The 144,179-nt window shown below is 38.8% G+C and overlaps 1 protein-coding gene across 2 annotated transcripts; it reads left to right on the forward strand.

The window, feature by feature from the left end:
- Positions 1–21,126: 21,126 nt before the first annotated feature.
- USP25 (ubiquitin specific peptidase 25) lies at positions 21,127–114,387 on the forward strand. 2 transcript variants are annotated; one of them, XM_084297714.1, is made up of 26 exons: positions 21,127–21,432; positions 42,259–42,336; positions 43,409–43,553; positions 52,879–53,002; positions 58,993–59,155; positions 73,126–73,212; positions 78,819–78,956; positions 79,855–79,931; positions 80,666–80,739; positions 82,215–82,363; positions 84,802–84,929; positions 85,739–85,834; positions 86,173–86,334; positions 88,036–88,244; positions 88,955–89,025; positions 93,109–93,337; positions 94,684–94,881; positions 96,011–96,150; positions 99,019–99,132; positions 101,029–101,124; positions 104,440–104,618; positions 105,463–105,541; positions 107,458–107,537; positions 112,288–112,411; positions 113,089–113,284; positions 113,791–114,387. In XM_084297714.1, exons 1-26 carry the CDS (start codon positions 21,388–21,390, stop codon positions 113,961–113,963), a joined length of 3,354 nt encoding a protein of 1,117 aa, XP_084153840.1. In that variant the 5' UTR covers positions 21,127–21,387; the 3' UTR covers positions 113,964–114,387. The 2 variants fall into 2 exon arrangements, with proteins under 2 accessions (XP_084153840.1, XP_084153841.1); XM_084297715.1 differs by lacking the exons at positions 21,127–21,432; positions 42,259–42,336; positions 43,409–43,553; ... (2 more) ...; positions 73,126–73,212; positions 78,819–78,956 and having other exon boundaries at positions 79,896–79,931; positions 80,666–80,742; positions 82,217–82,363.
- The last annotated feature ends 29,792 nt before the right edge of the window (positions 114,388–144,179 follow it).

Consider the following 144,179-nt stretch of genomic DNA (forward strand, 5'->3'; position numbering starts at 1 on the left):
ACTAGACAGCTCATCTATCACCACTCCTAGTAAAGAGCTTGGTGCCCTGGATGGACTAAACAGACGAGCACTCCAGATGAAGCCTCTCTCTTGTCACTCTTGTAGCAACGTCTAGCTGGCTAGATAAAATTTCTCCGGCATCTGAGGCATACACCCTTCTTAGGAAACCATGGCATGGGTGCACAGTTTAAAAACCAAAGGGAATGCATTTTTGAAAAGATTTCCAAAGTCTCGCATTGGATTTATTATTTTATACTAAGCTGCATCCTTAAACAAAAAGTTTACTCAGGTTAACACTGTCTTATTCAGTTTTAACACTTCAAAAAGTGTTATAAATGGTCTCTGCAAGGACAGAGAGGACCCAGCTTTGCATTGCCCTGCACTCTCTGTGTAGTTTATGCAGATGCCAGGATTAGATGTGGCTGATCTCACATCTTGTCCTGTGGCAACACATCATCACCAGCAGCTTCAGAGCGCAACACGTGAGACCACCAAGTGTCATTGGCTGACTTTCCCCACAAGAGTTTATTAAATTATTCGCCTGTCCAGTTCCATTCTTCCCTGATTCACTTGCGTATGCTTTTTCTACAATATTCTTTTACAACCTTGAATTTTACAGCAATCTTTCAGAAAGCCCCAGCATATACTGCATGTTTCATATGAAATTTGTCTAGCTGCTTCTAATTACAATAGCTCCTTGTTCTGTTGCCAAGAAAACAGCATCGTTGGCTACTTGGACTGTACAAAATATTGCAGAATAAAAACAGCAACAGAAATACACTGTTATTTTTCCCTCCTTATATCCTGCTTTGTGACAGGAATCCTTCCCCCTTCTAAGTTCATTGGTTAGCAATAAACAAAGCTGCTTTCACCAGCTGTCCTCTTACAGCCTCTGTGTAGCACAGTACATGAGAGCAATGGTAGCGTAAAAGAGCTGGCTGGCCATGATAATTTTGATGTTTTGGTGAGCTTTATTTGAATTATAACCTCTCCTAGGGATGATACCCTTTTCTTGCATTTGCATAGAATCAGGCTCCTGCAGTTCCAATGATAAAGAATAGCATAAATAAGTTTCCTTAGGTGTCTTGGTAATGTCAGCAGAGAAAAATGTTCACTGCACAAGGTACAGGGTCATGGCAAAGACTTCAGGGGTGAAGGTTGTAGTTTACTCCACCCAGGGGTTCTGGGTAGCCTGTGCTTTCCATTCCTATTAAATGACGTTTTTGTCACTCAACATTTTGGGAAATTATGCAAGGGCTTTTGGCTGAGTCTCGAACCCTGATTCATCAAAAACATTTTCTAAATCATTAAAAAATTTTCTACCTTGCCCAAGAGAAACACCTGGAGGCATTAGGAGAAGGACTTCATGTTCTCCACCTACGGGTGGCTAATTTCAGTCAACACAATTATGATTTTAATTTCCAAGGATTCCCTCTGTAGTCAACCAAAAGAGGATCTTACAGGGATTCCTGACCAGCAGTCTGCCTCCGGTCAGGAATCTAATTTGCTGCTACCCTTCGGAGGAGGCTTGTGAGAGAGCCAAGGAAGCTATCATAGACACCCTTGGCAGTTTGTGAGAGGTGGGCTTGCATCGTCAGTCCCAGCTTTCCAGCTTTCCTGGACTAGGGGCTGGTTGCCGGGTCTGGGACTCTGCTTACAGGGTGAGGAGCCCCTGGACACAGGAGGTGCCTGCTCCCACCTGCACTCATGCCCTGTGTGCCTTAGCACTGCTGCAGAAGGGGTGGTGAGCTACGTTCACCTCGTGCACCACCCACCTGACCTGCTGGCCGCCTGTTCTCAGGAGTATTGGTCTGTCTGTCACCTCGCGGGTTCTCTGCTGTTCCTGACTTCTGTTTTTCAAGAGCATCCTATGTGATGTTTCTGATGTCTGGGGGTAAGATATTCTCGCTTATGCCAGGCAAATTATATGACGAGAAGTTCTGACTAATGCTTTGTTCTGTTCGTGGCTGTCAGCTGCGGATGATGCCATTTCTATTCAGAAAGCACTGACTATCCTTTACACCATGAGGGTTGTCTGAGGAACAGGCACAAGCACCCCAGGCTCGTGACCTGTCCCCAGCTGTCTCATGGGCTGACCACAGTGGGCCTGGTCAGATGTGCCTGTTTTGGTGACACTGGGGTTGCTCTGGCATTTGAAGGTGTGGGTGCACCTTCATCCATCTCTGGGAATGTCCTTCCAAGTTCAGAGTTTTGCGTCTACACAAAACTGGAGTTCAGAGAGGTAACCACTAGCCTTCAAAGATAATATAAGTATTGCCTGTGATTTACTTTAGACAGTCCTCCAGGTGGGCACTGACCCCTTGCAACTTTGTTGTGGGGAATCTCTGTTAAGATGTCCTGTGAACTGCTGTCCTTTTCTGGACAGCACTGCTATATCATCTTCATTATTTAATATTAAACTTTTACTCAAACAATGCTGTAAGTATCTGGATCTTGAGATTTGTTTCCGGGTCCTGCAGTATTCATCCTTCTCACCCAGTAAAATTGTCCAGCTCTTCTACAGTGATTAAAACATAAAAAAAAAAATTACCTGAATTTGAAACTTGGTTTCTACAAAGGTCTGAAGGCTACTGGCTATTCTGTGTATAATGGGTATGCCATTTTGTTTGCTGTTAGCAGAGTTTCTTTTTATTAATGTTTATGTTGTTTCTCAGTTAACCTGGCAGCCCAGCATTTAAGGTAGGTGAGAATCTGATTTTACTTACAACGTGTTTCATTTATTTAAGGTGATTTGAGAGGACTTGTTTAATGAATGTATCACAACATAGCTGATGACCTCATCCTCTTTTCATGCAGTTACAGTTCTGCATAACAAAGAGAGGGCCGTATGTATCCCGGGGAAATGGGATCACATAGGCAGAAAATTAAGTCTGTCAAAACACCACATAAATGCTGCATATACACTTTTTTAACTGAGCCTGGTAAATAGAGGTATTTTCTATGTGGTCCCTGGACCAAGGCAAAAAATGATCAGCCGCACCTCAAGGTAAAGTACAAGTCTCAAGTCAAACAACTAGTCCTTTTAGGGAACAGTGAATATATATAAACTGGTGATCGTTTTAGAGCTCCTTGTTTTGACTCATCCTATGAATTAAGCTTATTCATTGAGAAATTGGCTGCATCAAGATTTTCACAACAACCCTCCTCATGAGATGGAATCTAATGTGCTGAAGTGAAGGCTGATGTAAAAGGGGTTTGAAGCTGTATTTACGATGCTGATCAAAATTGTGCCATATCCAACAGCAGCTCTTACTCACAGTACATTTGGCTTAGCACATGGAAAAGGCCTTCAGTATTTCTCATGGTAAAGCTGCAGAAAGATTTGTAATGACAAATTTAAAACATTCCTCTCATAGGGAGAAGACATTAAGGGAGGGAAAGAGGCTTCCTTACTTAATGACTCCTTTCAGCAGGTCACTACTCTGCAGTGGCTCTCTAAAATGCCACGGATTTTAACATTTACACAACTGGGGCATCATTTTTTCCTAGCATCTTTTGTTCAAATATAAAGAAGTACTAGAGTAATATTACCAAAAATCTTTTTAAAGAAAAAAAAATGCTGAAGCCATAAAAAAACAGTCTTGAACCAAAGCTTTCCAGAATGATCACCATTGTTTTTATTCTCCTATTTTGAACACACCTGAGGCTGTCTAGGAACTGTAAACATAAAAAGGTGTATGCCAAATATGGCAGATCCTCTCTGTAGCCTGTTTGGATATTCTTTTTGTTAGTGAAGCATTGTTTCTGTCAAAATTAAAATGCTTTGAAAAATACGCTACGTTGATCTGTTTGAAGGAAAACTAATAAAATGTTAAAAAAAACAAAAACACCAAACCACCGCACAACATATTTTATTTCGTGCATCCAGGACAGAATGCTTGGACCATTTTAGAAATATTTAAAATTTGAATTGTCTTACTTAACTCAAATAAACTTGAACTATTTTGCCGTAGTTACATTGATTTTCATAGAGAGAATTTATTAAGTGGAAAGAAGACAAGTGGGTCACTTGCTGAGGCTATCAGCTCCTGGGCAGAGGTGTTCTGCAGCGGAGCAGGGGATCGGACAGGCAGGGCTGATTTTTCCAGCACCGAGCCCACTCGAGGGAGCCGCCAGGACCCGGCAGCCCTCGCGAGGGAGGCGAACGAGGCGAGCAGGAAGAGTAGCGGGGCCAGCAGCGCTACTCGGCCGTTCATAACCTGCCCCTAGGGAGCGCGGCCACCAGGACGGGCACACAGCGCGTGGCGCCTCAGCAGGGAGAGGCGCGGCAGTTGGCGCGGGCAGGGCAGAGCGTTCCCCCCGCCCATACCAACACCTCCTCTAATGGCGGCCTGCCGCTAGCTAGGTTGCAATGGTGTACACCAGGCACAGTGCGCTCTCCTGGGAGTCTGTACACACCCAGACAGACTGCCCGCTCAAAGCTGCGGCAGTTCAGGTCTCTGGGTGCAGGGAGTGCCTGAGCCCGCTGCTATCACCTGCGGGGGTCAAAGAGACTGTGTGCGTGAGGTGCGAGCAGGTGGACGACCTGGTCCGCCTGGTGGCAGAGCTCAAGGAGGAGGTCGAGAGGTTGAGGGATATCAGGGAGTGTGAGCGCGAGATAGACTGGTGGAGCAACTCCCTGCGCGGCCTGAAGGACAGGCCCCGGGGTGATACACCCCAAATGGGGCTGGACCCCCTGCCCTGTTGCTGTTGGGCAGAGGGAGGGGACCTAGGAGTTGAGGAGGAATGGAGACAGGTCCCTGCTCAACATCCCAGGGGATGCCCTCCCCCACCGGCCCCACCTTCCCAGGTGCCATTACGCAACAGGTTTGAGGCCCTGGAGCTTGAGAGACCGGTAGCTGAGGAAGAGGTAGCAAGTGTTCCCAGGAGGGTGCCTACAGCGAGGAAGTCGACTCCACGCCTCAGGACTGCCTCCACCAGGACAGAAAGAAGGGTGATTGTTGTGGGTGCCTCCCTTCTCAGGGGAACAGAGGGCCCTATTTGTCGGCCTGACCCTACCCGTAGGGAAGTCTGCTGCCTCCCTGGGGCCAGGGTCAGGGACATTGCCAGAAAGCTTCCCAACCTGGTTCGCCCCTCTGACTATTATCCTCTTTTAATAGTCCAGGCTGGCAGTGATGACGTTGAAGAGAGAAGCCTGAAGACCATCAAACGGGAGTTTAGGAGACTGGGATGGTTAGTGGATGGAGCGGGCGTGCAGGTGCTGTTTTCATCCATCCCTATGGTGGCAGGGAGGGGTACAGAGAGGACACGGAAAGCCCGCCTGATAAACACGTGGCTCAGAGGCTGGTTGGCTCAGAGCCCTCATTGAGAAGGCTTTAAACCAGGTGAGAAGGGGGACGGAGCTGAAACAAGGCTTGTTAGAGCTGAGCCATGTGTTAGAATAATGGCAAGGCTGGGGGATAAGGCAATGGCCCAACTGAAGCGCATCTACACTAATGCACACAGCATGGGTAACAAACAGGAGGAGCTGGAAGCCATTGTGCGGCAGGCAGGCTACGACTTGGTTGCCATCACGGAGACGTGGGGGGACCAGTCTCATGACTGGAGTGCTGCAATGCCTGGCTATAAGCTCTTCAGAAGGGACAGGCAGCACAGAAGGGGTGGTGGTGTGGCTCTCTATATTAGAGAGTCTTTTGATGTTGTAGAACTCGAGGCTGGGAATGACAAGGTCGAGTCCCTTTGGGTTAGGATCAGTGGGAAGGCCAACAAGGGAAGCATCCTGGTGAGGGTCTGTTATAGACCGCCGAACCAGGATGAGGAGACGGATGAGGAGTTCTACAGGCAGCTGACAAAAGTTGCGAAATCTTCAGCGCTTGTTCTCGTGGGGGACTTCAACTTCCCTGATATATCCTGGAAGCACAACACAGCCCGGAGAAAGCAGTCTAGGAGGTTTCTGGAAAGCGTGGAAGATAGCTTCCTGACACAGCTGGTTAGTGAGCCTACCAGGGGTGGCGCCCTGCTAGACCTTCTCTTCACAAACAGAGAAGGACTGGTGGGAGATGTGGTGGTTGGAAACTGTCTTGGGCAGAGTGACCATGAAATGGTAGATGTCTCCATTCTTGGAGAAGCCAGGAAGGGGACCAGTAAAACCGCTGTATTGGACTTCTGTAGGGCTGACTTTGAGCTGCTCAGGACACTGGTTGGTAGAGTCCCTTGGGAGGCGGTTCTGAAGGGCAGAGGAGTCCAGGAAGGCTGGGCGCTCTTCAAGAAGGAAATCTTAATGGCACAGGAACGGTCTGTCCCCACGTGCCCAAAGATGAGCTGGCGGGGAAGAAGACCAGCCTGGCTGAACAGAGGATTGTGGCTTGAGCTTGGCAGGAAAAAGAAAGTTTACAACCTTTGGAAAAGAGGGCGGGCCACTCGGGAGGACTATAAGGATGTTGCGAGGCAGTGCAGGGACAAAATTAGAAAGGCCAAATCTCATCTGGAGCTCAATCTGGCTACTGCTGTCAAAGAAAACAAAAAATGTTTTTACAAATACATTAGTGCAAAATGGAGGACTAAGGAGAATCTCCATCCTTTACTGGATGTGGGGGGGGAACTTGGTGACACGCTTGGTGGATGAGGGAAAGGCTGTGGATGTGGTCTACCTTGACTTCAGCAAGGCTTTTGACACCATTTCCCACAACATTCTCCTCAAGAAACTGGCTGCTCGTGGCTTGGACTGGCGTACACTTCATTGGGTTAAAAACTGGCTGAATAGCCAGGCCCAAAGAGTCGTGGTGAATGGAGTCAAATCCAGTTGGAGGCCGGTCACTAGTGGCATTCCCCAGGGCTCGGTACCGGGGCCGGTCCTCTTTAATATCTTTATCAATGATCTGGACGAGGGCATCGAGTGCACCCTCAGTAAGTTTGCAGATGACACCAAGTTAGGTGCGTGTGTCGATCTGCTCGAGGGTAGGAAGGCTCTGCAGGAGGATCTGGATAGGCTGCACCGATGGGCTGAGGCCAACTGCATGAAGTTCAACAAGGCCAAGTGCCGGGTCCTGCACCTGGGGCGCAATAACCCCAAGCAGAGCTACAGGCTGGGAGATGAGTGGTTGGAGAGCTGCCTGGCGGAGAAGGACCTGGGAGTGATGGTGGATAGTCAGCTGAATATGAGCCAGCAGTGTGCTCAGGTGGCCAAGAAGGCCAACGGCATCCTGGCTTTTATCAGAAACAGTGTGACCAGCAGGGCTAGGGAGGTGATTGTCCCCCTGTACTCGGCTCTGGTGAGGCCGCACCTCGAGTACTGTGTTCAGTTTTGGGCCCCTCACTACAAGAAGGACTAGAAGAAGGTGCTCGAAAGAGTCCAGAGAAGGGTGACAAAGCTGGTGAGGGGTCTGGAGAAGAAGTCCTACAAGGAGCTGCTGAGGGAGCTGGGTTTGTTCAGCCTGGAGAAGAGGAGGCTCAGGGGCGACCTTATCGCTCTCTATAGGTACCTCAAGGGAGGCTGTAGCGAGGTGGGGGTTGGTCTGTTCTCCCACGTGCCTGGTGACAGGACGAGGGGGAATGGGCTTAAGTTGAGCCAGGGGAGTTTTAGGTTAGATGTTAGGAAGAACTTCTTTACTGAGAGGGTTGTGAGGCATTGGAACAGGCTGCCCAGGGAAGTGGTGGAGTCACCATCCCTGGAGGTCTTTAAAAGACGTTTAGATGTTGATCTTAGCGATATGGTTTAGTGGAGGACTGTTAGTGTTAGGTCAGAGGTTGGACTTGATGATCTTGAGGTCTCTTCCAACCTAGACAATTCTGTGATTCTGTGATTCTGTGAAATGGGAAAAAATTGGCATCATGAAATTTCCTATGAAATGAAAATCCAGTTCCTGGTCAGGTCTGTTTAGTTACAGTTTTCTAAAACCAAATTATTTTGATTATTTTAAAGAGAGAGAAAAAAGTCTTGAATGTCAACTAATAAATGCAAGTGGATTAAAATGAGATTGATGGTCCCAAGCTGCCTGCTTACTTCTCTGGGGATAGCTGAACCTAGTGTGGAAACCCTGTTTCACTTCTTCCTCAGAAAAGTGCCTGAGTACTGAAGGTAGCTGTGTCCATTGATAAAAGCAGGTTGAAGATATCTTCCCAAGCTGTAGGTATTAATGGGCTCAGACTAATTATGGCTTTGCAAAGCATAAGGTTCAATTATCTGACGTGTAGTGTGCTCTGATTTTGCTGGCTGCTGACAACTTGTTGTCATTTTATGTATATATAATATATATAAAACATATATATATTATAAAAATGTATATGTATATATTATAACATAAATAATGTATATACTATATGTATGTTTTTACGTATATTAGATTGGGTATCACCTTTGAAAAAAAAAAAAAAAAACAAGGAAAAAAAAAAAAACACAATGTCAGATGAGCAGTTACTGTCCCATGCATCACCACAGCATGTCATGCCATAGGTCTCCCTGGGAAGTAGAGGGCAACGGTGGAAGAAAGGTGGGAAATTGTATTCGTAGGAAGAACACCTTTGTAAGTGGAATAAGTGTTGGAGGAGGCAGACACTGTTGCTGTGAAGGAAACAGAACCCATTCATTAGCTCTTCCTTCCATGTGAGAAACTATAATGTGGGCTAAAGAAGACTAGTTGCACTACGCAGCTAGCTGCTGTGCGATGAGCATTGCAGCGCCCTTTGAATGTAACAGCCATCTAGTGACCTGTTTTCTTTTCTCTCCAGGGATTTTGATCTGTGTCCTGTAGGAGCAGATTCCTTGTGCCACATCCATGCGTTTTGCGTCACTCTGTAGGCTGAGGAAGAAATCCAGACTGCCAAATTAATTAGCTAGAATTTTCCTACGTAGGAGACTACGTAGGAGTGCGTAGACCTTGGAGGACTGTTTGTCACCAAATGAACGTGTCTGTGCTAGCTCAGAATCCCCTTCAAGCTATGTCTGAAATATTTCCCTGCTCAAATGAGTTACTCCTTCTCGTGGGTGGAATGAAGAATCTCGTCCTTCATCTTCATTTGTGTGTACTAGGTTCATGTCAGAGTAACTTAGTCATAGGAAAGAATGCAGATATCACCTCCCTTCCACACCATGTGGAGTTGTGCAGCTAACAGACTAGTAAAACCAGACCTGTGATGTCTACCACAACAACCAGGTTGCAAATCCTGCATAAGTTAAAAATCTAATTTGTCTATTTGTATGGATTCTTAATCATAGACATACAAGTTCACATTAAAGTTAGGCTTAATTATACCTCTCACCTCATCCATCTAAATGAACAATAATTTGCTGAATGTAGCTTTGTTTTTTATAAACATCCTCTCATTATATAGCAACTGAATATTCTTATTCCACTTATTGGCTTTTGTGCACAGGAGAGGTAGTCTGAAAACTAAATATATCCAGGATTAATGAAAACATTGCATCTAGGAAGGACAATTCTTCTTTCAAGCTTCATAAGATTTGTCTGTATTTGAAAAAGACTCAATGAGTCATCATTTTAACTTCAGTTTTAGATCCATGTTTACATCTGTGAGCGTGAGCAACAATTGCCTCCTGCATTTTACAATGTGGTATGGGTAAAAGAAATGAGCTTTGGTGAAACTGTTTTACAATACTCAGAAAACAGGAAGAAATAATGCAAGGGGGGGAAGGAAATGGGGGATAAAATGAGGACAAAGTATTGAAGATGTTGGGCATCTAGAATCGTAGAAGCAAAGAGTATGCCGAGTTGGAAGGGACCCGCAAGGATCATCAAGTCCAACTCCTGGCACCACACAGGTCTACCCAAAAATTCAGACCATCTGATCAAGTGCACAGTCCAAACACTCCATCCAATCTAATGAAAAGAGAGGGAGAAATGTCTACCAAATACGAATCTGGACACAAAAGACTTGCTGAATCCAAAAAACGATGTGCAGTATGTTACAAGTTAATGTTCTGTCTTTGTTTCCTCCCTCGCCCTGTTAATTCCCCTACATATATACCACATATGGTACATGCTCTTTGTGCTTTTCTTCCTTCCTAACATGCCGTCTGACCTAGCCAATTTACCGTGCCTCCCTTGCAGCCCACCAGGCTGGGGTATGCACGTTTCATGTCGTGACCAGTTTGCAGCATGGTGCCATCGGTCTAGCCGCATGAGCGCGGCAGGGCGCTCTGGGAGCATGCACACAAGCTACTGTGCTCGTTGGCACTGCGTTGCTCTGAGGCCGAGACGCTGCCTGCAGCTCCAGCGCCTCTATGCACTGTGCAAACATGCCTGCTCTCTTTAATCATCTCAGCTGGTGGCTCTGATGCACAACCACAAAGCTCAGAGGACTTCTTATGCTCTCAGCTGCCTGCAGTAACTGTGCAAAGACTTCCCCAGAACTCTGCCTTGGGTTCAGAAGTCCACCAAACCTGAGGTATTGTAAAATAAATGCAGTGAATTCAATGAATCAGATTTTCCCCAATGATTTATTCTGCTTGGAAATGGGAGAATTCGCAGGTTTTCTTCACCTGTACTGCAAGCACACTGTTGTGCATAACACTCATGTTTATTCCTTGAACAAAGCAGTTTACCCACTCTTTCGGTCCAGGGACATGGACAGAGACAGTCTGGCAAGCTGAGTTGGGATTGCTTGAGACACAGCCCCTGCAGCTGTTTGTTCTGTCCCTCTTTTATAGGCATCGCCTCCCGCAGCTGGCTGGGCAGGATGGAACACCTGCACACCTCAGCGCAAAGTCTGCTGTCTTAGCACAGACTGACTTTCATCAGCACATTAAAGAAAATTGCTGGACTTTGCATCTGAGGCATGCACGCACAGCCCCAGCCAGCTGCTCTTCTGTGGGGATGTCTGGCCGTGACAAACAAGTGGCAACAACTTGTGAAGGGCTTAGAAGCAGAAGAAAGGCTTGGAACCTTAAACTGTCACTCATTCTGTCGTGAGTATGTTTCTGTGGTCTGAGTCTGCAAAGATTTGTACACTTTTTTTCCATGGTATTGCAAAAGTCAATCCTTAGCCCTGTTCAAACAGCTACAACAGAAGGCTACTAAAAACGTTCTCAAGCAAATGAAAAACTATCTGGTATGCCAACACCAAAGAATACAAATAAATATTTTGCAAAACTGCCTGTAATTATGCAAAGTAAATTGTATGCAAGGAGTGGCACCACCTAAATGGCAACATAACATATGCACACAGTCAGAAAATACAATTTTTTCAAACAAGCTACTGCCACCATCCTGGAATAGCTGGAGAGCTGTCTTAAATTACAAGTTAATCTATCCTTGTGCAATGAATTGTTTAATGTTGGGAGTGGACCTCTTGTTTTTTCCCTTGTAACATTATTCTTGATATTCTGTGTTGAAACAATCAAGTGGAGTTATAGGAAAAGTTCCTGACTATATGAACGCTATGTGGCAACATGACAGCAGTTCTGCTGCAGCTTTTCTCATGGCAAGGTATGAAATCTGAATTTAGAGACTCTGATGTTACCTTAGCTGGTGTATAGCTCAGGTTTGTTAATCTCTCACTCTAAACTTGGAACCAAGTAGGAAGTTTTCGACCAGCAACAGTGCTGGTGTTTGTGGTTCTCACCCAGTTCATCCCATTTCTTCCTTTCCTGGTGAGCAGAACTGGTCTTGTGGCATGGGGTGTCAGCTCCTTGCTGCAGACAGAGGGAGCAGGGCTGCTCCAGCCACGGCAGCAATATCTGCTCTCTGCTCGCGTGCCACGATGTGTGTCTTCTTGCAGGCTTCCTGGGGAGCTGAAGTTACAGCACTGTGGTCGAGAATGCAACCGCCTTTTAGAAGGGGAGGGAGGAGGACACCACTCTGCAGGTTGCATACCCAAAGCTCCCTTACCTTGTTGGTGCAGTGAGCCTGCTTGTAATGGCCTGCATTTTGAAATGCCGTCAGAGAGGTGTCTGATGTGATGAGGCTGCTGCAGTAATGTCTGTGTCAGAACCAGAAGGTGTTGCAACTTCCTAAGAAGTAATAATAGATGAGCTGATATAATCTACTTCCTTAGTTTGTCTTTTCCTGCTTGGTCATAAGGATGCCTGTCTGGCAGGGCTAGCAAAGGGAAGACACGTTTTGAAAGATCTGCAGTTGTAAGCAGCTGGGAAGGAAATGAGTGAGTACTAGCTCTTGTCAGAGACAGCGATGCAACAGGCTCAGTGACGAGCTGTGAGGCCAGGCTCCACAAGAGAGAAGAGAGAGTAGTGAGTCTGCCAGGTAAGAGTCTCAGTTGGCCCTTGGTAATTCTCCTGGTCACCTCTGAAAGCCTCAGGGATGTGCCTGTCAATGGAGCCGTATCGTTCATGAGTCTAGGTTTAGGTCACTTCCAAATGCAGAGGAGGCTTTAAGAAGGAAATCTGAATGGATCAAATAAAGCAACATGGATTCTGAGGAAAGGGATGCCTTTAGCTGAGACGTGCTTCATTTGCCAGTTACACCAATCCATGTCTCTTTTCTGTGAAGAACAGAGTACCCTATAATAGAAAATGGTTTGAATTCCTTTTTACCATGCATCTGAAATAAAATCAAGCAAAAAAAAAAAAAAAAAAAAAAAAAAAAACAACAAACCACCAACATACCGTGTAAGGCTTGTTTGCCTGAACTTCTCACCTTATTGCAGATGTAGATTAGGAGGGATGGGGAACTTTGTGTCTCGGCCTGTTTGTCTCGCTCTGTCATCACGTGCGTGCAGCTCACACTTCCAGTAGAGCACACCATGAAGCGTTGTTCTGGAAAGGCTCGCGGAGCAGGGGAGGAGCTGAGATGCTGCCTGCTTGTGGGCTGCGTTACCAAGGGCACGAAGCCTGGTGCACCCGCAGTGCCCATTGCCATCCTCCTGCAGCTCCTCCTTGCTGCTGCGTGTGTCCTTCTGCAGTTAGTGCTCCTTGTACCCTTCAGCCATGCCATCTCCCAGCCTGGGCTAATTAAAACAGGGAGCCATCAGGACAGATAGCTCTGACACTGTTTTCTAGTTGGACCTCTCAATGTATGAAACTTCTCCGATCAGTAATGGTGATCTGCTACACTTTGAAAAGCTTCTCATTTGCCTCTGCCTTCATGCTTAGGTGATTTATCCGCACCTGCTTCACGTGACTATTTTATTGTCATCATTTTGTCCATTTTTACAATAGACACTTCCCTTTGGTTTTTGTCTTTGGAGTTTTTCTTGCCTCATCAATTTTCTGGAATATAATATTGAGCTTGTTTTAAATCACAGAGTACATGCAAGTACAGCGTGCCTCCGTGCAAAGTACAGGGACTGCTGTCAGACCAGCTCTCACTGTCAGTGGGTACCTGGTGTTTCTGAGACAAAGACAGATGAGACCACTGAATCCCCTGAGGACATTGCCTGATGTCCTGTTTTGGACTGATTGCCTCAGTCCTGTTTCCACTTTAAGTCATGGATGCTCTCTTCCCTTTCCAAATTAGCATTGCTTGAGTGGTGCAGCAGTGTCCTCTGGGCTGCAACACCTCCTCCTGCCTCTACAAAGGCTGAGTTTCACGCCACCAGGGCTGGCCCCAGGAAGGCTCTCCTTGGTAAGATGTAACAAGTGTGTAATAGTGTAATGAGCTGAATAAAGTTTTAACAGGCTTCCTGGTAAATATTCTTCCAAGCACGGCACAAAGGATCCTCAATTAAAGCCTCCACTGAGAAGCAAGTGCCACGGGAGATCATGTGTCACGCAGTATGACTAACACAATTTATGACCCCATCTCATCTCATCAGGCTCCAGTTTATCTAATGTGTCACCCTTTCAGTCTTATGTTTCACCCCAGCTGTTCGTGTTTTAACATTTAAAGGCTTTGGGTCCGCTCCTGATGCTGCAGTGCTGAAGGTCACTAAGCTGAGCGTGCTCTTAGGTGGCTTTCACTGCTCTTTACCAAACGTGACGAGGAACAGTCACAGTCGACTCTGCTGACAAGATCAGCTTTAAATGCTCCATATATTAAATGGCTTTGCTTTCACTTGGTCTGTCCAGCACAAGTGGGGCTGGAAATCTCATTAGGATACATAAAGTGACAGATTTTGTGGTACCAGCTGCACTCTTGGGGTCCAACATCGTCCCTCGCGTGAGCACACAGGGAACACCACTGCAGGCCTGTTTAGAGGCTGCCCTACAGCTGTGGCCAGAGCGACTGCTGGCAGCAACCTTGGCAGTGCTGTGAGTGGATTGAGGGGAGCAGGGAGGCTTTTAAAGGGCCATTTTACATTGATTAAAGACTTTATTCTTCTTTCCTTCTGGTAGGTAACCTTCCCAATACAAATTATTAAAATGGTAACTTTTTATTCGGCCAAATGAACTCTGTGCCCACATAAAACATGTCAAGTGTGGCAGAGATGTGAAAATGGTCTGTAACAATCAGCGTTGTTCTGTACAATTTAAGTGAACCAGGCTTGTTGGTTAAAACCATGACAAGAAAGGAAAAACAAGTATTTGGTTTGATTTTCTTGGATGCCCTCTGACTTACAAAGCTGCTATTGTGGCAGTCAGTAAGTGTGGTCAGGCACCATCGGTCACTGAAATAGCATGAAGAATATGTTATTGCATATAAAAAAAAAAAAAAAAAGAATTTCTACATACAGGTAAAAAAATATGAGACAACAGGAGCCAATCACACACATTTCAATAGTGTTTCACATCTACTTGAATTTTTACAAACACTATCTTACAGTCAGCAATAAGTTACAAACCAAACTGACACTTACTCAAGAAAATGAAGGACACGTGGACAAATGGCTATGAGTGAGAAAACTTCTCAGGTGATATAAAATAAGTAATTTTGCAGTTGTTTGAAAAAAAAATCAGTGACAATTTGACTGCACCTAGACTGGATAGTGAGTACTTTTGTGTAATGCAGACTGAGAAGTACAAATTAAAAAAAAAAAAAAAAAAAAAAAAAAAGCAACAAGAACAATAAAACTCTGAGCTGAGGATATAAAAATTTATGCTACAAAACTCCTATAACACCCTAAAACGTTATAAATCCTAAAAGCCTATTTTGTCCTTTTTTTTTGTTTCCTTGGACAAAAATCTATAATCGTGTCTTGCAATGGAGGCTATGGTCATTTGTGAGGCCTGTCCAGATTGCTGTGGATGTTGCTAAGAGTTGAACGCAATGAACTTTTTGCTCATCCTGCCATGTTCTATAAAAAGCTCTCTGTCTACAGTTGGATTGACTGAAAGTATAGATCTAAAAGAAAAAAAAAATCAAATGTCCCACCTAGCTTTTAACCAGTACTGTCTCCTCAGTGCCAGGAAGATCTGTTTCTGCGATGTGTGTCCATCCTGCCCAGGCTGAGTGTCTGGCAGCTTTCCCAAACGGGAAGAGGTGTTCCCTGGTTCATCTTTCCTGCGACCACTGGTAGGTATGCTTGGAGCATGCTGGCAGGAATGAATCAACATGACACACAGCAGCCTTGGTGCTTACGTGAAAAATACAGCCTGTGAAAGGAGGTGGCAATAATGTTTGTTCTTTATTTAATCTCTTAGTGTTTAGAGTCCTCTCCCAGGAGATGGAAGATGTGGGTGCTCTGCCCTCCTACACCAGCAAGGGTTTGGAGTTGGCATTTCCTCGTTGCAGAAGAGCATCCAGATACGGAGGCTGCAGACTGTGCTGCGATGGGAAGTGGCGCGGTGGGACATGAGGATGAATCATTAAGCGTGAGCTGTGAAACACGAATCCCGATCTGGGGCAGCTTCCTTCCCACCGGCCCACAGGTGGCTTCCCAGTCCATGGTAGGGGAAGGATTTTAGGCATGCAACTCTTTCGGCAATCTAGCGAGTCAGAGTTTGCTGTGTGATGTAGATCTCATCTAAATCCCTTCCATATCTAGGGCAGGGAGATGTGGTGACTACCTAAGAACTGAGTACATAAAGCCTAGGAAACATATTGCACGTCAGTGCTGTGGGTCCTTTCACCTCCCTACCCCTGAGTAATAGTTAATGGGTAATAAGACAAACAGGCAACAAAAAGTGACAGGAAGAAAAAATGTAAATTTTGTACTAGTCCCATCAGCCTTGCCTTCTACTTTTAGCTGCGGATTACAGGATGGAGAACAACCTTGCTTATCCATGTAGGCCATCAAATGTTAAGGTCATTGGCTAATGAAACAATTGTCTTTCATTATTTAATTAAGGAAGAGTACATGTATGTACACCTCTGCGTGCATGGGAAACTTGTCCAGGAGGTACAATAGGCTATCATTATGTTCAGTAAGCACTTGGATGAATGGAATATAATAATGTGACTTTTTTATCTGGCAGGAAGTTCTGCCATTTGAAAAAATATATTCTAAATAAATAAATACATAAATAAATAAGAAAGAAGAGAATTTTCTGCATAACTGGCTTAGTTATTTTGAAATCCAAAATAATTTGCTTAGACCTGGAATATGAGTGTTACACATTTATAATGCTAAACATTGTAAATATTTGAGCCAATAAGCTTTCAAACTAAACATTGGAAAGAATCATTAGGTGAAGTTTAAGAAAGTTTTTTATTTTTTAATTATGATTTTACATTTAGGTTATTATTATTTTAGTAGTATGTATATTATTTTTGTATTATTTATTGTCATTGAATTTGTAATTCAGTGGAGATAGTAACTTTTTGTGAAATGTTTTCCTTTAAATGAGTTACCTTTTCAATGACAGAAAGAAGCCTTTTAGGGAAAAGTTGTGAAACTTTCCACTGCTTGATAAACGATGGGTAATGCCTAGTGGAAGGACTACTATTCATTTCTGAGCTCTAAATTACCTTTAGCCACGTAGGAAAAAAACTTATTGCCTCTCAGGAAAGCTGTGTGAAATATATGATCAACGCGCAAGTGTGGTCAAGAAAGTAAATAAAATGTGAAGATGGCTAAGGTTAAATGTAAGGCACTTGAACCAGGTTCTCAGGTTCTCTGAGAATCCATAATTTCAGTGGAATTCAGCTGCAGTTACATGCATTTAGTACTTTAAACCTCACTTTTTTGTTTCTTTGTTTGTTTTGAATGTAGCATCTGACTTTTGGGAGGTACATGAATAGGCAGCTGCTGTCTAGAAGCAACCTGAATGTGAGCAACCTTTAAATTTAAAATACATAAACCATGGAATATGGAACATTAACAAAACCTACATTCATATAATTTTAGCTTTGCTTTTAGGTTTTCAAAGGGCTTTCAGATTTTCGAAGGGCCTTCGGTTAATGATTGCCCTCTGACCTAAGCTACAGTGTTGGTTAGCTTTCGCTTTGGTTCTCCCAGAGCATAACCAACATAAGATTTTGCAAGCACAGAAGCAATGTTTGAACAGTCACCAATGACACAGAGAGTAATTGTTAAATTATGGTTTAAAAGGTGTCACGCTTAAAAAGCTTCTTGAGTTTTTGTTTCAGGTGGCTGAACTATTTACTGCAAAGAAAAAAGGCGCAAGTAAAAGTGTTTCAGAGTAGGTTTTATACATGCAGACCTAGAGAATGCCTTCTCTAGGGTTAATTACAGAAGCTGCATGCTTACAGCATTTACTGTTTTATAGCAGTGCCTTCTCAAGGCCGATATAACAGGTTACAGATCTGGGAGAAGAAAACCAAGAAGTCCTGACTTGCACTTCCCCAACTGTAACCAATGTAGCCACAACATAATTAAAATCCTAAATAAATGATGCACTTAATTAAAGACAAAAACAAGCCTATTGAAAACCAGGGGAAATAATGAGTTGATTCTTCTTGTACATGATCTTTGTATACAATTAAATGTGCTAAAGTGTTTTGTGGTTGGCTGGGGTTCTCTTCTCTATTCATAAAAACGGGAAGACCATGAGAATTGTGAGCAGGAACACAGTTTGCGTCCAGCAGGCGGTGTGCAGAAAGGCATGCTCACTTGCTGGTTTCAGAAATAGGTGAAGCAAAGCTTAACGTGTTCTGCCGCTGAGCCTGTCACCCTCTCTTTCGGGCTGGCACAGCAGTTTGGGCAGCAGCCAGTCAACCATTTTGGGGAAGCCATCTAGCAGAAAAACAACCGGTTCAGGGTGGTGGAGCTGCAGCTGTCTTTCAGGTGGATTGCTCTCCACGGGGGCTGGTGGAGAGGGCGTGTAAATGGGGGCAGCCTTGCAGAGGGGAGCAGGCAGCTGGATGTGAGGACTACACCGAGAGACTGTGCAACGTGTTTGCCAAATGTTTAACCACTGTACCGTGTAAAAGATGAAGAGAAACTAGGTGGAGATGTGATGAACTTCCAGGATAGTAATATCCCGGAAGTAAAAGCCATATATAGCTATGGCTTATACTATTTAAGATATTAAAGGTGCATTAAGGTATACTGCCCTGCTTGTAACCAGCAGTATAAGGAACAGGAAGGGATAAAAAAAGAACAAATACAGTTAATCTCTTGAGATTCATAAGCAAATGTGATCACGCAGCCTTCATTTTTCTGTGAAGCAAAAACTTCCCTTTACAATCACTTCTCTTTCTGTGTGCTAGCGTCATCAATAAGAGTAGCAAGAAAACGCTTGCAGCTCTGGAAGTGTGACAGCTAAATGATCGCTGCAGACTAGCAATAGGAGCTCAGAATTTTAAGACTGTGGGCTCCTTGTTAAGGTGGCACACCTCAGAAACAACATGTTATGGGTACCGTGATGTCAGAGATTAGATGAAATTACATAAATAAAAAAAATGAACAAGCCTCCTGCATGGTTTTTACTGTGCAGCAACACCGCAGGTGTGACAGCTTGCGGACCTCAAGTTGTCATGCTGAATTCTTTGCTGCACACACCAAATGAATCCGGGTTCCAATGGGACCTGAAGGCAGAAAAGGAATTAAGGACTGGATCCCTAGAAACCAAGATACCTTCTTGTATAATTTATGAAAATAATAGCTCTTTACTGTATTATAGATACTAAGGAGTACTAATATCATCAAGTCAAGAGCTCTTTCTAAACTGTGGCCCTGACAAAATTGTTACTGTTTTCTGACAAAGCATAAAAGGCAATTTTGTGCTGAATATACTCATGATACAGAACTTGTGCTGCGAATAGAGCATGAATCTCAACTCCACTTGCTTTCCAGCAACACTCTACGTACTACAGAACCATACCTTGCATGACTATAGCTCAGATTGTGTCAGCATTTCAAATCCCTGTCTCAGAAGTATATTGCTCATCTGTGTTTTGTGTGTTTTTTTTTTTTTTCTTCATAAAGGAAGTGGAGCAGGAAGGAGCCCTTAAAAGTGTTAGCTTTGTTGTTGTTTGTTTTGTCTATTTTTGAACTCAGGGTGTGTGTAGAGAAAAGGGAAGGAATTTAATGGAAATTCATACTTTGTCATTCTATCCTGGTTTGAGGTAAATTGGACAAAAAGTAAAATTTCTTTTCAACACTTTCTTTTTGGACCCATTTTATCTGTTGGGGAAGCTCTTTCCATTCAGTTAAATAAAACTCAGACAGACACATGAATTATTTCAAGATAAATTTTTTTTTTTTTAATGCTACATTGAAGCAAATATTTTCAAAGAATATAAGCAATACCTTTGGTGAAAACTATCTGAACATGAGTCGTGTAGCATACCCCAAAAACACAGTGTACAAGAAGCTGGAAAAGAGCATGAGAAAAAGCATGACTATTTTGGAAGAGGACAGAGAAATTGGTCTAGCACTCTGGCACAGCAGTGCAATAGAAAACTTTTTTTTTTTTTTTAAAAAAAAAAAAAAAAAAAGAACGTGATAAACTCCTGCTGTTAGCAATCTCACATGTAGCTATCAGTCTAAGGAGAGAGAATTTCTGGCTATTCCCCGAAAAGTAATTGGCAACCCATTCCTGATCTCATTATATTATCTTCATAGTATCTTGCCTTTTGCACAATAAACTATTTGGGAACATCAATTTTAAAAATTACATTGTATATTGCAGCATAAAAGGCAAAACCATTAAAACCGATACAATCTATGAGCACCAAACCTTAGAAGAGCAAATATTGATCAAATTGCAACATCTCCTGCTCTGAAGCTACAGTGAATTAAGGCAGTGTTTGCAGGTTGTCCTGAGTTGTGCAAAAACTGGTGTTTTTCTTGAAGACCGAGGCCTTGCAGTGAAGTTATTACCTGGTAATCTCACTTTACTTGGGGGGAGGAATTGAATTACTGAGTCGTAAAAGGCTCTGCGCGTTGAATTGCGAGTAGACACAATTCATTTCATTGCATCAGGCTTGCAGGTCTAGTTTGAGTTATGTAGTGTTTAGCAGCAGCACGCTGCTCCCCAGAGCTGTTCCTACAGAACAGGCTTCCCTGCCTTGGGAAACCTACCTGGCACACGGCTGCCATGCAACCTACAGGCGATCCAGCACGTGGGGTGGGTCCTTCCCGTTACCCTGGTTCAATTCAAGTGCATCTTAGCCACGCAGCAACCAAAGCAAACCAGGTGCTGCAGAAATTTGTGAGACCTTTTTTTTGGGAGCAGGCTGATTTTGCAGCTATTCCACAGCCCTGCCGGTGGCTGTGGAGCAGGCCTGAGGGCCCGTCCCTGCCGCAGCAGCAGGGCCCGGCCCGGCCGGCGGGGAAGCGGCAGGGGCAGCCCCAGCCCCGCCCGGTCCCCATCCCATGGCGTGAGGGGGGCAGCGGGTCCGGGCGGCCCCAGCTCTCCAGGACGGGCTCTCCCTGGCTGCGAGGACGCCCGAAACTCTCTTCTTGCTCCTTATCTCGGCTGCACAGGCTGGGGGGAGAACAGGAACAGAGAAGCCATCATCCACCCCTTTATAACGCCGTTCCACAACGCTGGGATCCGAACCCTTCCCCGCGTTACTAGCGGCGGAGCGCTTCATTAACCACCCCCCCCCCCCATCAGGCGCACTCGGCGGCCTGCCGGGGAAGCGCCGGCAGCGGGGCCGCCCCGGAGCCCTGCAGCCCCCCGGGAGCCCCCCGGGCAGCCGCCGCCGCCTCCCCCGGCCCCGGGCGTCCCCCCGGGTGTCCCCCCGGGCGCCCCCCCGGCTGCCCCGCCGGCCCCCGGGGGCTGGGCGCCGCCGCCGCCAAGATGGAGGCGGGCGAGGCGGGCAGCGCCGCCGCCCCTGCCCGCTAGGCACCGGCCGGGGAGGAGGAGGGAGGAGGGCGGAGGGTGTCGGCGGCGGCGGGCGAGGGGTGCCCGGGCGCCGGGGCAGGTGCTCGGGGCGGCGCCGTGCCGAGGGCGGAGCCGGCGGCGCTCCCGGCAACGCTGTGCGGCGGCGGGGCCGCGGGGAGTGACAGCGGGGCCTGAGCGGATCGGCGCTGCCCCATGGCGGCCGCCCGGCTCGGCGGCCCGCCCGCCTGGCGCTGACTCGGGCTCCCCCTCCCGCCCCTCCTCCCGCCCCGCCGCCTCCTCCGGCTCCGGCTCCGGCTCCGGCTCCGCTCGCCCAGCCCGGGCCCGGCCCAGCCGCCTCCCGCCGAGCCCGGTGCGCAGCCGGGAGCCGCGCGGGGGCCATGACGGTGGAGCAGAACGTGCTGCAGCCCGGCGGCGCCGCCAAGGTGAGAGCACGGCACGGCTCGGCTCGGCTCGGCTCGGCACAGCCCGGCCCTGCCCTGCCCTGCCCGCCCGGGCCTGCGCCGGCCTCGGGGAACTTCTCCCCCCGCTCCCCGGCCCAAGGGCGAAGGGAGGGAAGGGCGCGAGGGGGCTGCGGAGGGGGGGGGGGGGGGGGCAGCGGGCGTGCGGGGCCCGGCCGGGGAGCGGGGCCGAGGGGGGGCTGCGCTGCGCTGCGCTGCTCCGGCCGCTGCCCGGGCCGGGAGCTGGTGAGAAGCCAGAGCCTGCTCGAAAATGGACACCTCCGGCAGCTCCCCGCCGCCCGGGGAGGGGAAGCCGGGGGTTGAGCCGCGCGGCCGCTTTCCCTTTCCCCGAAGGTGTCTGCTGCTGTCCTGGCTGCGGCACGGGGGTGCCCCCTCTTCCCTCCCTGTATGCGTGTGTTTTTAGCGGCACGGGATGTTTCCGTGCGGCGGTGGAGGTGTGTTTGCACTGGCACGGGCGGTGAGGAGGTTGAATGGCAGCGGTCCGAGAGCTGTGGGTCAGCGGAGCAGCGGCGGTGCAGGTGTGAGCCGGGCAGGGCGGCACACCGCGCTGGGGAAGCCCGCTTGGAGGGACAGGCGAGCGTGCTGGCACCCTGGGAGGCGCTGATTTTTGTGGGACAGCAGGGGCTGAAGGACCGATTTTTGTCTCCTCGTCAAAATCAGGCAATTTCAGTCCTTAGTCAGTCCTGATTTCGACTGATGTGCGCTGACAGACGCACGTGGCAGGCGTTTGCTGCAAGGGCCCGTGCTGTATCTTCTGTGTTTAAGCACTTCGCTTCTTGCTGATGTTGGTCCAGCCGCTCTCCTGAGTAACCGGACCTTCTTTTTTTTTCAAAGCCTTGTTGATGGTTTACTTAAATATCCCCTAATTATTGTATCAGATATTCTGTTACATAATACTTGCTGGGCGCTTGTCAAGGCTTGGATGGTCTGTCAGCAGTACTGAAGAAGAAATGCTACAGTTTGCAGATAAACCATTGCTTGTAGGTCAGTAGTTCAGGATTACTTCAGTTTCAAGACTGAGTTTACAGAGCGGTTGGGGATCGAATCTTACAGGTCACCTGGTAATCCGTACCGGAGCAAAGAATGAAGTCAGTTTGAGACTTCTAACATTGAAATTTCTCCGCGCGTGATCATTACTTCTCTAAGTACCCCCAGAAATTGTATAGCATGGCAAACTTCTTTCGTGCTAGGCATTTGTTTCCGTTGAATCATCTGATTGTTTTATTATCTGAAACTTCTTATTATCTACTTTATCCTCAATCGCATGCTGGAGGAGGGGGAAACAACCTTGAGAACGTTTTACAAAAAATGCTATGTGACTCCAAAGTGAGTGTCATGTTGTGTAGTGAGGCTAACAAATAGCTAACTGGCTGACAAACTTCGACGTTTTTCAGCTTATTTTCATTAAAAAAGATCTTGAAAGCACAGTGGACTGATGCATGGTTGGAGAGATTGCCATGCCACTAGCTCAACCTCTTCCCTCAAAAGAAGAAAATCCCATGCTCTACAAATAAAGAGAGTTTGTTCTGCAGACCTCAAAGTTTGTCATGATTGTTTTCTGTTAGCGTGAAGAAACCACACGCAAACAGAAATATATTGGATTTCTAAGAGATGTCTGAGTCACCAGCATACCTTATTCAGAGCTGTGGTTCCCAACATTGTTCATCAGATGTTGTCTTTCTGTCATACAGGAAGTATGTGTCAAGCTTCAACAGCACTGGGCGAAGCAGATTTTTGTTAATAAGTGCTCTAAGTACAAACAGCCCCCCTCCCGCTGAAGCTATCTTCAGTTTGTAGTTAAAGAATCCGGACCAGTTCAAAAGACATTCTTTCTTTTATGTTTAGTGGTCATCTTGACTCCTCGTTAAAGCTAGCCATTTATCTCCTGAAGCAAATTAGTCACGATACTCTCGTTGCTCTCGACTCTTGTGTGGTTCTGTAATGTTGTAGGGGGCTTGTAGGCTATCGGTAACCTTTCTGTGGAGCCCAGGGTGCTTGGACGCAGTTACAGGCTGACGCCCTTGCTGTGCCCCTTTGCCAGGTCCGTGCCCTTTAGACAGAGGGCGGGGGGAAGGTGACTTTCTAGTAACTGGAAAAAAGCAGTGTGGAGAGGTCATACGTGTTTCAGCCCTAATGTGTAATCACTGTGACAGCCAGCTCGTAACAACAGACTGCAGAAACTGGGTTTTAGGGGGTGAATGGTAGCAGGCCCCTGAGCTCTGTGTGTTATCGAGTGCCAGTGCCTTAGGAGGAAGACTGAGTGCTGGCTGGTGCGTGGATTCCAGGCCTGTTCTCTCTGTCCTTTCGTTTCCCACACCCACTGTTATTTCAGACCTGTGATTCAGCACTATATTGGCAGTCTAATCACAGGAGTAGTGGAATAAAGTTAGGTGTATCAGCACAGCTTTTTTTTTTTTTTTTTAAAGAAGCGCAAACCTTTGAGGATATTTACCACTAGAAATAATGCATGGCATTAAGCAAGGTCTAACACTGTTCGCTTTCTCTCTTCTTTGGTCTTTTTTTTTTTTGGGGGGGGAGGGGGTATTTCAGAGAAAACTCTGTTAGCTGGCAGGTGCCTTTCTGCTTTGCATAACCTGTATATTTGATGTGCTTATTGAAAGACTGTTAGTAATATGGCAATGGCAGCTTTTCTTTCCTGAAAGCATAGTCACTGGCTTCTTAATGCAGCGATAGCTGTTCATGCAGAGGGTGACACAGCCGCACGTCTCCCACAGTTGAGGCGGCGATGGCTCTGCAGTTCTCAGTGGCAGGAGGCGATCTCACAGAAATTTCACAGATCTCACAAATGCCCCCCCAGCATTTGGTGCTCGTGGGAAGCACGTGGCAGTCATGCTGCGTTCTCACCTTGGTAGGTGGTAACCTTACTGGGAGACGTACAACCTTACAACCTTGGTGTTCTCGTCGTCTGAGTTTGGGGTTGCTGACGGACTCATGGGGCTGTAGGCTGCTGGGCTGCTGCGCTCATCGTGTGTCCAGAGCCCATCTCGCCTGGGGCCGAGACACAGGCGTCCTCCTGCGTCTGAGAAGGGCGCCCTGGGCCGTGAAATGGGGCCGGATTACGTGTCTCCCCCTGGGCAGGCTGCCCATGTTTGGGCTGTTTGTGTGGCAGGCAAGCTAGCCGTGCAGGGCTGGAATATGGGAGCTACACCTGCTTTGGCTGGCACTGGAAGTTTTAATGCCTCCTTCGGACGGAGGGTGGGAAATAACCAGACTGGTTTGCTGATCGTGTTTGCACCAACAGCTATGTAGATCGCAATAATTATATGGAGTGCCATCGAGTCACAGTTTAGGATCTAATTGTATTGTCACATAATTAAAAAAGAAGTTCATAAAACCCGTCATATATATGTAGTTACACCTTCCACATAGACTCCTGTGCAAAGACCAGTGACACAATTTTGCAAGCTCTCCTCAGAAAGGTATGCTAAATACCTTCCAATTTTAGGAATGCGCCGGTGCGTTTCGGTGGGAGTGTGTGGGCAGTTTTAATTATTGTTGCTTTGGTAGCTATGCAGTTTTTTGAATCTTGGACATTTTTGTGTTATATTAGTATAATGTGCTATGGATCTGAAACCTTTAGTAGTAGCTTAAAACGTGCTGCCTTCTAGAAAACCCTTCACAAATGTTCAATAATTTGGTAGTGGTAGCAGGAGTTTACAACTATACTATTATCATTATCGTCTGTCTGAAATAACATCTTTAAATATCTTGTGGTCCACACTTTGAAAGGAAAATACTACTTGAGAATATTTAAGGCTTATACATTTTTCTGTTAACCTTCTGTAATAGTTTAAAATATCTTCGCTACTTCCTACAGGGTCTTTAGGATAACCCTAAGACAGTATTTACAGCTACTCTGAGCAGCAACTACAAAAGATGGCACAACCCAGCAGCTTCTGTGAAAAGGTCAAAAATCAAATTACCCGAATTTCAAATTAGCAAAATATTTCACGTTTTTTAAGAGTACTTTGTAAAGATAAGTGGGAGGATAACAGAGCAATTGCTTTTCTTGCACTCTTATGGCTGGAAAGATATCTTAAGGGAGGAAGTAACATCCCTTCGATCCTGTGAGATTTGTTGGTGTTCATGGGAGATATAACTGGATGTAACTGGAGATAAAGTGAAATCAGCAGGTTTGTCGTGGTTGTGTTCTGACAACAAGCAAGGAAGGGAAGATGATTTTTTTTAAATTCCCATTCTGGTTTTGACTAAATCTTCATTTATTCCTGTCTAAAGAACATGCCAAAGTTTCACCAGTTTATTCAATTGATTTATGCAAATCTCAGCCTGTAACTTCAGTTATTTAAGGGGCTGGGCTGGGTGACAGAGTTCAGCCTCATGATCCTGGGCTCTGATACCCTGACCCAGACCAAGTCTGCCTTCACGGGCCAGAGCCGACAGCGAGGTGTCCGAATTGAGCAGTGCTCGTGGTTCTCCAGAAGTCACCCCAGCAGTGTCAGGGACAGGCAGCTACCCAGCACCCAGTGGGTGCTCTTGGGATTCCTCTGTGTTTTCCTGCTCTCCGCTTTCTGTAGTGAAGAACTGATTTGCAGTGCCCAGCCCATCGTCTGGCAAAAGCTAGGAGCCGCGCGTGACATTCCTGATATTCCTCTGCAGAAAAAATAAACAGAAAGCTTAGCAGCAGTGACTTCTCTTGCATGTTTTCATGTAGGAATACATTCCTTTAAAAGTATGACTTTTTGCTTTTGTTGTGACTTCTTGTACTTATGATGGAGCAGGGCTCTTAAAACTCTAAGTGATGGGGGGAGTGTGGGTGTCTGTCTTGCCAGGACCTGGGCTGAGACAAGAAAGTCTCTCCTGCTTTCACTGGGTTGGAAAGATGTGCAGGAGCAGCTTTGCTGTGCTGTTCTGGGAAACGAAAGTGTCCTGAGTGCTTTCACTTTCTTGTTCTCCTGCTCCAGTGAGTGTGGTTATGTAGGGTGGTGAAGACTGCATCGAGTCAGAACAAAATCTGTTTTTGTTTTTTTTTTTTTTTTTTAATGGCCGTGTTAAACTTCCCTGCCAGAAACCCATGCCCGAGTTGGCAATCTGATGTTCTTCCGTCAGCAGTCAGGCACCTGTAACTCGAGGGTGCCGAGCTTCTCACCAGGGGGCTGTTTTCTCCTCCCTGGGCTTGGCTGAGCAGCAGTGCTGGGCGAGTAACACGCCAGGGCTTTCAGACAGCAGCCCAGGAGAGGCTGTGATGGTAACACAGCTGATGATTTGATGAATTCCAGATAAACTTCCTTCGTCTTCCCGTTAGGAAATAAAGACTGCTTCTGTTAGGTGAGGTTTGCACCTCATCAGCTGGGGTGCTCTTGAAGAAGTCACTATCTGCCAAGAGTGGAAAATATTTGACTGGAGCTAACAGTAGTTTAACCAAGTTCAGGGAAATTCATGCAACTCGCACATGACTTCTGCCAGAGGTGGTGGTGAGTCTGTTCGTAGGGTATGTGCAAAGTTCTGGTTAATGAGCGGTCAAGAGGAACTCACGGTGAGAAGCCAGTAAGTGCCCTGAATCACAGGATTTAGTTGTATAGAAGCTAAGGGTAAAGTTGAAGCTTTTCCAATATACTTTTTTAAAAATTGTTGGATTATTAAAAAAATACAAGAACATACAGTGACAAAGTAGCTTAAAGCTGAGGCTGAGCTACTGAGATAGTTTATTGCTGAGTGGGATAGCTGGGGCATGCCTTGCATAATGGGACAAACTCAGGCTTTATGCAAAGCAAAGGGAAAAGATTTTTTTTGTTTGTTTGTTTTTTGTTTTTTCCCCTCCAGTTTTCTGCATCAGGTTGGCAAAGAGCATCTCTTAATACTTTTTGTGAACAGTTGTAACTCTTAATTTGGCAACAACATGTTCCAAATGGTGTCTCTCTGATTTTTATAATGTATTTATTACAGCATTAATAAAAGGCAATGATTGTTGTCATAAGCTGTGTTGTGCCAATGCATTTAAGCCCAGGTTGTAGGTAAAATAGAGAGCAGCTGTCATTTGTGCCATGCTGAGTGCAGCCATTTAATGCTGCATTTTTACAGCATTAAAATTTCCACATCCTTATTGTATTGCAGGCTTTGTATTTCTTTAGGTCATCAAAACTTGCAATAGATTGACTAAGGACTCTACAAACCATCATGAGAAAATATTCATGCAGCTTTCTGAGCGAGCCTGTCTGTACTGCCTTTTTGCCCTAGGTAACTATCCCAGTTTTTAGAAATGCGTACGGGGAGTGTAAATCTCACTCTGCACTGGGAGTGATTGAGGCACTCATGCTGCCTTCTACTGATAGCTGTGGGGCTGTATCCTCTGATAGCAGGGTAGTTTTAACGTAATAAACTATGTAGTAGTTTTCCTGGTGAATGTGGTGCAGAGTCTCTGGTTTTAGGCTTTAATAGGAATTAGAAGTTAAGCAACAACTTGAGTCAATAGTGAGATTCCTGAGAAATGCTGTGAAGAAACAATTTGAACCTATGGTAGTGAAAAAGACAGATTGACATGCAATTTCACGAGTAAGACACTACAGTAACATCAGGTGTCTGCAGCAAGTCTGGTGATTTCTTGTCTATGTAATTGTGGATTTGCTTTCTGTATATTTAGTAACATCACTAATTCCAAGCAGTATAAAAATTTAATTTATTTACACTCAGACTCCTGCAATTTAAGAATACTTTTTTTTTTTTTCTTCAGTTAGGTATCATATTTTTTTATTGTTTTCAAACTGTCCTTAGCTGTGTACTTTTGCTTGTCTTTGATATAAATGGTTGAAATGTATGAGAATGTTGAAAGCCATCAGCAGGAGGGTTTTCCTGAAAGCGGATGTTATCTGTTGATGGGACTTGAGCAGAAACAGCAGTGTCGTGAGATATGGCAACACTGAGTTGCCACAGTTTGAACATACCTCGCCTAAGTACAGGTGTTAGAGAGGTGGCATCCTATCAAGGTGCAATGTGAATAAGATGAAGGCTGGAGTGCAACTAGGTTAGCTCTGGAAACAACACCTGACAGCAATTTGGGTATGTAAGACATTTTATAAAGTAGCAGAAATATCCGTGTGCAAATTCTGATAGTTTTTTTTTTTTCTTTCAGAGATGCGCTGCTTTAACTTAATGCTTTTGTTTACAGTAGGTTTCTGAATTATCTTAACCGCTAGATTCTTGCCGAAAAACTTAATACCCTGCACAACATTTGTTTTAACCCATTTCGTATCAACAAATTGGCAACAGTCAAGTTTATCAAAGTTCAGTTTCTAAGCAAATGCAGATTATTCTTATAACATCCTTGAGTAAAATTTTCTGGTGAAAGCATATGCGTATATTCACACTTCTTTCTTTTAAGTCTTACAGTAAGCACATGTAGACAAAATGATACATTTAATAGCAGCTTTTCAGAGAGCCAGTAGTGTTTTAAAGACTTGATCCATAGCTATTTAATTGACCCCTATGTCTTGCCTCAGTCTAGGCAGAATTTGTGGAAATTAACACATCATATAGTGCCATTATATGTGTCTGTGGCTTCTTCCTACCAATTAATTTGTCATAATTTCACTTGTGTTGTACCCCATAATCCATAGGGTTCCCTTTGATTTAAACAGGACGTTGACTTGTCATTAGTGTCTGAGACTTGAAAGTTTTGGTTTATGAACTGTGTAGCTATACTTAAAGCCATTTATTACTTCTGGTGAATAATAAATGATAGGCTTGAGGTTGCACATGGTTTCTGTGGTAGCCATTCTCACAGCTATGCGAGTTCAATAAAAGCGAGGTATCTGTCATGAAGACCTCTGTTCTTATACTCAAACCAAAAATGACTTTGTCCACATTTCAAAAAAATGCTTTTATGAGTTCATTTTGAGAAGTTGAGTTTTACTGTGGTAAGCCAGGATAAAAAGTGCTGTTTGGAAGCTGAACGTAGTACTCATGTACATCCAGGTGTATGCTGTTTGAGTGCTTTAAAATGAACAGCTGGAAAAGGATGGGTATGCACAGGCACCTGGTGTTCTTTGCTGAAGAGGAGATGAGGAGAACAGACTCCTACTCTGCTTTCCTTTTGTGTTCAGTTTCATTTTATTAATGAAAGATAAATTTCTTATGGGAGCAGAGTTCTTGGCAGTGAACTTTGTATTAAAACCAGAACAAAACAAAGTGGAAAAAAAAAAAAAAACACAACAAAACACTTTCCAAAGTGCATAGGTATAAGTGGCCTTAGATGACTGAATAGCATGTATTTTGTTGTATCCTAGAAATCCTGTGTTATGACTGAGAAAGTGTTTCTTTATTTTGCTGACTTCAACTATTTTTTTTGTACAGAATTAAGGTAAAATATGAGTGAAGCTTTTAAGCTTGTAAATATGATTTTTAAAAAAAGTTAGCTTTTGAACTGCTTGTGGAGTTCCATTTCCCTTCTCGGAATTACCTGCTTTCTCATTTGTCATCTTCTTCACGTTTTGATTTTGTTTCTCATGTAATTCCTCCAACGTAGGGTCATGCTATTTCCATTTACTTTCCCACTAGCGGTTTCTCTTCTTATGTTAGAACCTTTTCATTATTTGGTGGTAGTCATCTGCAAGTTTGTTTGATTCAGGCACCTATGTTTATTGCTTTTTTCCCCCTTTAAACAGGATACTGGAATTAAGCATTCTCTTTACCTCTATGTTCCTTTATTTGTTTGGAAGGTAAAAAAAAAAAAAAAAAAAAAAAATAGCTATCATTTTACTGGAAAGTTTTAAAAGTTCCCTCTATTCTTTCATGTGTTTTATGGGACTTGGCAAAAGGCACAGAACATCTCTTCTGACAACCATGGTTGAACCAAAATCAACCCTCACCTGAAGCTGATGGGGCTGCTGTGTTGGGTACCAGTCTGCTGGCCGACTGGGCTTATTGATGCTAAAGACGGACAGATTTCCCTGCTCATCAGCAGTTCTGGCTCCTGTTACCTTGGCATGTTGCCTTGGAGCTTTTTCTAGGTCTGATTTAAAGACTGGTGACTGTGCCACCTACTTTCTTGTGCTGGTGGGGGTGTGTATGCAATGTACAGACTCTGCTGCATTACTTGAGATCAGGGAAGGATTTTGCAGCTGCCTTCTATCCCCAGCAAACACGTTGAAGACTTTTGCTTTGTGACCTTCTGTGGAATAATTGTCAGAGGTGACTTAGAAATTAAACTTACATTCATATTTTAAAGAAAAGGTACAGCATTGAAGAAGCTTCCAGGGTAGAGTGTAGCTGTATTCCATAGATGGGCCTCCAACATTAGATGTTGACCACACCTGGGGGAACTTGGTGTGCTGACTCTAAAAGGAACTGTATGGAGCATGGAGACAGCACAGCCAGGCTCTGTGATAGGATGGGAACTTGAAGGTACATCAGAATTGATGAGCTGCATCTTTGTTACTCTGGGACAACAGCCTGTCATGTTTTTGACAAAATGCTGTCCTTTTGGTGAACTTTGCTCATTATAGTATCATTATAACACCAAAACACACCTCCATCCCAAAAGCTACCCACCTCCAAGGTGGAAACATGTCTCAATGAGTTTGTCCTTTAATTTTTTCTAGTCTATACCTTTAAAAGCAAAGCGAGAAAATTTCACACCAATCATAACAAAGGTATGTATGACTAGAGTCACTCAAGGTCTACCTGAAAGATAGGAAATAATATAAATTAGTTTAAGGGAGACAGGATGTTAGGCAAGATACCATCGTGTAAGGGAAGATAACATTTTGGCTTCTGGGACCAGTTGATGGGCTGAGCCTCTCTTTTCCCCCATTGGGACACCTTTGGGTAAGATCCAAACGCTTTGGTTATGCCAAGTGCACCCTGTGAAACTTAGGAATCTCTATAGAGTTGTTTTATATCTTTTAATGTGTTTGTAGCCAGGCAGAGCTACTCATACTCTTGGTATTTGCACGTGCTTTGCAGACAGTGAATCCATCACTGGCATTCCAAAGAACCTGTGTATCTGTTGCTGTAATGAATTGCACTACTCGTTAATCCAGCCATGGTAGTTTTAATTGAATGTGACCAAACTCTTTAAGTGTGGCCATGGTAGTTCATGGAATGCAATTAGACTGAGGGTGTGTTACGTTATTTGTGTATCCGTAATCGTGATAATTCAGTACCCTGAATGCAACCGGACTTACAACGATGAATCAGGCATCACTCTCAATTAATGTAACCTTTTAACAAAATACCTTTGAATGGAAAATCATTGGAAATTTTGCTATTGAAGTATTGATCTATTGTTTGATGGGGAAATGTGTTGACATAACGATGTTGCTAAGAAGGCGACATATTTAAATTTTCCACATTGAAAGTTACTTTTCAAAACAGTCAACTCTTTAGAGTAGTCTTTCATACACCTTTAGCTCAAGTCAACCTGCAAGGTTTGACTGTGTGATGATGGGTGGCGGAGAGTCACTGCTGGTGGTACTGCTATGACACCACTGTGACACAGGACTGGATTGCAACAAATGGCAGGTAAAAACCACAGTGGTCAGAAGTTTCATGAGACCACGTTCAGCTTTCTCCCTGGGGGCTGAGGCAAATGTGTGTTTCAATATGACATAATTCAAAGTTCATTTAAAAAAAATCTTTTTGATTTTCTTTTTTCTTTCTCCTTGAAATAAACTGGCCCGGAAAATGTCAACCGTCTTCTGTGGAGAACACTGCTAAACTCACTATTTTTTGGATTGTGAAGTGGTAAAATTATATGCTGATCCTTGCTACAAATCTCAACACATATTTAAATACTACAGTGTCTTTGTATTGTTTTAGTGTTGCTTCAGTTCCAGTGTCATCTGCAGCTGTCCAGGTTGCTATTCCCTACTGCAAGTGGAAGCTACTCACTCGCCTTCACGGGCCAGGTGCCTGTCACCTTGCATGCTGGGGCATAGTGTCTGCAGGGGCTTGCTGGTGCCTGACTTCAGAAAGGCTCTTCTGCAAGAGAAGAAGGGGCTGTTGGCAGGCCACAGCCTTGCAGGCCACCTCTCAGGTAGCACCCCAGGTTTTGTCTGACTTCATGTTATCAGTAGACTCGTTCTTTTTCCCTCTCAAGCTAACAAGGTGCATCTCTTCAGAACTTCATATAAAATGATCAGTATGAACAGGATAAGTTATAAAATAGCTCAACTGAATGCTGAAAACAATGGTGCATCTCCTTTCTGATGGGTTTCCATTTGCTAATGCAACCGTGCCGAGATGCTGCGGGGAGGGAGCCTACTGGGCCGCAGCAGGAGCGGCCATGTTGCAGGTGCACCTCACAGCAGCGCCCGCGGCCCTGTGGGGAGCGGCAGGGGCAGCCCCTGTCAGATACTGTGGACTATTTGTAATAAAGACTGGTCTTAAAACAGTGCAGTTCAACTTCTATTTAGGATTTTCATGCTGTCCTGTTCTGAAAGCGATGAGGTGGACTCTTTGGTGTTTAACAGCTGCAGTCAAAGTGATCTTTCTGGACTGGAAGACTTAAGCCACGGAGCAGGGGGCGGCACACGGCTTCAGTATGTGCAGGAGCAGGTCTTGGTGTGCATATGTACCTGCTGTGCACTTTTACCCTGTAGAGCTGCATCAGGAGTGTTTGATCACTGCAAGCACTCTGTTGCTGTGCTAATTTTATATTCCCCTTTTGTTGGAGTAAGTTTTCTGCAGCAGTGCTGAAATAGGACAAACATTACAAGAGACTTTTTTTCCCCTTCGGTTTCTCTCACTCAATTAAAAATAGGATTAAAACAAAAGCAGAGAAACAATTCAATCTCAGAAGGCTGTTGTTCCACAACAGTTTAATCCAGCCTAAATAGGCACAGCCTTGATCTTGTCCTCTCCCTCACGCCAGCTCTGGCTCTCACTAAGTCAGCAGGAAATTAATTAAAAACAAAGAGCAGCTTTCTGCCAGCGTAGCAAGAGCCTGGGCTGTCCTCCTGCCGCAGTTTCGGGCAAGTGGTGCTGGCCGAGAGGGAGGAGAGCACGGCACCTGGCCGCATCCGCGTGGGCTGACGCTGCAGGGAACCACAACCTGGGAAGCACAGCTGCCTGTTCAGAAGCAGCTTGTGGTCTGACAGCGCCTTTAGACCTCGCTGTTTGCAGGTAGTGCAGAGCCCGGGATCCCGCTGGTTTGTGCTTGCAGCTTCCAGAGTTTGTTTGTATATTCCTAGAGTAGCTGTTGTCATTACAAGAATGGCAGAGTGAGAAGAAAAGACTAGCCTGATGGTTTTTGACTGGGAACTCTTCCTTACTGTGCAGAACACAGTGTGAAATCGTGATAGTTGTCTAGAAAAAAATAATTAAAACAAAAGAAACAAACCACTTGAGTGGGCCAGCAGAACTGCCACCTTGGGTTGAGAGGTAGCTTTTAGCCTTCCAGTGACAAACGGGTAATAAATGGGTGATGAGAGGATTGCGAAGTCTCTCAAATGTGAGCCAGAATAGCTTGTGTTTGGCATGGGGGGTTGAGCTGCGGTTGAGATGCACAGAAAACATCTGAGCAGGAAGCTGAAAGTGTGAATCTCTGCAGCACTGTTTTAGACCTCGGAAAGACAAAGTTTCATGAATTCTTCATGCATTCAAATGGACACTTGTAATAGTTGGTAGAGTAAAATATCCTGGGCAGTAACTTCTGTGAGGAGAAAGCCTGTGTTTTAGTGACATTGTATGGGCAGACAGACACTGTAAAAGTTCACATTTAGGCATGAAGGTCACTGTCTATAAATGGAAGAAAAAATTAAAAAGAACCTTTTACAACGGAAAGTGTCCAGGAGTCATTGTAATAATAACAATTGCAATTAATATCTATCTGAAGAGTTGGCTGTGTGTCTGTCATCCTCTATCTTCCTCCTCCTTTCTGTCTGTATAATGTCACCTGTCACTGAGCCCATTGGTTTTTATTTGCTGTGGCTTGTGTATACTATTGGAAGCTCTCTTGATGCTGGGGTCTGAACGCATTGACGTGGGATGGGGATGTGAACTGAAGTTCAGACATGCCGTTGGGATGTGGCATTGCATTGCCTGTGGCTGGATTCCCAGGGGAATCTTTCTGAATTTTGCACATAGTTTGCAGATAACGTGTGCTTGTACTTTGAAAGACTCACCACTAGTACTTCTTATAACCCACAAGATTTTAATGGGAATAGATAGATTTTTGCTAATTGTCTTTTTGCTAATAAATTGCTAATTGACTTTTGCTAATTTTGCTAATTGAGTGTGTAAGAATCAAAAGCAATTTTTGTGAGAGGGCAAACTTTCACACAGCAATTTGATTGACTGCAACTTGAAATTTAACTTATACCTAGTTAAGCAAGTGTAAAGATTTCATTTGTGTACATTAGTTAAGTCTTAGAGTTGACATTACGATGATAACAGCAGAGTGACAAGCAATAAAACCGTAGCTTGACAGTGTTTTGTTGGGACATTCTTCCTCTTGTGCTGAGCTGGATGTGAGAAATGGTGATGGTGGTTTAAAACACTCAGACCTCAAAACTCTCAATGATTTTATGTTTCTGACACCTTTCATGATTTCAGTGTAATACTAAGACTGATGTCTGTTCTTGATTATAAGCCTGTCACTGAAGTTGGTTTATGAATAGTTATCAGTGAGAATCAGAAATGTGGAACTAAGCAATTCTTTGCATGCTTCATTCAAGCAACAATGTTATAAACCAGTTCACAGACTAATTTTAAGAAAGAACTTCTGTTACTTTTTTTCTGTTTGTTCCTTTTTTTTTTTTTTTTCTTTTTTTTCTTCATTTGGAGGATTGCTTTTAAGCCCTGGTGCTTTGATGGAAATTGAACTGGCTCGAGAGTCATGCACATTTTTGTTGTGGTAGATCACACCATTCATTATCATATTGCTGTAAGCTGGTTTAAATGGCTTTGCTGCCTTTCTAGTCCTTACTCGTGCTTTATCTTTATAATGACTATACCTAATGCCTTCAGACACTGATTTTATTTTTTTAATTTTTTATTTTTTTTTTTTTACTGGGGAAAAATCTGTTGGTAATGTAAACTTAGTATGTTTAGCTGTAAGCCAGGTAGTAAAACAGTAGGGCAGTTGAGTTGGAATCTAGAGCTGAGCTTCAGTACTTCTGTGGTCTGAGAGGAAACAATACAAAATCCACTACACAGGTTTGAGGAAATATGTTTCTGTTGCTTTCTGAATGCAGGTGATAATTTGGCTCGCATTTAACTTTTGTTGTTTTATAAATGTGTGTAAGTATCTGAGCCAGGTTTGCCCTAGACTTAATGTCAGTAAATAGAAACTCTTCAAAATCTCATTTAAACAGTTTAAATATTAGATACCTTGAACTAAAATAAATGTAAATGTTATATGAAGAAGACAGTAGATGAGATTTTTGCTGGCGAATACACAAGGCTGAGAACAGTGAGTATTTACATGAATGCGTACTCCGTGTTGTGTGGAATCCTTAATGTTCAATCTTGAAATTCATTGCAAAGCCACTTGTTAAAGCGCGTTCAGTTGAAGTAGTGCAGCTTTGTTACTGTTCATGGAAACCATAGAAATGTGGTGAGTATTCTGAGTGTAGTCTTATGATGAATATAGGCTACGTAACACTATGATTAAATGGGATCCTGCCTTTAATTTCTTAGGGAGGACTGTACGCACATAAGTGATGCGTTCAAGCCTTTTCCCCCATTAAACTTTTTGTTTGATCCAGGCTGTGGTTGGTGTGTCCTTCTGCTTCCTTGAAATAAGTTTGCTCACAGTCCAGCACCCGGTGGGTAGCTGCCCGCTTCGCACAAACTGCTGCTGTAGTTGGCAGTTTTGGCTGCAGCGCTGTCACAGGCTGAAAATTTGAAGTCTCTCTGCACATTCTTGTCTCTCTGCAGGTGACTTTTTTCCAAGCCAAAGCTTGGGGTGAAATTTGCATTTGCGTGTGTATAAAAATAAAATGGTATTCTTACCTACTTTTATAATGGATACAATGCCATGCGAGAGGTTTCTCTGTTCATGACTGAACAAAAGGAAGCCCAGTTAGTAGATACCAGGCAAGGAAACCTAATCCCACCATGCTTTAGCAAGGTGCTGTAAGAATCACAATGGTCAGTGCCAGTGCAGTGATTTAACTTGGTCTTCACACTAAAAATATACCGCATTTTTAAATTTATGTGGATATGTATACACACTTTCAAGTTTATGTATTCATGTCTGTTTGTTCTGTGTATACACACACTGAGAAAAATCGTCAGGACAGTGATGGTAGGAGCACAGACAAGCATTCTGGAGTCAACTGCGTGTTACCCAGTGTTGAAACTTTGTCTCCTCATTGAGGGAGCTAGCTTTTGTTTGCCTGGATGGAACTTGACCAACATCTTATGTAGATGATGCTCAATGTATCGGTATTGCTGGAAATCAATGCTCAGCAGTGCTTGGGGGCCTTTTAACTGGTCCTGGTTAGTAATTGAGGGCCTTTGGTATGCTCGTACTTTTTCAGGTTTTCTATTTTGTATTGTTTTTGGCAGACACTTAAAGCCTGTATGTGGAGGATTTCATTCCTCTCATCTCTCAGTATTCTTCTCATTACTGCAGCATCACGTGATGAAACTAGCTGCTTAGCTACTTGTCTGTGATTCGCACCGTTAGCAGGTCCTCTTCAGCTCAGGTCACGCCAGAACAGTCTATAATATAAAATAGCTTCTGCAATCTCACTTGGGCTTTCCTCCAGCAAATAGCTCTTTCAGATCAGCATTGCTTCGGAAAGGAAAGTAAGCAGGTTTTGTGCAGAGGGAAATGAGTTGAGATGCTGTTCTCAGCGTTTGTCCATGTGAGTTTGTTGTTGTTGTTGTTTTTTTTTGTTTGTTTTTTTGTCCCTATTAAAGTATTCATTCCTTGAGAAGGAAAGGGTTCGTGTAGTTCATTTTTGTTATGTATTTTTCTTTAAGTGGCCTTTGTTGCAAGGCACCGCTTTCACCTAGTAATGGTTGGACCATCTAATTTATTACTAAACAGATGACTTCTCCTATACTTGGAAACTGGTGAGGGTTGTTTTATTTTCTAAGTTTTAAAATGCTTGTGTTGCAAATACAAATATTTGGATGTTGCCACAAATAAAGCCAAAGCTTACATGTACTTCTTTAGAAGTTTAAGAATCGAGGAATAAACAGATGAAAATGTGACTATATTTTTTTTTCAAATTTATCTGCAGTATAATTCAGAATTAGTCAATTTATGAGATTCACATTATCAAAAATGCATTTAAAAGTTATCAGAGTTTACAGTGTTGTTGTGGAACTAATTTGGACACGGTATCTTCCTAAGCAGATAATAGTGTAGATCCTTTTCTGCTCCACTAGCACTGGCACAGCCACTGAATGTGCTATTGTGTGAGGTTATAAACCAGATAATCTTAATTGGGCATTTCCTGAGAGGAAGGGAGGGATGGCTGAAAAAGGAAAGAATTGGAAATAAGGGCATGCATTCCTAATACACAAATTTGGCATTTGTCCAGGAAAACGGGAGAATTTCCTGTTAGTTAAGATCTTCCAAGAGCTGAAAGCTCCGGGATACATACCACGTACCTTGGAGAGGCAGAGGAAGGGGGAAGGCTGGGAACAGCTCGTGCAAGAAAGCCCTGGGGAACTGGATGCTGCGTTACGTGCCGGGATGGGGCTGTGGGCAGCTGCAGTTTGGGGCAGCTGTAGTAGCATCTGTAGTAGCATCAGTGGACCTTGGTTGGCCATTGCTGAGTCAAGGACTTGGGTTACCCTGTGGCATTTGCACCAGCAGAGCCTGCTGGCACAGACCACATCGTGGAGCTTTCTTAGAGCCCTTGGCCAAACACAGTTGAAGCTGCTTGGAGTATGTGTGTGTGTATCTTGTGTAGGCACGAAGCAGTACATGTACACGGTGGGTATATGTGGAGTTCTTCCTAACTAAACTGCAGCATCTGTGCTATAGATAAACGATGTCAAAAGATTTACTGTCATGTAAATTTGAAACTCTGGGGGAGAGGATGGCAAGCAGCAGTGGGTGTAGGCAAATAAGCTGAAAGAATGGAAGTGGATTTCTTAGCACCAGTGGCTGTGCCTGGCTCTGCTGGAGTAATCGGTTGGATCTGTGTTAGAAGAGAGGGGCTGCTTATTAGGTCGAGCTGAAGTGCAGTGAGTTCTGGTCCACAATTTGAGCCTCTACTAATGCAGGGTTGGAGAGAACACAGAATCAGGGAAGAGCTTCGCTGAAAAAAGAAAGCAACTGATTTATGTTAAAGCTGATAGTTGTGTATTGAATCTCCCCCACTGACCTGATTGCATTAACATATATTAATATAGATGCTTCAGACACCTGCAAATGCTTGTATGCTGCTGCCTTTCTTATTTTTAAGCTGTAGCATGACCTCTGAGGTTTTGGGTGGTTTTAGTAAGCCTTTCAGTGAATGACAATCATTCATGGTATTCTTGGACATTTTAGGGTTTATATGCTGCGGTCACTTCAACTCAAAGTAGCCCAAACTCCATGAAGAGTAAAGCTTGTAGTGCAGGCACAATCAGAAGGAGCATTAACAGGAGCAAGGAGGGGGGCTGCGCTTTATGTGGAGCTCTGGCCTCGGTATTCTGATAAGTGACACCTGTGGTACCAGAGAGGCTGAAGCATTTAGCAGTTGCAAGAGAAATTGATCTCCAAACTTCAGACATGGGTAGCAGTAAAATGTTTATATGTATTTAAATCATCCTATGTGCTGTAATGATATGTTGTAAAGGAATTCAATTTAGAACAAAAAGTTTCACCCATTGGGTGTCTTTGGCAGTCTACTATAGATGCACTAAATTAAAGTGTAATATCAGATCTCTGAATATGGATATAGTTGTGTTTCTTAAGCTTCTTATGTGAAAAGAAAAGCAAAAGGAAAATTTAATCTCATCCTCTGATGAATGAGGAAAGGGTCTGATCGTTATTCGTAGATAGTAATTGTCTGCACTGCCCTGAGTAATGAAAAGGAGCGGAATTACCTGTATGGATATAGTTCCATGGGTGATAACAAACCAGCAGTACATCAGTAAATGAGAGTAATGGCGAAGTGAAAGATGCAGTTGCAGGAGAGATCTGTGCGCAGCGGGCACGATGCTGGTACCTCGGGTTTGAGAGGGGAGAGCGGTGAACACGTGGCAGAGAAGGCACCAGCCTGGTGCAGTGCTGGGGGGCGTTCGGCTGCCTTACGCAGCTTGAGCTGTTTCCAAAGGCCTGTTAGTTTCCATTTCAAGTGTCAACGTAAAACACTGATGAGGCGCAAGCCATTTAAATTATACTTTAAAAATTTTTTTTTCAGTTTCATTTTTATTTTTTCCTCCTCTTCCAGGAAGTGATACGTACCGTTATTCTTAAACCTCTGTGTGATTTGAAACAGCTCAATTAGAAATGAACGGCAGCTTGTCCACATGTAACCTGAAAGCCAGAAATGTCTGAATCAGGTGTCTGTGGCCCCAGAGCAGTTTAGCTGCCTGTAAGGTAATCGGGATAACTGTTAATTTTGCTCTCAATATCTGTCATTTGTAACTAGGATGTTTATGGATTCTCCGTGTTGTTTACTCCGTTACCAGTCAGCAATTCGTGAGCTGAGTGCTTGAACTAATATATGTATGTTTATGCCTTATACATATATATATTTAAATATTTAAGTCATCTCTTGATGAGGACAGACCATCTCCGGGCCTGGGTCTGATCTGTGAATTGCCTGTCCTTGGGAAGGGGGCTTCAAACCACAGCTTTGCACCAGAGTACTGAAATCTGGATGTCAGCTACAGAAGTCTAGGATGACACGGCACGGCTGTGCTCATAAATTAGCAGCCAATATTTTGAACTGCTGTGAGGTTGTTTGTTGGTAAACTGTCTCTTCTGCCTTTTCCCAGTCTCTGTGAGCAACGAAAATCCTCCAGCCCTCTTTCATAACCTTTCCAACTCTTGTATGTATTGCGGAAGATACAGAAATTTGTTATAACTCAACATTGTAATTTATTTTACAACTATTTTCCATTTTAGTAACCGTCATGTTGGTAGCAAATAGAAAAAGAAATCAGTTCTGCTGCTGTGCACTGCCCTTGAATTGCTCCTTCCAGTTTTAATGCTGTTGTAATTACTTTTCCCAAATATTCTTTCTTCTTCTTTTTTTTTTTTTTTTTTTTTTTCTTTGCTTCTTGCCAGACCCAGGGACAGGAAAGCAACTTTACAGGGGAGACAAGTTCTGCTTTTCTGCTTTTGTACAGTGCTGTGAAATGCGTGGCGTAAACAAACAGGGGGACGAGGGGACAGGGGTAGAGCAGAATTTTGTTTGCCTGCATCCCTTTGCTTTCCTCATGCCGGTAGCAGGGCTTTTAAAAAGGAAAAGAAGAAAAGCAAATTGGATTGTTAACAGTGTCCCTTAGGATCATAAGTGAAGGGAGGATTGTGTATGTAATTCATAAACATCCTGAACTATACGCCTTCTATTTCAACTTATTAGGGCATGAAGTAGTGCCTGCCAGGTTAATTTCACACTGGGGAATTCAGCATTCATGCAGCTCTTAATTTCCTCCTCTATACAAAGCTGTGATAAGGAGAGAATAAGGCTATTTGAATATTTGGTTCCAAATAATTCAGTCTAAAGAAAAGTATTTTAGAAGTGGTCGCAAGACAATAATTGTTGTTTTTTAATGGAATTTGGAGAGCAACATGAGAATGTTTTTTTGTCACTGATAGAAAACATGCTTTTTGTTGAGCAAACAAAACCCTGTGTTTTACAAAATCTTTTCTTTTATAGATGAAATTACTGTTTTGGGTTCAGGATGTGGTGGGCAAACAACAGAAAACGAAAAACCACTTGCAAATACCACCAAGCTTTTCTCCTTTCCCTGTCTTCCCAAGGAAGAATGGAATTGTTTAGTTTGGAACAATGGTCGATCCTCTGTGTTTTCATGGTTTTAATTGTTAGCATGCTTTTAATGGTTAAGTGAAGTTCAAGGATTATCCCAGCCTAGTGCCTATTTTTGCTTCCGTGATGTGATATCCGAACATGAGTGGAGGGAGTCAGCTGTTGGCTGTAAACAGGGGTGGGAACAGTTTTGTTTAAAAACAGAGCAAAACAAAAGCTCAAAATTCACATGAAGTGAATGTAGAAGAGCTGCTTAACCTCTTGCTCTTTCTAACTGCAAGCATTACTTGAAGCTCAGTCACGGACACTGTCTGATTCTCAGTTTGTGAGAGTTGTTATCAGCTGGTCTCGGAAGGTAGTTAAGACAGATTCCCAATGTTTTGCTTTAGTCTTTTTCTTAAAAAGCAATACTTTTTATACTTTTATAGTATCTCTTTTAAAACACAGAGATATCCAGTGAAGATGGCTTTCTGCGTTTTGAGGTTTGAATGGCTGGGAACTGTGTATGTTAAGGAAATGCTGGGGTTGAGAGTAATTGGGAATTGAATAAATTGGTTTTGACGGGAGTTCAGTAAATTATTTCCCCTACTGCCACTGAAGACCAAGTTAGAATTTCATTTGTTTAGGAGGGCTAATTGTGGCTTTATGTAGGCCCTTTATACTGATGCTGTATAAGCTCACTCATCATTCTTTTGTAAAAACAAACAAACCCCATCAAATTTGAGAATTAAAAGTGCTCAAGTTGCAGGAGCTAAACCAAACTTGGATAATACAGTCTCTCCCCCTTTAGTGGTACATAAAGCGTATACTTGGTGGTACATAAAACGTATAAGAGATGTTTGTAGAGAAGCATGCACGTCAGTAGCAGTGGTTTTGCTGTAACTTGGCTCTTACTTTATTTTTCATCTGTTCGTGTTTTTAGCACCAGCAGACGTTTTTGAATCAGCTGAGGGAGATCACTGGTATCAATGACATCCAGGTACTACAACAGGCACTGAAGGTAAGGTGGATGTTGGGAAGTGTCCAACTTGTAGCTGAATGTGTACCTCCTGTCATTAACTGATTGTGAAAGCCATAGAACTGCATCCTTTCTTCACTTCTCTCCTTACCTATCTTGAATTATTTTTAGATGTATTTTAGGGGGAAAAAACTATTAATGATGGCTTCTTCACTTTAGAAGCAAGCCTGATCTGTTTTGATACCGAGATAAAAATTAATCTGGTGATCAAACATGAAAAGACAGGAATGGTATGACTTGCCTGAAAGGTAACCTTTGGCTCAAGTGTTTGATATACTTTGATGCTAGTACAGCTGCTTGACACCTGATGACTTAAGCTCTTTAATTGTTTTCTTATCAAGGTGTAGCAAAGTTTTCTAGCATGAACAGGTCCTGCTCAGCGTACAGAACAAAGAACTTCTGAATTTGTCACTCTTTGCTAACCTGGCATTGTTTCTCTGCTTCTGCAACCATCATAAATTCTTACACAGCTCAAGAGAGTTTTGATGCAAGTAAAGACCAGCAGATTTCTCTGTGATCTGTTTCCCGAAACAGATATAAATAAAAATCCACTGTATCCAACAAGCAGACCTTTTTAGTCACTTAAAAATAGAATATGAGCATTAAGTCAATTTAAACCATGTATATAGTTATTGCTTTTGATTGAGCTTAAGTCTTGTACACAACTGCCCTTCAAAAAACCGATACTTCTGGCCTTAAAATTGAAATGGTAGATTTTTGGAAGAATATGATTAACTGCTGTTGAAGTCTGTGAGAGTGGTCATTATGGAAGTTGATGGGTTGACCTACGCTACAGTATCTTTGTTTTTCTGTCATAGGTGGTGTTCTGTTGAAGAAAATTTTTATAAGCTGTTTTGTTTAGAAATCGTGAAATTTGCAGAATGCACAAGCTTGGAAATTTTATTTTCTTACCAGTAATTCACCTGAAAATATGATATGTCATTGATCTACTAAGTTGCTTGAAATGTTGTCCTTCATTGTTGACAAGAAAGGAAAAAAAAAGGGGGTGAGGGAAGTCTCACTTCTTGTGTTTTTGTTTGTTTGTTTGCTAAAGGACAGCAATGGTAATTTGGAGTTGGCTGTGGCTTTCCTCACTGCGAAGAATGCCAAGGTGCCCCAGCAAGAGGAGGCAACTTACTATCAGACAGCACTTCCTGGAAATGACAGATACATCAGTGTGGGCAGCCAGGCAGACACGAGTAGGTATTTTTTCATTTCATAAGATTAGTTTTAAGGCAAGGAAACTAAAAACTTGCCTGTAAGATGACTATTAATCTTGACTGATAATTCTTACTTAACAATTTTTAGAGTATCACTATCTTTATTTATTTCAACTTTTTTTTTTTTTTTTTTTTTTTTTTTAATTTAAGCTATCTTTTAAGTATTACCTTTAAATGTACTTATGGTACTTACGTACCTATCAGAGGGTGAGGGTGAATAACTGGGTTTTCAGTCTTTTTTTTTTTTTTTTCCTTCTCCTTTCCCCTCCCTGTTACAGGATTTATTTGTGGGCTTTACAGTACATAACTAAAGGCAATAGCTGGATAGTCTGACAGTCAAAAAAAATTTTTTTGAGAAGAGTCTATTAATGCGTTTGTTAATATGCTTAAGAGTAGCTTCTCCCTTAAAAGAGGTGACTTTTCCAGAGGGACAGGTGAGAGGGTAGCATCTTGTAGTGAAAGAGTAGGTTTCAGTATGTGAAATTAATATTAAAGTATTTAATTTTAAACAATTTTACCTGGTTTATCAACTAGGTAAACTAGTCCAAAAAACTTATATTTCTCTGAGTCTCACAGATTGAATTACTTTGCTTAGGTGTATAGTTAGTTTTATGGAGAAAAAGTAAGGAAATAAACATTAAAGCAACCATACTTTTTATGCACTGGTGATGAGGAAACTACTGACAAGAAAAGTTTTGCTTTCTTGTGGTCCTGCATATTCAGTGTGTCTTGCAAATATGGAAATAAAATAAATAAGGGAAATAAAAAGAAATTAAAGAAAGTTTTGACGATGGATTTTAAAAATTTGAGTTGCTTGATGCTGTCTTTCCTTTCCAAGATTCTAAACGTAGTCATCCAGTCTTTTTAGTTAAAATATATATTAATCTTTTGGCTATGTGTGATGTATATCTTTGTAGCTTTTATGAAGTTACTAGAATTACTTAGCTTCAGGCACAGCAGGATTTTTTCTTTTATTTCACTAATATTGGGTTGGCAATGGTGGCAATATTGTAAAGAAGTTTATGTAGAACTCATTGTCAATTATACATTTATCTTTTTGTCTCTGACACCTCAAAATAAACACCTTTTATTTTTATGTATTTACTTTTTTTAACTGGGTATGAGTTTATTCTCAACATCTCAGATCTGAAAACAGTGTTTTAATCATCAGCATTATAAGCATCCTGTATAAAATACATAGTGCACTGTTATTGGTTGAGGGTTGTATTAACCTTCTACTTTTAGAAAGAAAACACACACAAAAACCCACTACTTAGTTTTGTGACAAGAAATTGGCATTAAGTAAGTAGAGACTACTTTCTATGAACTTACAATGCTGTTGTTATCCAGTAATGAAGATCTACTGTGGCAGTGGAATAGTAAGCTGGATTCTCTTGCAATCTGTGTTTAATTAGATTTATTATATTAATCCCATTAATAGAAGTGTTTAGTTTTGGCATCATTTAATGTGCTATGCAACCTTATTGAAGATACAAGGTGAGAGGAAAGAGTCAAGCTTGCAGAGTCAATATTGACTGTGACTGATGATCAAACTGAAAAGAGCAATTCTTCAGTTGCAGATTCCAAGATGGATTTCAAGATCTTCTCTTTTCTAGAGCACTGAAGGCAGACCTAAATTCTTTACAATTATATAGCACTCTAAGTCAGTAGTTAAGAAGTGCCAACTGTTGTTGAAACATTAGGCAGATGTTCTTGACAACTTTAATGTCTACTCAGCTCCTCATTGGCAAAAAAAATGAGAGCCCTTTGCCAACTTTTGCTGTTTCAGTTAGAGTGAAAACCAGTTAGGAAATAAAGACATCTTGGCCAACTCTTCCTCATGTTGGAGGGACCCCAGGGCAAGAACTAAACATCTACAGCAAAGCAAAAATCTGAACCAATCTGATCATAGAGCCCTCTCCTCCATCTGTAAGGCAGAGTTCCAGTAAAAGCTTCTTGCAAAATCCTGCAGTTCTCTCATTGTGATTTCCTTTTCCGCAATTATTTTGATTATGAATTTAAAAAACGCAATATGTTTAATGTGGACAAGTTTCATGACCCTTTGTTGGTAGGTTCTATCACATTAGGGAGTCTCATGAAAGACAGTGGATGATTTGGGAGAAGAGAGTGGAAGCATGGATACAGCTGGGAAAATACTCGGTAATGATAGCTTCAGTCATCAGCTCTTCCTTCTCAAAACAATGCTATTACCACTTCTCATCATCCACGTGCAGTTGCTGACAGTACATGTATCTTGCCTTTCAGATTTGACCCTCTTTTCCTATCACACATAGGTGTAATTGCATGAAGATGATTATAACTCAGTCTTACTGTTTCTTACTGCTTAACTACGTGTGTGCATTTGGAGCCTAGGAAGTTATGAGTCACCTATGTTTGCAGTCCTACCAAGTTAGGACATTCAAACTGAGGATGATACAGGAACAGATAAATAACAGAACTGTCTTTTGTAACCCACCCACCCATCCTCTCTTCCCCCTCCAAAAAAAAAAAAGGGGGGGGGGGGGATGGACAAACAAACATCAGCCACTTATCAAGACTTTTGAATGTATGCTAGGTGGGCTTGACTGATGGCATTTCTTTGAAAAGGTTACTTAGTTAAGGGGTGAAATAAAAGTGTATATAACAGGAAATCATGCCTTAACAATCAGTCTGGATTGTGATGCATTGGTTCTATCAATTATGACAGTGGTTGTTCAACAGTTTGCGCAAGTAAATAGTATTCAGTATGTCAGAAGATATAAAGAAGCCCATATCCTGCTGTTAGCAAATGTGGCATTTCCGCATTGGCAAAAAGTATACTAGAGCCTGCATAAAGGTTTTGTCTCTTTAAAATCAGACTGACTTGCACAGTCAGTATTACTCATGATACTTGCCTTTTTGCCTGTTCAAAACAGTATGTGCAAGCACCTGCAAGTACAGCGTTTTCACGTCAAGTGATGCATGCTTTATTTGATCCCTTTGCAAAGGTGGTACTACCCTTTTTTAAGATGTAATCTGTAGGCTGAAAGTGCTTAAATATTAGGGTTGCAATGTACAAGTGAAACTTTTTAATCTCAGATCACTTTAATGTTCTGCTTAGTTGCATAAATCCTAGGCACTGTATTTAAAGCAAAGCCAAAGTAGTAGCATAGTAGTAATTTACAATATTTTCAGTTTCTTGATAGCTCTAGAAACTTCTTAATTTTTAATTTATTTTTAACATTTGCTCAGTGTATTTTTATCTATGGTTGCACAGCAGAACTATTGCATTTCCAAGCATTTATCCCTTTGCCTTCTCATTATTTGAGAAACTCGCAGAACCCAGGGTTAAAGGAAGCAGCAGAATAAAGAGAAGACATGTACTTTAGAAAAAGTGTTGTCTTTGAATAAAATAGCTGTCAAGACAAATTCTCTCCTGTCCTTATTTTGAAAATTCAAGAATTCTGTCACAAAAACTGAATTATTAGTCTTTGGAATTGTGCGTTCCACAACCAAGACAAAAGACCTGAAGTCCTTTTATAAGGGCATACATAACTACAGTGTAGCTCTAGAATGCCACACACACAGGCATCAAGTTGTAGAATTCATTTCTTCTGGGGATCTGACTTACATATCATCACGCTCCTAGAGTTTAGGTCCTTTGCAGAAGTTTCAAAAAGTCATTCAATCAACCCCTTCCAAGAAGGCACTCCTAACTGCACCTAAACTTATGTTTATATAATCTATTTTTTAACAACTCTGTTCCAAAGACACTGAAAAGTTTATAGAGTAGCTTGTTTAGTGTTTCATTGATCTTAATTTTTGACTCGTAATGTCTTATTTAAATTCCTTTTGCTTCAGGTTAAGCCCTTTACTCTTTGGGATATCCCATTTGGAGATCAGTACAGTTTGTTCCTTTTGTCTGAGATGAAATATTGCATATCTGAAGATTGTGTATCATGATGTTCCCTCAGAGTTTTCTCAGCTCAAGAATAAAGAGCTTAAATTATTTCTAAGTCTTTGGCCATGTATTCTATACCTAGTGTCATTTTTTTCCTCTCTTCTGGATCCTCTCTAATTGTTCTGTGTTTTTCTTGATATGTAATACTGAAAAGAAGAACCAACGCCGCAGCTGAGGTGTTTTTTTTTTTTTTTTCCTTAAAAAAACAACCAACCAGCCAACCAAAAAATAAAAAAACACAAAACAATCCATAAACAAACCTAATCTATTTAAATGTCTGTGTCTTACTCTGTCGCTGTACCTCAGTGCAACACTTCAGATTTTCTTCAACACTATGATAATGTGAATTAAAAGTTGAATGTGGATCTGCTTTAGCTCTTAGGTCCTTCTTGGCATGAGTCCTGGTCTGCACCATTCTGTAGCCATGCATTTTGTTGTTTCTGTGAGCAGAATTTGACACTAGTTCTTTTTGTCACATTACCCAGCTTGGATATCACTAGGCCTCTTCATGATATTTCCTTCTATTTCAGTGATTATTTGTTTAATCTCTTATCCAGTTTCCTGGGAGTGTCTCCAGCTTGATATGGAAGGGTCTCTTCTTCAAAATGTCAGGATTCTTGTACCTTGAGGCTCTCCTTTCATCTTAGTGATTCACATGTTCCTTTATCCCTCCTTCCAGTCCTTGCCAGTGTGAGAATCATCATTTCAACATGCTATTATCCTTAGTCAGATAGCATGCATGGAGGGAACACCTGGGATTAGGAATTTACTGTGAGATGCTGGTGCCTCATATTTGTTAGCTATTTCAATAATAGGCAGGTTTCATCAGAACTGTTTGGGTTGACTAAGCACCTGCTGGTATGCTCCGTATTGTTTCCCCATCCAGGTTGAACTGAAATTGGCATATACACCCAAATAAATTCCTTAAATCTTCAGTTGGGAGCCCAAGTCCATCACAATGTTTAACATTGCAGAATAGACCATAGAAAACAGCATCTTGTTTAGGTCTGCTTGTCATAACTAAAAATAACGTAATCTCAACTTTTTTATTATTCTTATAATGTTCATGTTTTGAAATTGGAGTCTTGCTGCTGGATTTCCATACTTGGCACCTGTCTGTTGAACCCAGCAGCCCTGCCCCTTCATTTTTCCCTCCCTGTGCCAGAAGTTGCATCACAGTGTTTGTTTATTGCTTGTCCCTGTGTTTAATTACTACTCCAGATCTTTCCCTCATGCTCAATTTCCCAGCCTGCCTAAGCTTGAAGATTTTATTCTCTGCCTTGTCCTGGTACAAGTAACAAGTTGACAAGGCAATAATTACTTTGATGACTTAGGCAATTACTGAAGTAATTCCTAAGTAAACAAACTGATAAGAAAAGTATGTAAGAAAAGAAAGAAGATATATGAATGTATATATGTGTGTATTTATTACATATATTAATATATTTGTCACAAATTTCAACATACAACTAAAAGTTGCTTGTAAGATAATTACAAGTGGTATCAACCTCTGGACCTTATATACAAGAAGTGTGGATTATTATATAATAACATTGTGAAACAAAAACACCTCTGTTAGTAAAACAGCTTATTAATTCTGCATACCATCTTCGAATAAACATCATGAATGCACTAAGTCATACTGTTTGGATGGGCAATTTTTCCTTTCGTAAAGATTGTTTTCAGAAGCAAACTTTTTTTATTTGCTTTGTAGTCACAGCTTAGTTAAGAACATACATTTCTGAAGATTGTGATTTTTGATGAGTACCACCTTTGTAAGTATAAGCCACTGTGAACTAAAGTGTTCTTTGGCTTAAATGAGAGCCATATTGCAAAGTCAGGTGACTATAAATTTGGAATTTTTCCTTATACCTTTATGAAATAAAGGTTTATCTTCAGCTCTATCACAGTAAAGTTGCATGTATGTCTGATAAATACTTTGGATAGAAGTCAGCTTTTTTCAAGCTTACTCCTTGAACACAGAAATCAGTTGGTCAGATAGGAAACCTAAGTAGAACAGCAAACAAATTAATTCCACTGCTAGTTCTTATAGAATAGATACTGCCATTGGTTTGCATTACCACTACACACTTGAAATAAGTATTTAAAAATGCATGCATGATTGAATTTATTAATAACTATGTGAAATCAAAATGATTACACACATAAGTTAACTGCTGAAAATTGGACATCTTTCCACTACAAAAATTCCTGTATAAGAATTTACAAGACAAGGCTATTAAAGTAACAACAACAAACTTGCACAAATATCAGTTATTATAACTACGTTTCTATAATCTATGAGCAGCTGACAGGGTTGCAAACTATGCAGATATGTAAGCTGTTTTTTGAAAATTTTTTTTTTTTTTTTTAATTTATATTACAAGAAGAGTTTAGTCTCAGACTGTTCCCCTTTTATTAGGACTTCTGCTGAGATCTCCTCTTTACACTTAGGATTCAAGCCTGAGCTGTGGCAGCTGAATGAGTTACTGTATCAGCAGAAATGCTGAAGAACATCTTAGACGTGCTCTAAGTACAGAAAACAAACTAAAATACATTAGCATAAATCCTCAAAACAATTTATTATACATTTGCTACAGATGAAGAGCTTACATGGAACGGTTTACCAGTGATCATCACATATTTCAAAGTTTATTTTTCTGACATAAGTTATCATAGGTAAAACCTGAGTGATATACATTAATTGCACTGATCACATGTGGTGGTAGTATCCGGTATCAGGTCTGCACCATATTGTCCTTTTTTTGGTGCAAATAAGGAACAATGTGTATGCAAAAATGACATTTCTGAAGAGAGAATGTTACAATGCCTACTCTAATCCCTGCATGACAAAAGAAGCTATTCTGTTAACTTGCTTTTTGAAAGGAAGTCGAAGTCAAGGATTTGGGATTTTAATATTAAAATGATGTAATCACTGGTAATAAAGTTCTGAACACGTAGGGTGGTGCTATAGATTAATAAAGATTAAGGGTCTGGAAAGATGCAAAGAAATAATTTAATAAAAGTGTGAGTTGGATTTGACCTTGATATTCTGTGTTGGTTTGTGTAACAGTGGGAGCTTTTGTTCAAAGCGTGATTTTCAGCTATGAATCGTTTTCTGGAAAATACTCCCCATCTAACTTTCTTCTTTATCATTTTATGAGTTTTATCTCTCTACCCTTAAAAGAGACTAGCTAAAGGAATCTTCCCCTCTTTAAGTAGTTGGTCAGAGTAATCTCATACTTTACCGGCAGCATGTATAACCACACATGCAATGGGTAGAGGCTTGTTTCATGTTCAGTTGAGACCACTATCTTTACTTTCAGAAAAACAGGTCCTCTCCAGTGGATCAGAGGTGTCTGTGCAGGACTACCTGTGAGTGGGTAGAAAATACAACACAAGCAATGCATTTTAGAGCATAATAGGCAGTATGTGTAGTAACAGGATACTATCACTGCTGTGACCCTTATTCCCTTGCTCCTGTTGTAGAACAAAGCCATCCTTGTATGTGACCCAGGTTGAGGTATTATTTTAGCCTGAATTACATTGTTCTCAACATGACAGCGTGTATATCAAAAGTCCTGTGGGTGTGGCTGCTGACAGTTCTTGTAATTACTGTACGACTTTTGACGGAGAAATTCAGGCATCCAGAGCTGAAGTATCCTTTTGCCACACTTGAAAATCTGAGCTGACTGTAAAAAACATAATAATTAAATGATGAAGTGCTGCTTTTGTGGTCATAGTGTCTTCTCATACTTTCAAATCATGACAGATTTCAGAGTTCGTTTTGCAGGTAAGAGTGCTCCCATTAGAAGCTCACTGGGGGAAGAAAGGCCTTAGCTGAAAACTAATTCTTGAAGATGCTGGTGTTAATGGAAAAGTTCCTTTTTCAGCTTCTCTTTAGTTTCAGCTTTCTGTGAGGACGAGCCGTTCCCTTTTCTGTTAACACATAGTTATGGCAATGATTTTTGTATCACGAGTTCATTGTGAGAAGCATCAGAAACATGAGACAAGTAAGCCCAGGGAAACAGTGTAAGTTATCTTTACAGTGGGTTAGCCCATCCAGGAGAAAAGTTGGAATCTAAACAGAGAAGCTCTTTGGGAATGAGTTCATCTCTTTTTGTGAGAAGTCAAGTTTGAATTTGTTTCTTTTCCTACTGGAGCCTTTTAATGTCTAACATGCAAACCCCAGGCTGGAGAGTAATCCCTTCCGTAGCTCTTTGGGTAAACTTTGGCCTTTGAGGAGACAGAAGGAAATGCTCCGTGTGTGTGTGTGTATCTGCCATTGCTCTTGAAAGTCACTTTTGCACCTTCCTTCTCTTCCTGTCTGGCTGACTTGCAAATTGAGATTTTTGGCCCTTGAAATCACAATGACCAATGACCTTGTTTTTTCTAAAGGCCTCATACAGCTGACAGGCTTTCCTGTCAGCCCTGACTTTTCTGGGAAGTGGGTCAGAGCCCACCTGGGGAATGCCTGGTTTAGTGTGGTGTACAGTGAATGATAGCAGTCCTTTTTATTCAGGAGGGGGAGAGCGAGCAGTTGCCACGCTCAGGAAACAGGGAGATATGCAGAGGATGTTAGGATCTGATTCTTTAGATAATCAGGACTGGAGAGGAAGTAAGAATAGCATTGTTTTCATGTTATTACCTGGTTAGTATCCCATCCAGCATTTCCTACTTGTCCAAGTATGAATCCTTATTTTGACTTCACTATTCACTTTCTTAATTTTCCTGTTGAGAGGGAATACTTTCAGCAGACAGAAATTTAAGTATGTTCAGACAATGAATACACAGACAGAATGCAAAAAGAATCACGTTAAGAAAGGAACTCTCCCACATGCGATGAAACTGTGTAAAAGTTCCCATGTACAGAAACACTTGTTGAATTTGGGGCTTCTACCTGTATTTTGGGAAAGCTCAACACACATTCTTCCATGAGAAGGAAAAAATAACTGTGCTCAGTTCAGGTACCGTATTTAAGGGAAGGTTGTTCCCTCCTCCCTGTTCCGTACCCTGGAAGCAGTGGTAGCTGAAGTAATACACTTAGGTGCATTTCTTTGAAAGGGCTTTCAGAAACAACAGATGTTTAAACTTACCCCATAGCTTTGTGATACTTAGGACCATGGGGAGCAAGGAAGAGTGCTGGCTGTCATATCTTAACAAGGGCAAGCTGCTGAGGTTTTATTTGGCTTCGAGATGGAAGGGAGCAGTTAGCACAGTTAGTTGTTGGAAGAGAGCAAGCCACAAGAGGGATGGACTCGAATGCAGGTTAGAAATCCTTGGGGGTTCTGTCTCCTCTACAGTAAGACTTGCCTTTCCTTCTGTTTCACTTTTAATTTTGAGAAAGATAGTTTTGCTTTTCAGATGTGATTGATCTCACTGGAGATGATAAAGATGATCTTCAGAGGGCAATTGCCTTGAGTTTGGAGGAATCAAACAGGGCATTCAGGGAGACTGGAATAACAGATGAGGAACAAGCCATTAGCAGGTAAACAAACAACTTATATAAAGCAGAAATTAAAGAGTTGGAGATTGGCCTGTATTGCATTTTATTACTTAATTTTAATTTAACAAAGAATAACTTGTTTGTTTTCACTTGTGCTACTTATATGCCTGGCTTCAGGATGTTGCTTTAATATATTGTATGTTCTACACTGGAAAATAGTCTATTATGTGTGGGCTAGGAGTTAATAGTATGTTTCATGTTGATGTATTTGTTTAAATGTTGAGGAAGTGGAAAGAGATAGAGGATATATGGTCATATTTAAATAGGACCTAAAATTAAAAGTTTCTCTTTTGTATCAAGTAAAAAACAATGAAATTAAAAGCTTAAAAATTATCTATCCTGTTTATTTTTATACTTCTCATTTTATAGTAACATTTTCTTACCTCTGTGATAAGGCTGAGACTGGGGGAGGGGGTGGTGATGCTATGACTTGAGTATACTAAGAGCAGCTGCTATATTTTAGCTGATTAAGTATGTTATTAACATATTTAATGAGTAGGATTTATAAACATTGCTTGAAGTTAACTTCTTGGTTTAAAATTTTACAAACTTAACTTCCACAGCTTGGGGGTGATAAGAGTCTGTAAGTTAACCTTGATCAGATTTTACAATACCTTTCTATAGTGCATATTTATATGTAAATATAAATACAATTAAGAAATATTTGAAATATATTTATATTTGAAATATAAATATAATTAAGAAATATTTGCAATAAGCCTGGGTGTAGAGCTGTGTGGGAGTGGTTTTGCTTTTTTCATCTTTGGCTGTCCTTGTTCTGGGGAAGAATGGCAATGGTTTGATCCTTGGATTGGAAGGTGAAATACTGCCTGCTTGTAAAAAAAATAATAAAATACATAAAATATTTATACTTTAGATGGGAGAGATTTATCACAATAATTCTTTAATTCTTTTCCTTAGTGCACTGTATTTCGCAGATGTAATAGCTTAATCCATTTAAGTCCAATTCTAAGAATATGGCCAGTATTACTTTATCCAAAGTAATTGTCTTTTTCCTTTTGAAAACCAAATGTACTACTATTTGTGAGAATCAACATTCCAACAAAGTGTGCCCCCCCAGTCTTTATGGGAAAATAAAGACACATCTAGTTATTTGCGTTCAGCATAGTATATTTTAGGAAAGAAAGGTGGGGTGAGAGAGAGAGATTTAGATTCTTAATAGTTGGAACAGGATATGTGTGTATTCAAGATTATCATGTAAGTTCCCTCCAATTTTAGTTCAGAAGTTCAGCTCTTGTGTATTCCTTTTGAAGGACAGAGTCATCATAATTACAGAGCTGTGATTTAGGGAGCCACTCAGAAATATGGGCCTATGTCTGGTGTCTGGATAGTAAAGCCTCCCCCCCCCCCCCCCCCCCCCATCTCCCATCTTTTTTTTTTTTTGTTTCCTCCCCAGGCTTTTGACTGCTTTTGCTGCATTTGCTTCTTGTGAGCCTTGAAGCTCTAGGTTTGTTCTGTAGCCTTTGATTTTTAACTTCTCAGACTGAAAAACTCATTTTAATCTTACCCGTTTAGCTCATAACTAAATATTTTATATAAATTATTGTGTAACTTTTTCCGGTTGCAGAAGACGGTGAAGTAGTATGCCACTTTTTTCCATATGTAACACGTACAACAGCATGTAACACTGGTAATATACAGAGAAAAACGGTATTTTGTTTTAATGAAACTGTTAGGTATATTTGATGGCAAAATTGCACACAACTGGCATGGCCAATTTAAGAGCTTGTTGCTACCAAGAGGGGTATGGCATACCCTCTGTAATACATCTTCTATGCTTGCTGTAGTATTCTTTGGAGCATTTGTTGCACCAATCTAGTTCCAAAGCCATACAAGAATATTCAGGAACAGATCCAAAGCATGTCATGGCACAAAAAAAATGATGGGACTTCATTTTTGAATGGAGAAGACTGAGAATCCTGGGATTTTGGCATTGAAGTATTAGATGAACTCAGTTACATATCAAGATACGCCCTGAGTTGATGGCAAATTATGTCTGAGCTGTACAAATACAGGAATTGCAGAATTCTTTCTCTGAGCCATTCAGTCAGCTTCTTGAAGGGCAGGACTTCAGACTATTAAAAAAATACTTTGTAGCTAACACCCTGTAGAAGAATGTTGGCATTCCAATAGGAATCACAGTATCTGTGTAGGACTTCTAACAACAAGTGGAGCAGTGTGATTGTAAACAGGTCAAGCTGCACCCATTTGCTATTGTTTTTCTAAGTTAAATAAGAAGCAGAAATCAAATAGGAACTCAGAGATAAATACATTCAGGATGGAATCTTGCATTTTTAATCATGTAGGACTTGTGCATATTTAAACAATCTTTGGTGCGGAGGTAATTTTTTCCAAAGGTATCCATACTAGTTTGGAATCTAACTTGCAGTGATTTTGTTATGGTTTCCAAGGGAGCATTAATGGAATATCTTGACTTGTATAATTAATGTTGTAATGCATGTAGAATTTGTCTTCCTGAATGTAATTGCCTTGTGCTGCTTAACGGGGACAGATCTGATTACTACGTGGGTATTAAGAAGAGTGCAGCTGGAATGTCCAACTGTCCAAATGGAGCATCTTGTACATGGCATGTTGAAAACTTTTTACTGTTCCCTCTTTAAATCTCCAAGGGAAATTTGTATGTTCAGTACATTTACTAATAGGAAAAATCTTCTCCCATCTGTATAATTTTTCATGGATTGAATGAGAATGAGGCTGGTCAGAGAGGGCTTCACTGGGGAAGCTAGCACAATGACTAAAGGGAGAAATTAGCTGACAGGAACGTTGTACCTAGAGTAGTGGCCATGTTAAAATGAAAGCCATGAGTGGCCATGTTAAAATAAGTGCATAAGGAAGTGCACAACCCATGGGCACTTTTATTTATTTATTTTTACATGGTCATTGAACCTGTTGGGGACTGTGCACTGTGGTTAAGCATTGTCTGTGTGGATAGAAGGTGAAACTGGGGAGGGATGTAGGTTTACTCCTGGCCAGCCATAAGGCAGTCACAGTATGAAGACCTTTTCTTGTTTTGTTTTTTTTTGCTGAGTAGCCTGCCAAAGTGGGCTTTCCTTCAGCATGTTTAGTGGGCTTCCTCAAAATAGTTTGGCTGCACTTTCATGCTGCAGGTTCGTTTTGCCCTGTTTTGCTGTTGGTTTTTTTGTTTTTTTTTTTTCTTTTTCTGATTAGCCCCATGCAAGCAGCTCTGAAAAGCTGCTTAACTATGCCCAGCTTGCTGTTGCAAGAAATAAAACACTGCTTTCAAGTCCCATTGCCAAATCTGGCATTAAATAACTCTCATTTAAAAGTTACCCTCTGAACAAGATTCCAAAACTTGGAGGTGGGGAAGGCTTTGGTCTCATGAGGCTAGAGACATGCCATGCGCTGCACATAGCTGATGGTTTTGCTGCTAGCGACAGCTGCTGTGGGCTCTGATGGTCACAAAGAGGGTATTTTAGCTGCTTATTCAGGGTTGCTAAGTTCTCGTACTAACTTTCTGAAAAGATACTCATTTTGTTCAAGAACAATGCATAGATGGGCAGGGTACTTTGTCAAGGTAGTATCACAAAGCAGGACTTTGTTGTTTGGGTTGCAGTGAATGTTAACAGAAGAGGCATTATTGATACACTGGAAAATACATTTATATAACTTTTGAGCTAATCACTAGATTCTAGTTTAATGTGCTCACTTTTTTTTCAGTTTGCATCACAACTATCATTGTGGCTGAAAATGAATTTGGCATACAGAATGTACATGTTCTCTCTGAGGAGAAATCATGATTTTTTCCTTATTTTTACTTACAACATTAAGTTCTGAGAATCAAATACATCAATCAATACAGACATGAAAACTGATCTGAGGTGGAGCTAGAAATGAGGAAATGTCTCAATTGCTTAAAAAAAAGGAAACACAAAAACATAATAAAAAATTTACTATGCAATTAAATTGATAAATGACCTTATTCTTAAGGTCTGTAAACAGTTTTGATTTGAGAATATATATTTTCTGAACTCGAATCTTGAAATATCTTGAAATATTCTTGAGGTTGGAGAAAAAAAAAAAAGTTTGTTTGTTTCCATGGAATGAAAGTAGTATGGAGTGGGTGCTGTCTTGTTACAAAATTATTCTAAATTCATTTCAGTCTGTCAGTCTTCTAGTCAGTTTTAAAGATCCCTTCAGTTTAGTTTAAACGAGTTTAGATAAATCTTCCTGAAGGATAAATCATTTAAAATAAGTATAACATTTATTTTGAATTGATTTTAGTGTCCTCATCAAATCACTTTTATTTTCAATGCAGAGATGCACTGTACTTACAACGCTTTTGAAGGATTGTGTCAGGGAGAAGGGAGAAGAATCTAAGTGATTTGTTACATTTTGGGCTTTATCAGTCAAAAACTAAATATCAGAATCAATACTAGTCATCAAAATTTAATCAATACTAAATATCAGTCAATACTAGTCCCAAGGAAACGCCGAGTTTGAAATTCTGCCAAGTTTTATTGATACAGAGTTGGTGTTTATACCAAATGGGCTCTTAAATTCTAAAATTTTCTTTTTTTCAGTATACATAGCGATAACAAATGAATATGTTCCCCAAATCATTTGATGTACTGCACACATAAAGTTTCCTAATTTTACTATGTCTTATAACATACCCCTTGCTAATTTCAGAAGAGCATAGTTCAAAACAATAAACAAACAAAAACCAAAACCAACCAAACAAACAAAAAAGAAGGGGAAGCTGGGGAATATATTGTGTGCTTTTTTTCTCTGCTACTTTGTTAGTTTTTTTAAAAATAATTATTTATTTTGAATAAGGTATTCAAATTTTGACCTTTAGGAACCCCATTTATAGACCAGCATAAACCTGCTCTTCTTTGATGTTTAGTGAACCAAAGGGGGCAATGTTTCAAGCTGCCTAGACCAACCATTTGGATGCTTGTAATGCAGCTCCTGAAATGGTGTGCTTGGTGAACTTAGAAGTTCAACAGCAGCTCAGTCTTTTTGTATAACAGTTGGACTAGATGGTTTTGGGTAGTAGCAGTTATACACATGCCAGGCAACTTAGTTTATTAGTTAGAGACATTGCTTTATGACCTGGCTGTATCCATCACTGCCTTTCTATTTAGAATATGAAGCTACCACAAATTACCTCTAAGGTGTGCTTTGTCACCAGCCTAAGGATATGTGCTGACATAAAAATACCATATTAAGTGAAGCTTGAGCTTGGGAACATAACACTTACCAGATCATACTGTCATGTGAAATGTGGACGTTTGGCAAAGATAATGTAGGAAAAGTTTCCTGCAAAGAGTAAGGTTATTGATGCATACAATTAACTTGTTTGATGCCATTCTAAAAAATGTGGGGAGATATGTTTCTGTGGTTCATAAAGTAATTACTTCCTATGTAACACAGTTAGTACCATGTTATAAGATGCAAAAAAAAAAAAGGGGGGGAATTAAAAAAAGTTTGCCCGTTTTTGAAATTTACCTAGATAGCTTTTGTTTCCTATTAGTAAAATAAATATTGGTGGTGTTGGGTTTTATGTACCAATAAAATTGGTACATTGGCATTTGTAGGTGGAAGTGCTACACTAATAGTGCTGCCTAAAAGTTCTTCTTGTCCATCATATTTGAATATAGTTCTTAAATAATTAATGACTTATAGACATGGTTATCATATTTATAGCTCTTATAGGAGGTTCGCTCACTGATATTCTTTTCCAAAAGGTAACAGAATTACTGTAATGTAACTAACTGTAAAATGGCGTCTTGTTTTTGAAGATACATTATTGCATGTAAATCCACTTTAAAACCGAGTTCAGCAGCAATAAGTTATCAAATGATGCAATTAAAATGTCTGATTTGGTAACTGAAAGTGTTTTATGTCTTTTTTTTTTTTTTTTTTCCTTTGGCTTACTTTTTTTCCCCTTCCTTCTATTCCCAAAGAGTTCTAGAAGCCAGTATTGCAGAAAATAAAGCAAGTTTAAAGAGGACGCATCCAGAGGTATGGAGTGACTCTCCAAACCCTTATGATCGAAAACGGCAAGACAACTGTCCAGTAGGATTAAAGAATGTTGGAAACACGTGCTGGTTCAGTGCTGTCATTCAGGTAAGCACCATCTTTCATTAGCTCTGAATGTTCTTCATTTTATTTAATGCGAGGTAAGTTATCTTAAGTGGTAAGATGTCTGTTTTCCTTGGAAGTTTAGGGCATTGAATGAAACATGTTTGAGTTACTTTATTTACTACTGCAAATTTTAACTTGGCTCACCTGTGTTCCTGAAGATTATAAAGTACTAAAGCTAACTAAGTGAAGCTTCAAAATAGTGTCCTTTTCTTGGTGTTGAAGATGAGTGGAGTCTCTGATGATCCTGAGTGCCTGCAGCTCATGCTGACATCAGTGATGATTATGGATGCATAGAAACATGTGAAAATTGGATTAGGGATGAGAAATAGACTTTTTGTATTAAAAGAAATGTGCGAATGAGTGGAAGGCAGTGGCTGACTATGTAGGTAAAGGAAACGAGACATCCTCAGTCATGGAGTGCTCACGAGAATAGCTACGTGGGGGTACATAGCTGAGTAGGGCAAAAGAAGAAATAACTGATAGAGAATAAACCTTAAGAAGCTGGAAAGCAAAGGTGATATGAAGGTCAAAGTGAAAGATACGGATAAAGTTGCATCTGTTTTAGACTGTTACTTATTACAGGCAGTATGTGTGCTCTTAGTCCGTTTTTGTGTATATACAGCTGATTGCTGACTTGTAATAATTGTTCAGCTCTACCTATATGTAGTATTCCTATTTCATTTAACTAGAAACCACCTTTTTTTTTTTTATTTTTTTATTTTTTTTTTTTTTTTTGATAGAGCTAGTAGGAAAATGAGTACAGATTCTGCAACTTGTCTGGTGGAATCTAATGTTCTACTCTCATTCATTGTATAATTTTGAATCCATCTCTTAAAAGTTTGTTAGTTGTGACTGTTAAATCTGTATGTGTTTCTGTAGTTACCTTCAAAATCATCCAAACCCATAAATAACTGTGGCTAAATCTGGAATATGGTAGGATTTTTTAAAATATATTTTAAAATTTATTTACAAGAAGCAAATTCAGTATATTGTAACTTTTCATAGTCTGCAATTTTCAGAGGGATAAAATATTTAATACCCATTTTCAGCACATTACTGTCAGGTTGAAGCACTTCAGATAAAAAAATATTGTTACTTTCATAATGATCAGTGTTATACTTTGGCAAAGTCCATGTAGATCAATGTTCTGCCTAGCAATTTCCAAAAATGGATGCTTGCAGAGAATACAGAGTAAGTATACACGATACTGCTCTGTTTAAAAAACACTCCCAAGCTTTCAACTACTTTTATCTCGGGGCAGTGGTTCTTGATTGTTTGCAGCTTTAGTTGGTAATCCCCACTATACTTCTCTTTTATGCCCTCATCTCCCTTGAACCTTGCCATCTTCTTCTGTTCACGGGGTCCTTTGTGTAGGGGTTCCATAGTTCTGCTTCCTGTTGCGTGAAAAATCACCTCAGTTTTGTTTTTGAATTTGACTCCCACTGGCTTTTTCTGGTAGCTTTCATGTCAACTGGTTGACAAGTCAGTTAAAAGTTGATTGCTGTTACATTTCTGTAGACTTCTGTCATGTTTCTCTTTCTACAAGTTGGTGGTGTCTTTTTTCCAAGCTGACTACTGAGTCATATAGACTTATATGGCTTATATAGAACCTGATCTCACCTCTGATCAGCTTCCTTGTCATTCTCCAGATCTTTTCTATCTCAATTAGCTTTTTAGTTGAAGAACCAGAAAAGTTCTTAAAGTGTGGGTGAGCAATGAGTTAATGGAGTAGTGCAATGGACAGATAAAGGCTTTTCAAGAATGAAAAGCAGGGATAGTGAGGCAGGACTTTACCTTCCTTGTGAAAAAGCAGTTCAAATGTATGCAGTGCTCGTGTGGGAGGGATGATGAATTTGTTAAGATGAGAGTTTGTTGGTCACGATCAGAGAGGCTCATAAAGATGACATTATGTTTGGTCTGTTGTGGACCACCTGACCTGGATCAGGATGTGAAGAAAGCAATTAAAGGCAAGGAAGATCTGTAAGTAGAGGTGGACTACTCAGGAGGAATTTGGAAACATTGCCCAGGCATGAAAGGATGGTGTTATAAAAGCTGAGGTGGGGTTAATGCTTGCAGAGGATGCCTATGGTAATAAGAAGAGCTTTTGTTCCAGTACTAGTAATAAAAAGCCAAAGAAGAAGAACCTGGGTCTGGTGCTGAGCAGAGCAGGTGATTTTGTGGTAGTAGGTTCATATGAGGTTGAGGTACTTAGTGCTTGCTCTGCCTCGGTCTTCAGAAACGAGGTCTCCCAGACCCCTGTGCCTCCCAAGTGGGAGAGGAGCTCTGAGCTGTGGGTGAGGATTGAGTCAGTGGTTACTGGAGGCAACTGGACCCGTATTAAGTCCATGGGACCCACTGAGCTTTATGCAGTGGAGCTGAGAGAAGAGGGCCAAGTCCTAGCAAGGCTGCTGTCTGTCATCGTTAAAAGTTCACTGGGAATCAGAGAGGCTTCTGATAACTGGAGAAAGGCCAAAGCATCAACCTGCAGAGCTATGGGACTGTTGGACTCAGCTGACTGCTGAGAAGCTGGATTAATGCTTTGCACAGCAGTGCATGTTGGGAGGACCTCATGAAATTCAACAAGGCCAAGTGCAAGGTCCTGCACCTGGTTCGGGTCAATCCCACACATCGGTGTAGTCTTGGTGATGAATGAATTTAGAGCAGTCCTGTAGAGAGGGACTTGGGTTACTGGTGGATGAAATACTTGACATGTGCCAGCAACGTGCTCTGGTAGCCCAGAAATTGTATCCCGGGCTGCATCAAAAGAAGTGTGACCAGCAGGTTGAAGGAGGTGAAGAATCTCTCTCTACTCTGCTCTAGTGAGATCCCACCTGGAGCACGGCGTTTAGATCTCGGGCCCCTAGCACAAGTGAGACATGGACCTGTTGAAGCAAGTAGTGAGAAGAGACACAAAAATGACCAGAGTGCTGGAAAGCCTTTCCTCCTATGAAGAAAGGCTGAGAGGGCTGTGGGGGGGAGTGGGTTAGCCTAGAGAAGAAAAGGCTCTGGGAAGACCTCATTGCAGCCTTGCAATACATAAAGAGCCTTCCCCATAAGAAAGATGGGGAAGGTCTTTATCAGGAACTGTAGTGATAGGACAAGGGGTAACGGTTTTAAACTAAAAAAGGGTAGATTTAGATTAGATACTCGGAAGAAATTGTTTTCTATGAGGGTGGTGAGGCACTGGCACAGGCTGCCCAGAGAAGCTGTGGATGCCCAATCCCTGGAGGTGTTCGAGGTCAGGCTGGGTGGGGCTTTGGGCAACCTGGTCTAGTGGGAGGTGTCTCTGCCCACGGCAGGGGATTGGAACTGGGTGGTCTTTAAGTCCCCTTCCAACCCAAACCATTCTATGGCTCTGTGATAGAGAATGGGTTTATGTATAGGTAAGAGAGATTCAGTCTAGATTTAAGGAGCACTCTGCTCATAAGGACAGGCAGGCAGTGGAGGAGGCTGCCCAGAGAGGCTGTGCAGGCTCTGCTGAACCTCAGAGGCTTTCAGGAGCTGCCTGGACAAAGCACTGAGTAGCTGGGCTCATCTCACAGGTGACGCTGCTTAGAGCAGGAGGTTAGATGTCCATCAGTCCCATTTGAGCTGAATTACCTTGTGATTCTACAGTCATGTTTTTTGTTACATTGTCATTCTTTCTTAATTATTTTATTCTGGTTTTGGCTACTTGCATTGACTAGATGTTTTCATGGAACTACCTGTCAAAAACTCTAAGTCTTACTTGAATAATTATAGCTTTCAGCCCATCATTTTCTATGAATTTTAGGATTGTTTTCCACCACGTACCTCACTATACATTTACCCGTATTGAAATTTACTACCTTACTATATAATGACTCAGTGCTACATGATCCTTCTGTCAGTTCATCATTGCCAGCTCTTGTTTTTACCGCATTGCATGTCTCTGTACTGAGCAGGCTTGGTCATCTTGATACTTGATCCCTTTTCTAGATTCTTTCAGAATATGCTCACCAGCATAGACTGCAGCATGGACTAAGAGAATTTGCAGTAACCTACCTTCAGATTGGACCAGACTACTTACTCCTGCTCTCCTTCTCTTTTTAGTTAGCCCTTTATCTGTGCCTGGACCTTCAGTCTTACCTCGTGGCTGTGTTGTTCACATTTTTTATTGAATCACTTCTTCAGAAATCATTCTGAAATCCCAGTAGGTTGTATAAATTAGATTGCTGTTGTACTTTTTTTTTTTTAAGGCAGGATTTACTTAGGTGCAGGTAATACTTCAGATAATGGAATGGAAACACTTCTGTATTTGTTCTCTGTACCACCTCCCTTGCCACCTAACCGAGGTGGTATCTTCATGGGCCTCTAAGCATGTACTAAACTGTCATGTTTGAATAAGTTTGAATTTTCTGTTTTTCAGAGATCTTTTGACGTTTTTCTTTTTCCCTCTCTTTTCCTTTCCCTGTTCCCTCACATGCATAGCTCTTTTTCCAATAGCAGAAACGTTTTCTTGGTGCCAGTATAGAGGAACATTTTATCTCCATAAAGCTCTTTGTAGAGGTAATATGACTTGGCATTTTACCTTCTCAGTTGTGTAATCAGATTTTTACATTCTATAACAGTTCCAAATGTCAGGACTACTGATTTTAGGTGCATTTGTATTTTTGTAAAATATGTATATTTTTAATTCATGAGGACTGCAAATTCTTTAATAAATGTTTTCAAGGGAATTTTAATTTTATGTCGTTAATCATAGAGATAAGGACAGCGGCTAGGGAATGTAAAAATGCTAGACCTATGATCTCATGTTATTTATACCCAGCATGCAACATTATACTTTGAAAGAGGATTATAAAGAGGACTAGCTAGTTCTTATGGTCATCACCCATATTATGTGAAAATATGTGGCATTTGGAATTATAATGTTTTGACCCTAAAAGATAGTTAACCTTCTGTATTTAGGTCTATAGAATGTAATTCAAGTAAACCACTGAAAGATTTATAACTTCAGTTGGTTGAAAATTTAGGTTATTAATATTGTCTGCCAGCCAGAAAGACTTATGTTTCAAACAACCACCCCAGGAAATTTAATGCATGTTAATTTAGAGCATTAGCTAATACCATATTTATTTTTCCACGGGGCAGATTGACTCCTTGGGTTGCATTGACTATGTAGAAGTATTTTCAAGCTTTCTTTAGGAGTCTTTTGAAACTTGACACATCACATAGGTCAACAATATCTAAATGTTAACTAATGTCAGTCACAATGATATATTGTGTAATATAATCTAAAAGCTAAATTGCATAGAAAGGAAAAAAAAATCTTTCTATTTAAGGTGTGCTTGTTTAAAAAGTATCATTTTGACATTTTGACAGTTTCCTTATGCAATGTATATTGTTTTTTATAGCTACCAATTAGCTGACTTAGTCAAATGCCATCATCAATGGCTTTGTTGTATTTACATTAAGAGCATGAAATTCCTTAAAATATATTTGTAGTGAATGACAGCAACCACAAGCCTCAAACATGTCTAGAAACATAAATATTGTCCTTTAATCTCTATTTGTGTATTAGAGCATTTGTGCATACACACATGGAAGTCATCGCCTTTTGTAGGGGAAAAGGGAAGTCTTTCTTCAGATAGCTCCAGAACAAAGATTTGTTTTTAGCAGTTATATTCAGTATCACTAGAATTAGCAATGATACTTTTCCTTAATGTAACTTTCAAAACCTGTCCTGCTGTTGAAGACTGAGTTTAGAAAGGAGTCCCCAAGAAAATATGTCAAAACAAAACTGTATTAAAACATGTTCACTTCTTCCTTATCTGCCAAGAAACTTATCAAGTCCCTTAACAGTTTTCCCCTCCTTTTGAGTTTCAATAAACTCAAATTTTTGAAAGGAGTTCACCCATACATGCTTTTGCGACTGCTTAGGTAACTTTTATGGAGGTATCTCTAAATCTTAAGGTTTTAGTTGATTTCTAGAATTGTTTGTTTGTTTTAATTCTCATTATTGTAACTGCATATATCTGAACTTGAAATAGATCCTACGATATCAAGGTGTTTAAAGAAACAAAACACGAATATACTGCTTTTCTTCTCCTAGATTTCAGTGGTTCCTTTTTAAAAAAGTAACCTCACATTTACTTTTAAGAGTTTATAGTCTGCACCTTGAGTCTGAAAGGGGTTTATTAATAATACGTTTATTAAGCCTGTGAAGTGTTTCTTCTTTGTCATGCTGAGCATGAATTAATTGTCTGCAGGACTTAAGATGTAGAATGCGTATAACTCACAGGGCACGTGCACTACTGAGCCTCTTGGAATTGTCTGTAGGCTTACTTGTGCATGTTGTCTCCAAGGTCTTTTACTTTTAAACATCGTGCAAGAATATCTTTCTGATGTTGAAGTAGGATTTTAGTTGTGTGCAAGCAATGTTTACCCCTTGAAAAAGGTGTCAAGGGAGGGAGTGCGAGTAGCTGGCCATTCAGTGAATGCCATCCAGTCAGCGCACTAAGACATGTTCTGATGGAAGGAAGAAAGAGTGTGTATGGGATCACATGAAAACTGCACTGTAAATGCTGTTCTATTTCTGCCTCCAAGTCCCATACCTAAAGTACTAGACGCAGTGTTTGTCTGGGACTCATTACTTCCTGAGTGTTTATCTGGATGGTAGTTCCCCATTCAAGCAAATGCATTATCCCAACAGGACAGATGGAGTTTGGCATCTCCATAGCCTTTTCTATGTGAGTCTGTAGGAGTCTGGTCAGTCACTGAAAGCCAAGACTTTTTTTTTGTTTTCTCCCTGAAAGTGCATAGCTTTCAGAACAAAGAATTAACAAGCTAGTCTTATAATTCTCTGTGGTTGCTTTTCATTTCAGGGTCCCTAATACCATTTCTGGTATTCTACTCTGTTTGTGCTTAGAAGAAACCTTCTTTCTTTCCTTATTTCAATATATTTGGAGCTAGGATCTTACTTGATCTGAAGCTTTTAGTTCTAGAAAGCCAGCTTGATTGGTGAGAATCAAGCAAATGTTTTCTTCCCAGTTGTCGGCTCAGCTATTGTTCTTCCATCTTTGAAGCAGTTTTCTGCAAGAAGCTAATTTCTGAATTGTTTTGTTTTTCCTGTTTGTCAAGTTGAATGAAAGGGATTGTGATGGATGATGTGGCCAGTATGTTAATAGCAAAATGCCTTTTATTATGTAAAAGAGTTGCATATATGTACATTGTACATGATTCTCTTGCTTCCCTGGGCATGTAAATGGAAGGCTTGGTGTTGAAGAACTTCTGGTGTCAATCTCTGAGTTATTAAGTTAAAAGTCACTGACAGAATATTTTCTCTCCACTGTTTTTTCTGTGGAACAGTCTGAGCTGGGGGTGGGTGAGGAATGTGATATAAACTGTTCGGTAGGGCTTCATAGGCAGGGGAATAAGGAGGTTGGAAATCTAGGTTCTCTTTCCCTCCTTCCATTACTTCCTCTGTTAACCTACTGAGTAAAGATCTACCTGTCGCTTCCAAGTTCAGACGTGCTGTGATCTTTTCTGTTGGGATATTCCTTTCCTTCTTTTTGTTCTTCTCTGTTGTCTCCAAGTTCCTCTGGTTCTTTGTGATTTTTCAAACTTACTTTATATTTAGTGGTGTATAATGTGAAATTTCTTTTGTGAAGGGTTGGAAATCTTTAATGGATGATGGCTTTAACTTTGACTAATAACATGATTGTTCATTTAATTAAAGGATACAGAATAAATGCGTTGAGCTGTGATCTTATGTGCAATTTCTAGGTTCAGAAGGGCATAAAGCCATGAAATTGCTTAGGTGTATTGTTTACTTGTGCATTTAATCAAGAACTTGAGAACTGTAACCATGTAAGGAAATCTTGGCTGTTATTTTATGTCTTAACATAGTTTTTTCTTGCTTAAAGCAAGTAACAGAGGAGTGGTTGAATGGCATTTTTTAATATGTGCCAAGACACGAATATAAGATGAGTTCTTCTGGAAGTATCTCAGATCATGCTTATCTGTCTTCTGAATTACAGTAATGTTCTGAGTTTGTTGCTATAAATGAGTAAACGTTCTCTAAATACAGGCTGGTAATACCATGGTGAGCTGCTGTTTACTTAAAATGTCAACTTAACCCAAGTCTGCTGGAGTTCTTAAGTTAGTTTGACTTTCTAGATCAAACAGTATGAAAGCTGTTCTCCATCTTTTTCCATGTTACACCTAAGCCTTCTAGAAAAAACAAACCACAACAGCTCAAAACTGCATTTTATACTTGAGTTTTCAGCAGTTTGGAATGCTGAATTGTTGATTGTTTATGAGTAAGAATGTGCTTTGTGAGACGCTTTCCAAAGCTTTTAAGATCTGTGATTGAATCTCTCTGTGACTTTGAAAACACTAAATGTTTTCTGGACTCCACTGTACATGTGGAGTTGTTCTGCACAAATTCAACCACGAGGTAGTGTCATATCTGTCTGTAGGAGTTTTGCTTCCAAGAAGGATAGAGAAAAAACTCTCATACCTATAATTTCACAAGTATAGGAACAGGAACTTGCTAAAGTCCTAGCTTTTAAGGTCCTTTCTTATTTCGTTTGTTCTTTGTCACTCTGTGCAGGTTTCTAAAGAATGTGAGGATTTTTAGGAAAGCTTTTGATTGTGCCAAGTTCTCAGTGAATGAAAAAAGCAATATCAGAATGATGCTCTGGATAACTTCCTCGTTTTATCATGGTCTTTTTCTTTAAAAGGTGGAAGGCAATACACAGGGCCATTATTCAGGAGGAAAATATATTTAAAATTTTTAGTAATTTTTAACATTAATTATTTTCTACACTGTAATAAAATGTGTTTAATTTATATGCAAAAGCAAGTAAGTATAGCACTCAAATTCATTTTAGCTTAAGGATTATAGGAAGGATTCTTGTCTGTGTTTTACTGCTATGTGATGTATGTATTGGCTTAAATATAGGTCTGATGAGCACATTTAATACCTGTCATTAGTCTCTGTTCTGATAAACAGGATTTACCACTTACTGTGAATAAGACACACACAAGTGGAGCAGCAAGCAGCCCCAGAGTAAGTTACAGGGATGGAAAGCAGCATAGTGCGTAAGTTGGTGCAGTGGTAACAAACAAGCTGCTTCGTGAACTCCTGTAGTCAAAAGAGTGGGTTCAAGAACATGAACCAAAAGGTAAAGTACATCGTTGAATAGAAAAGGTGGGGAAGGCCTTAGAGACAAGTGAGAAGCAATTCTTCCGAGTTAGTGGTATAGAATCCAAAAGACTTGAAATTTGGAGAGAAGTGAAGTTATTTCCTGGTGAAATTGCATGTGTTCATGCAATATTGAGCTCTGCTAAACACTAATATTCAATCCACAGTTTGTGAGAGTGTTAAGACACCAATAGTCATTAGTGTAGTAGGATTACTTTTTTTTGGAACCCTTAGCACTTTATCCTTACTAGTTAAAAAACTTGAAGTTAGTAATGCTACTGACAAGAGTATATGCTCATATGTGCAGGTTAGCATATAGGGTTCTGCTTTTTCTTTGATTTATATTATTGGCACGAATGAAAAATTAACCCTAAAAATGGCCAATCTTCCCCACTAACAGTAGCTCTGTGTACACCAGAGTTGTTTATAAAGTGAAGTAAGAACATAAATTTGTCATGTTAGCAGAGGCAGACTCTTCTAAATAATATATTTAATGACATAGGCAGAATTCTATTTATGCTCTTTATTTTCAGAACAGTAATGTATTAATTCTTTAAGATTGCTCTATGCTTGCTATACAGACTGAAGATAGATATGGTCTCTGCTTTGTGGCTTTAAACTCTGAATAAATATAAAATTGGAAATGCACAAAGGGCCCACGGTGGCTAAATGTCATCTCGGCAAATAGCTGTTTTGGGGTGTTAATGCATATATAAGCTTTTGACTTGCACAAGATCATGTTTTGGCTACATGCCAATACCTGAAGGGATTCATTTAAGAGCTTTGCAGAAACGCGTGTTTCTCTTCCCCCCTGCCTAATAATTGCTTTTTAAGCTGTACTAACAAGATACCTTTCAATTTTGGTTTCTAACCAAATTAAATCCTTGCTAAATTTTCTTTGCCAAAATTCAAGTTTATAATTTTCTCTTGTTAAATCTCATGCCTTGGCACTAATTGAGACAAATTTTCTTGCTAGTATTTGCTGCAGACACATTGCTATTGTTATGCACACGTACACTATTGGTGGCATTCTTACTCATTTTTAAATCAGTTCATTCTGGTGAAAGTAGCATGCCCCAGGAATGGAAATTGCACAGCTTTTTCTTGTGGTTGTGTTAAGACAAACCTCAATGCTGACCACGTTTCACAAAAGCCAATGTTCCAGCTGCCTGCCTATAGGTATGGCCTATTTTTGTTGGCTAAGCTTTAATAACCACGGTTTTTCTTGCTTATCACCTTAGGAAGTTTCATTTTTCTACAGCCATTACAACATTGGTCAAATGTATTCATTCTACTTAAACATCATTGTCATTTTATGTGAAATGAGAAATGTTTTTGGCATCTTATAGCCTGTTTTAGAATTAGTAGCCTGAATTGCTTTAATACAAGCTTCATAGAACAATTTGAAAGCCCTTCCTTACTTCTGAGTTTAATCTTTGCAAGTTGAATAGAAAGATGGCTGTGTTTGTTGTATTACAAGATTGTGTTCTTCATGTAAACTTTAGAAAGGTAATCAATATTAAAAATTCACCAGCTATGGCTCAAAAATACTTGCTTCTTTGACCTGGACAGTGGAAACATACGCAATTGCTAGTCTGTTTCTTTTTACATCTGTTGCTGAAACAGCTGTTTTTAGTGCCCTGTGCTTACAGATCTTCAAGAATCCATCAAAGAGTGCCTGTCCAAAGCTATATGCAACAGCTTGATAGGTTATCTTTCATCTGGATGTAAAAGTACTGTTTCCTACTCTCCAAGTATGGTTGATGTCAGTACCTTTACTATTTTGGGACTCCGTTGGCAGCTGGTAATGATCTGAGTTGCATGCTAAGCTTTTATGGATTTAATGTGATGACTAATTTACATTCTTACAGTGTTAATGCAGCATCACAGTACTTGAATATTAAGAATTATTACTTTATTCAGCCAAACTAATTCCAAGGCCCTTGTTTTGATAATCCTAGATACTAAGAGGGGAAAAGGGTTAGGCAGGATGTTTAAAGTGAAACTAAGGCTACTTATATTCTGAAACTGGTGTCTGTCTATGTAACTAAGGTAGACATTACTTGGAAAATTGAACGTTTTTGATATCTTACATTCTTGAAGCTACACCTCTAAATAGTTCTCTCTAGCATGACAGAAAATATCTATATTACCACCTGTTCTGGGGGAAAGCCTCAAAAAGTCTATTGTCATTCAGCATTGTTAGAACTCCCTAAACTGACAATGTATCTTTTTTTTTGTTTGCTTGTTTATTCTCATTTTCTGTTATGCTCTCGTTCTGTCCCTAACTGAAGCAGTAGCAGAAAGGCATTCTGAAAATCTGTTCATTTTCATGGTAATTAGAATTGATATCACTTACTACTACTGTGATTCCCTTTCCTAGCAGTGGTGTTAATCTGTCCACTTGGTAAGCAGGTGTTAAGCTAATAGGAAAATAAAACAGTAAAAATTAATCATTTGCTGTCAGCTTAATGAGCTGAGAGGACAAGCATTGTGCAGGAAGTGGAAGCAGAGGTAGACTACTGAGGAGGAGTTTGGAAACACTGCCCAGGCATGAAAGGATGGTGTTAGGAAAGTGAAAATTTACCTGGGATTAATGCTTGCAGAGGATGCCTATGGTAATAAGAAGAACTTTTGTTCCTATACTGGTAATAAAAAGCCAAAGAAGGACCTGGGTCTAGCTCTGAGCTGTGGGTGAGGATTGAGTCAGTGGTTACTGGAGGTAACTGGGCCCATATTAAATAGTCTATGGGACCCACTGAGCTCCATCCAGTGGAGTTGAGAGAAGAGGGTCAAGTCCTAGCAAGGCTGCTGTCTGTCATCTTTAAAAGTTTACTGAGAATCAGAGGTTTCTGATAAGCTGGGGATCTTTGAGATGGTCAGCCTTTGCTTGGTCAAGCAAATGTTCTGACTGCAGTTGTTAAAATGGGGTGTTATTTAACATTTTAACAATGAGTTGGAATATCTGTACAGGTACTTAAAAGGATACAAATGGATTTAGAAAAAAATAAGAGAAAATAATTTTAAAAGAAGAAAATCAGAAATAAGGTGGGAAATAAAGAGCTAATACTTACTGAAATGCCAGGCAAAATCATAAAGTTTATTACAATTTTCTGTACTAAATTTGGATGTGTTATGAAATTGGCCAGCTCAGCTGCTTGGCACTTTGATAGCACTTGGATTAGTCATGGAGAGAAGTCAGTCTTTGGACATTATATTTCAACAGCTGGTTTATTTTGTGTGTAAGGCATTGCTATGTTTCGCTTGATGAAGAGCCCATCAGTGGAATGTTGTTACATCATGAGACATAACTTCAATTAGTACGAACTCCTAGAATGACACTTGAATTAAATATTAACATTTTCTATGGTTTGAGTAAGTAAACAAAGGACTCGGTGTTTTAATCTTTCTTCTCTGCAAGGAAGGATAAAAGGGAAACCTGTATTCTGACCATCAAAACAGCTGGGGAAAAAAAAGCTTGCCTACTTGATTATATTGATTTAGCATGTGAGAAAGGACTTTTCTCGTTGGTGTTTTTGTCTTCTTAAATCTAAAAGTGTTAGGAAATACAACTTTGATAGCCGCCTGATTTTGCTGGAGATGGTATATGGGAAGAGGTCAAACTCGGAAAAGGGTCTTTCATGAGGAGAGCAAATTCTTACAAACTCATCTTTTTTTTTCCATCCAATGTGTTTAAAATTCTTGGAATAGACCCACTGCCTCTTCACAATTTGAGTTTCACTTTCTTGGCGTTATGGAGTTGAAATCCTGTTAAGTCCATTGTGGTCTGTGACTTAAGTCTTTACCTGTGTAGAACAAATTGTGGGATCAAAGTCTACTGCCAGAGTAGGCAAACTCTGCCTTTCAAAAATAAATAGCTAATATGTGGTCAGGGAAAAAAAAGTTACAGGCTGTAAAACCAAATGGGATGAATTAGAGGGTAAACCTCTCCTGTGCTTCTCTGAGTGTGTTTAAAATATGTTAAACCCTTTCTTCATCCAGATGCTGATCTGTGGTAGAATTAAGCCTAACTTACCTTTAAGAAGCACTACATCTTCAACTTTAACCGAAGCAGTTCATGCCTATACAGAAAAGCAACAATGCGGTTACATCAGTGCTTTGGACTTCAGTCCTCAGCCACTGCTTTGGACTTCTATTTTTGCAATCAGTTGTCTTTTTCTTGTACTCTCTTGGCTCCAGGCTCTGTGTTACTCTATGGTGTTCTTCACAGGTGTACCCTTTTTCTTGTCCTGTTGTACGTAAAATTAGAATAACAGCAGTTCCTTATTTGCTAAGTTGTGTAACCCTGGTTTCCTTACTCTAACATGCAGTATTCAAATCCTGGAGGAATGGAAAGAATGGAATAAGTACAGATTGCAAGTGGATTTAAGTTGCAATTACAAAGATATAGCCTCTCTGCATTGAGGCGGTAGATAATAGAGGGGCTACAAGGCAAATTTTACATAGTCAATGAAGCTTTTATTTTGATTTGAAAACTAACAGCTATACAGTTAATAAAATGCGCTGAAAAAAGTAATTTATTCTACCTATCATATAAACTTATTTTTTCATTTAAGTATAAAGTTTTTTTTTAATTATGCTTTTTCAGTAAAGTAATTGTGTAATGTTGAAAATGTATTTAGCAAAGTTTAAGTAAAACAATATATAATGGTAAAGTTTCATTTTAGAAGCTATATATTTAACATTTAATTTATTGGCACACTTTGGAATAATTTTTTAGGGTTTTCAGATGTGCTGTAACACTTTATTTGTTTCTTTTCAGTCATTATTTAATCTACTGGAGTTTCGAAGACTAGTTTTGAATTTCAATCCTCCTGCAAATGCTCAAGATTTGCCTCGAAACCAAAAGGTAAAATTAGAAGCTGACTTCCCCTAGTGGTTAATAACGGCATTTCTCTATTGTAATTGATTTTTGCACTGCTCTCTAGTTCAAATTAGCACAGATGTTATAGGTGCCAATTAATATCGCTCTGAGCTTCTTATTATGGATCTTACATAAAACACTTTGGCTTTGTAGTAGAGTACCTCTCTTAACATCCTGCCCTGCAGACTGCTCAGCAAACAACCGCATAGACTAGATTCAGTGGAAGGGCTACTCTGAGCCTTGTGCAACAGCTGTGGCAGCACTGATGCTAGTGGGTGAACATTTTTAATGTGGAAGTAGTTTGTATGAAGAAGCATGTTTTATTCTGCACCCCTTGCACTGTGCAGCTGTGGGCATACTTTTTGGTTAGTCTGCATGGGTTTGATCTGTATAGGTTTTTTGGCAGCATTGTTAGCGTTGACCTGGCCCCCTCATTGCTTTTTGGGAATGTTTATTATTTGCAACTCATGATCTGAGATTAAGCTTTTGATTATTAGCTAGTCTCTTCTGGACATTTAGCAAAGTGATTGTAAACATAAATTTTCTCATGCTCATTCTGGTATTCATATGGGGTTGTGGAACAGAGGAGTTGGCTCAGGTTTCTTGTAACCTCAGGTTAATGTGGAAGAATGGGCATGGACTGACAGACAAAACAGGCCAAGTTTTCTTCCTTCAGTAGATGCTTTCTGAGGAAAAATGCATAGGAGTACACTGAATTCTGTGCTATAAAATAGTTAAAGAAATGGAAAGAGGAAGTAGCTGCATGAAATGTGAAAACACTTAATGTCCTGGTTTTTCAGGTAAACAGAGCGATGAATTCTTGCATATCCAGAAATTAGACCGTTGTCCTTTACTCCTTCCTTTCAGATTTTACACATGGAGTGTGTTGTCAGCCTGTTTTTATTTGTTTGGCACTTCAGGCTTGACTGGAATGTTCACTAGCAAAAATTAAGCTGCAATTTAAACAAACAAACAAACAAACAAAAAACAAAGAAATTAGTGTCCATTTTCAAAACCTCTAGGTATGCACCGTTAAAGGGAAGTTGCATGTTCAATCATAATTGTATAATCCCTTTTTCCACCTGCACCCTCATTCCCCCCACTGAAGAACAAGGTGTCACTTGTTTTCTTTAGGAAAAAAATGTTTGCAATAGATTGTGAGATGGTGTGCAAATACAGCATTGGTAGTGTTGGGAACATATCACAAGAGTGTGGCAAGATGGTGTATTTTAGTAAGGGCAGAATACAGTCATGTTATGTTCTACCAAAGAGTTTTCCTGAAATATTTTTTTAATTTTTTTTTTTTAGATTGACTTTCTGGCCTGTGTTTCATTATTGGTTGTTTTAATAATATACTCCAGTACTCAAATTTCTTTACCATCATTTTTGAGGGCTTAAAAAGGCAGTTGGCATCAAAGAGGAGATACGAAATAGATAATGCCATGTTGTTGTCTTTGAAAAATGGCTTACCAGAGCATTGATGTTAGAAGCCATATGCGACTTTAGCAATTCCAAAGTGCTATTGCTTAGAAATTCTGACCATGACAAACAATACTAAGGCTGTGTAAATTTGTGAGACACTGAGCAAATGATAGGGAGTTGTGTAGGAACCTACTGCAAGCCTGCTAGTAAGATTAGCAGTAGTTTGTATCCTCTCCTACGTCTAAATACCAGAATGGAATTGTAAATGATTTATGCACTCATATCTCTTATCTGCAGCTCAAAGGGGATTGCATTTATGTTGAAATATGTTGTGGGTAGACGTTCAGAAAAGAGAACTCTTCATTAGTTGAAACATAGACAGTAGAAATAAATAGGCATGTCCCCAAATATGGTGCTTATATTTCATTATATGGTGAAGACAAGTAGAATCAAATTCATTTAAAGTTGTAATATAAACCTCCACTTGACAAGAAAAAAAAAGTCCTGGAGAAAAAATGCCCTGGAAAATGTACTTCTGTCTTCTTACTTGTTTTAAAAAATATCGTGACTCAGTGTTGTTTTTTTTTTCTCTCTTTTTTTTTTTTTTTTTTTTTTTTTGGTGCTGATAGTGGTTTGTGTGTGTGGTTTGTTTTTTTTTTGGTTTTGCTTTTTTTTTTCCCCACTTAATCTTAAATGCTGGGTGTGACTTACATAACCTGCTAATAAAGAAAAAAATTAATAATCTCAGATTTTCAAGACCTTGGTTTACATCTTGTCATCTTGTTTTGTTTCTGTTTGATGGAAAGTAGGGTTTAGTTCTAAGATTGTGACAGTGTCTTGATATAGAATTAAAGCATTTGGTTGCACTTCAGGCAATATTCCATAGTAAGATGTTTCCATCCTTTCCTATCAATATATTGAATCTAAATGCCGGTAATAATTTGACATGTAAAATTTTTCATCCAGAAGTCATTTGTATAATTTTTTTACTTAAGCAAACAAAAAAACCCACTGCCACCAGCACAAAAAAAAATGCACGCATGTTTGCCTCAGTTAACTGGACTTTGTTTTTCTTGTTTTTCAAACATTGGCATACATTTAAAATCTCAGATCAGTTTTTTCTTCTCATTTGAAATTCCTTTTCCTCGGTTGGTGTGTTACTCAGCTTCTTCCTGCGGAACAAAATATGGTTGGCTGTAGTCACTGCAGCCCCTGTGCCCTCCCAGCTCTCTTAGCTCCTGCTGCCATGCAGCTCCAGCTGTATGCAGTGAGGCCACCTGAATATTTGGTGTGGACTGGATCTTCAAGAAGCTTTTTATTATCACAAGAAAGGGGTTACTGTATTACAGGTTAGCATGTCCTTCCCAGTGTTTCAACATTATTGTTATGCCAGTGTCCTGGCATACTGACTGAGAATAATGAATGCTTGCTATGCATTAAACATCTAGATTGCTTTAGAAGCATTTCTTAATCATAGATTGTCCCAACATCAGAGCATTAAGAAGTTGCTTATGCAGGCAAGATGGGTGATAAAATAGAGAACATTTTAGATGATAAACTTTCTGTACAGCTTTTGTTTTAAAATTGATTTTAACTTTTTTCTCATTTCATGTAGAGTGTACTTGAATACTGAGAACCTTGTGCTGTGCTGTGGTTACTTCAGCAGTTCTTTTTGTAATAAAATGTGAGTCCTTTGTAGAACTGTCCATGGCTTGGGGACTGGCTCACATCCACTTGAAGATTTTAGGCTTTGTTTAGTCAGAATCGCTGTTTGTTGAGCTAATGCCTACATGTTAAAGGATGATGGCAAATGCATTAAAGAGAGCTTTCAAAAAAAAACCCAACACATTTTATTCATTTTAGAGAACCTTTTTCGGCTTTAGAGGAACATTTGTTCTGAGTAATCATTTTGAAATCAGTAGCCAGTTGATAACCCAAAACTACAATTATTTCTGAAACTCAGCAAAGTAAGTAGTGTAAGACTGGGTGGGTAATGCAAGAATGCTTATTGCTTCTGCAATTCAAATTTGATAAAAGAAAGATGATATCTAGATTATTCTTTGGTCAATCATCTACATGTATATTATGCCTGTGAACAGGTGATTGCTAGTTCTGAAGCATCTTGATAAAATGTATCTAAAACTCTGTTCATCTTTAGTAGATCACTTTATGAAAATAGTAAGAACAAATCACTTCAGAACTTGTTTCTCTGTTTTCTTGTTAGAAATTGATTTAAAGATATAAATGGAAAACTGATTTTATTCTTTAATTATGAAGACTGATTGCTGAATTAGGGTGTCATTTGACAAAGTCTTCAGCCTTTTCTGTGAACATTGGTTATAATTGGTCAATGTTTTGCAAGGTGGACTAGAAGAGCAAGTGAAACATTTTGGGGATTTACATGACCAGAAGTAGTTTTTAAGTAATAAGCAGAACACATTCCAGTTCCACACAATGCATGGTTTTTAAAGATGAAATAAAAGACTGTATGTACTAGAAGCTTTATGTGCACTGGATTCACAGGTGAATAACTAAACAGGTCTGCTCTTTGATGAGCACATTTGTCACCAAGTTATTCCAGTTTGGCCCGTATCTGACATCTGTGCTGTGTTTGAATGATACTTTGTTCTACATGCAAGTGGATATTACATGGGTTTTAATTTCACAAGTGTGTGTCAACTATTTGCTCGGGAGTAAGAATGATATCCAGTCTCCACAGCAGTAAAATTGTGGATTAATCTATGGTGTGATTGATTGTGTTTCAATTTACTTGTTTTTCATTATACAGGCGAAGGTAGTTCTTTTGTTTCTTTCCTGGAAACCATATAATTTTTTATTTATTTTTTTTAAGTTTTCAAGAGAGCAGGCTATTTCTGTTAAGAGAAATAACAATCTATTTACACGTTATAAATTCAGAGTCTTCAGGTAACAAAAAAACTTCAAACAAAGGCAGTGCATGGGCTCACAAGTAATTCTGCTAGATTTAGAGAGGGATGCTAAGTCAACAAAAGTGATGCATATGGTTGCAGTGTTTTACTTGAGGCTTTGTAAAATCTGCCTGCACTAACTGATAGGGCTGTATGTGGTGTTCTTTGAGGAACCTGCATGCTTTCAACTTTCTTACACTAAATGAAGCTTGCATGCTATTTCTTATCTCATCTAATTATTCTTGTGTTGTATTTTTAATAATTCACTCAACTTCAATTTTTTTTTTCTTCTGCTCAGTGTATCAGATGCACACATAATTGTAAATAGCTTTCCTCCATTGTTTATCCAATTAACTTCACTTTTGCTATATTGGAGTTGTGTGATAAGTGTAGGGATAAGTCATACCTGATAATGAGATGCAGTGATTATATGGAAAAATATTTTTCTTATAAAACTAAAATTCCATGGATTATCCTGTAGGGAAAAGGTATCTCTTTTCTTTTGTCCTTTTCATTCTCCAGTATGGTTGTAAGCTATGTATATCAGCTGAAATTTGTTTAGTGGCTCCCAAATAAGATTCATGGTAAGACATACAAAACTGGGGTCACACGCCTAATAGAAATGAGCATGGAGAAGTTGGCTTGTGGCGCTGGGTGTGTAATATTTAGTAGTAAGTCTTGGGATTAACTGTTTTGTCTTAAGCTCAGCTCAGCTTTTCCACATGTCCATTCAGCCTTATTTTGAGCCAAACAGCCATGTCTAGTTGTGGTTTCATGGAGGTTTCAGTTCTTGAAGTGTAGTTTTCTTTCCAGAGAAGGTTATTGTGTAAATAGGACGTTATCTGTAATCAGTGGGAGGTTCCCTCTGAACATCAGGAAGCACTTCACTGTGCAGCTGACCAGACACTGGTGCAGGCTGCCCAGAGAGGTTGTGGAGTCACCCTTCCTGAAGAGCTTCTTTGAAGCTCCCTGGCATGGTCCTGGGCAACCGGCTCTGGGTGTCCCTGCTTAAGCAGGGGCCTGGACAGGATGGCCACCATCTTTTCCAACCTCAACTAGCCTGTGGTTCTGTGATAAAACTAAAAAGTAAAAGCCAGGTAACACAATCTTGGTAGTAATGCGTGTAAGTTTAAGTATTAGTATGACAACTGGTGGAATATTTGTTTAGCTCATTCAGTAACACTTTTTAAAACTATGTTTTTGTTGCTGCTTTGTTAAATATTTTTAATTCTTCAAATACAGGAACATAGGAATCTGCCTTTCATGCGTGAACTGAGGTACCTGTTTGCACTTCTAGTTGGTTCAAAGAGAAAATATGTCGACCCATCTAGAGCAGTTGAGATTCTTAAAGATGCTTTTAAATCAAATGATTCCCAACAGGTAATTTTTGTGCAATTTTATTCAAGATTATGCATGCTCTCATATGGTCATCTAGCAATAGGGAATACTTAAAATGGACAATCAAAAAGCCAAAATGTCCACAGGTGCTAAAAAGAGAATTCTAATTATCAGTCTTTTTGAACATTTTTTTCTAATATTGTGACCTCCAGTAACCTTTATTTAAATAAAAATAAAAAACAAATTTAATAAATAATCTCTGGCATCATGACTACCAGATGCAGTACACTTTCTTACTTTCTTATTATATTAGAAACCTCAAAGTAAAGTACCTAACACCCTTTTTGAAACCTTCTTAGTAGTCCCACTTTTTTGCTTTTAGGGCTTAGTTTAAAGTCTAAGTTTGTGTTTTTTGAAAGAGTTTAATTTTTCTGATCTTACACATCCAAGGCTGTGTAAGCCAAGTATACTATTTGTCTAGATATTGGTTTTGTGGGCCATAATATCCATATTCAAGTATCTTGCCTAAATCACTGCATCTGTATTTTGCTTTTCTGAGAAACACTTTGTTTCTTCATAAGATTTATTTTTCGCTCATGAGGTTATATGGTTAAGGTATTTAGCTGCAGCAACATGCTGAATTTAGTGCTTGGTGAAAGTAATATTAGTCACCACTTGTTAGATACCAAAGGGTTTGAACAATGGGATTCATGAGATGCCTTTGAACTGCCATGGTATGAAAGCTGAGCCCAAGTAATGAGAATCACAGGACTGTGAAAGCTACCCGTAAAAAAACAAAACCATGGCATAGTCTTAGGCATAGTGTGACTCTGGAGTTCTTGTAAGAGGATGTGCTTCTATGCTGATCATGTAAAGTGGTACTTCATTGTATTCTGTAGTATATGTGAATGTTTACTGACCGTTTAATATTTTCCAACAGCAAGATGTTAGTGAATTTACACACAAATTATTAGATTGGTTAGAAGATGCCTTCCAAATTAAAGCTGAAGAAGAGAGGTAAGATTGTTCTACTACTCTCTAAATTGAACATTTCAATAAGGAAAAGGCAACCCAACCAAATGAAAATCCGTCTCTAACTGTATGGCTGAAAAAGATCCAACTCTATAGCTTATATCAGTTAAAATGTAATTTTCCATACATGCTGATACTTTAAATTTACCATTAATTTCCTTTTTCACCTACTTCTTTTATGTTAGAAATCTTAATGAATGAATTCCAAAATTTCTGAACAGTAGAGATATATATTGTCAGTAATGTTAGCTTGTTTCTCACTTGAGTGTAGTTTTACTTTTCAATACTATAGTGTAAATTCTTCAAAACCTTGCTCCTGTTTCCCTTTTCAGAAGATAATGTTCATAGTTTGTGTACGTGAACATCTGTAAACTGTCTTTTGAATATGCAATTGTTTCTAGAGTGTTGGAAGAAACTTTTTTTTTTTTTTTTTTTTTTTTTTTTACAAGGGCTATGTGCTATTTAATCACTCACAAAATGAATTTGATTTACATAAATTTTCTTGAAATGAAGCACTTCTGAAACTTAATTTTCAGATTGTACTTACTATTGCAAATATGTGAATTGTTATTGCCTTTAGTGGAAAGAACAAAACATAATGAACTGTAACTAAGTAAAATAGGCGGCATTTCCATAATGAATTCAAAATATTCTACTCTTATTTTTGTAAAAAGATTTGCGGCTTTGTGGGATCTTGCGCTAACACACTCTGTTTTCAGGGATGGAGAGAAACCAAAGAACCCAATGGTGGAGTTGTTTTATGGACGATTTCTAGCAGTTGGTGTACTTGAAGGTATGCACCTGAATTTGCTCGGACTTCTCTGCTGGTGCCTGTTGAGTGCTTATCTAAGTACCTAGGTAAATGATGCATTTATATGATTTTAGCTGTCTGCAGAAATACACTTGGAGAATACACCTGCAGTGTGTGTCAAAAGGTTATCCTGAACGTGAATGTAGTGAACTTCAGCAGTCCAGGAAGACTGTTTTGATACCTTTCAGGAGTTGAGTGTATGTCCTGAAGCACAGAAGTTAAGGGGAGATGCTGAGCAAAAATGGTTGCAAGAACTGATTATCATGGCATTTTTGCCCTGCTAAAGGTGTACAGAAGTCAAACGACTGCATTTCCTACAGCTAGTCTCTGACACTCTGCTTCACTTAATAAAATTTTGAATTTCAATTACTGCATTTTCTTCTGTACAGTTTCTGGTACAGATAACTCACCTTCTTAAAAGTATTGTTCCTTGAAAACAAGGAAACATCAGAAGCCTGGTCAAGGTCAATGTCACAGAGTGTGCTGAGGAGTCAGAGAGTGTAGAATGAGCTTCTCTGTGTTATCTACATTTAATTTGCAGATTTGCATTATTGTCAATTTCCAGGAGGCCGTCAGCTGTGAAAGCATTTTAATGTTGCTTATTCAGTCCCCATCCCAAGAGCAAATGTTTCTTGAGATGTGTTTGAATGAAGCAGCTATAATCTTTAAAGTGTTTTCCAGGTTGTTTCTTGGCCTGGAATACTGTAGCTAATGCTGCTTTGCTGTCAGACTTCAAAAATGTTCTCCAGATTACTTGCTACTAGCTAGTATTCTCACTCTTCTGCATTTGAGTACTTTAGTCCCTCACATTCTCATCTCAACAGAGGAGATATAAAAAACAAACCAAGGAAAAGAAACTGGCTGATGCAAGAAGACTAAATTTATTTCATCCTAAAGTCAGTAACAATTTTAAATTGAAATCACTCGCCACCCATATTTCTTCTCATGTTTAAACATACATCTTTATGCACTATTACCAAATTACGATCTTGTTTTCAGGACAGAAATCATGAATGTGCTCTTGTGGCTTATTTTTGCAAAACGTATAAAGGGCAGCTTCATACCAGCAGTTCCACAGAGTGATGATACAGTACAGGGTTGTACTACTCAGCTGCTATTTGCAAGTGGAGGACTTTGACTTCACATCACAGTTTTACACACATAAAACATTGTGAGTTTTTTTTTTTTTTTTTTTTTTTGATATAACAGATAAGTGCAGAAACAAGGCAAAAATTGTTTAAGAAGAAAAACAGTCATTTTCAGTGTTATGTTGAAGCGACTTTTGAAGTATCTTAAAGATATATAAGTGAGTTGCTCAATAAGAAAATGTGAGCATTGTTCAGTAGACTAGGCCAGGTGACCTAGAATTGTTTGTTTGGTGGTTATTGTTCTTTTGTTTTGTTTTACAGTTTTAGGAATGATCACTTAACCTTTAATGTTTAATTTCTTATGTGAAGGTAAAAAATTTGAAAACACAGAAATGTTTGGCCAGTATCCACTCCAGGTTAATGGCTTTAAAGATCTGCATGAGTGCCTAGAAGCTGCAATGATTGAAGGGGAAATTGAATCTCTCCATTCAGAAAACTCTGCCAAGTCTGGTCAAGAGGTGAGTTGAATGCTTCTGTGGGCTTCTCTCAAAATGTTACTGTCATGCTGTTTATTTTTCATTTTTTGTTGTTGTTGTTTTTGTCTTTTTTTTTTTTTTTGTGTGTGTGTCTTGTGACCCACTGTTTATTGCCCTGCATGTTCTGATGTCTGGCATTATAGGTTCATTAATTTTGGGGCTTGTATCTCTTCTAGATTATTGAGAGAATCATCTTTTGGTATTACATCACTGGTTTCAACCTGTTGCTGGTATTTGATCTCCAGAGAGGTCATATTTCTCCTTTTATTTTATTTTATTTTATTTTATTTTATTTTATTTTATTTTATTTTATTTTATTTTATTTTATTTTATTTTATTTTATTTTTAACCTTTAATGGTTAAAAAAGGTTCTATAGTGGATGAAAGGATAGTCACGTGCTGTTCTAGTGTTAAACTTTGAGCTCTGTGAAGGTGTCTGGGTTTTAATCAGTTTAGCTTCTTAGCATGTGAAAACATAGTCATGTTGACAGCAGTGGCAAAATGAGAAAGTTAACATTAAAACCTAAAGTAGAAAGCATTACTTTATTACTACCAGAGCCAAGTAAATTGATTATATTTCCCTGGACTTAAATAATTAATTTGTAGTGGCTGCAGGTATTAGTAGTGCTTAAAAATTAATGCCTCAAAGTTAGAAGATTTGGAATTACTGAAGGAAGCTGAATTTCTTGTCTCTGCTGAATAAAGTCTTCAAGTGGCATTCATCTGAGGTGATAGATGTCTAACTTGATATGGTAGTCTTGTGTATTGAGAGATCCAGTTTATCCTGAAAGTAAGATTCTTTCTTGTTTCCACCATTCTTTTTAATGGAATGTTTAGTTCGTTGTTCACTATGTTTATAAAAATAGTGCATAAAAACCTCAGCCATGCAATAGGGTGTTGGCACGTGAGTTAACATTCAAACAGGTAAAAAGAAACATTCCCTATCCCAAGGAACTTAAAACCAAACTCAGGAAAAGATGGAGGTCAGTGTACACACTTGGGCTTAGAAGTAAGAAGAAAGTAAGATAACAGTTGTCAGCACTATGGTTGATGAACTTCAGCATGTTAGGAGTTTACTCATTGTTAAGTGGTTTGGGGTCAGTAGAAAGGTTTTAGGGAAGGATTGTGATTTGGGTTTGCTGATTTTAGCACTGAAATGTACTGCTGTGTGAAGGAGCTGCACAACATAAGTTATAATTGGCTCCTTTAAAACTGAGGTGGTACTTGGTGAAGGCTAACACAGACAAGACCAGGGAAGGCAGCTCATTTTGTGTGGAGGATGAGGAGGTACTTTGAAGGCAGCGAACTAGGAAAATTCATCAACAGCCTGGGTAGCTGTTAGAGTGACAAGACTGTTTGCTAAAGCTTGGCGAGGGGAGAAGAGAGGAAATATAGCACTGAGTTGTGAAATAGTAAATAGTCGAGAAACTAGACCAGAATTTTAGCCATGAGCAAAGGAAGAAAAGTCTGTCTTGGAGGTATTACGTGAAAAGAATATTCAAGATGTTTTGCTGGGTAGAGAGCTTGAATTGAGCCCTGAGTCAAATACATTGGACATTGGCATCAAAATTGTCTGACAGCCATGTCTACAGTAATCAGGAGAAGCTCAGCTTGATGCTTAGACTTCCAAAATATATTAGATATCTATAAATGCATAGACTACATTTTTTTATTTTGGGGAGTGGAGATAAAAAAATAATTCTAATTCAGGAGATGGAATTAAATTTGTCTTATAGTTGGGTTTACTGAGAAGCAAAGTATAAAAAGAGACTAAGGATAGAGCATCGATGAATATCCAAAGAAAGCTGGGATAAGGTGATAATAACAGGTTCATCCATGGACAGGTTAGCAGTGATTATGAGAGAGAAAAAACTTCAAGAGGCAGTTTTTATATGAAGGAGATTTCAAGAAAAAAAGTTTTCAGTTTTACAGTGCTGAGAGCACTTACTGATGTGTAAGGAGGTCATTAGAAACTTCGAGTGTTACCAGGTGAATGAAAGGGTCAGAAACGAGTCTGAGGGAACTAGAAGGAAGATCACTTCATAAAGTATAAACAAGCCTTTCTCTGGCCTTTAGAGAGTTATAGAAGAATAGTAGAACAGTTGGCCAGGCAGAGAGGTTCAAGAGTAGATTGCTTTTAGTACAAGCGAGATAAATGTGAAAGGAATGCCTTTCTGCCTGCTCTGCTTTAATGCAGTTAGCAGTAGGTGAGTTGAAATGCTCTGATGTGCACAGGTGACAAATGATCTCTGTTTTCAGTGAAGCTGAAAGACAGAAGCTTTAGAAAGCTTATGCTGATACACTCTCTAAAAGCAATTTCTACCACAGCTATGTCAGTGTGCAAGTATTGTACCATTATTACTGAAGTTCTGTTGCTGAAAGACATTTATTGTGGGTTTTTCTGTTTTTGCTTTGTTCAGCACTGGTTCACTGAGCTTCCTCCTGTCTTAACTTTTGAGTTATCAAGATTTGAATTTAATCAGGCTTTGGGGAGACCAGAGAAGATACACAACAAGTTAGAATTTCCTCCAATTTTATACCTGGACAGGTACAGTATATTATCTGCAAAGTCTTAGTATAAATGTAAATTTGACGTCTTGAGTTTGGTGAAGTTGCTAATGCATCTCATAGTCAGGTAAATCACAGTAAATTTCTATTCTGTCTGAAAAAGTTGTAATTTCATGGGTTTCAGTGACTGCTTCAGAAAATATACACAGATAACAACTTACGACATACTGCTACATCATGCCAAAACCCACTTACACTTCAGTTTTTAACTTATTACTAGGTAGTTATATACACAGGCAAAATACTCAGTAAAATGTCACTGTCTTGCAGTGTTTATTGGTCAGCTCAGGAAAGAGGGTGAGAAAAGTCAGATATTTCATGGTGTTCCAGGTAGACTGCATGGTTTGAAGATACCCAGAATGTAAGGACCTGCAGCATCAGTGCATGATGTCTGTATGTAGAGGTGAATTATCATCATGGCTTTCTAGATACTAAATGTTATTTGTGAGCCTAAGCAATGAAGCAAGATTATTGCTACCTGGCTGCTTCTAAAACCACTTCAGAAGCTTTCCAAATACTTGTTTGTATACATTTATAGGATGCATCCATGGTATGTATGAATAGAGCTTTTGACACTGGGGATAAAGCATTACTGAAAGTTGGGGCACGGGGATGGGCATAATTAATTTACTTCTCAGGTCTTGATATGTTGTAGATAAAACAAGTTTTGGAGCATGAATTTTTTTCTTTGTTTTTTTGATTTTAGCACTAAGTGTCATTGCTGATGAATACAGACCTTGTTTTCAGTGTTCTAATTATATGGACTGATGTAACTTTCATGTTTTACAGGTATATGCACAAAAACAGAGAAATAACAAGAATTAAACGGGATGAAATCAAGAGACTCAAAGAGTATCTCACGGTTTTACAACAGAGATTAGAACGGTACTATAGATAATTGTTCCCAGTGTAAATGGAAATAATGTTATGGGCTATGTAGAACAGAATAACTCCTTTCAACTCTACATTTTGTGTAGTTGTTTGCTCTCAATTTCACTGCTGTATCTCTCTTCTTTTACCGTTTCCTTTGGAAACTGTTTAAACATGATAGTTGTGGTTTATGAAACTTGCTAGGAAAGGCTTGCTTTATTTGTAGTCAACCAGAAAAAATCCGTTTTGTTTGTTTGATTTTTATTTTTTTATTATTATTATTTTGTGTTTTTTTGGTTTTTTTTTTTTTGGTATATGTGAGTGATGGCATTAATACATTTTATGGTTAACAGATATTTAAGCTATGGTTCTGGTCCTAAACGATTCCCCTTGGTAGATGTCCTGCAGTATGCCTTGGAGTTTGCCTCCAGCAAACCGGTGTGCACATCTCCAGTGGATGACCTGGGTGCTAGTGCCCCCTCCAGTGGGACGCTGCCTGCCCAGACCTCACCCAGGTAAGGGCTGCTTCCCAACTCTCCTCCCAGGGTGAGACACAAGTGACCTGTTCAGGGTAAATCCAACAGCTGAGAGAGAGGGGAAGAAATCTGTTTCATTCATTGGATTGATACAACCAGGCATCTCCTAAGGCTTATAGTGTAAGATTTCTGCTGTCTTTCTAGAAGTATTTTTTGTCACGACAGACTTAAAAATAAATTAAGACAAAAAGTTAATAATCTGGTATTCTCCAATGTGCCTATAAGAACTTCTTCAGGTGGAGAACTACCATTTTCAAATGAAGCACAAGAACTATAGTGCTTGATGGTCCTGAACATCAAAACTTGTGTAGTTTTTTAAACAGCAGGTCGTTGTCCTTTGCTTACTTGAAAGGACATCTACATTTCCAAATAAACACAATATCTGATGAGGTTACTGGTTCCCAGGTGGCTTATATGGTTTTAAGAATCTGAATTTGGGCAGCACATATGTGCTGCAGAGTTTTCAGGTTTCTGGTGTAGATTTCTTTTAATTTTTGCTTGAGAGTTAAACTCTTTCTTCTATTTTGCTCTGCTTACATTCCTGATTGAGATAGTCAGGAACCTAACGGCCCAACTTTAAATTCAGAGTAGCCAAAGCATTAGGGAGATAAATGTCTAAGAAAGATCTTTTTCTCACTATTGAAGCTAGTAACTGTTAGTATTAGTTAATAAAGTAGAGTACAAGTTAGGATAGGTCTTGACTAGGTGAACACTAACAATTTATAACAGAACTTTTTATATTGCATTCAGGAAGCTGGGCTCTGGTTCAGTCAAGATACTTATATTTTATACTTTGATGAAGTAAATGAGTCTAAGAAGCTCTTAAAAGATTTCAAATGTATTACTGATAGAATGCCAATATATATCTATTGATGACTGATAAGAAAAGCTTTTAAGTTGCCATTGACTGCATGACATACAATATCAGAAGTTCTATACTTTGTTCAGATTCCTATATAGAAAGTTTATTCTGTAAAAATTCAAGTCTTACAACTTTTGTCAACCTCTAAAAGTGTGAACACATGTTTTGAGGAGTGACACTAAGCTCTTAATATTCTGACAATGTTCTGAACTATAGAACAGTTCCTCAGGTTCCTCAGGCTGTATCGTGGTGCCATACCCAAAGTAAATAAACAGTGCCTTGCTAAGAAGGTCTGCAGATTCGTGTTACACGTTGGATTACATGTATGCCATCTTGTTGATAGGAGGAGAAAAACATGTAACAGATTTTCATTTTTAATATTCTGCCCGTCATAGAATTTTTGTAAGTTGGCCGCTTTAGTGTTTGAATCACAAGACTTGCTTGGAACAAGTTTAGTGCTAAATTCACAGCCAGCCATAAATATTAGAGTCTCTTGTATTATTTTTATTGTGTGACATTATCTGAAGGTGTTGAATAGCATTTCAAGTAAAGTAAGTTGTGACTTGACCGATCCAATTCCTTTATTTGTGATAATAGTAACCAAAGTTGTTATTGTGCTAATGTGGTATACCACAAAGTTTTCAGGATTTACGTAGTAATTTTCATATTGATATTTTAGGTACTTCTCTTGGATTTCTCTGTAGGAAATTACCATTTTTTTTTTTTTATTCAGATTAAAAGCTTGTTTTTATAGTGCAGCGTTTAGTATGTGTATGTGATGATTCAATTTTGGTATTTCGTGTTTTGAATGAATGCAGCACAATAGATCAGCAGGGGCCTTCCTCTTCAGATGTTCCAAGCACATCTCCTGTACAAAGATCAGTAATACATAAACCATTCACACAATCACGAATTCCTCCTGATCTGCCAATGCATCCAGCACCAAGGCACATCACTGAGGAAGAGCTTTCCGTCCTAGAAGGCTGTCTACATCGCTGGAGGACTGAAGTAGAAAACGATACTAGAGGTATTGCCACAAACTGGAGAACGTAGCCACATTTGGAAAGGACTTCTGGACATGGGAAGGGGTGGAGGGAAGTAGCCTTAATGTGCATGTGTGTGTTGAATTGTTTTTTGTACTTCTGAACTTACCTCTAGCATATAAGAAAGTCAGTTATACATCTTAGTAGGCTTGGAGGTATATTGACTGAAGATGCAAACAGTGCATTGAGTTTGTTTAGCGCAGCTTTTTCAACAAAGGTTTCTGCATGCAAGGTATTAGGGGAGAGTAGAGCAAAATGGACGTGGGATCCATGCCGAAGGACCATCTGCAAATGCATTTTAGATGTCAGTGTGATAGTGGGCTAGGCCTAGACTTGGTGATCTGCAGAGGTGTTTAGGGTAGAGTGGCCCCTTCAGTGAGGGAGAATTCAGTGAATTTCTGAGCAAAGACTTTCTGGACTGGGTAGACCTTTTAGTCCATTCTGATGCCCTGAGGAAAACCATGTAAGTAGTTGTTCCAGCATCGGTGGGATTGGTTGAGTTTTAGGAAATGAGCAACAGTGGATCACAAATCATTATCTGCTTTCTCATCTGAAATTCATCATTGGGTCTATAGGTAGGTAAACAGATGCATCAATTGTGGAATGTACAGAGCCTTTAACGAGAAAAAATAAAGATATATTCCTGCACATTTATACAGCGTCACGGAAGAGGTTTTTTATTTTTTTCTTTTAGATTTACAAGAAAGTATATCTAGAATACATCGGACAATTGAATTGATGTACTCTGACAAAACAATGGTCCAAGTAAGTACAATTTCTGCATCAATAATAGATGTTTTTGTCACTTCTATTAAAATTCTTAGATGCTTGAAAAAGAGCGCAAGTATACAACTATTATGTACAGTGGATTTAGAAATTTCATTGGAAAATCACTGTAGGTTTTGCAAGTCTTTTAATTATGCACAGTCAGATGAAAGACAATTATAATATTTTACGGGTGATGCGAGACAGATACAACATGCAACATGCTTAAGTTTAAGCAACTTCGTGATGAAAAGTCAAAATAAGTTCCATCTCTGATCAGCTCTTTTGAATTCAGAACTAAAGTTTTAATCCGACTATAAAATTTTCTCACCCCCCAATTTGACCTTGTTACTTGGGAGTTTAATGCCTTTAAGGATGACAATGCATTAGGCACAAGAAACTATTATTTTTATATACCTTATACTCTATGTTTATTTGCCATTGTACATGTAAGTTGCAGCCTCCATACTAAGACTTGGGAACTCAAGGCTCCTGGTTTTAATTAATAGCTAGTAATGCCAGTAGGACTCTCTGTGTGGGACTTTTTTATTATTATTTTTTTAAATGTCTCTATTTAATGTTCATCACCACCTTGACTTTTGGGCTAATGTGCATTTTGGGGAGATTCACATGCTCTGTAATCTGAAAGCAGTTTTAGAATGCTTTGTTCTGGAGTTACGGCTCCTGCTGTATTTCTGATGTTCACAAGCTCATGTATGCTTACTGAGACAGGTTTTAAGGTTAAGGCTTACTTCCTCTGTTGCTAACAGAAAGTAACAAGAGTTATTTTCCTTCCAAGTAAGATCTTTTCAGCTTAGTTTTCCTTGAGTTACTGTTTCATTTTGTACGTGGCTTGCAATAGTTCGTGGCAGCTGAACTCTGATGTTAACAGTTTCAGGCAGACTGGCCTAGATGGCATTCTTTAAGCTTGCTGCTGGCAGGCTTTTTTTCATCATTGCTTGTTGTAACAGGAAGGCTACAGGCTACATCATCTAGCACTAAAATGAAGTAATTTATTGTTTTCACATTCAAATAGCTAGCCTTTGTTGGCTCATGTGTTTCTATCTATCTATATCTGACTAAGGTAATAGTCAGCAATCATTACACTGGAAAAAGGAGATTACTTAGTAAAGCACTTTTTCTTAGTACAGATTTGTACAATATAGATTAGATTTTTGTTTTGTTTCGAAAGAGAAAATAACAGAAATGGAGGAAGATAAGGATAGTATATAGTGTTGTAGAGGGAATTACTGTGCCATGCCTTAAAGTAGTGATGTCTGTTGTTAAGTTATTCTTAGGGAATTTTTTTTGACAAGGGAGAAAGGATATCTGTAGTTTCCTTAGATGGAATCTAAGGAGGACACAAGGAGAAGATAGGGAACTTCTTAAATAGTTCATAGAAAGACTAGGAAGTATTCTGCAAATATATAAATACTCTCCTTAAAAAGTCTAATTTTATGTGCCCAGATCTTACTGACTCACAGAAGAAAAGCTTTTAGTTCCTGCAATTGTATCATTTAGAGGAAAAGATCAATACTGTGAATCTGTTCCCAGAGAATGGGGCAATACTAAGCTATCCAGTTGGTCAGATGCAGAGGTAGGCAGGAGAAAGGAGACAGCTATATGCGCCTGCGTCTTCCCTGTTGTGCCAAAGTACCCACACAGACAAAAACAGTTCAGCAGCAGAAGGGCAACTTTCACTTCGTCTGTTAATTCACACAGATACAGAAGCTAAATGATCCCTTCTTATGATATACATGTATATTCCTGAAATTTGTATTTTTCTTTGTCCTCCTAATGAAGAGATTCTTTGTCCTCCTAATGAAGAGATTCCATCAAATGCTTATTTATATTTCCTCTTTTTTTTTTCTTCCTTCCATGAACCTATATTAGGTTACTGTGCATTTCATGAAGAAGGAACATTAACTTCTGTTTTTCGAGTCTGTAATGTGGAAGCCAGAAGGGGAAAAAACTATGTGTAAGGTAGCTTGTGATGCCGAAGAGGATTGCTGTAGTGACTATTCAGTGCAGTTGTTTAGACTGATAGCTTACACTGATAGCCCTTACACTGTTTTTGATGTTCATACATATAACATGCAAGTTCACTGTTGACCAGATGGGGTAAAGTCATATAGCCAGTGAAGACATAGTAAGTGTAATTTGAAGATGTTGGTTGTCTAAAAATTTGTTGTTTGCAATCCTCCTGGTCTACTTAAAATTCTAAGCTGGCCAGTGGTGCGCACGTGAACGAAACGCTTTATGTCACAGTGAAATACTCCTTGTCATGCTGTTGCCGTTGAAAGGATGCCATTCTGATTTTCATAACTTTTTCTACCAGGTCGTTATTTTGGTTTAGGGGATGTTCTTTTTATTTCATTTTGTTGCTCTGATGCATCTGTTCTGTAACTGCATATGAAGAGCGTGGTGAAGTTCCATTTCTGTTTCATGAGTAGTAAGTGTAAGCTGTGGAGCTTATTGTAGACAATTTATTTTGTCTGTTGCCCTGGACCTTTAATTGTTTTTGATATAATGGCTTATCATAAGAGACGCCTGTAGCCACTGAATTTGCCTGTGTCTCAGCCACAGACTCTGGGGGGACATTCCTGGAAACTGCGTGGATGACTCTGACAGCCAGCCCTCCGGAGCTGGAGGAAAGGATAGGGACCTCCAAGCTTACCCAGTTAGCATGGCTTTAAGTAAAAGGATTTAAATTCACCTGGGATTGTACTGTTCTGTTTTTCAGTGAGAAAATTTTGTTGTTGAAGTCTGAAGAGAATTCACTTACCTTTTCTAATCAGGATCTGCATATATTTTTATATATGTATATAAAATATATGCATATGCATGGACTTGCCATCATTTTAAGAAGGCTTTTGTGCTGTTTTGATAGGATGTTAAAAACCCCCAGCACATTCAGATTTAAGGACTTGCTAGGATTTCTTCTGTATACACGTCTTGTGTTTGAAGATTTAGTGCAGTTTGGTATCTGGGATAAGAGTCTGTTTGATTCCAGCTGCTTTGCCGCCAGCCAGCTTTACAGTTCAAGGGAGGCTGCAAAATCTTCAGTACTTGCTTATCATCTGAAAGAGAGCAATCAGGTTAAGAATAACTTGAAGGAGTTTGTCAAGTCATAGTTGCACATATATTTATGGATACTGATTACTGTGGTGTTTAAATCACATTTCAGACAAATATTCACTACAACTTGTTAAGTAGACATTTCATCTACAGTATGGACTGTTATAGCAGTAAAAGATGCTATCATTCAGGCATATCAGGGAAAATCAGTTTTCTGTTGCATGTCCTATTTCAGCAGGTTAAAATAGATAAATCATTAAGATGCTTTTAAAATGTAAGTAAGGATTCTGCTTCTCTCTTCAAATTTAGAACTACTTGTATAGGAGCTAAGTATTCCATTCCTCTTACTTGCCAGTGAACACATGTAACCTGTCATGCTTTTTACACGGTCCTGGAAATTATCTCCTTCTCTTCCAGTCTTCTCTTTGCAATTGTTTTACTGATATAGAAAAACAGTTGTAGTTTTCATACATTGATTAACACTAGAAAAATTTTACCTTTTGGAAAGTGAAGTATTCAAATATGAGATATACCTTTAAATAAAGTCGCTTAAATATTGTACTTTTTATTTGCTATTGTTAGCTTGAATTTACATATGTCTTAGCAGACTTCAGTATTAGGTTACCAGGTCAGGACTGGAGCACATCATAGATGCTTAAGGCTGACATATTGAGGGGTTTTTGGAGATACAAGAAAAGTAAGAATGTTAAGGAATTAAAAAAAGAGGCTACTTGGCAGTAAAGATAGCAAAGTAGGCATTTGTGCTGGAGGTTCACTAATGCTTTCTAAGATCTCTTGTGACACATTATAACTTAAGTAGTTCAAAGTCATTTTGCTTAGTGGTTTGCTAGTTTTACCTTTTTAGTTTGCCTCTGTGTCATATTTTCATCTTGATTTTTGTTACTTTTAACATAGCAATTATGGTGGGTAGTCAGAACTAAATGCTGACAAGAGGAGTTTGACTTTTTTTTTTTACCTTTTTTTTTTTTTTCTTTTTTTTTTAAGGTTCCTTATAGATTACATGCTGTGCTAGTTCATGAAGGTCAAGCTAATGCAGGACACTACTGGGCATATATTTATGACCACCATCAGAACAGATGGATGAAGTACAATGACATTTCTGTGACGAAGTCAACTTGGGAAGAGTTGGAACGGGACTCTTTTGGTGGTTACAGGAATGCCAGTGCATACTGTTTAATGTATATAAATGATAAGGAACAATACTTGATACAAGGTAATGTTATGGTTATGTTTGCAGCATGATATAGAATACCTGAGCACATTGATAAAGAAAGATTTTTTTCAGATGGATTTCCAGATTTTTGAAATGGTTTTAAGAATTACTGAAAACTCTGTAACTGTCAGTCAAATTGTTTTCACAGATGATATGATTTCTTTTCAACTTCCAGATGAATAAAGATAATGCCTATGTTTTGGCATTATTAAGAGAGAAAAAGTAACTAAGTTGGCTAATTAGTAAACATTTTAGCCAGCTCATCACATGTTCAGTGCTTTGGAGGTGTTATCTCACTGAAGAATAGAGCAGAAATATGAAAATGCAAAAGTGGCTCTTGACCTTTTAAAATTGTCACATAGCTTTTCTTCATAAGCTTCAGAACTTGAATGAACTTTACTGGAAAGATTAAAACGTGAAGCTTTGTGCAGTATATTAAAATATGAATAACTTAGCCTTCCCAACCACACATTAAACCAAAGAAATACATGGATTTTTTTTCAGGTTGTGTAGTAATATAACTACACAAAAAGGCTCAAAAGGATATGTGTGGTGAGAGTGGGAAGGCCCTTTGCAAGTTTTATAGGCTCTGTTAACAGTGGCTAGGGGACTGACTGAAAATGGCCAGATTCAGTAACAAACGGTTGAAAACTTCCATGTTCCTTTCTATACGTAGGGGCAAAAAGCTAGAATGGGCATTTGTTCCATTTTTAAATGGGAACTGATATTAACCTTGACATTTCTAGACTGTCAGATTAATAGTGGACTTGCAGCCATAGGGTTTATGAGCCCTGTAGGGTGGCTGTTCCTCTAAATTGGAGGCCTGCTTGCTGGGGGGACAGTTACCACTGACTGATCCCCCAGGACTTGGTATGCTGTTACGGAGACTGTTCTCAAAGCTAAAAGGAAGGTCACTTCATGTAGATGGTGTTCTTATCAGTTGACTTTGTGCCTTCATATAGGCCCATTCTCTTTCTCATTCTCTTCTGAGGAGTTGCGTTGTTTCCAATTCCCATGGCACTAATAAAACTTTTTTTTTGGTGCAACTTTGCTTTGAATGATCAGAATCGTAGGGTGTTCATAGGCCCGAAGGCTCATCTTTCAAAGTAGCTATGACGTGATGATGCCCAAGAATCTGTAATCAAAAGATTGAAAGAGCAATAGCAACATGTTCTAGTAGCAGAGGAGTGCCAAACAGATGATGAGAAAAGTTAAGACAGTAAGACAGTTTGGGAGATTTGGTGTTGTATTGCATGTGTTCAGTAATTCACTTAAGGCAATTTAACATACATATCTATTTCTCAAAATTTTTCCTTTTCTGAAATGTAAATTTTATGTTACCACAGAGGAGTTTAATAAAGAAACGGGACAGATACTTCTAGGAATGGACACACTACCTTCTGATCTAAGGGATTACGTCAAGGAAGACAATAAACGTTTTGAAAAGGAACTAGAAGAATGGGATGCAGAACTTGCTCAGAAGGCACAGCAGGAAAAGTTGCTATCTCAGATTCCCAGAGCACCAGCACCCTCACCTGCTCCAGGTTAGCTTCTTCTAGCTGTTTGTAAAAGAAGTAAAAACAAAACTCATTGGTTTGGGAATATTTTTTTTTTGCCTCTTAAGAAAGGAAAAATTGTTAATTTGTGTAATCTTAAATTATAATTATTTACTCGGCCAAGGTAACTTGAAGTTTAATCTGTGTGGGTTTTTTTTGTTTGTTTGTTTTGTTTTGTTTTTTCATTTTTTATTTTTTCTTCTGCCTTTTTCTTCGCAGTTTTGTGCTTAGCTTTTACAAAATTCAATTATTTTTTGTTTGTTTTATTTTGTTTTGGTTTGTTGTTTTGGATTTGGCAAACTGCCTATGAGTAATATGCCTGTTTTTACACAGACTATTGTGTCTTAGGTCACATCCACTTTTTGCTCCATTTCAGAAGGTTGCACATACATTATATGAAAGGTTACATGACAGATTTGTATAGTGAAGCTGTTGTCCAGATGTTTTCTTTGTTGTATTTGAGTCATTCCGATTGAGCATGTTTCTCTTACATGACATATAAGAACTTAATCTTCTATATATTTTGACTTCGTAAATGCTTTGAGACTAGTTTTAGTATTTTATTATTAGTAAGGGCATATACCAAATGTGTGTATGTGTGTATATATATGTGTCTGCCAAAATTTGCTCTTGTTATGATAATCAATTTTATTGCTCCCAAGTGTGGGGGAGGAGACTTTGGTATTTCCCTTAAGTCAGAAGAATATGATGTATTGATTATATTACAAAGTACAAAATATAAATGGAAGTCAAGTGGCTGTAGATTGTTCCATGTAATGGGTGTGTATACTACTAAAAGTGTAAGCAGAATCTCATCTCTGCTCTCAGTTGTCCCTCATATGATTGATAAAAACCCCTCACTCAAGCCTTAATGGGAGCCTAGACAGGACAGGGCTATTGTTCCTAATGTAAAAATATGAGTCCATTTATATGAAAGAGCTCATAATGTGCTGAGACACAGGCTGGCATAAAGTTGGATTTGTAAAGGATGTGACCTACCCTGCATCTTCTGTGTGGGTTACCTTATCTATCAGATAGTGATCCAGATAAAATTAATCAATTCAAAATTCATGCTTCTGTTAACATATGGAATTGTTATCTTATTTCTGTCACTAAGTTCAAGCAGGAGAACCAGAATATTTAGAGCAGCCATCAAGAACTGATCTTTCAAAGCACTTAAAAGAAGATTCTGTACAAGCGATCAATAAAGCTTTAGCTGAACAAGAAGATAGAGGTCCAGAAGCTATAATGGATACGGTGAGGATACTTTGAAGCTTGAAATACCTCTTTTTCTTTTATTTTGCAAGTGGAAAGGATTATAGCTGCTAAAATGGGGGAAGAAAAGCTTTGAACAAATAATTTTTGTTCTTCAGGGAATGTCCAACATTAAAAGTCCATCAGAAAGTATGTACTATCTTAATGAGCATAATAGAAGAATAACAGTACGGTAGATGTACTCTGTGTGATTCAAGTACTTGTCAAGAGTACAGTGTATCGTTCAAATGGCAATCATATGTTCGTGCCCACCATCAAATAATCTTTTCAAAGCATTAGATGGTTCCATTTATTTTGAGGAGTAAACATTGACATTCCATGTAAAAGTCTTGAAAAATGCTACTTTAAATATCATAACTTTTATCAGAGAAATTTGAGAATATAATTGAGTTCTCTTGAAAGATCTATGGAAATTAAAATAGCTTTCAAAAACGAGTTTTTTCTAAATATTATGGAGGGAAGCTCAAAAATGGTCAAGAAAATTTGTAATATAATAAAACTCTTAGTTCTACCCTATTCTGTAGCTTTAGTGCAAATTCAGAAGTTTATGAAAAATGTGATTAATCAGATGCATATGTTAAAATGTTTACAAGAATTAGTGTTGGGTGATACTGTTTTCATGTTGCAAATTCTGAGAAGAATTGGAGGTTAACTGCTTCATGAGCTATTAGTGAAACAAATATTTAACAGTTTTTTATTTTCAGCAAATACCCTTTTTTGCTTCCCTCTAGGTATATAGATGATTATATTTGACAAAAAACCAAATTCCTTTAAAGCAGTGTATTAATCTGCCTTGGAACCATATCTCTAAGGATGAAACATGCAGAATGTACGTGAAATGACAGACTGCAGTAGCTGAGATCATCTCAGTCATTTAAAAGCTTACTTTAACATAGCAAGAGTTTCAGTGACTAACATAATACCTTCTTAAGGTACCACTTGTAACCACTAGTGATATGAACAATTTAGGAATGTGCAAAATTTCAAGTATAATCCTAAGTTCTGGTATGAATCCTCATAAAACAGAAGCAGTCTGGCCCCAAATAACTTTGGTGTCAACAGGAAACTCTTTTTAAAGCCTTTGAAAATGATGTGACAAGGTGTTGACCCTTACACCTGGAGTGTATTCCATCCCTCTCTCCTGTGGAGTCAGGGGAGCAGAGAAGCATACTTTCTCTGCTAAATCTAAATCAAAACCAACAAGGAAACTAACCATCTATGAAAAGGTGCTCTGCCACTAACAATTTAGGCTGCTGCAAATTTGACTTGAGTTCTCAGAGCACAGACCAGCTAAGGGGAAGCCTGCTTTAATATGAGTTACCTCCAGCTGAGAGGGTAGCTATGATGATGTCCAAGTCATGATAAAGTGTCTTGCCTGATGCTAATCCTCTTTCTAGGGTCTGCAGGCATCCATCCTGGTGGGATGGGGAAGAATCTTACAAATCTGATTCCATGAATCAAATCTTTTTGTGTAGGCTAGGCATTTTGCACAGTCATCGGCCCTAGGGCTTTACAAGGCAGTGACTGGGAAATGTCATGGTACGCTTAGTGAAGCAGAGACGGGTCTCATTATTCCAATTATTCCAATTTCCGCTGCATTGTACTGCATCAAGGGGAATGGAATATTTAAAAGTAAAAGCAAAATAAAGAACAAACAAAACCCCCAAACCAGCAACACAAATACAAACTACAATCCCACAAAATCTCTTACTTAGAAACAAATGTTCTTCTACTGTTAAAATCTAAAGCCAATTTCCAACTAATCTGAGGGTACTCTATTGATGTTTAAAAGCTGCCCTCTGTGTAGCCAAATTTAACGTGGTGAGAACTGTGCTTCCTTCTCAGTGTATCAACCCTCTTTAATTATTCTACTTCCATATGCATTATGACATGTAGCCACATCTCTTTCTTCCACTTTTTGTTTGTCCATTTTGGAAGAAGGAAAAACACATCAGGACATAAAACAAACAGGACTGTAGGTTGCTCACCACATGATCATTTGTGTCCATTTTCTGACCTTTGTTCTTATTTATTTATTTATTTATCTGCACAGTCTTTCTTTGTATTTATACAATGCTGTGTGTAAATAGATACTATGTGTTTCTGAATCTTTATTTAAAAAGAAAGCCATTGTAATAACTGGAGAACAGCAGCACAGCATTCTTTCTGTACTCTGTGATTGCTTAGATTAGAGAGAAGGTTGAAGTTCTGCAAGTGTTGTAAACCGGTGATTATAAAATGACAGACTGCAGTAGCTGAGATCATCTCAGTTGTTTAAAAGCTTACTTCAACATAACAAGAGTTTCAGTGACTAACATAATCTTCCCTTGGTTTTAAGTGTAATTATTTAAAAAAAAAAAAAAAAAAAAAAGCCTGGTGAGTTTAATGCACCTTCAAATATTCTTTCAAATACCTTAATTGCTAGAGGCATTTTTCTATTTTTTTTCAGTGCATCAGAAAATCTTAGCCTTTGGCTTGCTGCCATCCCTTAGTATGAATTCTTCAGATATCTCAATTATATTTCACCCAAAATTACTAAATATATGAAAAGAAACAGTGGTTCACAGACTCCACGTTTGACAACTGCTTTAAATTTGTAATACTGGCATACTAGCCTATGAAGATGTAATTAGTGAATGAAACCTTTTTGTAAAATTATGCCCGAATTTTAAAATGTACTGCTTAAAGTAAAGTATGAGTAATTAGAGAATATAAGTGACATATATCATTTTTTCAGAACTTCAGCAGTGTGCTTGATTTTACTCAATCAGCTTGTTAGTTTGCGTCTCGGATTTTCTCTATTTTGTGATTCCCCTCCCCACACGTACTGATAATGATTTTCTTCTGCAGAGCTCTGATAATGCCCCAGCTCCACCAGCTCCTAACCAGCGAGTTGTAGAGGTGGCGATCCCTGATGTAGGGACTTTTGTGATTGAGTCAGAGGAGGGGGGTTATGACGATGAGGTACATTTGATTGCAATTGTGTGCACCGCTCCTACTCGGTGCTTTCTTGTGCTGCCTGATGAGAATTTTTGGCATGTTTGCACATTGTGACACCTAACAGATTTCCGCGTAACTAAATGCTTAGCAGTTTGTAACCGTAACAATGTCTTAATTTGTGATGAAGTATGAAAGGAAAGCACAAGCTACTCTAATTGGGCACGCTTTGCATGGTACTGTTTACACTGGAGGTATATTTGTCTTTTTAGCTGTGGAAGCTGAATGTTTGTGTCAGGTCAGGTAGCCTTTGAAATGCTGGTGATAGACTGTGGACCTCTACATTCTTTTTAAAAAATGTCAGGATAGCGAGTGATGTTCTTAATGTTTGTGCTTTCTTGTCAGTCCAATAAAGCTAATGTTCAAATCCAATCTCTTATTTGCTCAGGTTAAGCTTTTTAGACTCCAAGGATTAAATTATCCATGGAAATACCCTGAAACTGATATATATGGCTGTAGGAAGTGACTATTTCCAAAGCTTAATTAAAATAAATAAATAAAATTGTTTTTTCCCAATTCAGGCACAGGGTGGGAGAGTACCTGGTACTACTTGAGGAACAGATGCTAGACCCATGTTAACCCAGGAGACAATATTTTCTTCTGGCTGATTTTGGCAACAGAAAGCAGCACTGCCAGGGCATCAAACTGTTTTGCCTTGACAATGCTTATTCCATCTTAGTTTTGGCTGGGGATAGAGTTGGTGTAGCCCCTATTCTCAGGTATCTGGGCACGTGTTATAGGTAGGCTGCAGGGAGCTTTTGCTTCCCTGCGCAAATGGGTATGTCTGTTCATTCTGCCTGTATGAGCACTAGTGATGGGGAGTGTGGGATGGGGAATAAAACAATTTAAATGACATCTCACTGAGTTTGGTTTTCCACCAATGTGCAGTCTCCACCTTTAAAGATGGGAAGATTTAGCTTCACCTAATGACCTGCCTTTTTTAATTATTATTTTGGGCATTGTTGCCCACATGCCACTGCTTTTTCTAGAGGATGCTAACTTTATTCCTCATTTGCCTTTTTCTTTTGTAAGCATATTTGTATTTTTAAGGCTGTTTTTATGTTTCGGGAGACTCTTCTGGGGAGTTTAGGGCTCTTCATCTTCTGTCCTTAAAGGCCAGCTTTTGTTGCTGTGCCAGTGGGGGTGCTAGCTAGACCTTGGGCAGGGAGGGAGGAGTGTTTTGCCTTGCTCACAGATAACAGAGGGGAAAGGCCTTTCTGGGTAACCTAAAAGTATCAAATTGTTTGTATATAATTGATGTGATTAGCAGTGAGATGTGTGTGTTATGTTTGGTGTTGTGTTTGTTAAATGTTTTGGGTTTAATTTTAAGTATTCGTCAGCAAATGCTTTGGGGACCAATTGTATTTGCAGCATTTGGGTCCCTGACTTTGGTGTTGAAATATGTATAAAATACAAGCAGTGTAGTTTATTATATTTTTAGTATAGTATATATAAAGTGTGATTGGGTGATTTTTTGTATTTGTAACAGTTTATTTTACCCTTTGGTAGCCATGAGTTCTTGAGGTAGCACTCCATCCGTACACAATTTCTGATGGATGCTAATGCTGAATGATGCATGTTCCTTTTCTGGGAAGTTTTGACCATGTGATTTTTAAATTGTATTTGACACAACTGTTCAGTTTTTGTTAAGCTTCCTTTAACCATATTTTGTCGTGGTAAACGTATTTACACGTGCCGTGATTGATTTGCAGAATAAGCACAACAGATCTTGTATTGAAAGTGCCATTTCAATGTATGCATGCATTAAGTTGCTTTTTATCTTGCATGAGACTAAAAGCATATTGAATTTAATCATTAAAATATTAATCATTCCAAACTTTTACCTTAAATCCCTTATGGCAGGTCATGCTGACCCCGAACATGCAAGGTATTATCATGGCTATAGGTAAAGCCAGGAATGTTTATGACAGGTGTGGGCCAGAAGCAGGGTTCTTTAAGGTACAACTAACATTTTCAACTTTTTCTCCTCTGACTTGTTAGACATACCTTCTCACCCCACCCTTTGTGTATTAAGACTGTTCCAGCATTTATAAGTGCTCTTCTATGGCATCAGTCCTCCATTTAGATATTTCTAAATGATATACTTTTTTAGGAAGAAATATCTATAGCTGTTTCAATCTTGATTTAGCAGTATGCTCCCTTGATATTAGTAAAGTATATACCTTCATGCATTTTACCTTTTAAATATTAGTAGCAAATAACCTGAAACCTGGATTTGTAATCAATAAGAATATGTATTTTTTCCCAATTCATAAAAGCATGCCTTCACTAGGCTGTTTGGGACATTGGTGTTTTCATTCAGGGACTTCAGACTTTAGTTATTTGTTTATTTCAAAGAAATGTTCTTGTTTTGTCTTCCTTAAAAGATTTTTAGTAAATCCGAATCACTTTCTTTTGTTTAACTTCGTTAATGTCAATATTGTTTATGCAGTATTTTATTACTAGGAATTGGATGGTAGGCTCTTTGTGGTTGTTAGTCTTCAGTATGATACCAGATTGAAAAAAATACATCAGTTTTCTTAAATGCACAAATTTCGGAGCATTTCTAGCTCATAGTCTTTTGAATTAATTTTCAGAGTATTAGCAAGGGAATTACTTTGACATGATGTAAAATCCTCTCAAACAAGATTTTTATGGGTGGTGATGTGGGGGAGAGTTTCTTGCTTGCCTTTGAGTAGTGTTCTGTTTCCTACTTAATTTTTATGGCTCAGTTACACTGAAAGGAAACATTAAAAATACAAAAATAAAGCAAAATAAAAAACTTTTTAGCCTCTTGGTAAGGAAATCAAAATCTCGTGTTCATTTGTTTATTTATTTATTTATTTTTAAATAGATATTTTGACAAGTGTTATGACCATCTGTAGTATGCATCTGCACTCAGGCAACAGAGAGACACCTGCCATAGCCTTTGTTTAATGAAATACATTTTGTTTGTGATTCAGTGTCGTGTTTTCAAATTTCTCACTTAATGAAAAGCTTCATTTTTTAATTAAAAAAAAAGTGCTCATTTGATCAAATCAAACTTTTTACCAGAAAGGTTAATTACATTAATATATTTTTTAAAATGTGACGAGTATTTTGATGAGTTTAAAAACAAAACAGGAATTCTGATTAAAAATAAAATAAAAATATTTATTTATTAGGAATTATCAAAGAAATGCTCAGTTTTTTGTTTTTTTTTTTTTTTTACTTTTTACTTTTGATGCTTAAACATTTTTATGTCAACATGGGGGGGGAGAGGCAAGAACTGTCTTTGAGAAAATGTTGTTAAAGCTAAATTATTGGAGGGTAGGAAAGTCTCCCTTCTCATATCCTGCTGACTAATGTTAGAAGCAACTTAGAACTGGTGGAACACGTTTTGTTTTTTGAGTAATACATTAGTATGGATGTTTGTGGATGAAGTGATTCTACTTAGCACCATATTTCGTATTTTGAAATGTAACAGGTGAAATCCCGTTTTACCGTAGAAGCTTCTGTGATATTTCTTATATTCTGTTTTTTCATTATTTTTTTTTTAATATAAAATTATCGTTTATAAAAGATTGTGGTTGTTTTCTATGATGTCCTTTTTTTGGTGTAATGCAGGTAGAACCTGTTTGATACGAGTTGTTGTTACTGCCAAAGTTTGATTCCCTCTTTAGATCTCAGACTTCAGACATAACTAACACAAACCAATTAGGACGTTTATTGATCAATGACCTTGTACTGTCATCCTTCTCTAAACTTTATAGGCAGTTCCTTGTAGTATGTTTGCCTTAAGATCTTTATATATAACGTTCTCTGTGAGAAAAGTAAAGCTTATGAAATTTCTTTCTACCACCCCTTTTTCCCATATTCAGTTTAAAGAAATAGCGTTGATTTTCCTTTGCATATAGGATTAATGAATCTATAGCACAGCATTTTAAATTTTGCTTAATTTGTATATGAAAATCTAAGTTTTATGCTGAATTTTTCCTGTTTCTAAATAATTCTCTGAAGAATCAAATGCAAAATAGCAATTGCTTTTTGCTTCTAGCCTACCCCACTAAAGAGGGTTTAATTGCATAGTTATCTGTGTTGGCTTGCTAATGGTAGAATGTCATATCTAAGATAATAAAAACTCTATCTGTGGCTTTTGATATGTATTGGTTCTCCCAAACCTCCTTTTTAACGCTAATGCATATGATTAGTAATTAAAAATGTTAATGCAGAACTTTTCTTAAGTTTTAAGGTTCTCCACGTATTATCTGTTTAGGCTGGTATGAATAGTATCCCACCCATGTGTTTAGTCTTGAATCACAAGGTTTCTTGGTAGAGAACAGCAGCCCAAATTTCCAAGAGTTAAACATCAAGAAAATGCTGCTGGTGCTGCTAGGTATTTTAATTTTAAGGAATTTGGAATATTAAACAGGGTATTTTTCTGGATGGTTTGGAGCTTTATTTTGGCTGTATATCGCATCAAAACTGCTTATGCATTAACTTATGTTTCAAGTTGATAAGTAGTGTTAGCCAGCAATTTGATCACCTCTATATTTTGAGACAGAAATTACAGAACACACTAAGATTTGTCACCATTTTTTTTCTTGTTACTCTTGTTCATGCTGTATAGTTTCAGTGAGTAAAATCTAATGAAGATAACAGATGTGGTTCATTAAAATCTAATATGCTGACAAACTAAACACTTCTGATGACCTCTAAAGTTTATCTAAAATATTCAGTGAGGAGTCTGTCCTGCCCTATAGGAGGCTGATACTAATCATATTAAAGTGTTTTCTTTAGAGATCATACAGTTTGATTTTTGTTGTACATCATTTTCCATTCTGACATAACGTTTTCAAAATCATACATGTTCATTGAACTTTATGTAGATTGTGTTTTATTTATGTATTTGCATTTCAACCATATATTAGAGGTAGTTTTTGACCTTAAGAGATTTTAGAAAATTTAATTCAGTAAAATGTCTGAAATATACTGTTTTTAGATTGTACGTGCTTAAAGCAGCCACTGTGGGGATTGGATAAAACTTCACTCAGGGAGATGTAGAGCAACAGTGGGATTGTTTCTGAAATAAAGGTCTACCTGGGTTTTTGTCAGCTTTAGCTAGGGAACAACCTTATATTTGTCTGTTTTTTTTTTTTTTGTAATTTAGACTTGGTGGGTGGGATTGTTAAAAATGATTTTGTAGCCAAGTGTCCATGGGAATTATTCTGTTAATGCTGGTGAAGTTTGAGTTAAAAGCGAAAAAGAATAATATATATTTTTAAAATTATTTAGGCAATTAAATTGGAATATGCACGACTGCTAAAATTAGCCCAGGAGGATCCACCACCTGAATGTGATTATCGTTTGCGCCATGCAATTGTTTACTTCATCCAAAACCAGGCACCAAAGAAGATAATTGAGAGAACGTTACTGGAGCAGTTTGGAGATCATAATCTTAGCTTTGATGAAAGGTAATAAGAGCAGCATGTCTCACTTCCTGTGCCTGTGAGTGTTCTGTGATGTGTAGAGATGCTCCTTTATGTTCAGATAGGGTGTGTAATAGAGGTAAGAGCGGTGTGTGTGCATTTGGCTTCATCCACTAGTTAATAACTTGAAAATATAAAATGTATGGAAGAACAATTTTATATATATAAAAAAAAATCTTTATTAAAATATGTATTAAAAAGAATAAACAAGAAGTTAGGTTTTTATTGGTATGAAGAATGCTCAGTGTTGCTCATGATTGCACACAGTTCACCATACCTTGTTTTGAAACACTGAAATGAAATCTGTATTTCTTCAGTGGCCTAAAGGCCAGCAATAGAGAGCCAAGTCTTAAAATGGGACACCGGAATAGATGGATAACTTATCTGAAAACAAGACCATTTCTCTTACACTTGAAATTCCATATATTCACTTATTTAAAACATAAAAATTGAAATGCAGAGAATGTTAGTCTGATTTCTGCATATTGACAGCTGTAAAATCTCTGAATCCAATCCTCTAATTTTACTTTGGCAAAATAAACATAGGGAAGCTTCAAGCCACCTGAAATTTAAATTAGAAAGAAAAACTAAGTAATGTGACAATTTAGCAAAATAAAAGAAGTAATTCTTAAATAGCATAGGTAGTCATCACATGTACTTCAAAAGTATGCCTTCCACTGCTGATTCTATGGTGCATATTGTAAAGCACATTTTCCATAGTGTTTCTGTACTGTTGCATAAGGCTATAGCCTATGAGGTTGCTGTGTTTGTATGGATAATATCCTTTGCAAATTTCCATCTTTCGTGATTTCTTGTTGCTTTTCATAAGGTGCCGTAACATAATGAAGGTTGCTCAAGCTAAGCTTGAAATGATAAAACCAGATGAAGTAAACATGGAAGAATATGAGGTCAGTATTTCTTATGCTGTAAATTAAACTGTAACGTGAAATAACTATCAATAATCAGAATTTATCTTAATACATTTCTTACACTGAGAAGTTGAAACTAGTTACCGAAACACCATTTATTTGCAGGAAACCTGATCTGACCAGTTGATCTAAAGCTTTTTTTTCTTCCACATCTGTAATTCCAAGGTCAGATATGACTTTAGCCACAGATAAATATCATATTTGAGCCTGTCCTTACTCCTTAACATGTCTTGATGTCACTAGCAGTATTTCATAATTTAGCACCATGTAGCACCAACTGTCTAGTCAGAAAGTGCTGGCAGTGAAGGAGTGAAAGTAGTCTTAAAGCCAACCTTATGCATCTCTAGAAATGGGTCACAGACATCAGGGTCACATTTGTGCTTTTCCTCCAGCTGTTTTTGTGACTATTCCCATTCTTTTATTAGCACCACGTTCTTTTCATTTGCCGAGACCATACATAACCAGCTTATGCATTTAATTTTTCCTTCTGTGCTACCTACAAAACCTTTGAAAGAAGAAAGGAGCATATCCCAAATACTAAAGAATCACGACTTATATTTGCCAAAGTACTTCATCTCATATATAAAGCTAATTCTGTAGCTGGTTTTACATCAGCTTCAAGTCTGCATGATACTCTTCGTTAAGGCCTCTGAACAGCGGATATTTATATCCTAGGCAGCTTCCAGTGCACCACTTAAACCTCATTGTTATGCTTGAAAGTCCCAACAGCTTGTTCAGAAGGACTATCTATGGGAGTAATCTTCCCTTCAACAAACCAAGTGAAAAATATTTACTTGTCATTTCTGTTTACCAGGTTTAGGACTTAGGGGAAATGCTACTACATTTAAATGCCCTCTCCACGGTGAGGGGAAGGGACTCTCATAGTAAGGTTTCTGTTGCATTTTTGTGGCTGTGCAAGGCTCAGTTTCTTACTATTTTCTGAACGGCCTTGCCACAGAAACCAATACAGTTACACAAGTAGAATAACAATCCTGGACGTAGCTTTAAGTGAGGCGGTGAGGGAGATCTTCTGTTCCCCTGCAGATACATGTCGCCTTTTTAGCTCTTGAGGCAGATATCTTTGGAGAAACTACAAACTTGTATCACAATTTGTCCTGTATAGGGAGTTGTCATTTCATGGAACCTTTCTCATGCTCTTTGTATTGAATCTTTAAGTGGCTATGTATTATGGTATTTTTTCACTTATTTAATCTTTAACGTGCAACTGAAAGTTGGCTGCTAAATGAATGCGAGAAAAATACCTTTCTCCCTTAGAGCATTTTTTCTTGTAAAGTGTATCAGTAGTCACTTTGTATAAAATGGTGATGTAGGAAATAAATGTTGTGCTCCAATGTAAACATCTCCATGGTCTGAAGTACTCAACAAGACACTTTGGATTTTTATCACTTACAAATAAATGTATTCAGACTTTTTCTCTGTCTTTCTTACACTGAAATTTAAACTTAATTTTAGTGCATAAAAATGTTTTCTAACCCTTTCTGAGTAAATAACTGAGTCTAATATAGGGAAGAAAAGTGGCTATTAGCCTCTTAGTTGTTTTGTTTTTGTTTTGTTTTGTTTTGTTTTGTTTTGGGGGGGGACATGGACGACACAATTCCCATAATTCTGACTGTGGTTCTCCAAAAATGCCTTGTGTTCTTTTCAATTCAAATGGCAATACATTCTGTTTGAAGAAAAAAAAAATCTCATCTAGAAACATTTTAGGAATTTAAGAATCTTATTTTCATTGAGGGAGGGGGGATTCAGACTGACTTTTCCCACATGCCAGCTTACTACAATTCCTAATCACTTAATGTAAATGTTCAGCACTTAAGTGTGTAAAATTGTATTTCATGTTTGTGGATGAAATTCTATATACCCTTTCTTATATGCAGAGATGGCATCAAGACTATAGAAATTTCAGGGAAACAACCATGTTTCTCATGGTAGGATTGGAGTTTTTCCAAAAAAAGAGGTAAGTGGTAGTATAGAACTCAAATGTGGTAGAACAATCTGAAGGCAAAATGTGACATTGATAAAGTAAAACAATTATTAAGAATTGTTTAATATATTCTTAATTTTATTTACAATTTACTCAGTTCATTAATTTCTTCAGTCTCACGTTTTCCTCAGTTTCACTCAACCTTCTACTTTTAATCTCCATTTCTTTGCACCTTATCAAACAATGGACTCTTTTCAGTGTCCCCACATGCACTTGTATTCCTCAATCTCTCCTACTCTGAGTGCTGTGGGTATCCCTCAAACATAAAAATCTTTATTCTCTGGCATCACATGTGCACATATATCTATCTGCTTTTATCAGTAATCACTGCTAGTCAAATCCCTATATTATCTTGTCTTTTTATTGGGGTTCCCAGAGAAGCAAAATTTTGCCTCGTGTGTTTGTCTGAGCCAAAATGCCACTCATGATGGGCTTTAAAGATCAGGCAAAAAAAAAAAAAAAAAAGAACCACCTGTTTGAGGAAAATTATCACACGTTATTATCATAGTTATAGCTGATTCTTCTTAGCTCTGTGTGTCAATGTTAATTCATTCCCTTCTCTTTTCTTACCAACCCAGAAACTATATCAAACTGGTGACATTAATGTATTTAATGCATTACAGCAAAAACTTATACTGTGATCAACTACATGTAGCAAGGGTGGAAATAACAGTATATAACGCCTCAAAGTATTTTACAGGAGAGAGTCTTTGAAAAAGCATTGTTCAAAAACTACCTCTTCCTCCCATCCCCAATCAAGGGCCGGGGGGGAAGGCGCTAGCAGAAAAATATTCAGTAGCTGACATCTGTTGTGTTAAAATTGAACTATCACGTGATAAAAATGTTTAATTGTGAAAAAAATTTGTTGCCAATCAATGATTTTCATAACACAATATGTAGGGGAACCAAATTTAGTTTGTTGACTCTATGTTGTGCAGGAAATTGCTTCATATTTCTCTTCCTTGTCCTGTATGCTCCCAGTGAAAAAAGGCCCAAACAAAAAAGATAATTAAATACTACTTATCTCTCTTGCAAGCTATGTTTTTATGTAGTGGCTAACAAAATGAGCTCATAACCTTGTTTTTGCACCATGTAATAAATAGTACATTCACTAATACTCTAAATTAGCATATACTACTTTGCTAGTATTGAACAGCTTGTATACAAAGTTTGGTCAGAAGATTGCGTGATTTTTTTGAACAAATAATCAGTCTGATATTGCTGGATGCCTTAAAGGGGCAAAAATATCACAGCTATCAGTGTGATACATAGGAATCCTCCTTGATTTCCTTGGAAATTGTGCATGCTCTGAGCTTAAAGTTCCTCAAGTACCTTGGCATCGGGACTCCAGGATGGCAGCTTTAATTGGAAAATTGCAGTGTTTTCACTAATCCGCTTCTTACTGTAATATATTCTGATTGGGATCAGGGAGGGAAACACAGGTTTCTCTTTATTCTGAACAGTATTTTTGGTATGGCTATCTAGTTGATTGACATAATTAGGGTGAGGTATTTTTTACCAAACATCTTCATAATTTAGAAAACAAGTGTTTAATGACTAGTCTTAGATTCGTGTGTTGGTAAGAAATTAAAATTTATCAGACTCATCTAACATCCATTAAGTGTAGTGTTCATTCCTTTTGGCAATAAATGCCATTTCATAAATGCTTCAAGTGGTATTTAATACAACGACACAAAGATTAGAGTTGAGCATGCTTAGAGAGTGGGTGAGAATCTGGGTATCCACTGGCTGACTTTAAAGGCATCTATTGCAATTACACTCCTGTTTTCCAAATGGCTGAGGTATTTTTTGAAGTTCACATCCTGTACGCTCTAGAGATCAATGCTAATGATCTATGTGGTCATTAGCATCATGGTCATTAGGTCAATGCTAATTTTCAATATTCTGAAAACAAGACTAAATTGATGGACTCTTCTGATCTCCTTTCAATATTCCCTTAACTCTTAAATCATAAAAATGTAACTTTAAAAATATTTATGAAAAAATAGACTTAATAGAAATTATAGACATAATTGAATTATAGAATTATAATTGAATTGAATTGAATAATAGAATTATAGACATAATTGAAACATGACTGTCATTAACAGGACTGTCTTGAGGCTTTTTTTCAGAAACCTGCTTCCCTCAGTTGACCAACTTTTCTTGTTTTAAATAACACTAATTAATAGCTTGCAGCACGCAGTCTCTAGATGGAGCCAAAAATTGGCCTTTACCCAGTTAGTCTGATTTTCTTACCAGTGCTTTGTGGAGCAAACACAAAATGCAGTTTGTCATGCCTTCTACTCCCTTCATGCTGGTAGCTTACATTTAGAGGTCTTGGTGTCGGAGTGCTGAGCATGGAAGGCTGCACTTGAAGGTTAAGAAAACAGGCACTTACTACTTCTGAAAATCACCTGGAGCTTGGTTTTAGCTGAGTACTGAGAAGTCATGCCTACTTTCAGAGTTCAGTCATGATCCCTTATGGTGGTTGACAAGGCTTTCTTTTCACAGCAGATGAAGATCTAAAGGGTCTTTAAGGTGTACTTTCTCTGATTGTACTGTAGAGTAGGAATCTGCTATGGATGAGATGAATGTAGTCAGCTAATGAACCTTGGCAGGAGTTTTACTCGCAGTTTATTCTTGTGGCAGTGACTGAAAAGTGAACAAACTGTAGACCTCAGCAGTTGGATTTTAAGTTTCTGGAAGCACAGTATGTTTTTTCAGCTTTGGCAGCAGTTCTTTTTTGAAAGCAGCATTAACATTTAGTTTAACCATACCTGTGCTTCCTGCACCTTTTCCAAAGTCTATACCCAGTGAGCTCCATAACTCTGTGAGCAGCTTTACTAATTTTAAATTCAGAGAGATTAAGTTCAGGCTTCATAGACTGGAGCTTATATGCGCTTTATATGTGAAAAGGTAGCATCCGTTTGCTTAACTTAAATCGTAGTAATATTCCTCAGATGCTCAAGACACAGAAGGCCTCTGAGCTTGGCTTTACAGTAATGATGATTTAAAATGACTTAACGTTGCTGTTAGATAGCACTGTTGCTGGTTCGGGGAACAATCATGCAACTAGAGGACAAAGCAGGAACAGACGGATTAGGAGATAAGGCCGCTGCCAGGAGCAAGTTTCTAATTTGGATCAACTGAGTTGTTGATGCTGTTAATTCAACCTGTGGTTTCACAAGTAACTGAACCAAGAATGGAAAGGGAGAAAAGGTCCCACTCCTCTGGCTTTGTATCTTGCAATCCCAGTTCCTTGCAGTAGTATTGTGCAATATGTCCCTGTCCTCCTACATTAACTTTTGTGCTGTCCAGTCACTTGTGTTGGAGGTTACTGCTCTGTAGAGTTTTCATGGACAGGAGAAATGGACTTGAGAAGAGGGCAGTAGGACTTGTTACTTTAATGAAAAAAATTGTATTTTGAGGACAAGAAAGTAGAGACTAGTGACTGTATATATGTAACACATTACTCAAGTAGGAAATATTTAGGATTGCAAGAAACTGTGATGGAATGGCCTTTTCATGGTGGAAAAAATAACTTCACAGTAGATTCTGAAATTCTGGTGTTGGGGTTCATCTTGTTTTTCCAAGCAGAGATATTTGAAGGTGAAGCTTTCAGTAGCCATTGCTATTGCAAGTAACCTTTTCCCTTCTTTTTATGTTGTCTTGTTGGGAGGCCTTATGTAAGTCTTGAGTTTGACTACTTTAGAAAATTCTGACTTGTATTTTTCATGTATCCTATATGCTTTGTGTTCTCACATATAATTTTTAGCCACTTCTACTAGTTTGGTGTTTTGGTAGTTTAAGCCCTAACCTTGACCTTCCATTTTTCACTAGGAGTGCATAACGTACTATTCCTCTAACACTCCATTAGAAAACTTCTCTATGTTACTCTAGTTGTTTGAACAAAGTAAGATTTCTAATTGCTTGTTTTTAGGATAGTTGCCTGAACTTTTTTCAGTGTCTGTCTATCATAACTGGCTTTCTGCAAATCAGAGAATTAATGCTTTAAGGTGTTTGCTGAAAATGGTATGCAGCAGTGTGAAGGGAGATTATTAACTGGAGCATCATGAGATCTCTGATTATTAATTATTAGGTTCTTAGATCCTCTGTTACTCATTCTTTACCGATTAAGAATGTATTTATTTTCTGCATTTAGAGTAAAGGCAGAAATGCCAATAGAGTGCTGATATTTCTGATTGTGAAATGCTGTTGTGGCTTCTTCCATCACTTTAGATTTCGGTAGTCCAGAAAAACTTAACGTTAGTGAGACTAAAATTTCACAGTTTATTTCTGGAAATAATTTGACGGCTTTAATTCTTATTTGCTAAGGCATAAAATACTATCAAGATAATAGCAGCAGAAGATCAAATCTGATGTGACATAAATGCATGCAGGAAAAAAAAGTTTTCTTGTATACCCAAGGCTAATCCAAAGCCATTTATGAAGTGAGTGAAACAATACAGATTTATTTCAGTGAGCTTTGGATCACACTTCATGTACAAGTGTTCTAAACTGATAATAAAATACATTGTTCTAATGTGCAAAAAGAAGAAAATGTCTATTAAAAAAACAACATAATGAAAAGATGGGTGGGGAGGTGAGGTTTTACATTCAAATGAGTAAGTTACCTATCCTTGAAGAGCACAGTAGTTAACTTGAAAGAGGTGGTACCTGGATTTGCATCTAATTATTTTGTTTCTTTACTTTGCTTTAGCTATATGGAAGCCTTGCTCTACCTTATCTATGCTTACCAGAATAACAAAGAACTCTTGTCCAAAGGCCCATACAGAGGGCATGATGAAGAGCTGATATCTCACTACAGACGAGAATGTTTGCTAGTAAGTGAAGGGTGAAGTATGTCTCAAAAGTTGGATTTGCTGCATAGCTTTAACAAAATGAGCTAGTAGACAGTGTTGCCATAATTTAAAAACAAAACAAAACCACCTTTCATTAACAAATTAATACTTCGAACTTGTGTAGGAAAAAAATGAAAGGAAGAAATGTATGTAGTAAGCATTAAAAATGTATTACTTTTTTTTTTTTTTTTTTGTCTAATCAGTTTTTTTATCATTGTAAAAAGTGTGCTTGCGGATATTGTGTCTGGTCTAGGTAGGAACAGCAGTTGACACTGTTGGTGGGTGAACTTGCAACATCACCACAGTTGGACAGGGACACAAATATTAGAAAAAAGTTTCCATTGGGAAGTGAGTTTTTTTTCCTTGATTGTGTCACTTTTTTTTTTTAGCAATGGTGAAAAGAGGCAAGAGCAGGTGATAGGACCTCAGTCTTTAAAAAGAGCAGCTGCAAAGGTTCTGTTGGCAGGTATCAATCAAAGTGGCCTGAGGAATAGCAAAAAATCAAATGGTTTAATAGAGTATATTTATTGTTGCTGTGAATGTTAAAGCTCAACTGTTGTTATTGCAAATTTGCCCTAAGAAAATCAAAAACTGCTGCATGGTAAAATGTGAAATGCTGTATACTTAAAGGCTTTCCTTTTTTGTGGTGGTACATGAAGAAACTAAATGAACATGCTGCAGCACTGTTTGAATCAGGAGATGATCAGGAAGTAAATAATGGCCTGATCATTATGAATGAGCTTATTGTCCCATGTTTGCCATTACTACTGGTGGATGAGATGGAAGAAAAAGATATTGTTGCCGTGGAAGATATGAGAAACCGTTGGTGTTCATATCTTGGACAAGAAATGGAACGTAAGTAATTTATTTTTTAAGATAAAAGGCTCTTAAGTGCTCCTGATTTATTTATTTTTTAGAATGTGTTGGTTTTGATGTCTTGAACTGACCCTATATATTTTGTGTCTTAGTAAAATATTTTGAAATACCCTCACTCTTGAATAATCCTGCACACTTTTAAATGAAGAGTAGTTTTTCCATATGTAATAATGGGGTACTGCAATATTTTCCATATATAGCAATGTCCTTAAAGGAAAGATGTCTTGCTTTATTTTATTTATTTATTTATTTTAAAGTGGAAAAACATTTATGCTGATAGACCATTTGAAGGGGCATTTATGTTAAGGTCTTGCTAGGAACCAGTATGTCCTAGTAATTGCTGGAGCACCTGAAGAAAGTGAATTATTCCAAGTAACACCTCCTGTTCCCACCCGGGGAGGGGAGAGTTAGTTTGGGGCAGAAAGAGGAAAATTTCACCTGCAGATATAAAAGTTCATGGTTGTTTTTCTTATTTTTATTTGCAGCTAACTTGCAAGAAAAGCTGACAGATTTCCTGCCAAAACTGCTAGATTGTTCTACAGAGATTAAAGGTTTCAATGACCCGCCAAAGTTACCCTCCTACTCCACACATGAACTGTGTGAAAGATATGCCCGAATCATGATGTCACTCAGTCGAACTCCAGCTGATGGAAGATAAATTCTGCAGCCTTCCTGAGCACATTGTATAAACTTTTTTAGTTCTTAAACCTTGCCTTCCTGTCACAGGGTTTGCTTGTTGCTGCTATAGTTTTTAACTTTTTTTATTTTAATAACTGCAAAAGAGAAATGACTGTACAAACTTTAGCAAGACTGCAAACAATTAAAGCTGAGAATCGCATGGCGCTCAGTCGTTTCAACCAGAATTGATGCAACATGCAAGTCTGATCATTATGGCAAAACTGCTTTTTTGCCACTTATCTGTTACAGTATTACTTTGCTTTTATCTTAAGATCCTTTACTTTATCAACAGCTGTCTGGATCATTTTGTGACTGCAACTACTTTAAGTGTCCAGTGCTGTGTAAATACATGGTACTCGGTAGCTTGTAAATGAAATGAAAGAATAAAGTTTTATTTATGGCTACTTCTGTGTTTGTAAGCAAATACCTTGTGTATTAGTGTAAATACGGGTATTTTTAGAAGAGAGACAGTATGACAGACAGTATATTGGTGGGTAACTCAATTTTGTAGACAAGGTTCTTCAGGATTTATGGCCAGTTTAGTTGCAGGTAGTCAAAGATTACTGTATGTGAATATATTGAATACCTGTCACGGTATTATACACTGTTTTTTTTTGTATATTCTTTTCTGATCTGTGTGATACTGCACCTGAACACTTTGGCTTGTGTGTGGCCATGCCACATCTGTACTGATGGCAAGGACTGGCTTCTGAAGCAAAACAAAAAATGGCACCTTCCTTTTCTTCTTAGAGAAAAAAATGAAAAAAAAAAAAAACAAACTATTTTCAGTAGAACTATGACAACTGCTGTGCAAAATTTTTAGAAATTCATTTGAGTAGAAAAAATACAGGTTTTGAAAAAATGGACTTTGTGAATCTTAGGGGTTAATTAAGGGGTTGGTTATTTTTAATTGGTATTTTAGTTATGTAAGTGACCAGAAATAAAACCTTTCATTAATTCCTTACTTGAAATGGGTTGCTGTTGTTGCAACAAAGTATCTCTGAAACCTTATGTGTGTCCTAATTAAATTTCTGTTGGAAGTGAAAGAAAAGATCTACAGGGCTTGTTTTGTAGAACTCAAATACTGTCTGGTTTTAATGAAGAAATTTAATTGTTTTGTGGAAAAAGAAATGTAACATGTCCTTAAGTAATTCTGTTACCTGACACTATTTTGATTCCTATTCTTTATAGAGAACATTTTGTATTAGAATAGTAAAATATGTGAATATTTGTTTGTATGTTTTCTTGGAGCAGCACTCAACTTCTTATTATAGGCTTTCAAGTGGATAATATTTTAATTTCTGCTAACAAAATAACACAGAGGGAAAGATGGATTGAATTCAGACCACCTAGAGGTGTAGTGGGAATAAATGTAGGCATCTCACATGCAGGAAGAGGCTGAGTTCACTTTCAGCATGTGTCAGTCTTGAAATTTGTTCTCTCTTGAGATACACTGGATTGTATATAAAGTAAATAGAATGTGGGCTTCACTTCAAAGTTTTTTTTTCAGGGGTAATTTCCTATTTTAGTGCAGTACTACTCAGGAGCCTTTTCTTTTTTAGGTATGAGTATGTCTATGAAATTTGACCTTTCATGGAAAAAGATACACATATTATGAAAAGGATGAAGATGCATTTTAAAGTATTTCACATTTTGCATCTGTTGCATTTCCATCAGAATCTGAATAATATGCTTACTTAGCATTATGTGTTTTTAAACAAGGTTTGGAACAGATTAAATTTGTCCTTTGCCTTTTTAAGCAATGGTAAAAAACAAAAGTGAAAGAGGACTTCTATTTCTTTATTGCTAACAGGTTTTGAATTTGAATGTTTGTGAAACATTTTAAGGAAAGCTCCTCTCTAACCCTCCAGGAACTTGTTAACCTCAGCATCTGTTTAATCTCCCATGACAAACACAGGAGAAAAGGCACTCTTTCTAAGGTAAAAAGAGGTAGAAAATATTTCACTTGGGAAGAATATCTAAGGTATTTAAATTATAAAGATGTAAACAAGGACAAGATGATTATTATTATTATTTAGTTTCAGCTTTTTCAATGTCTTAGCAAGCAAAAATAATCAATTGTAGGTCATAATACACAAGATAAATATGTATTAATTTTCTAATGACTGTTCAATTTTGAGTAGAATTGAGAAGATCTGTCCAGTAGAGAAGTAAATATATATGTATTTTACTATTTTAATATCTCTTAAGTATTCTGTATGAATCTAAACATTCAGCTAAATCATTAAGGTACTATATTCTATTAAAAGGTTGCTTCTTTCACTGAAATAAGAGAGCTTGGATTCACAACGCCTAGCACAACTGTTAAAGGTAGTAGCATACAATTCATTTGGCTTCCCAATAATGTGTAGATTTTTTTTTCTCTTCAAAATGGAAAATGTGGTCTTTTTGAGGCTGTTTCAATTATACAGGAATTCACTTTAAGGGAATTTAACCCAAACTTGTTTATAAAGCACCAGGAACTAAATGCAAGGGTATTTTTTTTCCAGATTTTGCTTCATAAAGTGGAGGACCCTGAAGGCACTGCAGTCTTTATTATGTACCTTTTTGTTTTTCCTCACTCATGTGACTTCTTTTTAGGTGACCTGTAATATTGCTGCACTTCCATTGATATTTTGGTCATTGGAAATCTCATTGTTTCTAGTTAAAGCTGTGATTGCAGATGTTAGCTCCAGCCTAGAAGACCATGATCAACAGGAGAATTAATGTGAACAAAGAGGACTGATGGAGTGAATATGTATTCGTTAGAAATGATCATCTTGAAATCACTCCAGACACAAGGGTATAGACTAGTATTTCATTACAGAGTCACCACAGCTTTGAGGACAGATGTACTCCAACTGCAGTGAATGACTGATAGAATGAACAGATTTGCTCTAGAAAGTGTGAGGTATGAGCACAGTCAAAAGCATATGTTTCACATTCAAACATTTAGAAAACAAAACAAAACAAAAAACCACTGATAATGTCTGTATTACACCTAAATATCTTTCAGATTATTTTAGGCTACTCTGACATGCATGTGAAAACTGCTGCTCCAGAAAAGTACCTGATGTGAACAGTAGCACACAGGAAAGTCTGATATTGTCCAAAGAGTAAAAAAAAAAAAAAAATTTGTAAAGACAGATGATGGTGGTTGTTCATATTCTTCCTTTTGTTTCTTTTCCCTCAAAATACAGTGAATCCAAATGTTTGTGGGGGGCCTTATATAAACAAAAGTTAAGAATGTTGTTGAAAGAGTGTACCACTATATTATATACTGTACCAAGTATATAATAAATTGACTAATTTATGCAGCCTTTTCTAACATGTATTTACATACATCTTTTAAATATACTTTTTTTTTTTTTTTGTCTAGAATGATTAAAAAAAGAGGGGAAGGAGGGGAGTACCAGTCATGGCATTGCTCCTTGAATGGAGATTAATAGATACATAAAAGCTCTTATCCAAAGGGGTCTTTTAGCAAAATGTAATAGGTGAACTTCCCTTTTGAGTTCTTTCAAACAAAACAGAATTCTTTTGCTTGTGATTGATACCAGTTTTCATTATGTCCCTGAAGACCTTTTGAAATCCAAGGCTTGATGGATGAGCTTCTAACTGAAAACACTCTAATTCATGAGGATCATTATGAATTAAGATTGTTATAAGGATTGTTGCCTCTCTGTAGGCAAACGAACAGTATCGGTATTCATCTAATTGTTTTTCCCTCAGCAGAACCTTCCTGCTTGGTTTAGCTCTTTTATTTCAGTTTTGATTCTTATCGGAGCCAAGCCAAAAAGCTTTGGCAAACACATGCTTTTTTTTTTTTTTTTTTTCCTAATTCCAGTCATTGCTACTGAACATGTGTACTCCAACTTTACTGTCATGCCTTTAAAATCTTGAATTTTGTTAGGAACTTCTTTCTCTGTTGAGATCTTCCATGTAAGTCCCAGACGGAGACTCTCGCTCCCAGAAATGGCTTCTTGAGGCAGTACATGGTGAGAACAGCTTGACTTGTTTCCTGGTGACTAGGATCAACCCAAGTCCCCTTCTCACAGGCTGGGAAATAAGCAGTGAGACAGGCTTATGTTCACTGCTTGGATTCATTATCAATATGAAGGGTAAAGCTCATCCTGCGTCTCTCCCTTCATATCTTAATTGAAGTATCTCTTAGATAAAGGTTTTGGCTCCATGTCACTTTCATCCTTGTTCTAATTTTTTTTTTCCCCCTCCTGCCCTGATGCTGCCTGTTTAAGTCAGTGGCATATCCATGTCCCAGGATTTCTAGTTTGGTTAGTTTTTACTTTTACATTACCTTGTATAGCCACCATACCTTTGTTACCAGGTAGAACCAGTGGTATGCAACCAGGATTTTTCTGCTTTCATTTCTGCGGCTTCTGCTTCCATCTGCATGTCAGTGTAAACTCTTTGTGAGTGTAAACTCATTTCCCCTCTACAGGTACCTGAGTTTCCTTGGGACTGCTCTGGTGTGTATGTATGTGCAGGATCTCTAGGTAAAATGCCCCAGTCCGCACATGTATCTTCTGGTAACACTTGGTATTTGAGAGGCTGAGTGTTTTAGCAGTGTGAGGGAGTATCATAGTACTATATCCAGGTTCATGAAGGTTGTAGATGCTGTGGCTAACATTGAATTTGATCTTCATGCTTTGCCTACAGCGCTTAAAATTGTAGTCAATCTTTGGCAAAAAGATGCTCTTTCTTGCTGTGCAGGTTTTAGCTGGTATCCGCATATTCCCTACCCTATGTGCATTCTGTATCCAGGTATATCCTATTGCTTTATGAGATTTTTTTTCCTCAATTTTTTTTTTTTTTTTGGTGTTAAAGTTCTTTGAATCCATTTGTATTTCATGAACATGTAATCATGTAATCAACGTGAAGAAAACAGTAATTGCTGTAGGCTTCCTTCAAGGAACAAAATGTGTATTTTGTTTGTGACATTAATCTATGTGGGGAGTGGTGCTATTTTTTTGGGGAGGGAGGATGTGTGTGTGTGTTAATAATATGGGATTATAAATTGGAGGGAATTGCTATATAAACATAATAAATTTATATGGATTAGGACAAAAAACTTTTTGTTGTGTAACAAGTTCTAAGAAAAATAATTCAGAGTTAAGTAATGCAGTTTGAAAAAGCTCATGTTTTCTCAGGGGAGAGATTAGGGAGTTAGGTTTTTGAAAGAAATCTTTATCTATGTAATTGGAAATCTTATAAATTTTAATAGCCCAGCATAATTTATCCTTGTAATCTGTTTAGGAAGCTTTTTTGGAAAGTTTTTTTTTTTTTTTTTTTTTTTTTTAAGTTTTGCATTTCATGAAGCAGATAGTTTACAAAAATTAATAAATAAAACGAGAGGGAAAAAAAGAAAATAAACATAGCTTCCCCCCCAAAAATAATATATATATATATTTAAATTTTTGAGGGAGAGATTATTGTTTTTGGTATTCTGAGTTGAGTTTGGATGGTCAAAAGTCTTACCTCTTTCCTTCCATGCCCATGGTTTATGTTTAACAAGTAAGTTCTGCTTTGGAATGCGTACCATCACCCCTTGAATTTCTGAAGGAGAATTTGTTACCTTCAAAACCTTTGAATTTGAGATTGAGACCTGCCCCACTGTATTTGGCACAGACAAGTGTTCCATTTCCAGCTGATGGCGATTGTAGTTTGTCGGGGTGGTTGTTGCAAGGTACACAGAATACTTTGCACTTCATTGGCCATCTCTTGGATGGAGTCCTCAGTGTACTTTGCATATGAAGATTTGTGTTACTGTGTTTTAAGAACTGAGTCATCACTGTTGCCTCTCCCCCTCCCCCCCATTTTTGGTCCAGTTGGTTCAGGTATTCAAATGCACTGGGCAACTAAAATCGTACTGCTATTATTACCTTTGCCACTGGATGCTGGGATATCTGTGTTTCTAGGCTTCTTAAAATACTTCAGTCATTTATGCTCTGTAAAATTGTCTAACTGAAATGGAAAGTGATGGGTCTAATTTTATGCACATCATAGTTGACAGAGAAGAGCCATAATGATGTTTTCTAATTAGTAACAATGTGAAATTAAATATTTCTTTTTCCCTTGACACAGTGCCCAACAAGATTTGGAAAGCTGAGTATCTTTTCTAAGAAATAGAAGCTACTAGGTAAATCTGGCAAGTTTTAAGGCTGGCCATAATCTCTTAGGGACAACAGATTGCATAGATAAGATGTTTATTCTTCTGTCTTCCTTCTTGAAGTAGGCTAAAAATGTTCACTGAAAAGTTTTAAGATGTATTTTTATCTGCTCCGTAGTAATTTTATGAGTATTTTTGCTTTATATATTTTTTTGCTTTAAAGGGGCTTGTTTTGTAACATAAATGATGTGAGTTCTTGGTTATAAGCAGAAAAAAAAAAGTATAAAGAGTTCAGGTGGCTGCTGTCTATCAGAAGTTCAGTTAAGTTGAAAAATTTTGCTGTTACCTCCATCTTACTCACTTGGTAATTACTTCCCCTCTCCTACTCAACCAAAACGCTTGGTTCAAAGTAATCAAAGTAATGGACTCATGGCAGACTATAATGTTCCTCTTTTGGGTAAGAAAGCAGTTGTTTGACATATATGTAGTCTTACAAGAGGTCTGTCTAACATAGCCACCGAAGAATGGTAAGCTCTGGCTAAGAGAAGCTTTTAACATTGTCAGTTTAAGCTAGTCTGTTTTATTTCTGCTATTAAGACTGAGTTTGGTTTTAAATGGTATGCTAATTAATATTAATGCTATTTACAAGCCTTCTACAAATTTATAAAATGAAGTGCCAGACTATGAACAAATACTGATGGTTCCCAAGTGCATCTAGAACATCTTTCCAGAGTGAAAGTATTGTGGAGTTTCATCCCAGCAGAGATCAGAAAAGAAATTAGAGGCATTATCCACCACAGAAACGCTCAAATGTGTGAATGAACAGATATTCCTTCAGGATTTCTGCAGAGTGGGAGAGAGTGGAGGCTGCTGCATTCTCTCATCTTGCATTTGATCAACCTCATGCCCTTTGTGCAGAAGATATCTCAGTGATGTAGGCAAAGCTGGATTTTGCTGTGAGAGGGGGAGGAGGAGGGCTCCATTCTGTAGAAGGAGAGAAAATGGGCATGTTTTACACAGGAGTCAGGTGTGCCATTTCAGGGAGTGGGAATAATGCCAGTAGCTGAAAGAAGCCCCCTCTTTTCTTAGGAATCGCTGTCCATACACCGTCCACCTCCTCTCTTCCCCTGCATCACCAGCAGGATGGCAATTCCAGGGCCAGCGTGCTGGCAAAGTGAGCGCAGAGATGAGCCTATCCACCAGCAGCCTGCATCTTTGGCTGAGTGCCTGCTTTGCTCCTCTCCTTAGCGTCCTACCTAGAAACTTACTTCTCCCCCTTTTTAAATCCCTTCTGAGGCTTTCTTTTCCAGCATGCTAGCCCTGTCAGATAAGGGATGTTTTTTCTTCCTAAATAGTGAAGCAGAGGATTCTATATTAATCTTGAATCCAGCTTGCTGAGTAATCTCAGATATGCTGTAGTTCTGACTGACTCATGGCAATTTGTCCTTCCTTCAAATTGTATAGCACTTTCAGATTCCATCAGCCAGTGCTTATATTTCAGGTTGCTGATGAAGAGACCTTTGTGGGACCCAAATCCTTCCCCTCCCTTCACCATCAATGCTTCCCCTGGAAAGTTAGCTCCCAGTTACAAAAAACACGTGCCATGATTCCACAAAAACTTCTCTGGAAGGCACCATCAACTCTCAGTCTTACAGCCTTCTCAGGCAGAGTTACGAGCCACAAGACTGTGACGGGACCGTGCTTCTGGAGGTCCATGCTCCCCCTGGTTAGGTGGTAGTGGGGCTCCCTGCGCAACCTTGGTCAGTCAGACCTGCAGTAGGCTCTCTGACCTACTGCACGTGCTACGGTGTGCTGTCGTGCAGTAGCTGTCACGGCTCTCCAGGGCAGCAGCAGACGTCCCAACAGCATATACAGAAGAGTTGTGTAGGACACTATCAGGTTGCACATAGGAAGCTACTTCTATGTGGTAAGTCCCAGAGTTACACGTTTCAGCGTTAAGGTGGGCTTACACCAGAGACAGATGAATGCTGATGTTAAAATGTCTGAAGACAAACTGCAAATGAACACCGATACATGAAACTGAAACATTTTGTTTTCCAAAAAGCCTTACATGGCAGCAGCCTGACAGCGAGGAGTACGATGCAACTTATCTGAAGGCTCCTATTCAGTTTTGACCAAACTTTTACATACTATGGTATTTTAAAAGTTTCTGTTTCTTATCTTAAATTGTCTGTTTCCATAAACTAGAAATCTGGAAGTTTTTTTTTACACAGTGCTCAGTGACAATCTGTGTATAGATACATAAATATATTTAATAGTACTTTCCTGTTGAGCTTTTCGGCTGACCTATATAGCAAGTCATTTAAAATGATTGAATTAATTTGAGTAGCTTTTCTTTGAGTGTATAAATCACGCATATTATTTGCAGTGCTGTCAGGTTGCAGATTTTACAGTACTGGTGTTTTTTGTCTGGACTAGCTTGGTTTACTTTGACGCCTGTCGTACTTTCGATGTTGTATTTTCTAGAGAGCCTATACGCGATCGCACTAGATGTATTTTCTCAGGGACAGAGGGACTGCTGAGGCCTGGAGTGCACCAGTGCAGCTCTCAGTTAAAGCCGTGAATGCTTTCCACAGAGACCGAGACTGCCGCTTATCTGTGTTTTTAACGCCGGGGGAAAAAGACCCCGAAATATTTTCAGCTCCTTCCGTCTGTTGGAGATGTACAAGCAGCAGAGTGCGGCTTTGGACGAGGAGAAAGCCCAGACCGACGGCTGTCGGCCCTCAGGCTGAGACCCTCTGCAGCCGTGAGGCGGCGTGCAGGCAGCAGCAGTCCGGCCCTGCGCCTCGGGGCCCGGCCCAGGCCCGGCCCAGCCCCAGGCGGCCCGGGCCGCTCCCGCCGCCCGTCTGCGGGCCGGGGCCGCCCCCTGCTGGCCGCCCGCAGGCAGCGGGGCTCGGCTCCCGTCCACCGGCGGCCTCGCTCGCCGGCTCCCTGCCTCCTGCTGCGGTGCGGGGAGGCTGTGGAGCTGCTGGGGGCGTTAGAAGCCGCCTGACTGCCTAAATCAGAACCAGACACATGGTTTTTCAGTCACTTTTTTTTTTTTTAATTATTATTTTTTTTATTATTATTTTTGAGGTCGCATAGACATTACCGTGTTTTGGCATTTCCCACCTGCCTCTTGCCATAGCAAGAGAAAATAATGTTGCGGTTTTTGCCGCTGCCTCTGTGCGAATCACAATGTCTTCCTTTTCTTTCTCCCTTCCTAGCCTGGGTTAGAAATAAGGTGCAGATCTTAACATCAAGCCTCCAGTGGTTAGCTGTGGTATGGCAGGCAGCTTCTTTCGGTGGGTTGTTCTACTTGCTGTGGTAATGTTGCCACTCACACTGAACAGCTTTGGGATTGTAAAATGGCTGGTGATTGGGAGCGGCGACTCGTCCCTGTGCTCTGAAATGCACCTTTCGGTTTGTACCGATAACATGGCTTCAGCAGGATCCATGGGCGTCCAGGAGCATCCCCGGGAACCTGGTGGGGCTCTCTGGGACCCTGGGGTGTCCACGAACAAGAGAATCAAGGATAGCTTATTAAAAGGTGTTTAAAAGGAATCTGACATATTGTGAACTTAATCTTTCTACCCTGGGGCTGTGTGCTAATAACCGGTTCAGGATATCCATGCTTTTGGGAACTTTGGTGGAGTTTTCTTTATGTTTTTGTGAAAATAGTTATTTCAGCTATTTTACTTTTATTTATTTATTTATTTATTAAGGATGGATATTGATGTGTAGCAAGAAAGAGAAGGAACAGTCCATGGGACAGGGTTTCCAGGAATGTCCAGATCCATTTACCAATTAGCTAGTGGTGTAGTAACTAACATGTTTCTCACCTGTTTGGAAATACATACGTGTGAAGAAGCAATAGTGAACTCAACCTGACTTGGTCAAAGTCACAAAGGAAGAATTCCACAGAGGTATCGGACTGAAGAAAATACAATCACTGTCTGTAATTTTGGGCACTGTATTTTAACTGCTACTGTTCCTAGCAAATCAGGTAATTTTGGCCCAAGATGCAAAGGTGGCTGCTCCAAAAATGGCAATTTTGCCCCTGTTCTAGTATGCATGGTATTGTCCCCTACTCACCCATCAAGACTGATGCGTCAGCATCCCACCTGGTACACCAGCTCTGCAGCTTGAGCTCTTCTGCTGTATTTGAACTTGCTGTGAATGTGGTCTCTTTGCTGTGCCTACCTGAAAACAGGTGATCAGCAATCTGCAGCACCCTATCTGGTGCCTAAGTAAAAAGTGAAGATGAGATTAATCTTTATTGCATTCACCTTGTTTGAGATTAAGTAGGCAGACCAAAGATTACTTTAGCTAATTAGACTTTCTAATTGGATTTTAAAAGTTATTAACCTTTTAAATAGGCTCTCCAGAGTGGTAAGTCAGCATGCACTGAGCTAATTTCCAGCCAGCTTTAGTTCCATTTGCAGGACTGCCAAGCTGGGGGCAGGCAAGGGTCACTTGCTGATGAAGGGAGCGCAGGAAGAGAGTGAGGGGCTCTGCTCTGCTGTGGCCAGAGGTGCAGAAGAGCACCTCTGGCTGCTAGCACATGAGTTCAGGTGCTCAGCGTGTAATGCTGGGTACGTTCCCAAAAAGCCTTCTGCCTTACCTTCTGCATCACTGACCACTAATGAAACTAACAAGGGTTTTATCAGCAGCCTGAATGGAGAAAGAAAACTCTTCCCAAAGAGTTTTTCTGTCCTCTGACTCTGTTTTGCCTTTGTGCTTGCCATTCCTGTGGCACACGTTGCATGTTTCTTCATCCCACGGACAATGAAGAGTTCCTTTTACACAAAACCCTGCAAGCTGCACATTACAGAGAAGTGAAAATGAAAAATTGTGTCAGGGACAAAAGTTACAGAGTGGAGCCCTGTTATTTGCTGGACCTATTGGGAGATACATTAAGTCACTTTTTATTTTTGGACTAGGACTGCTGGCAACTTTTTCGTTTTTGATGAAGGTAAGCTATGCTCAATGTTTGCTTCTCTTTGTTACTCAATCCCACGTATTCAAGACCAGAAGAGTACTGCAAATGATGACTGTAACAACATGGTAGGGAACCTGGGGTATTTAGATGTACTCACGGTTAAAAGCATAAAGATGGATGGATTTGGGTCTGCTGCAGCACATGTACAAGAGCTTTCCTGTGAGCGTTTCCCCTCTCCACGTGTGCTTTAGGATTTCTGAATTTTTTTCTTCCCTTAACTTTTCAGTGTTTCAGGTCATATGGGCAGGAAAGAATGTACATGCTTGTTTACTGAAATTTGCCCTATTAAACAGCAGCCAAGTTTACAGTGCAAAATCTCTCTGATAGTCAGTTTTTTATTATATCAACGTGAAGTTTAAAAAAGACACCAAAACAATGAAACTCTCAAGACCTGGACTGCCGCATTTTTCTTTCTTGCTGTAATAAAATATTCTTCTCCTGCTTGCAAGTCACAGCACTCTGTGAGAGCTGCAGAGTGGAGGCCAGCACTGGGCCATTTGTGGTGTCAGAGCGGAAGAGCGCTATTTGATGGGTTTTGTTAACGCAGCAGCTGCTTTGTGCTTGCTGTTTCCCCTCCTGCTTTCTTGACTGAAGATGTTCTTTTACCTGCTCCACGGAGCTCTGCCTTTCTCCCTCGGCCGTGTCACGCTGCAGATTGCTGGCACCACATCATGCGGCTGTCAGCCTGGTGACGATGGACTTCTGTCACTTTGCACATGGGAAGCTCGAGGGCTGACAACTATCCTCAGCTGCCAGCAGGCTCTATCAAAACCTTGGCACTGAACAGAAGGAAATATGCCATACTTCTGGCACTGAGCTTTTCCCATAGTTCCACTTCCAAATGCTTTGCTGAAAAGGAGCAGTAGCTTCCTTTGGTTGCTCATTACCAAACACTCAGGGAGTTTGCCAAAAGTGAAAGATGGAGTTGGTGCCTGCAGTTATAGAATCACAGAATCATTAAGGTTTGAAGAGACCTCCAAGATCATCTGGTCCAACCATACCCTACCACCAATGTCACCCACTAAAGGAGTATTTACAGTGCTCAGAAAAGTGAGATCAAAACATCATTTCTTATAAACTCCAAACAGCACTTTACCTTTCCTTACACTACCACTATACATATACATACCTTGTTACAGAATGGAAGTGCAGTAATTTATTTGTTTCTGATGTCAAGCTGTTTCTAGACTGCTATGAGATGTCTGTACTGATTCCTTGTATTGTATGGTGGAAATAACCCCGTGCAGCACCATCCCCACTTTGTGTGTCAAGGCATATTCTGTGTGGTTCGTTCAGCAAAGTTTAAGCTGTAATGGAAACATTCAGTGGGAACATGTAGTGTACCCTGCATGGTCTAAAATTACATACACTTGGAAAAATCTTAATGGGATATGATGTAATGAGAGGCTATGAAGGTATGAAACATGGATTCCCACTCTGTTATTCCTGCTCTAAAAGGCTGATTGTATATTGCCTGGAAACATGCTTTCAGCTTCAAAGATGGAAGCATCATCTGTCACAGTTCATGAGCATGCCTCCCTGAGCAAATACAGCCCTTGGGCTGTTGGACCTGACACTTGTGGCAGGTAGGGGCACAAAATTTGAAGATGTATAGTCTCATTGTCACCTGCTGGGTAGCGCGAACACATGCATTTGAAACCCCACCAGTTGAGGAGGAAAGTTCTGCTGCTAGGCAGTGTCCTAACATCATTAGCGATAAAAGTGAATGGCTACATCAACATCTTTTAGTTATGTCTAGATATGTCCTCCCAAGTGTACAGAAAAGAAGCTGAGCAAAAATAAAGAAAAAATAATGTTAGGCCACTTGTTTGAAGAATTCATTTCTGATTGGGATAGTGAATCTTACGTCTAGAACCATGAAGCTTCTACATAAACTAGAAAAAAGCCTAAGAGATGTTAAAAATAAGTCCTGATTGAGCACCATCAAGCCATTCTTTGTCTGTTCCTCCTACAGATTAGACAAAATAGTTGCTGTCCATAGTCTGGGATTCGCCACAAAATGTGTGTGTGTGTGTGTTCTGATTCTTCCTCTACAAAGGAGAAAATAGAATATACTGCATGCTTAGCTAAAGATAAAAACCTGCAAACTTTCATTTTAAGAATTCTGGATGGCTGTAAGTTACTGTAGGATCAGATTTTTTTGCAAAGACTTGTTGGTTCTATCTTAAAAGCTGGTAATCAACACGTTTATGTCTGGAGATACTTGTGGCTTTGAAAATACACAAACTTAAAATGATTTAAATATTTTTGTTTTGATTTTTCTGAATATTGAGTATTCTTAAAAATCACTTTGAAAAGTAATGAAGAAAATGAAAAGCATAAAAGAAACTGAGAAATTCATATAATTACTGTTGAAATCCAAGTTTGTATGTTTTGGAAGGCTGTGTGGAACAGAATCACATTTCAGAGTGTTGCTTAGCCCTCAGTATCTGATATACTCACAATCCAAGAAGAACTCTGTTCTTCTCTTGGATAACATTATCATCTTACAGGTAATATGAAAGGAAACGTTATTGAAAATGTAGTTTTAAGTAGTAACATTAAATAACATTAACATTAGTTTTAGAATAATTGAGATGTAAAAATCAATTAAAACTTAGTTTTTATTATGCCAATATTAAAATTATTGGAATGTTGGGCACTGTAAGGAGTTGCTGAGCTATTTTTTTGTGAAAAAAAAAAAAAAAGAAAAAAAAAAAAGAATTTTCAGCCAAGCTTTTTATTTCTGGTAAAAACTAAAGATAAAGGTGAGACTTTAAGTGTCGGTTTCAGCTTCTAGTTTGTGCCTTCTTCCCTTAGCCAGAGCCTTTGTGTGTCCCCAGTGAACTGCAGGATTCCAGTGACCCGAATTGTTTTGTGCATGGCTTGTTGTATCACTACCGTAGATCACTGTTTGCATAAACAGCAGCAGCAGCTTGGATACCAGTGCAAAACAGCCTTGTTGAAATGACCATTTGATGACAACTGCTTCTGGGATCCAGCTTTTAGTCCTTATTTAGTTGTACTTCTCTCCTCCTGAAGGACAGGGAAAAGAGAAAGAGAAAAAGTTGGCTGTCATCACTGGTGTCAGAACTAGCTGCAGGACTAAAAGCAGTCATAGCAGGTCAAACCACCATGCAAACTCCTCTTGGGAGTAGGTGGTGTAAAAGAATGCAGACAACCTGTCCCCTGCGATCTTTTAATAATGATTATAACAGTAATAACAATGATAATAATTTCAATTCCTTCTCTGTCAGTATCTTACTTTAGAAAGTAGTTTTGACTGTGCTACTGATATTTCCTCCTATAGTTTCAGAGTTTAATGCCCTTTTTGATTTCAACATGGAGGAGAAGAGCTCTGTCTTAGGAATCCCAGTTCTGGAAATCCCATCATCTCCATAATGAATCATGGAAGGCAGAGAACAACATGGCACATACATGTAAAATGTGATTTGATTTTCCCTCCTCTATTGCAGCCCCAACAGCTTTTTCTGAAATCCTATTTAGCAATTTGAGGAAAAGTCTTAAGGGCCAGAACAATTAAAGTATAAGGTAAAAAGTGTGTATAGAAAGAGTATCAAATTTAGGAAGATATTTAACAAGAACAATATGAAGCTTTGCAGATATTACTGCAATTTTTTCCATAACTGGCATTCTGTACTGGTTGTATGTTGTGTAAGTAACATGAAAATTTATTTTTAGAAAGTAACATTAGAAAATATTATCCTGGTTTTAGAAGTGAATGAAGCACTTTGGCTGTTATATCTCATTGCTGGAAAAAAACATCTAGGGTGCTGAAGTTACCTGTGGAGAAATTGAGTAAAGATAAGATGTTCGTAGCTTTTTTTGATTGTTTTTTCTTTTTTTCCCTAAGCTGATCGTCTGCTGTGAAGTTCTCCGTAGTCAGAGTGCTTTTGTGAAGAGGACCCTGATTTCTATTTGGCTTAGGTATTTAAATGCTATGTAAGAAATGGGGAAGGATTGTGTAAGAGAGAATATTAATAATTAATATGCCTATAACTTTTAAAACTTCTTTTAAATTTAGGTGAGCTTTCAAAAGAGTTGCTACTACATTAAACATCTCAGTATCATTGACGCCGGGGGACAGCACTTAATTTCCTTTAAAAATTTCCTTTGAAAATCCAAATGCTTTTTGGAGATGAAGAAATGATTAAGCAATAGCATGTATGGAAGCTGCCTACCCTTCTTTCAGAAGAAAGAATGTGAACAATAAAAACTCTCACAAGCATGTTCCTTTTGTGTAGGTCTCCAGGTTTTGATGGTCCCCCAGTCATGTGTGTGTGTGCACAATTTTGCAGTATTCATATGAATTCAGCCACCTTTTTAGCAGTAGCTGTGTTGTTTTTTTTATATTTATATTTATATTTATATTTATATTTATATATATATATATATATATTTTTTTTTTTTTTTTAAGTTGTCACTTGGGCATCTTAACATCAGACCCGATATGTAATTAGTAAATATTGTCTTTTCAGAGCCTCTGTAATCCTTTTAAGACATTATGGATTTTTTCTAGGTAGGCTTGAGAAACACTGTACTCTTAACATGTATATAATACCATATTTTGTTATTAGTTTGGAGATTTGATAATACTGTTCCTTTAAAAATAAGGTTACTTTTTTTTTTTTTTTTTGATTTTCAGAGGCATAAGGGGACATTCTAGCAAGAATTGAGATGTTACAATGAAGGATAATTTGTTCTTCTGATGACAGTATTTTCTGGTTCATCTCATGTGAAATGAGTGTCTGTTAGTAGCATTAGCAGATTTTTGTTCTTGTGCACGTCAGGTAAGACGTCTTCTTTTGTTAGTAGGAGTTTGCTCCTAAACAAGAAATTTTTGGCTGCTTGGCAAACTGAGACCTCAGAAGAGTGGTCATATATTTGCGTGTTTTCTGGCAAGTTGAAAATACTTTGGAGTGTTTGGAAAGGATCACTGATAATGGTACTAAAGTAGCACAGTTTGGTGCAATTTCTACTGTAAGAAATCCTTTAACAGTGTTTTTATTAAGTTGTTAAGAGTAAAGCGTATGTATCATTCAGCCACGTATTTAATTGTTGGCCCTCCACCAACTGCTTCATGAGGTGCTACATACTTTGGGACAGCTTCTAAAGAAAATCTTAAATGTTTTATGACATGTGATTCTAAATTTATCTGATTTGCCTTCTATGTTTTTTCCCTCTTACTCAATTCTGTTCTCTATGAGGGATGCTCCTCTTGTTGAGGTAAAGCTATATGAGTCCTATGACCCTGGGAGGAGTTTAGCATGGCTGAGCAATGAGCCATGAAAAAACACCTTCAAGTTCAGCAAGCCCCAAGGCCATGGAGCGTCAGAACCTGGAAGCATACAGTAGAGGAAAAATTACCAAATTCTTGCCATGGAATTTCACCTTGACTTTGTTATTGATTAATATCAGGAGCAGAGTATGGGGTTGGAAGTGCTTTTGGCCTCACCCAGTACAGACAATTTCATGTTTCTGTCACCTGACACGCCTGGTCCTTCCTGCCCACCTCATTCTGCAGCATGGGCTTTGGTGGCAGGGCCTTCACCACACCTCAGCATCCATCCAAAAGACACCTCTCATGGTCATTTCATGCCCATTTCTGCAAGAGCAGATGCAGCTGTGCTCAATCGTTCGTGCAATTTCAAAAACATTCTCTGTAAGGTGCTTGGGTAAGGAAAAAAAAAAGAAAGCAGTCAAAATGAGAAACTTCTTTGGCCAGCTGTGCTTCACAATGCCTCTCAGTAGACTGCAATTGTTGTCTTTCCTCCCGTCTAAACCAAGGCTGAAATTTAATTTGAATGTCCTCTAGCCATGCAATACCCCTGGGAATGAATCCTATAAAACAGGCTGTATCAGGCCTGTACGAACTGTAGACCTGTTTAGTCTGAATGAGCTCTAACTTCATTATGTTGGTACAGAATAATTAGTAGAAAACTGAAATGCAATTTTGTCTGAAGAATGGCAGTTCTGAGGCTGTACCTCACCTATAGCCTTGCAAGGCTTTTAGTGTCCTGACAAGCAATCAGTCAGAGCAGGAATGTTGAGTGCATTCATTTTTTACTTCAGTTCTTTTCTTACAGGAGCTCAAGTGACGCCACTGAAACCCTGGCATTTATCACAGACAAAATTAGGTCAGAAGAGAGCAGAGGTACTGAACTGAAAAGAGATAAATTCATCCTTAGAAGGAAAAAAAAAGTCTGAAGCTGCAAACTTGGGTTTAATTTGTCTCCTCCACATAAGGTAAGAGTTTTCCTAAGGGATTTTCCAGCCAAGTAAGCAGTATCTTATAAATGTACGATCAAGTTGTATAGGAAGGCTATGAAATACTCTTTGTTGGGCTATGTAACTACAAGTAGCTAAATAACAGAACCATTTTTTCCCTAAATGTAAACAAAAGCAGCCTGAGGAAGAATCTGTTCCAGTTTAATCTTACACTTGGTGTCCAGTCATGCAGGCTGGTGAGCATGTTTAGGTAGCAGTGACAGTGGCAAGATTCGCCTGTTGTTATTTCTCAGGACCCTAGAACTTGTGTTCTGGTTACTACCAGCATGATGATAAAGCCAAGATATGAAAGTTGACATATATACAACTACTGTTGTGATATTTTCTAATGTGAAAAATTATGACTTTCTAATTGACAGTTAAGGAAAACTTTAGCATCTTTGATGTAGAACATATTCCTTAATTGCACATTCTGTTATAGTTTAGATAAAGCTTTGAACGTTTCACTTAGGAAATAGTCTCTTGAAATATTCCATGTATCTCCAGATACCTCTGGTTTTACCTAAATATCTTTCAGAACTCACTGGTGTATTTGCCACTTGCTCATCAACTCATGTAAATCTGAGATTACTCAGATCCTTCCTACAGGCTTTCTTCTCTTTTGAAAGTTTCTGTAAGTGATTAATTTTCCTGTTGAAATCACTGAGCCTACCTAAATCTGTAACACTAGTGACTCTAACAATAAGCTGGGTAAGTCTGGATAATTACTCAAGATCTCTCTGCATCAGTTATTTTTGTTTGGGGAGTAGAATTATTCAAAACTTTCTTACAACCTACCTACAACTTTCTGACAGACTGCAGTCATCTGGTTCACATCCCGTAGCACTGCATGTAACATTTAATATCCCAGTGAATCAAAGTCTCCTTCAGCAGACAGGATGAGGAGAAGAGTATTAGAAAGAGCAGGCAGGATAGCGGAGATGGTGTCTGATGATTTTTCTAGTGATAATAATGTGTTATATTCCGTCTTGTGCATTGGTCCTGTTATTTACCTTTATGATGTGACTGAATTCATTGAGGCTACTCACGCATGCAATCTTAAGCACACGTGTTTGCAGGCTCGCTGCCTTCATCCATGGGTTGTGTGAGCTGTGTGAGTTCATTCTGAATAAGAATGACAGGGTGTCTGAATGCATGCTTCTGCAAGGGAAAAATAAGGCAGAACAAGGTGTTTCCTGATCTGGGAAACCAAACAGGAGGAAGAATTTGACAGAGCTCTGGCCACCAGGCTGCAACTCTGACAGCGAGCAGCTGAGGTGACCCCTGCAATACAGCATGGAGCAAGTCAGCCAAACACATGCAGTTCCAGATGTTCTGTGCTTTGTGTAAAATCAAGGTTATGAGTAGAGTCCACATAATGCAAGTGTAAAATACTTGAATAAAAACACCTCCAAAATTTGACATCTTTATCCTAATATTGCAGCTACGCCAAGTGTGTTTGACAAATTAGCAGATATTTGTTTAAGAGCATCTCTTCTGACCAGGTCTAATACTGATTACATTTCTAATACTTGCTTAACCTTTGGTATTTCTGATGCTACAGCTTATTTTTGTAAATATTTTTTGCAAATTGTCAAATACTTGTGTATAAGCAATGACTGAATTCATAGTCATGTCTTAGGGTGTCAGACATGGACCTTTTTAGATAATTTCTTTCAAGAATTATAAATCTATTTCAACACATCCTATAGTAAAGTCGGATGCCTGAAAGGACAAACTTTTTATAAGGTTGATAAATAAAAGTTATTCTATTAAGATCCTATTGTTATTGCTAGAACATTTAATTAACTGGCATCTAAAGAATTACCACATCTGCATGTGGGAAGAATAAATCACTGAGGTAGAAAGAACGAGACCTTCTTAATGTCCTTGTAAATAACAAGGAAAATCTGAAGATTTGCCTGGGAGCTGATGTAAAAGAGGAATCTGGTTTAATGTGCTGACCTGATTCTGTTCCTCTTGGTAACCTTGCTATAAGGTTTTAAGTCAGATGGGGCATATCTGAGAATGTAAAAGAAAGTAGTATGGATAATGAAATGTTTTAACTGAAATGCAGAAAGATGCTGGGAATTCTAGTTTGTTTGTTTTGCTTTGCTTCAAATATGGCAAATTGTTTTATAGCATAAGTGTATATATAAACCAAAGTGTGTTTGTTTGCCTGTGCTGTCACTTAAATTTGAAAAAAATAAATAAAATAAAAAAAAAAATGTGTACACCTGCGCATAATCGATATGTAACTATACACACATTATAGTTCACTGTAATAAAAGATGATTGCTTTCTTAAGAATAAAAGAATACATTTTAACACAAACTTTAAGAGCCTAATGATGTCTTTCAGCCATTAATATCCTAAATGGATGTAGCTATTTTTTTTTCTTCAGAGTTGATGAAGAAAAATATATGGAAACACCTTTTTTATGTTGTAAAGTATCAGCCTTATCAGCCTTGTTAGGTACAACAGCTTAAAAATAAGACTGAGAAAAACTAAGCTACATGTATAGCTAAGCAGTAGTACATTTGCAAATGTGTAATAATGTGGATTACAGACTCGCCGGCTCAGACTAACTGCCTGCTCTGATACCAAATGAATACATTGCTAGAGCATTTCTCTTTGAAATGTTCCCAAAGCTGCAGTTGCTCAGGGGCTGTAAGGGGCAATCATGTGAGACAAGGATAAGTCAAATGTCTCTTTTGAAGTGCTGAATTATATTTTTATTTTTTATTTTTTGAGCAGTATTTTCAAAATGGAAGTTAAAGTTCAGTCTTCTGTAGGAGAGCTTCAATGCAATCTGTACTTTGGAGAAAAATCACTGTCATTTAAGTGCGAATGATAAGTACTTTTGCTGTCCTAAATGAAAGTCCAGGACTTCAAAGTTCAGTTTTTGCCTTGCACCAGTTGTTGGCTTCTGACATCTAAACTCTGAAGTGAGGTTGATCTTTGCTCTGAAAATTGATAATTTGGTCTCAAAGGTTGAAATTGTCAGGGAAAAAAACAGACCTCTCTAAAGCTGAATTCTGGTTCTCATTTTGACAGATTGCTTCTGCATAGGAATTGTCAGAGTGACTGCACAGTTTTTCATTTGCCCTATGTATGCCTTGTATGAATGGAGCTGATTGACAATTTTCCAGTTAAAGAAATCTTATCTAATTCTGATTCATAAAAAATCTTCCCAATCACACTTTAGGGGTGGAAGAGAAGAGGGGAAAAGGGGAATGTATGTGTGAATGTTCTGCTGCCAAATAGCAAGTAACTCAGCTATGAAAGCTCCTACTGCAAGCTAAGGTTCAGGCTGAGATTGCCATCTCTCCTGTCCCTCAGCCACCAGCTATCCAGGTAAGGTCTCTCATGCTGCTTGTGCAAAGTGGAATAGCTCCAATGGAGGTGGAGACACTCAAAACAGCTGGTGATCATGGTGATCATCCCTTTGGGATCTTTGAGACCAAGGTTCTAGCCCCATTTTGGAATCACTGAGAATAATTAATTTTTGGAACAATTTGAATAAAAGGATTCTCTGCCATGCAAAATCCCATAACAAGCAAATCAGGTGTTTGAGTTCGTATCTCTGATGGCTGGAGGTGTGCTCCATCTGTGGGGGTATTCTGAATTGAATCTGAGTCCATAATTGAGAATAAGTTACAAACTTTGAAAGCCTTTGGTTTCACACCATCCTGATGTGACATGATGGTTTCACACCATCCTGATGTGACAAAAATATATATATGTATATATATATATTTTTTTTTGGTTGTTGTTTATATCTTCATCTTCTGCAGGATTTCTCCAATAGCTTGTAGGGCAGTCTGTAGTATTGTGACCACATGCCTCACCCTCGCGTTGTATCACTTGCAGGACACTTGTCAAATGCTATGCATTGCTTCAATAACCCACTAGGAGTAAGTTAGGGCTGTGTAGCAGGTTAGGCTGTCAGTGAGATCTCAGCTTTGCTATAGAGGGTAGGTAGGCAGTGAGGGAGGGAGCTGGAAAATGAAGGAAATACAAAAGAAGGCAATGGAGTCATACATATTGTATTAAAAATACACTCTTCTACAAAGTAAGCGTAGTCAATAATGACTTACAAAATGCTTAGCTGAGGAAAGGATGATTGTCTGGCAGAGGATTTCTGTGAAGTGATACTAATTTCAGTGGTTTTAGTTTTCTTCATGAATGGGAACCACTGTCCTTTTCTAGATTAATCTGTTTGGAGATGTCCATGTAACTTCTGCCTTGTTCTCTTGTCTCTCATCGTTGTCTCCTCCTTGTTTTATTCCCTCACTGCCCACCCCAGACATCTCATCAAACTACCTTTGTTTGCTTCCTCCCTGTCTGTCCTGCCTGTGCTGCTGGCTTTGAAGCACTGGGGAAAACAGACTAAACAAGATTTGCCCACGGTGTGCCCAGATGAGTGTTCAGGCAGTGGCATGCTTCAGGAAGGGAGTCAGTGCTTGGGACAAAATAGCTTAAACTCATTGCATTTTAAGTTGCAGATAATTTATACACCGGTCAGGCTTGCTTGCTTAGTTGCTAAGGTAGGCTTATTTGAAATTTTAAATGCTGTTAAATGTCAAGATGTACAACTAGATCAATGCATGCCCCTCACTCTTAGACAAGCACATCTTCCAAAGCATACTGGAAAGAACTGATACAGTAAGTATTATCTTGATATCTATGATTGATTATCTATGATAAATATAGTAAGTAGAATTTTCACACATGAACATAAAGGAACCAGTACTAGCTGCACGTGTAGTGTTTGTGATGCCAGGACTGTAACCAGTTCTGGCATTACTAGTGTGGCCATATGGGGCTGTAACACAACTCCAGGTAGCCTAGTGGTAACTCTCAGACAATTGCTACTCGTAGATGCTTAAGCGAGAATGTATAATGTATCAGCATAGAGTGATACTTCCCAAGGATATTTTCCTAGCCTCTAGCTATCTGTAGTTCAAGAAAGGTAATGGCTTTGCTGTGAAAAAAAAAAAAAAAAAAAAAATAGCAACCCATTTAGTATTTGTAATGAGGGAGTGAACTCTGTAGCAAATGTTATATGAACATGTAAAGACTGTGCAGTCTGTATATACAAGTAAGGGAGATAGAGAATTAATTTCCCCATTTCCTGCCTTATGAATGTTTTACTTATGAACATTTATATTATTTTTTAGTTAAGTTCTAAAAACAAGGGTAGAGTTTCATCTCTCGGTAAGGAGTGACTTGAGTCGGTATTAGGGAAAACTAATACTACTGCCACTACTAGTAAACCTAATTAATAAACCTAATAAACCTAATGCAGTAACATTTATCAATGTTCTGGATGTTGTAAACAGTGTTTCTTATTCTCATTTTAATCCTAGTCTTTAAAGGTAGTCAAATTCATTTAAACTTTGATAGCCATTTCATTCATTTTATAGGTGAATTCTTTTAATATTAGTAGCACATTTAATCCATAATGTAAGTCTAAAACATGATAGTGATTATGGCCAATTATTTCTCTTTTATGTAATTAATTGTAGGAGTAGATACAGATCTCTGGAGAATGTTTTCATGTAGTGTGAATAGCTGTTCCATGTAAAATTTCCCATGTTCTGTCTCAAAGAATCTTCTGGCAAATATATATCTATCTTAGTTCATTACTATTCAAAATCTTTTGTAAAAAGATTTGACATAGATCAATTTTTGGTTGGTTTGTTACTGCACAGATGCATTAAAGAGCAATAAGCAAAGATTAAGGATGTTTATTTTGGAGAGAATTTAGAAAATAAACGCAATTTAATTCCTAATGCAAATCTTTCTTTATATAGAGAGTATGTGATCCCTTTTGATTTCTAGTTTTAGGCCCTGGTCCTGCAAATTCATGCATATAAGATAATGACACAAGGAGATTGTAGAGATCTGCTGCCTCCAGATCTGAGCTAACCCTGAACATGCAGCCCAGGGAAGTCTGTTCAGCAAATCTTTTATAGAGCCGGAGAGCCTCTGAAGATGACTCCAACTTAGCTTATTTAGAATCTGGATCTTATCTAGCAGGAAGCAGAATTGTTCCAGGCCCCACCACAGTGATTATTTTTACATTAGGCTGTTGTTTAAAAAATACAAGTAATATTGGAGCTGAAATAAGGAACCAACTTATCATTCCCTTCTGCATGATAATGGCAAATGGCCATGTCCTCAAGTTCCCTCCTGCCTGTGCCTCTTCCAGATCCATCAATTTTTATCCATCTATTTTACACTTGCACAAGCCACAGTAAGGATGGAAAGTACTCTTGTGTACAGGATATTCTCCTGGACTGGGGGACTTAGAAGGGGGTCTAGAAACCAGTTTATAAATGCCTTAGCAAATGGTCTAAACACAAGCTTCTTAAGCTAAAGAAAAATGCTGTCACCTTCCCCTTCCACTTCTCTGACTTGCCTGGTCAGAGATTCAGGTGTGCATACAGATTTGTTTAGTTAAGCTGCTTCCTGGTCAGCCTTTTGAACTTGTGTGTCTAAACTGTAATTCCTGAATTCTGTCTATTTACGTGCCTGTACCCAATTTTTAAGTAGATTTGGCCTTCAGTCTGCCATGATAAAACTTGTTCATAGGCATAATGGCAAAATCCCTCTTATCTCAGATTTTGTCATCATGTGGACTACTACTGTAGATGTGAGTGATTTATTTTTAATTCATATGATTCTTTTCCCTACTGCAAGAACCTCTTGTGGCTATTTTATTTGTGGCTATTCAGTCTTTGTCAAGGAAAAAATTTACATGGATGTGAGAAAGCTATAACACTTACAGGCTAATAACGTGTTTCGGATGGTCTAAGGCTGTAGTGTTCATGTTGCCATGGTTATTTGCCAATCAGCTGTCTTTTCTAATTGGAGTGTAACAACTCTAGCCATCTATCAATGAAACATTGCAGCATCAGTCTCTGGCCTTTTCCTGAACTCTTAAGAATTGTGACTTTTCTTTGAACTCTCAGCTTTTAGTTCCACTGACCCTATTGCCCATTTATAAATGGTGTGCCATTTATCATTCCCAGACTTAGAAATATGGTTGGTGGAAAAGACTCAAGTGCAATCATTCACACCTGTGATCTTTTTGTATTTGGACTTCATGGTTTCTGCGTAGTGTAACTGATAGGGAGAGATTAGTTACAAAACTGCAATTCCATTGAAAGATTGTGATGATACCATACCATAAACTGTATATGATGCTCAAGAGGTTTGACATCATCAGGGTTCTGAGATTAATTTACAGCATCTACTATCAATCTTTGTCAGTATCTGTTTTAGAAGAGGGTCTTTGTGTAACCCTAGTGTGAAATATTGGATATTTTGTAAGTCGGGAAACTTGCTGTTGTACTTATCCTGATGTTATTTGTTGAACTATAGCATGACATAATCCAGACTTGGTACAAAAAGATATAAATATTTATTTTTCATACGCTACAGAGAAATTCTCTGTAGTGACTACTGACAAGATCTTGGCATATCAGACTGAATTGGGACCACTTTGGCATTTTAACAGTTTTGAGTTATAAAATAAATAAGACTAAGCAGGCTGTAAACCTATCAAAATGAGTTACTGGTGAGCCTAGAGTATCAGTCCAGGAAAAAAAAAATCAATGTGTAATTTAAAAACCAAACAAACCTACTCCTTACTCTCTTGTATTCCCTTTTCCCTGCATAGTTTTTGCTATTTGCACACACACACTTTTCTTGTGTCCCTAGGAACTAAAACTTTCCCTTCTTTGAGCTGTTCATCACAGCTTTCTTTTGTCTTATTTTTCTTTTTCTCACTCTCTCCTGCGTTTTCATGTGAATTTTTCTGTCACTTAAGCAAGAAACAGCTGAGTATGTTGATTTGTAATGCCATTTTGGCCAAGGAATGCTTATTTTTAACGTGATTTGGCCTTATGTAGAAGTAAGGAATTGCTTCAAAACTCAATTGAAGTATGAAGGCATTGTTTATGTAGGCAAGAGATCTTACAGATCATGTGAGGGAGACTAGGTAAGGGAAGGGTAAGGAAAAGAGTTCAGCAAGCTGCATAGCTCCAGCTGAGACTTTGGGAAGAACTCTTGTTCTTTCAGTTATGAGATGAATGAATCCAAGCTCAGAAAAATTAAAAATTTTCTTGAAATATATATGTTTGCTACAGTATGAACCACTGCAGAAAACAATGATTGGAATAATTATTTTAGCTGGCATTCTCTAATCAAATATGCTGATATTTATGTGTGATTTAAAAAGCAAGGTATTTTCCTTTGATATGGTTCAACCTTGAATGACATTTACCTTATTTGCCATTCTTTCTTATGCTTTTCATTGCCTCTGATGTCCAGGCTTCCTGGCTGGACTGTCTCTGCCATCCCATCTCCACGATTGCAACATTCCCATGGTATATTGCAGTGTAGGAAGGAAGGCTGCAAAGATGACTGAGTCCTTTTCCTAATGACTGCCTTTGGTACACTTTTTTAGGACAGAGGAGTATTAAGTTCCCATGAAGCAACAAATTCATGCTTGATAAGTAATACATGGAAAGACTTTGAGATGCCAAATTTCATTGTAATTTTGTGTTAAAGCTGATGATGCTTTTGTTGCATATTCAAAACTGCCTTTCTGTTTATTATGAAACACAGCCTCCTCTCTGGTGTTACTTACTGATAGTGAAAATTTTACAAAAAATTACCAAATTAATTAGAAGGAAAAAGCACATGATAAAAGGTAAGGACCTAAGGGTTAAAAGGTAAGGGCCTCTGACTAAGTCAGAGAATCTTAAGCTGCAAGTAAGGCCTTAAAAGGGAAAGGTATAGATGTAATTTTTTTCAGTCTTTTCTCTCCGGTGCATATAGGCACTTCCTTGAAATCTGTGTAAAATTTACTTGCTGTTTCCTCAGCAAGGTGGTTGTCCTGAATCCTATATTGAAGGGCCTAAGTCTGATGAGGAGGCCTCATGAACAGCTATGAATTTAACGTACTTTTTGTAAAACAAGTTTTAATTTATGCTTAGCAGAGACCACCATTTAGAGTAAGGAAATACAGTGATATCCCAATTCAGCTATTAGTTAGGGTGCACTACCCTTGCATTTAATTGGTAGGTAATTGCAAATGTTGTATATACTGCAAGTATTTATGACCAGCATTGTGCTGAAAGGGTTTCAATTTACTTTTGCGCTTCATTCAGAATAAGCTACTTAAGCCACTTTGTTTCTGTATGCAAAGATAGTACTCCAATGAAACATTGAAAAATTTGTTTTCTTCAAAGGGGAAAATATAAATGACAGGAAGCGGCCACTATTACATCTTTTAAGGCTGTCTGTTTAAGATGATGTAGTTTGAACAGTTTTTCATAAATCAGGTGTATTTTCATGTAGTTTAAAATGCTCCATTTAGTCTTAAAACTAGTGGGAACTAGAAGCTGAGAGACTATGAAAATGAAAGTTATTCTAGTTTAAATACTGACAAATTGGTTAATTGACTCTTGCATTCTTCACTGGAAGCTTCTCTGGCATTTCCTTGCTCCCTAAAGTGTGGCTCAGCAGTTTTTTGTTCCTGTTCTTTTAAATTATGATTTCTCAAAGAGTAAGACATATTTTGGCCTAAGTTTCAGCAGATGCCTTTAGGAGATTTTATATTATGAATACAGGAAGGTTAGTATTACACCAGTTTCCCCAGAAAATGCTCCTTTTAGAGATTGGGGATCTTGGTTTATCTGTGGACAATTGACTGAAGATTTGGTTTAATTACATAAAAGTTTGCTTTCCATAAGAAAATTATTCTCTTTCTAAAAAGTACATGCAAGTTTTTTAGAGCCACCTGGGTGAGTGGAGTTTTTTTTTTGTTTGTTTTGTTTTGTTTTCCTTAGTGATTTGGAGAGCACGGAGAATCAATCTGTGCCTTGCAGGGGCAGAACACCTTCATTTTAAGAAACACTCTCACTCTATTTGGCTTGGGAGTAGGATTAGCTTTATGTTCATGAGACAGTCGACCCCAAAGAATTCCCTTCCCGAGTGTGCAGAAGGAAAAATTAGCACAATTAAGTTGCTTGTCTTTTTAGTTATTTTTTTTTTTTCCTCAGTGGTTTATGAAAAATTGAATAATTAAAATTGGACTATAAATAATGCACTGAACTTGCTCTGCTGAGAGGTACAATATTGTCCTTCTCAGTAGGAGGACAATTTATACTGTAAATAAAATGAGTTCATTCTTTTGGCCAGGGACTGAAGGGGCAAATGGGAAAGGAGGGTCTAGTGCAAGTTGCACAGTGGTATGATCTAACTTTGATCTTTGATTTATCAAACCTAGCCTTGCTTCTGTGTCTCCACAAAATTTTAATACGACTTACTTCAGTATGTACCTATGAATTTAATTGAATAAACTTCCTTTCTGGTGATCTGTCTTTTTTTTTTTTTTTTTTTGTGTGTGTGTGTTGTGTTTGTTTGTTTATTTGTTTGCCTTTTTTTTTTTTTTTTTTTTTTTCTTCATATGGTTTACATGGTCTGTAATAGATACTCTTAGCTCTTCCCCTTAGATTGAAAAAAATGTAGTGGCTGCTGCTGCTGTTTTTAATGTGCTTTTTTAACATTGTGTTCTTCAAATTTGAAGTTCAGGAAAAAATCTTTTATTTTACTGACAGCAAAATGCCTACAGCTTTGATTCCTTGAAAAAGTGAAAATACTTTGTGACATGAATGCAATTTACCGTCTTCACGTTCCCCATATAGTGCTGTCTGCTACATTTGCTTCCTGTGTACTTTCAACCCCATCAAAAATGCCTTAAGGTCCCACTTCATAACACTCATAAGCCAAAGTGGTTTGTACCTCTGGAAGATGATCAGAATGGTCTGCAAATTGATACATCTGAGCATTCAATAAGACCCAGGAAAGACTGCTTTCTCCTGGAGCATGCTTGTAATTTCAGATTTGATGATAGTTTCACTTATTGGAATTACATGTACATATTAAGGATTCATATTTAGTAGACCTCTCTTTCTGACTGTTAAGAACATGCAAATTAAGGCACAGAAATATTTTGAAAGGTGGTATCTTGATTGTTTCTTTTTGTTTGTTTGCTTGTTTTTTTTGTTTGTTTGTTTTTTTTCTTTGAGTGAAGTTACTATAGAAGAGCAAAAGGAAGAATGATGACAACCAAGTAAAAATTAATCCACTGCTATTATGGGACTGATAAGGAAGCTGTGAGAAGGAGATACAGTTTTTTTCCAGGGAGGAAAAAAAAAATAATGTGGGGGGGAACAGTAATGGTACACCTGATGGTTTTTGCTGTTTTTCTGTTTGTTTGTTTTCATAATTTCATAATTTGAGAGTAAGGCATGACTATGATTTTGACACGGTTTTCTTATTTTATTTTTATGGAAGGCTTAGAAAGGTTGGATAATTTCCTTTAGAACAGAACTGCACTTCTGTAGAAGCTCCCTGTCCTAACTTGCACTGAGAAGGAAACAGATGCCTTAATAAATAAAGTACAATATATGTAAATGAAATACATCAAGAAAGACTGGGTAATATGTGTATAAGAACAGTATAATGAACTAATAGGTGAGTCTGTCCACTTGAAACTGTAAGCATTGTCATCTTTAAGTTGCCCACATATTTGCTCTTAAGAACATTTTATGCTTTCATTGAATGTTCTTATAGCTAATTATAGGCTCTGTGGTGATCTATACTGATTTCTTGTTTGAACCTATTGACATTGAGTGTTTAAATTAGAGCTGCAATAGTTACCTACACCAGCTTGCAAAGTCAAGGGCTTGGAAAGCCCCATGTGGGTCTCACAGCGTTTCAGGCAAGCTTGAAATGTGTTCCCAGGCTGGAGGTCCATGTTCGTTCATGTATATCCTTTGGACAAGTAATGCTGCACAAACTCAGAGGCTGCAGTCTATCCAGGCTGAAAAATGTAGACAGATGAGTACTGAGACAGGGCTTTTATTTTTCCCGAAAAATACAATTGCCAAACAGCAATTTTTCCCGAAAAATACAATTGCCAAATCTAGCATTAATGCATGTTTCTTCCGAAAGAATATGGAGCCATCTTTAGAAGGAGGCTTTTTCTTCCCTAAAATGCATTTAAATATGTAGATAGCATTTTTGTCCACAGCTTCGATTTACCTAGAAAGCTTGATATATATTCTGTAACCAGTTTAGGATCATTTGTCTTTTGAGCTGAGACTGAAACAATTTATCAATTTCAACTGTTAAAACATTGTCTTTGATTATATGCCTTACATAATTTCTTTCATATGTAGTAACTGTCTTTTGAGAAAGAGTAATATATTGAAAGGACTTGGAGAGTTGTTTATACTGTAGCTGTGCTTTAAAACTCCAGCCAGAATTATGGTTCTGCTGTCTCACTTGCTGTAGCTGTGGAAAGAGACAAAACTTCAGCCTCTTGTAATTTAATTGCACAAAACTTTCTTTGAGGAAGGGAAAGTAGTATGTTTGTTTGGCAGAGAGATCAAACTGAAGCACAGAAAAATCAGGGGTGATATTTTCTTGACCTCAACACAAGGGGTTTAGATGTTTAAAAGTTTACAATTTCAGGTGTTGAGCAATGAAACTATGCAGTAGGCTGTCTATGGACATCTACTCTGTATTTCACTGCTCAAATTGATACTCAGCTATTTTATTTTATTTTATTTTATTTTATTTTATTTTATTTTATTTTATTTTATTTTATTTTATTTTATTTTTATTTTAATATATGGGCAAAGGATTTTGAGTTCTGGATGTTGGGAACCCTGCTTCAGGTTGATTTAAGAACA

The sequence above is a fragment of the Netta rufina genome (genome assembly GCF_964035555.1).
Source record: "Netta rufina genome assembly, chromosome: 1".
Classification (NCBI taxonomy): Eukaryota; Metazoa; Chordata; class Aves; order Anseriformes; family Anatidae; genus Netta; species Netta rufina.

What these genes read in the sequence shown, in the direction of transcription:
- USP25 (XM_084297714.1), top strand. Translation starts at nt 21,388, where the DNA reads ATGACGGTGGAGCAGAACGTGCTGCAGCCCGGCGGCGCCGCCAAG. An exon ending in TACTACAACAGGCACTGAAG is followed by an intron (nt 42,337 to 43,408) that starts GTAAGGTGGATG and finishes TGTTTGCTAAAG; the next exon opens with GACAGCAATGGTAATTTGGA. An exon ending in TAAACATGGAAGAATATGAG is followed by an intron (nt 105,542 to 107,457) that starts GTCAGTATTTCT and finishes TCTTATATGCAG; the next exon opens with AGATGGCATCAAGACTATAG.